This window comes from Thunnus maccoyii, chromosome 3 (assembly GCF_910596095.1).
Source record: "Thunnus maccoyii chromosome 3, fThuMac1.1, whole genome shotgun sequence".
In the NCBI taxonomy this organism is placed as follows: Eukaryota; Metazoa; Chordata; class Actinopteri; order Scombriformes; family Scombridae; genus Thunnus; species Thunnus maccoyii.
The window spans coordinates 2,560,614-2,704,792 of NC_056535.1; the positions used below are offsets into that span (position 1 = coordinate 2,560,614).

Genomic DNA, 144,179 nt, shown 5'->3' on the forward strand with positions numbered 1-144,179 from the left:
TGTCATACACCACCCTGATGAAGGCAAGATAGTTAAAGTATATGGTGAACAAAACATATACTGTATGTTGCAGAAGAGTTAAATGTATGAATATTGATGGTCTTGTTCTGAAGCTCACACTGGTCTTCACACATGTATACCTTGTCCATTTTTTCCCCATTAAAATCAATTTTTACACACCAAAGTCAACAGCAGAGAGTATTTATATGAAAATCAGGTGAGAGAGTGACTTGTCTTCAGGTAAGCAAATGTTTTCTTAATATCCATGAACGTGTTTAATATATATTATTCAGTAGCTTTATGGGAATTTCTTTTGCACAGAAGGCAGATGTAAATAATAAAATGAATGATGGCTGAGTTTCATTTAGCTGCTTCAGTTTCAGGTTTTATTTTGAGGTTTATTTCATTATGTCTTATTGTAATGCAGTCACACTCTGAGATCCACTGTCTGCCTCTGTCTGTCTTGGTTGGCACATTGAATCAGTCTGAGACAATTTCCCTCAATCTGCACTTTTTATGCTTTCTTCCATTTCTTCAACTCCATTACAGAACCATTTAGTTTTAGTGCACATCAGACCACTGCTTTGCATGCAGGAAGTATCATTCTGACTCATTATTTACCCAGCAAAACAAGAGTGAATTATTGTTGATTAATTAAGCATATATCAGTCTTCCTTGAGGCACTGTGACTTGAGTAATTACCAATTATCCAGGACCTGATTGTGCTGGCTCTGCATGCTGTCTGTTGTTATGCTGTCATAAGATGACCCAGCCCGTTTAATTGGTGACACTTCGTATGTTTCCTGCTCTGCTCTAATGAGCAAATATGAAATTATAAAAGCGGATCAGTGCTCATTACACACACAGATATCCATTACTCAACAGATTCCACTGTCACGCTGTCTCTCCATTGAAACTGATTTAATATTTTACATTGTGGTTTTCTCTCCAATGAATGAGGAAATGGAGTACACCAATATTTCTAAATTAAAAACCAACATTTTACAAGCTCTCAAAACCAAAGAAACCATGACCTGATATCCAATATATTTTTATTTATCTATATACACATTTATGTGTGTGTGTGTGTGTGTGTGTGTATTCCCCAAATTACTGATACATTTAATTATGATAGAAGCCCATTATTATTGGTTGAAATGAAATGTAAAGAAACAGTCGTACTTTAATCCTATCATCAGTTTAATGTATGTAAAGGTAATTAAACTGAAAGCATTTTTTTAAACTCAAAGCTAAATACATGAAAATCCCATCAGCTTTTTAAGCTTTCATTTCATCTGCCAGTAGTACTGCCGGTCCCTGAATCTTAAATGAAAAGTGCTGAAAATGGACTAAAACTTAAGACTAGACAAAACAAACCTCCAGACACGTTATTGCAATTTAAGACTTTTTGTCATATGGTAATGTGATGTCATTAAAACGCAATTAGTTGATTTATTTAGTCTTTTTTCTCTTTTGGATGTTAATGTTGGTGTCATTTCGCCTTTTGTTTGTACATGCAAGATAAAAAGTCAAATTAAATTAAATCAAATCAAAAGTTGCTGAGCTTTCAGCACAATATGCAGAGTAGCCTGTATTATACGTAAGTGTGATATTATTCCAACCAATCTGCACACAGTGTTTACTTGGAGGCCCTCTCTTTCTCTCTCTCTCTTTCTCTGGTCTCATGGGAGCAGGGGTGAGAGGGAGGCAGGGAGCAGCACCTGCCGCCTTCGTGCTTCTCCTCCGGGCAGCCGAGCGCCAACAACAAAAGGAGATGCAAACTGCCGCCGCTCCATCTGACGATGAAGATGTTGCGTCAAGCTCACCGAGACACCGAGAAATACCGGATGTTTGTCGGGTTGGCCTTCAAAATAAAACGTGCTGCTATTACCTCATTTTGATTTACAGCACAGGACGCCTTGTGTCCAGCCATAGCTATACATGAAGATAAGAATATTTTGATTGTTTGATTGATGGATTATGAGGTTGACAGATGCAATGCCAACTTTTTTTTTTATTTAGAGAAACTTGCAGAGAAATGAAACATGGTGGACAGAGGGGCGTCAGTGAGAAAAAACATTTTTTTAAAGAAAATAAAACATTTTAGGCCTGCTCATCATGAAAATAATTCTGCGTTGACAAGTATAAGCTATATATTTAAAACATATTTAAAAACTGCATATTACAAAAGTGCCCCACTGACATTCCTCCTTAAAGCTGCAGAAATCCACTTTTGACCACTAGTGGACAACAAACTTCAAATTAAAATGACCACAGCATTGGAGTTGTGTTTCTGAACATCCAACACATATAAGGCTATTAGCTCTCTTTTTAACTGTGGTTCGATCTAAACATGTCTTACGTGTTAGATTTTCAACTTTCTTCACCAGCTGAAAGTCAGAAATCAGCCTTTTCACAGCAGACATTTTGACCTTTCATAACATTAATGATAATATTAATGATAGCTCAGTTACACTTTCAAGTGTCCATGGAAGCAATACTGGTGAACCATCATGCACTATATCAGGGTCATTTTATCATTAAATGTATTAACTAAATCTAGTTAAAATAAATTTTAAAATGCAAACATACTGATGAATGTACCTTTGAAGAGGCATGCTAATTTGCTTGAATGACATCAAAGCCCTGACTTCATGTCTAAAATTATATGAGGGAAACGTTTAATTTTGCAATAATGAGACCGGAAGTACTTTTATAGTATTTTCGCTTGCTTGACACTGGTGAAAGGAGACCAGAAGGTGATCGAAAGAAAGGAGGGATGCAGTAGAGAGGAAGAAACTAGAGAGACCAAGAGGGAGGGGGAGACAGAGAGAGAGAGAGAGAGAGAGAGAGAGAGAGAGAGAGAGAGAGAGAGAGAGAGAAGCTGACTCGTCCTTGAATGCGGTTCGACAAAAATCTCACAGTAGAGGAGAGAGAGAGAGAACAGAGGACACAGAGAAGGAGGGAGGACAGTAAGAGAGCTGAGTGAAACCAGTCCGGGGTCTCTTCTACCATCTGAAACACGGTGTTAGTTTCACCGACGTAGCGAGTAGCATCAGCTCGCTTCCTGCGCATCCTCCGCGGCCCCGCATCACTGCTGCCCGGGGAGAAGACTGCCCGCATCTCACAGTCAGGTAGGTAAATATGCCCCCTAGTAGACCCTTTCAAATAGATTCCCTCCACTCTTTTGTATCGCTTAATGAAAGGTGAAAAACAGACCAGCAGATGCAGGTTTTCGGGATGTTGTTGAAAGCTGGTGTCGGCTGTTTCACCGGGCTACACAGTATGAATGGGTTTACCTCTTATTTGTAATTTTTTTGACGCAATTAGCAGAAGTGTATGATTACCTCGGATAGACCCACAGGACCGACGGTTAACGTGCTTTCCCTCCCATGTAAGGTGGTGAATCTACGCCAAACTTCATTCAAAATCTGGCAATTTAATGTCCGCTTGCATTTCAGCAAACGTAGCTTACACACCCCATGACGTGACTTCAGACTTTAGGTGTAGCCTGTCTTCGGTGTAAACATGTAGCTTTGACTTTAATCCAGTTTCAACCGGGAAGGTCTTTAATTCCTTTAGGTGTGCATATTAAACACTTTGAGTATTTGCGAGCAGTGGTGATTGAACGGGCGTTTTATTGAATTAGGTAAGGTTCTGCTTTCTGAATATATCCAACACACCTCATGAACTATTTCCACGTTGAATTATAATGTTCTAAATGTGTGCTATGCGTTTATTATTATTATTATTATTATTATTATTATTATTATTATTATTATAAGCTAATTCCCCTATTCTCAACAGTTTGGGACTACATCCATACAAGATGCTTTTAAGCTGTGCGTGCAGGCTGTGTTGTAGTCAGTCTGTAGCTTCTGAACTCAGAGGGAGGCTCAGATTTATCATTGCGATTTATACTGAGGCTCATTTGGGGTATTGAACCAGTTTAAAGGGGGTTCAGCGTTGTCCCCAGCAGGTCAGTGAGGATGTTTCTAGAGATTCTGGACAGGTGGAGCAAAATTACTAGTCTTTACTTTCTCTACGTCCATTCAGTATAGATACAAAGATGTAGAGTCTGACTAGGTGACCTGGTGACATTACTTCTTTCTCAGCTCTCATGTCTAAGTCAGAGAAGGGAATTTTACTTTTTCAATACTTGGATATAACGTATCTACACTGAGGTAATGCTGTGATAAATATCACTGTTATCATTTTGTACCCATCACCCATCCCATCAATAACTATTGTAATCACAAGGCTCATGTTCTCAACTATTGTCATCCACTTATAGATGGCTATATTCACTGCAATCATAATAAATTCCACTCACATGAACACTTAAGACTAAATGGGGTCTTATGTGAGTCTGTCTGGAGTTCTAACACATGAAAAGGTTTGAGCTAAAGGGTCTGTTCATCACGTCTTGTTCAGTAATCACATAATGATTTTGGTGCTGATGCTGTGGTAATGAAGGTTGTGTGCTGTCTTTTTTCTTCCTACTTATAAAATACTATGCTGTACTACACACTTATACATACTTACTTATGCTAATAATTCAATAATTGCATACTACTAATTCTTTCCTAAAACACTCCTCTATTGGGTCGTATATTGTAATTCATAATAGTATATTTCCAGCATCACACCTTTGGTATTTTTAAAAAATAAAAAAAAATTCTTATGTGCTCTTCTAATAGTGTAAAAGTGTAAAAAAAATACAAATGAAACATTAAATTTAGTTGTATTATATTTGAATCAGATTGATATTCGTGGTCTTTTTTTTTAATATGATGGTTATGGTAATATTATAAATGGTGGATGATATGTGCACCAGCTGGAGAAATCTGTCATGTTATGTTAAGATTCTCCTCACAAAAGCAACTTGAGCCGGTGAACATCCGAGGGTCCACGTAACTCTTATCAGTTCAGTTTTCCATATAAAAATGAAAAATAGCAAATTTGAAAATTTAATTCAATTTTGTAAAACTGTATTTTTAGTTTGTCAGATCAATTTATAATTAAGATTTTGGAGTCATTCTTCTTAATTCCTATTTGTGGAATAAAGTTTTTATTCTTATTTGTGTCTTGGGCTGCCTGAGATGATGGGGTCTAAGCACCTGACTCAACTTACGTCTGATTGGCTGGCGGGGGGGGGGCTTGTCACGCCTGCATACAAGGATTACATCTGGTCATCTGGGCTTCATTTCCCCAAATCATCTGCAGGCTAAAATGATCTCAGTCTCATGGAGTTCCAATGGGACTATGATGGTCTCAGCCTGAAGATTCTTTTAGGACATGGGAGTTTGATCTCTAACCACACTCTGAAGACCTACCTTACTAGTAACACTGACCAAGAAAGTGAGATTATCACTCATACACTTTTGTGTAAACTGGATGCTATTAAGTTTGCTATGCTATTAAGCTGCTGCTTTTGAACTAGGCTCAGTACAGGATGAAAGAAAAGGCATGGAGACTGGAGGCATCATTCCATTTTTGTGGGGCATAAACCTGTAGAAAATCAAAGGCTGTGTGTGCCTAAAACTGTAGTTTCACCCGAGAACATTCAGACAAATCAGACATTTGGTATGAATTGTCTTACAGAGGCTGTAGCAACTGTTTTCAGTAACTGCTTCAAGAAAAGAACTATAAAGGACAGAGGATGGGTCACTTATGCAGCGATGTGTATGGTTATTGGCTAAATGATGGACAAACTTGTACTGAAACATGTTTATAAAGATGGATGTAAATGCTGAGTGTTTGTTGCAGAGGAGAGCTGAAGGAATGTCCTGAGTTGAGATGAGAGGATCTGCAGGCAGCAGGATGACCACAGCATCACCACAGGATGCACAAGAGGGAAAAGAGGGGTTTTAATTGAACAGCTCAGATCATACATTACTAAGCTGCTGGAGCATCTACACAGACACATTTAAACATGTGTAGCACCTATTCCTCTTGACTCTCAGTATGCATTCATCTGGGCTGAGGAGAGAACTTCTCAGCTCATCAACTTTACAGTGATAGTCTACCTTCTACAGTCTGACTTTGTTTTTTATTTCAATACGTGCAATGGCATCTGCAAGTGTTTCTGAAGCATGGACACACCTCATAACAAGGCTACCATTAGCTACATAGGCTAGCCTATTTAGCTTTTTCATCAAAGACAATGTGGGAAAATCACTGTATATGACTCTCAAGCTGTATGCCGTATATTTATATATAAACACAGTCCTTGTGAGTTGGTGCCTCTGCCAGACTCACCTATAACAGAGGGATCTGGGTGCGGCCATGACCTGGTGTAGTCCTTCAATGCAGGCTTGACAATAGGCGAGACAAGCAGCCCCTGCCAGCCAATCAGACGTAAGTTGAGATGGGCACTCAGACCTTGCCCTTTCAGGCAGCCTAAGATACAAATAATATAAAAAAATTTCTGTTTTTCATTGTTCCATTTTTCTATTGAAAGTTCCACAAATAGAAAATTAGAAAAACAACTCAAAAATCTTAATAATACATTCATCTGACAAACTAAAAATATCATTTGAGGAAATTTAATTCAATTTTCTATATTTCATTTTTCAACTTGCCATACTGTTCTCGCTGCCAGCCTGAACTGAGGCGTAACAGCAGGGTACATCTCCAGATCAGTGTTCTTCTCTCAGTATGTTAACTGCCCATTTTGTTGCCTTTTTTGTATGAATCTCATCCTTCTCTTCCTCTATCAGTTTAAGCTCATCAGGTTTCACTTCCTTGTGCCGTTTTTCACTTGATTTCTTTCTTTTCGTCTCCATTTCTTTTTCCTTTGCTGCGTCTTATTCTTCAAAACTTCATAACAAGTAGGCTTTGACAGCTGTGCTCTTTAATGTTGCTATGGTTACAGGTAGGGTAGCGGATGAATTTAGAAGAGAGATTAAACTTGAGCTGAACTACGTGTGCAATACACGGTTTTAATGCACACCTGCCAGCCAATCAGAAAAGAGTATTCACCCGGACCATGGTATAAAGTGTGATAATGCACAGCTTCTGCTTGACTTCGTATGCATCACTTTGGCTGTTGGATACTGTCAGATCTGGGTTTATATTTGTGCATCTTGCTTGTGATTGCTGGCAGTAAGTTACACTGTATTTTACTTGCTTTTAAACTAATCGTTACCTTTAATAAACTGTGCTACAGGCTGTCATAAAGAAAATGATTTGTCCAGGTCAGGCTCAAAGGAAAATTCTTTTTATGCTATTTTTATGTGATTTAGATCCACACACTATATAGCTTCCTATAAAACCGCTCCTTTAATCCACATTTCCTTATGGCATCCCCTCTATGTACATGAAGCTAACCTGAACTGAGTGATTCAGAGTTTCCAGTGAACGACAAATGAGACATCAGATACTCATTTTGCAGCAGCTGACTTGTCAGTGACTTGGCAGAACCTGCACGCTGTATTCACTGTTAAAAACAGAGCAAAGATACTAAGCTGGAGGAGACGTGTAAAGAGATCTGATGAGCTCAGAAGTGTAACGCAGACTTTAGCAGAAGGTATGTTAATGTGACACGATATACTCTACAGTAGAGGCACTCGTACAACTGCAGGATGTTGTTACTGCCTGCTATATATAATAAGCCTGTTCTTATTGTAAGTAAAGAAACCTCAAATGACATAAACTAGCAAAATACTGGCTATTTTTACACACAAGCAAATAGCCTAGTGGGAAGAACAAAGCACAACAATGTTTTTCATATTCTCTATGGTCTCCCACATAGGAAATGGATTCTTGTATAAAAGTATTTTACTGCAAAAGTGGTTCAATTGACAGATATTGTGACTTATCTCATAAATAAAAGAAGTGCAAAATAAAGCCAGTCTGAATGGAGATGATACACTTGATCTCATGTCATTTCATAACGCAAGCTCTGGTTGAGCCCAAATTTAGTGACAGTGGGCAGGGGGTCCCTCCACATGTTAGGACTGATACAACCTTTATTTTTAGGAGTTTCTTCCAACTCTGAGCTACTTTTAGTCTCAGGATGTTTTGTATATATATACGGCTCCAGAGCAGGTAAATAACAGCAATGAATGTTGAGAAGTCCATCACACTGAGCTAAAGTCACAGAGACTGATAAAATGTTTGCTAATGAGCGTACAGAAGCCGGAGACAGCTGTGGTAGCCGGTCATTCTGTAGACCCATTATCTCTGGATTATGATTAGATTATATTGTTATTCACAACTTAATTATCACATTGTAACAAATAGTGTTCAGAATGGTAACATAAACCTACATCCTTCTCTGATTTTTACTGTGTGCTCTTTTAGACGCCTCTTTCTCCCAAGACTTAGAGGAATATACAACATATATACATACATATACATACAGTACAATATACATTGTAGGACAATGACTTTTGGAAACTTCATATAAGCACCGTTTGTTATCTTGAGATGATGACATAATTAAGTTCTGATAACAGACAATAGTTTGTTATCTTAACCAAGAAGTCATAATGTCAAGACAACAGGCTTGAAAAGAAATATCAGCAACCACAGTGGCGTAGAGCCTCTGTTAGAGTGCTATGTGCTATATGTCTTTCATTCCATAAGTCCCTCATCCCAACATCTATACAGTCTGCTCCTCAGCTGCTCCGCAGCTCTATATCAAGGCTGCTACTGATCCAGCAGTTGAATGGAACAGACTTTTATGCGCCATATGACATGCTTTGAGACGGAGTGAACAGTGAAGCCTTCACTCAAACCTCTCTCACTCATAGAGGATTCATGTCAGTGTGTCCAGCTTGCTCAACAGGGCTTTGTGCTCTAATAAGGGGTGAGACCAGAAAGGTCAATCCCCCCATTTCAGAAAGATATGAGCCCCTGCACCCTTTCATGACTGCTGAACCTCTGAACTGCTCCGAAGTGCCAGAAAGATGTGGAGATATGAAGCTGTTCTGCTCAGAGAAATCACCCTGATATCTGATTCAAGAGTGCACATCAGCACTGGACAAAGACAAAAGACTGCTTCAATTTGAAAATTCCACAGTCAAATGCCACAGCTTTCTTTGCATTTGTTGTATATGCTTTTATATTGCACAGATGGCATAAATCCTTAGACACAAAAACAGCTTTTGGCAGTTCACCATGTTGCTTGGTAGTGTGTTTTGGCCAAATATAGCCCTCTGTAACTTCAATATTCCTAACAGCTGCACTGGACTTCAACAGTTACACAAGAAGAAGTTCATCTCAGAAATGAAGAACAAATGGCAGGTGATGCAAAATAACATTATTCAGTATTTATTCTCAAAGGCATGTAGGTAGAGATGAATGCAGACATGTGGGTCTGCTGCCTGTACAGCAACAGAGTATATGGATATTTATCATTCATGGTTAGTTTTTACACAATTGAGCTTGCCTTTTCAAATTCAAATTTTTATTGTTTATTTTATGTGACATGTCTTGTGTCCAGGCAGCATGGTGGTGCAAGAGGGTTCTGGGTTCAAACCCCACAGGCCCATCAGGCTTTGCATGTTCTCCCCATACCTGCGTGGCTTTTCTCCGGTTAATTGGTGACTCTAAATTGCTCGTGAGTGTGAATGGTTGTCTGAGTCTATACTATATGTTATCCTTGTGATTGACTGGTGACCTGCAGGATGTACGCAGTTTGTCTCCAGCTCACCTGCCACCCTCTAGAGGATAAGCGGTAAGAAAATGGATGGATGTCTTGTGTCTGTCTTGGTTTTTAACATCTTGGGACAAGAGTATTGGAAATAAGTGCTCTCACTTTATCTTCTTTTGTAAATCCATAAAAAAACTAACCTGAGGCAGCAGTCTCACTTTAGTCACGAGGGTCTTCAAGGCTCCTTGTGACAAACATTTCACCATCTGCTCATATCAGTGAGGGGCCACCCAAAATGTATGATAGACCCCAAATTAGGAGTGGGTGATATGGATAAAATCTTCAAATACAATGTATGTAATTTTATAAGGCAATATTTATTTGTATTGACATGTATTACACCTTCAGAAAAATCCAGTGAATGAAATATCTGACAAATGGAGATACTTCATTACAATCATGCATTAATCATAAAAATAGACTATTGCCAGAAAGCATGGCTGTCCATTGATCTACAACTTTACCCACAATGGGCCTAATACAGCCAGAGATATTTAGGGGATAGCTACCATGGTATAAACTGTGCAGCATGCATCCGCTGTGTCTGATCCACACAAAGACACACTGTTAGGCTGTATTCAGACCAAATCTCACCTGATTTGGTCTGAATGTGATGAAAATGTCAGTCCTCCCATTCATTTGAATGGGGGTAGTGTGTTTCATCTGTGGGCATTTTAGCCGCAGCGGAGTCAACTTTTGGAGAAACGCAACCCAAAGTCACTGCAGCTGAAGGCTGCTGTGGCCAATCACAGCTGGTTATCAGACTGATCGGAGCTGTATAACTCTACCACGAGGGAGTTCAAAGACGTTACTAGGAGGAGGGGAGGACATTTCTTTTGGTTTGATAATGTGAAAAGTAAAGTCAGACTTTGCTGTTGGCTTCATGACTCTTTTTTAAAAAAAGGAAAGAGAGATATAGCAGCGGTGGTCAAGTGAGCTAAAGAGTGAATGAAGAGAGGGAGCGCTGGTAGCGAGAAAGCTGGTGAATCATCATTAAAACCTTATTTTCTGGTTGTTTCACAGCAGTTATGTTCTAGAGCACAAACACACCCACACCCCCCTCGCACACCTCCGCTCAACCCTGCAGCAGTGCACCACACCACCTGATTTAGTCTTCCATCTTTACTGAAAACATTAATACTTGCACCAAATTTTGCATGGCTGGTGTATCGAAATGTGTTTGTATTTTTAGTCCTGCATGAAAGTACTTTCCCACTATACATACGGTACCCTCTTCTATATCTGTATCTTACTGATGCAACGTGCTGTATATGTAAAGTATATTTTAAATACTGGCTTAATTAGCATGTTTTTAAGGATTAATTCCCATATGACCAATTCAAGTTTCATGACTTCTGAGATGGAATTTGTGTAGCTATTCTAAATTTAATCGGGATTTGGACTATGTATTAATATAAAACTTCAATGAGAATTTAGGTTGGTAAGACATTTAAAATGTTGATAACTGGACAAATTCACTTATGATTCAGCCCTTGTAGGAAATCAGCTGAAAGAGAATCAGGGGTGATTAGTTGAGGAAAAGTTGACATCCCCAAAAACTTAATTCAGTTCCATCATAAAATTACCTTTAAATAACCTCCCTAAAAATCCCTCAGAAAGAGTGGAGTGTGGATGTAAAGAGCGTACATTATTATAAGACAGCTGTCGTCGTCTGCTCGCCGTTTGGATTTGATGAATATTTTATTGTCTGATTGCTTTATCTGACGTTTCTTTTCTCTATCCGTGTGCCTGTGTTTTCCTCAACCACACACACTCTGTCTTGTATACAGTATATCTATGGCCATTTTGACTTCTTGCCCTGGTACATTTACTACCTGTTTGAACTCTAAACATCTGCTGTTAAACTGGGCTTCAGCCTGAAACAAGAGCCTGCTGGGATACAGAGCTCCAAAACCCTCATTTACACAAGATGGAGTGTATTGCATGGTCATTCTTCAACTTCTTCATGTCTGATTCCACGCAGAGAAACGCAACAAACAAAGGGCATCGAAACACTGGCAAACGGATGCATTTGCACTGGGAGACACACATTTGCACACAAACGGTTGCTTGAGGTTTACATAACTGAAATGTCTGTTTTCATCGATAAAATATTAGAAGCAAAAAAGTGTCAGCTCGTTAAACAAACTCCACTGCATGTTCAAAAACATATCTGTAATCCCTTTAAGACCCTTTGATCCTACTGGCACAAAATACATTCACCCTATCGGGAATATGCTTAATTAGAATTTTGTGTCTCAGTTCTTTGACCAAACATGGCAGATGACAAAATAAATTACTGTCATTCTTTGTAGTTTTGTATTGTCAGAATAGAGGAGACTACAGTAAGGTTAATAAATAAGCCACTGTTTTACTTATATTTATTTTTGAACTCCTAGTCTGAACAGATTGTGGTGCACAGCAGGTCACATACACTTAGTGCTGGAGTTTACATGACCACATCAGCAATGTCCAGACAGGAGTCTGAATTCTACTGCCACCATCACCTGATTGGAGCAGAATGAAACCTGTTAGTCACACACTTTATCACACAGAGTTTTTATTAAAGGAATATCTGTGTATCCAGAAATGAATGCAGTGTGCACAGGCAGTGATTGTGTATATATATTTTTGAAATATTTTAGTTTTGAATGGTATATTAAAACTCATGTCATGCAGGTGTGTGTGTGTGTGAGTGTGTGTATATCTCTTCGTCTGAGGGGCTTGCTAGAAGGCTCCTGGTGTCTGGGAAGTGTTGAGGCTGTAGATAGAAACCTTCCAACAGCCTGAGTCCAAATTAAAACTCAGTGAAGCGCTGTGCAGGAGAACATGCAGCAGACTGCTAATAGCAGGACAGCAGCACGGAGCCATCACACTGATAATGTCAGGTAAGCTGCAGCTGCACCGCTAACCCACTGAGAATACAAGTGCAGTGCCATCGTCCTCATTATAGACAACTGTATGATATAGCTAAGGATTCCTAGCTAATGTGTTACAATGCTCAGGTGATCCTTGCTTGGAGGAATTGGCCTGATGCCCCCCCCCCCCATCTCCCAACAAAGAACTTAATATAGTACCATACATAATGCACACTTCCCCTTAGTTTTAGTTTCAGTGTTCACTGTCAAAAATGTCGTAAATTCTCCAACTGAGAAGCACAATCTGAAAGAGGTTCACATTACTTCCTGTACACATTAAAAGCCACCAGCTGGAAGGGCATAATCACTGGCTTTGGTAGGCTTTTAATGTGAAATGTCTGCAGGAAGTGTTGAGTTTGATTGACAGTTTAACATCAATCAAAAAAACCGAAGTGATTGGAATTGATCACTAAATGAAAACTGTGTTGTTCTGACTGAATTAGTGCTGTAAAATGTACATTATGCTTAATTTACAGAGCTATTTTAGTAGGCTACAATAACTTTTTACTCGTCCTTTATTAGTAACCTGCCTTTACTTGTTCGTTCCAGCCACGTCTATGTTTATTATATGAATACCAGGTCAGGTTTTTCCATAATCTAGGGAAAACACTGGATTACATTATTGGACACATCTGAAATTCCAAAAGTACAAATGTTAAGCATTATAATAAATAGGGTTGAATAGAATCTACAGGGTAAAGAACATCAGTCTCTTTTTTTGAAAGCGAGGGATGGGGCCCATTTTTTAGCAGCATGGTAGGAGCCCTTTAACACAACAGCTGTTGTATGAAGGGGATTTTACGTTTTTACATATGGCTTTTCTAATCAATTAGAATAGGGAGAGGTAGTAATTACAATCTCCCTCCTGTGAATTTCCCTCTATCAGCTTTGAATGAAAGGTGGCTTTAGAAACATATAGTACTTCTGACTCAAGCTCTGGCTACTTTTACCTTGACACTAATGCCCCTGTAATATTTATGATACTGAAGCATTCAATATTTAAGTATAAGCCGAATGTGAAGAGGATGCAAACATGAAATCCTGTTTACAATAACCTGCTGAGGCTGAGAAACCTTGGATAAGGTAGCAGGGATATTCCTGACTTATCTGGGATTTAAATGTAGACACATAATCCTCTGTACTTTCCCCAAGCTTTCCAAAACCTAATTTTACATTGTGTCATCAGTAGGAAGGTATTTGCCTTCAAAACTCCACATTCTGTAACTTTTGGATGATGTTAAATTTAAACAGTCTCTTTGTATCAGCTGAACTAGCTGCAGCCCACTGATATAAAGGATCGTGTGAATGAATATGGTGAATGAATATAGAGGAAACACTGAAAAGTGTCTGACAACATTATGGAAAGGACAATACAGAAAAATAAAAATAAATCTCGCAAGAGTTGAGTTGTCAAAATGTGCTAAATATTCAGCCATGACAGAGTTAGAGAGAGGAGCGTCAGGAGGAGTTTGTTGTGTTAGAGTACAGAAAGTGTAGCTTAGTGTTATCTAAAAGATTTTCAAAGTCATGGCTGAATATTTAGCTGATTTCTGATTATCTATATAAGGTTTACCTGTATTCACAATGTAGGACAGGACTCACACACTGCTGGTGTGAAGTATTGAGCAGATTTGTCATGTTGTACCTTTCTGGGAACATTATCTAACTTCATCATTTCATTCAATGATAAACTATATGGTATCTGTCACAGTGCAATTTTCACTGCACACTAACAACAACAAAGTGAAACATCTTCTGTCATCTGTGTCATGTTTCACCTGTGGAATGTAACAGAGTAGAGCCTGAACTGGAGGCTCATACCAATATTGGTATTTTTGAGTTTTTTAAAAATATGCTAACAACATATTAACCAATATCCATTCTTTAACAAAAACATAACATGAAAAAAACTTATATAAGGATGCCTTAAATTTGGTTACTTGGTTATTGCGATAAGTACTGAATAGGACATTTTACAGTTCAAAAATAAACTTGTCAGTGCTCTCTGATGGACAAACTATGTAATATCTGCTTTTTTCCTAAATTTGGCCAAACATATCTTTGACATTTCCATACTGCACTAACAACATATACACCAATATCCATTTATCTATAAGCTGAAAACAGCTGATAATATTGGCACGGCTGATGGATCTGTTGCGATTTATTACAGATTTCAGGTTTAACAACATAAGCTGGGAGAGTTTAGGATAAAGTAGAATATGAGAAAAATATTCTATATAAAAATGAGTCACATTTCACATTTTCCACTAGAGTGGCATCAGTGCAACATATCGTATACTCAAGGTTATCAGGTGTTCACTGAAATCAAAATGCAGTTTCAGAATCCTGACACGTCTCGGTTTACCACAGGGTAAACGTAATATGAGCGCGGGCATGGAGACAATTCAGTCCTGGGGGAATAAAATAACTTAAATCCATTTTTATCCTTTTCAGTCCTTTGACTAAAGTCATAGCAGCATGTCAGCAGAAATAGTCTGTCTCTATGCTGTCTGATCTCTTCTGAGAATCACAAAGTGATGCTGGATCATGTGGGGAAAATTTATTTCCAGCAAGAGTGCAGCTTGACTCAGTGCTATCAACACAATGTGTGTGCTGTCATGTTGAATGTCTGTACGTCTGCATGTCACTTTCATCAGCTGTTCACAGTACTTGCTCTTCACTGACTCTCTTTCTTAGTACTTTACATCTCTTTAGTGTCATGCTGCCTGTCTTTAATTCCCTTGCTGCTGATCAAACTGACTTCACCTCTGACTCCTACTTGACTTTTCTATGTACTCTGGTGGCATAATGTATCTGCTCCATGAAGCAATATCTTTTCACCAAACTTTATAAAACTACATACTAGGGATGTGCAGAGATCCCAGTATTTGTATTTGTATCTGTATTTGTATTTGTTGAGGCAGCAAAATTATTTGTATCTATATTTGTATTCGGATAAAAGTGGAAAGAGGCTTAAAAATCCTGTTTTTGTTTTTATGACACTTTAAATTTTAGAAAATTAAAGTGTTACAATAAGTGTTCATGAATAAACTACCTTACAAAGGAGGTCCCCACATCAGGTCTTGAACTGGAGTCTCCCAGATCATAGACGACTGCGCTGACTACTGAGCTAAAACTTTACTCATCACCTTCTGCAGACAGACCTCTACCGATTTATACACATAACACAGAGACAGCACACTGTGTAATGTGTACGGAGGTACTTCAAAGGCAATTATTGCTTTGCACTTTTCATTTATTGCCTATCTTTTACAACCTAACTTTGTGGAGTATATACTATAGTATCAGTATAGAACCTCAATACATACACTCAAAACAATGATATGAAGTACTTCAAACATAAACAGCTGTAGGTCATTTACAGGCAACCACCCACTATCAAGGTACAGTAGGTGTAAATTAGCTAACTTTTTAGAACCATGACAGTAAACTCACATATAGAACTGGGTCTCTTATTTCACATTTCCCCCAGGCTCAGCTCACCTCGTCCTCACATACTTTCAGTTATTTCAGCATTTTTATTTTTTACACTCACAGTTCATGTTTTAAATTAAGACAAATCTGTGATATAATCTTAAAGCTGCAATTTAGGTTCTTAGCATTTGCTGTTTGTGCAACCACACATACAGAGGGGCTGTCGCCTCACCAAGCACCAATACTGTCTGACCTGAAATCTTTAATAACTCTACTTTAGGTAAATATAGCCGCCTACGCCCTGGGAACCAGGCACTGAGCCATTCCACACAGGCTGCTGGGCGAGACTGAGGCAAAACAGCACAGTACCAACATGAGTCTGTGCAGGTTTTTGTTTGACAGCTTTCACAGTTTAGACCGTCTGTACAGAGAACATCCATAAAACAGAGAGATGAACATCGACCTACTGCTATGTCTACCAATCCTCTGAAAACTGTTTTAGGTGTTTCACAAGGCTTTGCTCTAAGTCTCACTTTTCATACCATGGCTTTTGTCACAAATTGGACACAGCCAGAAAATCTCAGCCGCGTTTTTCTCACCTCATAATTCAAAGGGATGTAATTTTAAGACTACCCTTGACTCAGGACTATCCATAGACTCTCTCTGTCTTGAGAGACCTCCAGGGTACTTGCCCTGAGAGTAGAGGAGAAAGGAGAAACATGATAGCTTATCAACTTTGTGAAGGCAAATCGCCAGTTATCTTTTCCAGTTTCTACACAGTTTCACATAATCATTAATTCCAGCTTCTCAAATGTGAGAACTTGATGCTTTTCTTCATCATACATCATAGTAAACGGAATATTTTTTGGTTTTGGACTGAACATATCAGCTGCTGTTCTGTATGAGGTGAGACTCACTGGGAATCACTACACACTTTCCAAAATCAGCTCCTCCTGATCATAGATAGGGAATGTCATCCACGAGTGCCCACTTTTTAAACTTTTTGATTTTAAACGTTGATTGCACTTTTGAGTATCTGAAGAGAACTGTGTTTTCCTGTCTGCTGAGTCTGTTCTCCAGAGGAATCAGTCCAGTGAACAATAACAGTCAGGCAGCCACAACAAAGCACTTACCTTCAGTTCATGTCAGTGACTTCTAAATCATAGCGTCTTGAAGCAGCAGCCTCTCGTGCTCTGCTGGTCTGCTTGGGCAGACAGAAAGAATAGTAAAAGCTAGGACTGGGCGGCATATTGAATTAATTAGAATGATTTGAATTCTTTATAACACAATGTGTAAAATGTATAAATTCTTACTCAGCTGCTTTGCACATAAAATCTTTAAAAAAATTATTATCAAGCCTAGGGATGGGAATCGAGAACCGGTTCCACTTGAGAACTGGTTCCAAACTGTCCAATCCATTGGGATTGTGTGCCTCTGAGATGATCAGTTCCTCTTATCGATGATATGTGATAATGATGGAAAAAGGTGGAACTCAACTGCGAGGGCAGAGCAGCCTCCAGACTGTCTACAGCGCGCACACACTAGAGTTATCTTTGCTTATCTTGTAATTCATCTCAAAAAAAGGCAGCGGTTGCAAACATGTTTTGATTTAATGACTATATTACTATACTTTACTATAATATAATTACCTTTGGAAGATGAACGTGAAGTATATTGTGAACTTTCTATACCATCACGGCAGAGAGGAGCAGTAACAAACGAGATGAGAGCAGCTGCCAACACTTTAACCATCTCTGAGGTGAGAAAAAGGGAAGAGAATAGAAAATAAGAAGAGAATCACTCAGTGCTCAGTCTGTTACACCTCAAAAACCCTGTTCAGCATCTTGTGCAATGATGTCTCTCCCCGGAGGTAATGGTGCAGCAGAGAGGCTGCTCTCCATGACGTTAATAACACAGCGGAGCACTCCGCCTCCCCCTCATTTTGTTATTCTCATATAGGCAGGAGACTGTATGATGATTTCAAATTAATGAATTCATGAATTAATGCAGTTAACTTTGGGCTGTGGACCATTTATCTTATCTACCAGTTATGTTTCCTATATTCATTAGCATGCAAGGTCATTGATAAACAGTGCACATAATGAAACAGGCCTACTTTTTTCCCACCCAGAAAATTGAACAGGAATCCATAAGGGAATCAACAAAGAATCGGACTGATAAACAGAATCAATAATGGCATTGGTATCAATAAACTCTTATCAGTTCAGATCCCTAATGAACCCTGCATTTTGGAGGGGGTAAAACTGATTTCAAATGTGAATCAACCCCAAACTTGGAGGAAAACAAAAAACAAAAAACCCCACCACTCTGGATTCTGTTGTTTTTGGTAATTTTGGAATACAGGTAACTTGAAAGTTTCCTCAGCAAAAACTAAAAATTCACACAGATGTGGCACATGCTCCAAAAATATTTGAGAGCATAAGTGCTATAACTGAGCCATCAATGTCAGAGCTCTTTTCTACATATTGTCAGTCATAGATTATACGGTAGTTCTTTTCCAGTCACTGTGTTGTCTTGTCATGTTGGTTCCTCCATTGGTTCTTTTCTACAGCCTGACTGATACTGGACTTCTGAGACTGATATTAGTATTGATATTTGAGTTTAAAAAATCTGATGATGATGTATTGGCTGATATTCATTTTTTGAAAACATGAGCAATCATTTTGGTGAGGATCCCTTTATTTTGTTTTTTTTGTAACAATTGTCACCAAGATATTTATGGAGTGGTACATTTTACAGCATAAAAAATAAGCAACTATGTAACGGTGACAATGACCCAGTGCCAGAGAAGGCTTTTCCAGCCTTAATCCCATGTTAGAGGTTTGATGTTAATCTACAATATGTGCCCTCACCTATGTGGTTCACTGTGTAAAAGTTATCCACTGAGAAAAAAGGTGGGTATAAATTTAAAATAGGTATTGGTTTCCTTCAAACTAACATGCCCTCTGTTTCTGTGTGTTATAAGAAGTATAGAAGGTAAAACAGAGCAAAGAGCACAGGCAGTCCATCATGCTTGGATAAACTTATTTAGACTATTATATATAAAGAACAATTCTGAAAGGCCAATATATGCCTCACGCATTTTTGTAACCCCAGCTCTCACCTTTCTCTCCGCGTCTCTCCTCTTCTCGCTCCATCTCTCTCGGTCCTGGTTGTGTGCAGTGTACAGATGAGCAGGCACAGACAAACCAATATTACCATGGCTGGTTCTCCACAGGGACCCTGGCGGCGCCAATGCCTGACTCCAGAGGTCACGGTGTCTGGGTAAGGGTCTCAGGAGAGCCCGGGTGCCTCCATATGGAAAGAGCGGGTGGGGAAAGTGATCTATTTTAATGTTGGTTGGTTGGTTGCTGCTGCGTGACACAGATCAGCAGGATCATCACTGGCAGTTAAGTAGTTGAGCAAATCCACTTTAGGACTGTCAACTATAGTTCTTGTGCCCTCTGTACTGCACAGTACCAGTGGAATATTAGTTGTGCTAAAACATTTCTGAGCTTACTCCTCATTTTTTTTGTGCAGCAATACACCAGTAAAGATAAGGATACATATACACAAATCTAAACCAAATGAAAATTCCATTGGAACTGAGATAAACAATAACAGGTCAGGTGTATCTGTATGCAATTGTGAAATAAGAAAAGATGAGAAAGAATTCATTCATTATGGGGAAATTATCCTGTAGCCATAAATTGTGACATTATGTTATTATTTGAGCGGGGAAAATAATTTTTCTCATGATAACAACAAATCCACAGAAACCACCAACTTGTGTATCTTATTATTCAGATTTATTGTGTATTATTGGAGTTTTGACATACATTAAACCACTGCTGAGGATCCAAATCATCACTGTGATTGTTGCCAAATGCCAGTTAAGCATCATTGCAAGAACTCGCTTTGAGCAGAGTGGGAGGTTTATTTATTCTCACTGAATGGATGTGATTACATCCTGGTCCAAATCAGTCCTTAAGACATTTTATCCAATCAATATCTTTGAAGGTCACTGTTATCTTACATGAAAAGGTCTACGTTCTGTATGTCAGTGCCTCCTGGGATTTGATTTGCACCTCTCTTAAATCCTAAAGGAATCATTTTGTCTAAAAGTATGACCACATGTGTGTCATTTTGAGAATTCTGAGTCAGTTTTTGGACCAACTGGATAAATAACGGCCCAGGAGGAGAGCAGGAACAAGGTGGTCTCTTAAGAACTTCAGCGTCCAAGCTGTCCATCCATGACCTTGGGTGCGCTGCTGACCTTATTTCCTCCTGACCGCCTCTCTGGCCTGAGGTCAGCTATAAGTCAGTCCTGTCTGCAGTCAGGACAGGAAGTCAGAGGAGAGGGTGATGGCTACTGAGAGGCACCACTTATATCTGAGGTCAGAAGTCACACATCCGCTGTTTATAGGCTATGACACTTCAAATCTGCTAATAGACACACACACACATACACATACACTGAGGCTGTGTGTCCTTCAACCAGGGAGAAACTAGAACAAGGCTGAGAAGCAGAAAAGAGAAAGTAGAGTTGTGTGTGTGTGTGTGTTTGTGTGTGTTTGGCTTTATGCCTGTTTGTTGTTATTATTAGGGCTGTTTGTTTGCTGGCTGAATTGTGTCTATAGAACTTGAGCATTGAAAGTTGACACTGAGTGCTTGGTCAAGTTCTTGTTTACTTATCCACATATTTCCCCTTTTAAAAAGTTTTACTATGAGTTTACTATGATATAAGACAGAGGAGCAGCAAATCTTCACTTTTGACAAGCTGCAACTAATAAATGTTTTCCCTCTATGCTTTAAAATGACTGAAAAATCAAAATAGTTGCTGATTAATTTTATTTTGATCGACTTAATTGATTCATTTACTTATCTCAGCTGAGGCCAAGTCCAGATTATATTCAGTCTGATTGGGTTGAGTAGGCTCCAGTTGTATCACCACAGGTCTCAGATCCGTGTGTCATATGTCTACTCCAAGTGGATCACAAGAGGAAAGTGTTTTTTATTAAGGTGGACGGAAAGTGCAAACTGTGATATTGTAGAGCATCAAGCTGCTGCCACTCTCTCTATTTGGGTCTGCTCAGGTTGACCCATTTTGGATCCAGTCTAATTATCTTTGTTTCTATCTGAGTTGGGTCTGACTGTCCTTGAGCCCCTTTCAAACCTAAAGGTGAGTCTCTCTCTCTTTAAAAAAAAAAAAAAGTATGCACATGCACATTTATGCACACAAGTTTCAGGTTTTTTTTGGATTGGGTCAACAGAGTTGAAGACCTCTAATTACTGTCAAAGTTCATGTTATGTCCAAGCGGCAACGTCTGGGGCTGTAAAATGAAGCCAATGTGGAAGTGCCAAAAACAGTTCCTGCAGTTCCTTGAATGGCCACTTGAGGCTCTAAAAGCGAGTCAATCCCCATAGACCCCCATGTTAAAATGCCCAACTTTACAGCAGAAATAAACATGTTTACAGCCTGGTACAAAAAACGGTTTTGGTCTCCAAAGCTAATTTCCCCTTCCATGACAACTGTACGGGAGGTGAATTTTCACCCGTTTAAATTTTATTAAGCCGTAAAGTTATGTATAATGAAGGACATGGCTGCTTTGAGTGACAAGTCCACCAGCTGCTAGGTGGCTTGTTTCAGCCATTCGGCCCGCCTCTTTGCACATTTTTGATTGGCTGGGAGTTAGGCAGCGTCACGCACTGCCAAGATGGCGACGGCCGGAGCGACTCACTTTGAGCTTTAAAACCGCTCTTCAGAAACCAACGGGTGACGTCACGGTAACTACATACATATTTTTATACAGTCTATGGTTTTGTCTTGGTAACCATATCGTTTAAAGACTAATTTTTATGATCACTTTGTGTGAGTCCTTTGAAGGTAGAGAGGACAAATAAACCTCTTCTTATTAGTATTTGTCAACCCAGTTCTACACACACGCCATGTCAAGTGACTGTGATTGAGTGCATTCTGTAATGGTACAGTAGTATACTTCTGTGTAAGTGTGCCTAGTGTGTGTGTGTGTGTGTGTGTGTGTGTATTGCACTACAGTAAATGGTTCTCTGTTTAACAAGGCCAGAAGTAGCAAAAGGGTCCCATAGACCCACTATTGTTCCTTAATGATCAGACACACACAGGGAGACCCACACAGATAATAGATGTGTTTCTCTGTGTCCTGATGAAGTCAGCGACAGTGCGCATGAAGTCATCCTGCACTTAGGCGCCACACACCCCCTGTTAGTTAGATGGGAAACTAATAGCACGTCCAGTGTGCAGCAGCCAGCCTGTAGATTTTTATCTTTTCCCCTTGTCAGCTGCCTGGGTGCAGGGCCAGCTGTGGAATCACTGCCTCCTCCAGTTTCATCTTGGTACCTAGACATTGCCAGCTTGTGCGGATATCATCGTTCGTTTTTTTTCCATCCATTGAATGCTACAGTAATTGTGTTTTTCCTTGCATATGGTCAGTCAGTTAATGGCTAACTTGCATAAAGTGGCAGTACATGGTCTAACCTGCTGTACTGATTAGCTGCTCTACATTTTTCATTTCATGTCATTTTTTTGGTACTTTTTTATAGGTGGATCCGAAGAGGAAGCATTTTGTTTTAGGCTGACAATATTGGCTGCAAGACCCAGTGCAGCTTTAAATGCTTTTCTTGTTCATTAGTTTGTAATGACTAATTATAACATTTGTATGTGTTTTAGTGGAAATAGCAATCAGTTAATTACAGTGTAATGATTAGATGATTAAGAGCCTGAGTACAGGAGGAACCCTTAAGATGGAAAGATGGGTGTTGTTCTGAGATGTTGTTGAGGCTCTTTCTTTTATACTTGTACAGATTGTGAAAGCTTTTTTTTTCAGCTCTGAACTCTTCTGACAAGAAGTTGGATCAAACAATCAGCTTATCTGATGCACAGGGCCAAGCCTATGTGACCTACAGACACCCATAAGCCCTTCTGTGTGTGGATCCACAGGGACTGTACATGCGTCTTTGAAGGACTATAATTCTAGCCTTAGAAACTGACAGATTTGAGTTTCTCAAAGTTTTTTCTATGTTCTTCAAAGTTCATACCAAAGTTCTTAGAAACAGTCTTTATGCTAGATGTTAGGGGACCAAGTTATACCGATGTTTAGAGAGGTGTTCAAGGCACATGATCAGGATTTCTGTCTTGCAGAAGTTTAACTATAAGGCATCAGTATGCTTCAAACAAAGTGCTGAAAATGTTTGTAACTCTTTGTACGTCAAGCTTGCCCAGGTAAGAAAGAAGGCAGGATTTGAACTTTTCTCTCAAGTTCTCTTTTGCTTTTTTCACACAACTACTTCTGTCATTTTTTGTGTGAACAACACTATGAATGGCTTCAAGGAGAGATTACAAGTGTGCTCTGTATTCCCCATTTGTACGATAAATTGCATCATACTTTGTATGAAGGCAGGCTTTTCACCATGCCTTCAAGCGTGGCCATTTGAAGCCTTGAGATGTGTTTGGATGACACTTTGTACAAACTAGTTTTGGGGAACCCAGTCTTTCTCATACTATACCATAGGAGTAACATGTGAGATCACTGAGGAAATATACTCTTCGACTGAAACAAAATATCTTCCTATCTGATAAATAATGGAACAGTGTCAAAAATACCAAACCTACTGTTTGAAATGTATGGATCAGAGTGAAAGGCCAGACTAAGTCAAGCAGTGCTGTACTGTTACACATTCTCTCTCCTCAGCATCCATCAATAATACTGACATACACTTGAAGAAGGGTGGCTTAGTGACATGTAACTGGCCAAAACCAAATTGAGACAGAAGAGACTGAACAAAAACTAACCATCAGAATGTGCTTGAAAGGTTCATGTCTGAACAAGAGTGACGTCAGCCCTTATTTGATGAATCTTACTCACAAAGAAGGATGTTAATGTTTCATAAACTGCAACAAATTCACTCAACACAACAGGGATAGAATAGTTTCAAGCTGATAAACAACTTGAAATGGAAATCTAGGGTTTTACTACTTGGCCACATGAATCAAAGTCCCCAAGACAAAGTGGTTGATGGAGCACATCAGTATGCCACTTAGCTTTCTGTGATTGTCATAGCAGCCAGGCTCATACCTTAATACCTTTCCAATATTTCAACAGGTTTAAGGTATATTATGGTATTTGTGTAGGAAAAAAAAAAGAATTACCTTTTAAAAAAGAGTGGGATGCACTGTATCATATTGTAATAGTCTACAGTGCTGTTTAACAGCTGCAGGAAGCGTGCATTGCTGATGGTGCTGCAGCACCTCCTCCTCCAGGTGGCTGAGTTATATTTGTATTGTTGCAAGATTTATTTTTTCTGTTGTACACTCCACCTCTCCCGGTCCCTGTCAACTGCAATATCTTTTTCCTTTTTTAAATGATCACAAGCAGTGCGAGCATTCCAGGTGGTTTTAATACCATAATAATAGTGTCCTGTATTATTAAATCTAAATAAACAGCAGCACTTCAAAAGTGTGGTAATGTCACGAGTGGTGGCTCTGATCCTGCAGCTATGCTGTGTAATACCAGTGACTTGGACAAGTCCCTCTAGGATTAAGTGCTTATGATCTATATTAGTGTTGAAGCACTGTGAAGAAAGTTATTTTATTTTCAGTTTTTCTTTTCCATCAACAGAGGAACTTATTCAATGGTAAACTCATGAAAATAACAATAAAAGAATAGCAAATATTGCAGCTTCATCCATGTCGGCTGGCTCACCTGTATCATCGGATCAGAACTCAAAATACATTTTTCCTTTTTTACGAGTCCTGTGTGTCCACCGACGTCCACCATCTTTCTCATCTTTCTGCTTCTGGTTGCCTGTATGATGACTGACTGACTTCTGATGGTGGTGCACTATAATACATCACGTTAATGGCAAGTGTCTCTGTGTCAGTTTAAAATAAATACAGTCAAAAACTGGGAATTCTAAATATCGTGCTATATCTTAACGCAGTGATACTGTCCAAGCCTAGTAGCAGCAGAACCTCTTGTTCTTCTGTATCTTGGCCACATGCTCCATGCTGCAAGCAGTGTACCAACTTGTTGATACTTATGAAACTTCTTTTGAAACAGAAAGGACCTTGGTTTGTTCCTCTGAGCACAAATCAAAGAAAAAAAACAAAGAAAATCTCTCTGCTTTCTCCTGGCAGTATGGTTGTGTTGTGGCCTAAGCTGAAGGATACAAATAGTTTAACAGAAGTGCAGCAGAGGTTCAGAGGACTTGTAGATGAGCACAATAGAGAGTGCTCCTGTGAAGGTCAGAACAAACACATACGTAAATAAAGAAAGAGATTTAATCTGAAGAGAGAATTTCAAAACACACACACACACTTGCAGATCTCACAAAGGCTCTAAATCACTGAGCGCTCTGACATTTAGATTCTTGAAATAGGCACATAAGTCCCTCCTAGCTTTTTCAGATGGAGAATTTAAGTATTCCCACAAATATAGAAACCCCCAGCTGGGGTCACAGTTAAACTCAAACTCATCTCTTTTGTCACCTTTTTTAAAGGTCAAGTATTTCTTTTCTGCTTTTCAAAAGGGCGACTTAACAGTGCGGTGCCTGGCAGGAGAGATTTAACTCTGGCACCTCATGCCATTTGAACTATTCCTTTAACACACCCAAACATACATGTATCCCTGCACACTCTCCACAGCACATGCAGAAGGTCAGTACGGCTCAGACGAACAGAACTGAGCATCTTGCTGACCATCTGTATGATATGAGAGATGAAGGGATTGTAGAGTTGAGGTCTGCTGGCTACTCAGCTATTTCATGCATGGCTGCCACACAAAGGAGAGCAGGACAGCTGCTCCACCATGTACCTACGTATACCATTGCTTCCAGTTTCTTTAGGAGAGCCAAGCACTGCTTATGCCACTGTCAATACAGGAGATGGTGGACAAAATAACAGGCTGCATGACAAAAAAATTAATTTGAATGTAATGTGTATGTGTAAAATTAATGTGTATCAGTATCATCTTTAGTCTGAAAAGGGTTAAGCCCTAACCCTAACCCTGACCCTAACCCTAACCCTGGCCCTAACCCTAACCCTGGCCCTAACCCTGGCCCTAACCCTAACCCTGACCCTAAACCTAACCCTAACCCTGACCCTGACCCTAACCCTAACCCTGACCCTCACCCTAAACCTAACCCTAACCCTAACCCTGACCCTAACCCTAACCCTAACCCTGACCCTATATTTCAGTAAACCATGTGAACAGTTTTGACCTTGTCGTTTTCTGTAATAATCAAGCTCAGCACAAAGAGACAGCAGGGGAAACAGAAGATGGTAAAAACAAACCTCCCCTTCAAAGTCACAGTAGATGCAGTCTGACTCCAGGCTGTTCTGTAATGTGGAGTCTGGACCAGGCACCAGCCACCATGTGCTCATTACCACACAGGCACTTCCAGCCATACAGGAGAGGATTCTAATTAATGAGCTTTGCAGAGTGAACTAATAACCATGATAAGCATTGTTTGGCTTTTGGAAGCATGCTTTCATCTGCCTACAGTGAATGGACTGCAGGTTTATAGGACTAGGACAATGGGTATTAGAGCAGTGTCAGTATGATACTTTTGATATCTTTCAGTACAAATAGAGGTGAAGTGTGAGGAGCTGCTGATTCTAGAAGTGTTTTTCCCATTCTATATTCCCATTTCAAATGATTCTTTAAACTATATCCTCTAGCACTGTGCCTGACTTGATATTCACAGAGTCTGCACTTTAGCCACGGCTGCAGTTGTTATGGTGATGAAGGCAAAGAATCGAATGTGAGCAGTAATGAATTCAAAATGCCTCGTTGAGGCATTTTGAATTCATTACATACATAACACATAGATGGTGAATTCATCCACAATTGACCCAAACTTTAAAAATGAACTGATTTAATCAGCGGATTGTATATTCAGTTTTCTCAACATCATAATCTTTAGCTTCTACCCGACAGAATTCAAGCTCAGTAATCGGATGTGTTTTGCAGAAATGCACCTTGGGAATGGTACTTAACTTCTACCTCAGTGTTTTTATGTACACAGTCTTATATCTTGACATTTTATCAAATAACTGGATATTTTCTAATGTGGGCATTCATCATTTGTTCTGATGATTTAAGTAGCAGAGTTTCATGCTGATCCAAGTTGTGGAGGTGCTCCAACTGTAATGGAACACTGTCTATGGGAAAATGAATGGGATCCGGGGTCGCCCACTTTGCAACTATAGTAAATGATCATTTTTTACACCTCTTTTTGCTGAGTAAAAACAAGTGTGTTAGAAACAAGCATAACGTTGTATGTTTAGGGGTTATGGTGTGGCTACATACCATGTGCATGCACAGTAGCTGCTGTAGCTACACCATAGCTGACAGCATAGCTGCACCTCCTCAAAAGTAATGAAAACTTTCTTTCTTTCTTTTTCTTTGTTTGTTTGTTTCTTTCTTTCTGTGAAAAAAGGAGCTGTAGTCAACTATTGCTTGTTATTGCGTGCTGTGCTTGTTGTACGTAAACTGGCCCACACTGTGCATCATCACAGGCCCTGATGATGATGATGTTTTACTCGTGACACAGAACAGCAAAATGATTATTTTGCTAAAGTTTCATTTCTCAACTAGATGTTTATCGTTCGCAAAAGCTTACAAGCAAATGACATTTGCATGGCGTGCATAATGAGATAATGACAACAGGACTGCCGCATTTCCACTCGGAGGCATCACATCACAGTAACAGAGGTGATAACATCGTGAAAAACACAGTACACAAAACACCAATATGATACGCTTTTTACACATTTATCTGTGAAATTATGGTCCTGGGCCCAGCTAACTGAGCGTGGTAATGATGCCTTTAACACAGTGGGATAGAAAGAGATAGAGAGAATACAAGTGTGTGTGTGTCTGTGTGTGTGTGTATTTGTACGCTAGGATTCCAGTCACGACAGCAATCTGATCTTACTCATGAAGTTATATCAAAGCATGAGCCGCTTCTCGCTTTCAGCATCTCTATTTCTGAATCACTGAATCAACAGAGATATGCTATACCTCTCTGCGTGTGTGTGTGTGTGTGTGTGTGTGTGTGTGTGTGCGCCTGACTGTCAAACTCCTCTGTCTGTGGATCAGCAAGAACTGGCTTTCTGCTTGTCACTCTGAAATGCTCTTTGACCTACCAGGGTCTTAGTGTGTGTGTGTGTGTGTGTGTGTGTGTCATATAGATGAAACAGATGCAATACACAGTATATATACAGTATATATAGGTTATTGATGTATATTCTATCAGTGAATGACATACAGGAGATGTTTGAGTGTTGGAATTCTTGTTTTTCATGTTTTCCTATTTGTATTCCATTTTTTCATGCTATTTTTGCTCATATGTAAGTTTTGCATTCTCAGTTGTAATCAGCTTTTTCAACAAAGTAAAACGTCATTAAGAAATAATGAGTAATTTCAAAAATGTTATTATTGATACTGAGACTCAGGTGTCAATCTGAAAGCAGTATCCAATCATTTGTGAGCACAATGTCCAGTGTATCTTTACAGTTACAGTTAGTTTTCCACAGTAACCAGATTTTTCAAAATGCCATATAAAGGAGAAATCCTGTTTCTGCATTCCCCAGCTACACCAGGTTTCCTTTTTAAGATCATTTTTTGGGATTTTTTGCTTTTATTTGACAGCTGAAAGTGCAGAGAGACAGGAAACACAGGTAGAGAGAGGCATATGACATGCAACGAAGGTCTGCAGCTGGAATCAAACTGCGGATGTTGCGGTTATGTGGTGAGCAGGGTGACGCATACACCAGGTTTCTAATCAGCTCTTTACATATGTACGTTCATTAGAAAGTTGATTCTTATCTTCTGTGATTCAGAATCGATTTACAGATTCTGTTTGGTCAAGTTTGCATTCGAACTACAACCACATGGAGCAGCAAAAGCTGAACGTTCCAACCATTTATCCATTAGTTTTATCTAACTATTTCACCTCACTGCTCACTGCTCTAAACTACGCAAATAGCTGGTGACCCCTGAGTTCAATTGTGTATGTGCAGTACTCAAGTCTAACAGCAGGAGGCAGCAGCGTCTAGCCCACTGAAAAAGTTATAGATGAGGAAGAGTTCGACCAACCAAGCAGATCATAGCATAGCATGTATTCTGTATTGTTATTAGGTCATCATATGATTAAGTATGGTAATAGACTACCTGTAATGAGAACAGTTGTATTAACCAGCTCTATAATATTTATTTCACCATAGCCACAAAATAGTCTGTTTACGCTGGTTGGGGTTTTACAGCTACATTGTCATCATCTTTTCAAATTGCAGACGTGGAAAGTATCATTTCAGCATAACAATACTGACATCTGCAGATATTTTTGTAAACAATCTCTTAATGGTATCAAGAATTTTCATATCCCTCACTTTTTGTGTTTTTTTTGTTTTGCATGTATGCAAATGATGTACTGTTATCCGTATGTATGCAATTGATGTACAATAATTCATTTTGCGAACATTTTGCATCTGACGTCTCTAGGTCGGTGAAGTGGTATTCAAAAAGTTTGTTATCTTTTTGCTCATCTTCACAGGAAGCAAGCTTTTTGTTGCAGTTTGGATTTAATCATTTAATAATTAGGTTTAAAAACAAAAGGGTATCTCAGTAATAGTTTATACACCATCACCCAGTTAACAGAACACTGAACTGCAACAAACAAGCTTGCACACCAGCACACAGCAGAGCAGAAACAGAAATAATAGGATTATACATATTATTATCTTTTATTAGTTATGTCTTCAAATAAAAATTTAAAATATATACATACAGTCTACAAATATATCTATCTGAAATAAAAAACTGCATACTCTATCGCAGTCACGCTCTGTTGTGAACTTGATCAAGAAAAGTTATCTTAAATATGAAAATAGTAGCCCTTTTCAATGTATTGACTCAAGAATCGGTTTTTAATCAAATCAAATGTTGAGATTCATAGCCTGTACTTGTTATAGTGGTATAATTCATAATCCACTTGCAACTGCAGGATGTTTTTTAAGGAGGCTTGTAACTTAAGCTTGCTGAATAAATGAATGAATAGATGAATACATGAATAAATCACTTGATTGTAAATGATAAGTAGGTGCTAAGTGTAAGCTCCACTCTGTAATCACAGCTAATTTTGTGGACCAACATACTGTGCATTATACCCAACAAATAATCATATTTATTGTGTTCTATTGTATTTCTCCTGGGTGGCCCCTAAAGGTTGACCTTCAACCCTGTTCACCCATCTCTCTCCAACATCCACCCTTTGTTTTGCCTGCTTTTAAATAATATTGTGTGTGTGGTCCTCAAGGGGAGTGTGTGTCCCATCAGCAGATGTCCACACAGCCCTAGAAGCACCATGGCCTCGGGCAGTCGTACTCATTTATGGTGCATGAAGGTGAGAGTGAGAGAGAGAGAGAGAGACGCATTGTGGTTTAATTGTGAAAATTAGGAATCATTTGAACTTTTTCTGCCACTGTCAAGACAAGATCCCTTCAGCAGCCTCAACTTCAAAGTTTCAGATGACTGAAAAGGGTTTACATGCCTCTTAAGGCTTTGAAGCAATACACTGTGTTTGTGGGAGTTTATATAGCAGGTATGTGATAACACCAAAACCGTTTATTGGCTTTATTGTAGTTTTATAGTAAAATATAATCCTCATTTTCAGAAAACTTCTCTGGTACTTAAGGTGTCATGCTGTGACAGATTTAGATTTTAAGATACAGCTAAGAGATGAGAATTCTGAGACACAATTCTTCCATATGGGAATTATTCATGATACAATTATGTGGAGAGAAAAGTGAAAAGTGATTATACAGACTATCTGACACTTAGCATTCAGTCCTATTATAAAGAATGATGCAGAGGCAACTTTATTACAGTTCATTTATGTTCAATTCATAATTGTATGGTTTGGCCAGCTCAGCCCAATCTCCAGACAAAATGTTAAAATTTGGCAAAATTTGCTAACCTAACGTGGCAGATGGTTTGTTACACAGAACCATCTGAGAACCTTGGAAACTGTTTGGAAAAAGGCAGGCACGGCAGCTGGATTCGGGAGATCACATAAGAATTCTCATAGGACGCTGATTGGTCCGAACCACTGGTGGTTCAGACACTGGCGCATAACATAATACAAATACAAATACAAATACAAATACAAATACAAATACAAATACAAATACTGGGCTCTCTGCACATCCCTAACAGTGACACTGATTGGATCTCTGGGAGCGAGGTTGAGTGAGGTCCAAAAACATACCTGTAATTACTGCTTAACTCCATATGGTGCTGCCAAAGAGAACAAAACAGAGATCTTCGAGATTGACAATTTAAACACAACACCGGCATATTATTAAGTTGATGGTGAACATGTCAGCAAACTGTAAAATGGGCTTTATGAGAGCGGTGAGACTGAACCAAAACAAAAAAGCTAAATTATTGTGTAGAGCTGAGGAGAGCTGTGGAGTTTGGTGATAGTTGTCTTTAGGTGCATCACTATGAGTGACTCCTTTCACACTACACATGGTCATTTGATCTCCTCTTAACATAAATACATAGAAGTGCAACTTTAAGAAACTCAACATTAGCTGTTAGTTTGTGATGGATGAATGAATTCATCTCTTTACACACACATCACACCCAAGTGGCAAACAAGGTTGAACATGGAAGAAAATGCAGAAGTGACTCAAGCTGCCGTTCCTCTAATCGTCACTCTGTCTTCAAAAACTTGATGAAATTTTTGGAGATAAAAAGACAATCTTCCATTGGGCACTAATTATTTTTCTTTTCAGTTTTGACAGGAAAATTCAACTTAAATCGCTCAGCATGTCTCAGAGAGCGATCATCTATGGATACGGTCTCTTTTTTCTATCTTTCAGTGTTTTAAAGCTTTTCGATGCTCTGATTGGCTGGTGTTGGCAGAATCGGAAGCAGGTTTATTGCCAAGTAGGTTTACTCATACAAGGAATTTGCCAAGGTGAAAGAAGAGAAAACACAAGTACCTATATCAAGTAAGAGAAAAATACCACTACCACAAAGATAGGTGATACAATTATATAAATATAATGTACAATTATATATATAGTGAAAAGAGCTGTTGAACTGTACAAAACATTGACGGGGAATGTATAGAAGTTCACAGTATAAAAAAGTATAAGCAGTACATGTAATGAAGTTGGAGTGTGAGCATCCTAATGAAGGAAAAATACAACCGTTCTTGTATTTGGACACATGTCTGACTAACCTGAGACTTCTATTAGCAGGCAGTGAAGCAGGGTCTAAATTGAGGCCTGGGGGCAGCTTTCTCCTATAGGGAGAGCTGCTCATTCTCATACTGTTATCTCAGCCTGTATTTCTGCCTCCTATTAGACACTGACAGAGCAAACAGATAGGTGGACACCAGGAGAACAAATCAGGCTCGGTCTGAGCCAGACTTATACTGAGACAACCACAGAGCTTCAGTCTGCTATCAGAAGTCTGTACAGAGCCAAGAGATGACAGTTTGACAGGAATTCAGGAGGGAGATGGTTCTGCTTTCGATGCGTCTTCAGCAAGGTTTTTCCACTGAAAACTGAACTGGATAAAAAAGTAAATGTGTTACTGTGTGTAAATGTGTAAATCAGATATTTTGACATTTTTCTACATGGCAGTAGATTTCTACATTGAATATATTTTCAATTTTTTTCACCATGCTTTTTAGCCAGTTGAGTTGTAACTCTAAAGGTGGGATTTTAATGACGTGTTCAGACTCAGCTCTACATCTTCTTTAGCTGTAGCATGAGTGTCCTAACTTGCACTAGTGTCTGTGTCTCTCTCCACAGCTTTTCCTCTCCTTCTCTTTGCATTCCTTTAATGCTCTTAGTGTCTTGCTTTGCATCCAGATCTTTGAATGTAATGCAGACCTTGATCACCAGATTCCACATCTTGTTTGTAAAAAAAAAAAAAAATCAGTTATTGCATTGTGGTGTGAACAGAGTGACAAATGTAATAATAAGGCAGCGTAAACAGCCTGAAAAACAAACTTCCAGTTCAGTGAAGGTACAGCAGTCTGTATATTTCCAATGAATAGTGGACAATAATGCATGTCAAAGATGATTTAGAGCACAGCTGTCAGTGTCTCTAAAGTTCTCTTCTCAAGAGAGATGGGAAGTTTGATTAGTCATAAAGTTATGATGGATTGTAAACTCAGTATTGTTCCTTATACTGTATACGCAAGGTTCCATCTTGTTGTGGAAGAGGTGTAAATTAACACTAGACAACTGGAAACTAAAAAATATTTTCATGTTTCATGTACTTCTCTTTTACCAAGAGCAGATGGTCAAAAATCCTAAAACATCCAGCAGCTAACAGGCTGTACATTTCAATATCTCACCTCCAAAATAAAAGTTTCTAGCAATAGCAAATGTAAGTATAATTAAGGCTCACCTTGAGACTAACTTCATTAGAACAGGAGTAGAGCCATTCCAGCTGCTCAACGAGGCTGTAATCCTCATTGAAGAGAAGCCAAAGTGTTGGACATGTTGACTTGATGTTGATCTTGTTAGATGAAAAGTCAGGGGATCACCAAAGTTCACAAAGACCATAAATGTCTGCATCAAAGTGCATGTAATCCAGAGACATTTCACCACAAATGTCAACCTCATGGTGGCACTAGAGGAAAAGCAGCTAAAGTCATCAGGATTCCTCCTCCAGGCATCATGGATATCTGTGCAAAATTTCAGTGCAATGCATTGAATACTTGAGATATTCCACAAAGATACAAGAAAAGTCAATAGTCTGATGGCTTTGGAGGAAAAGTCAGAGGATCACCAAAGTCAGTAGACTTCATCTTTTGGGGACAATGAGTGACTGTACATAATCTTATGGCAATCTTCAAATCTTTTATTGAGATATTTCCGACTGGACCAAAGTGGTGGACCGACCACCCACCCGACTGACTGGCATTACCAATTCTGTTGCCACATTGCTAGTGTGTCTACAAATCACATATTCGGTTGATTGCTTGAGTACACACAAGAGGAATTACAGCAAGGAAAATTTCTTAATGTGTGTTCATATGGGCACCTGACAGACAGACTTGGAAAAATTGTAAACCTGTCCTTTAATATAAGTGATATCCTATAACAGATATGGAAAACACTCTCAGCTAAATTCAGTATGCAGGCCTGCAGTGGGGATGTTAGTATTTCAGTACTTCAGTGAGCAGCTGAGTGTCACACTTTTACTGGAGCACCATATCTAATGTGCTTCCTGCCTGTGATAAGCGCTGAGCTGAATGTACTTTGCCTTTACTCTGATGCATAGACAGCGAGGGGGTCATTTGGAGTTACGTGATACACTGCTCTCGTCTTCCTACTCCATTAAACTCTAAACCGATTTCATGGCCTATCTCTGTCTGTCTCCCTCTATTTTATTTCCTCTCCTTGCCTCCTCTGCTCTTTGTCGGTCTGCTGCTCGTGATTCACCTCTTTCTTCTTGTGCACTCTTTCTCTTCCGTTCTCATGGTTTTTATTTATTTATTTCCCACTGAATCTTGATTCCTTTGCTTCTCTGTCATCTTATTCTTATTCTGTTTAATTCATCCACTGCTGTATCCAGAGTGCAGACTGACAGTAGTGTGTGTGTGTGTGTGTGTGAACAGTGAAGTCAGTCAGGCCTTGTGGTGCATGGAGAATTGTAATCCTTCTTTATATAGAGTGAATCAAAGCTGATAAAATGGGGTTGTCTCCTGGGCTGGGACATATCATCAGGTTTGGCTGTGAACAGAGGAAGGAGATGACAGGTGATACACACAGATAAATAATGGACCCCCAAGGACGCTCAAGGGGTCTTTTGGTTAGAGAAAAACCCAGTAAGGACTCAACAATCTCAGATTTATCCGAAAGAACTTCTTTAAGAATTTAAGATCATTCAGAAGTTAATTTCTTTACATAGAAATAATAGTTTGATGAAAACCTCAAACTCAAGGTCCACTTACTACATTTTTTAGAGCTTTCAACCTCATCTTACACTCTACATCAGTCAATAGAATTTGCTCAGTTGTCAGTGAAACATGAGTTAGGTCACATGATGACAACATACTTGAGATGTGGCTGAAAAAGATAGTAAGTGGACCTTGAGGTGCAGTTTATTATATCATAAAAGTTGGAATTTGTTCAAGTATTGTATTCAACAGGCAATTTCAGACTGTAGGTGCGCTCACATCAAGAACTTTTTATGACTTTATGACTTAATCTTTTTAAAACTTTTTACAACACTTTTTATGATACATTTGTTTATTTTTGTGAGGAGAAATCACGCAAAGCTCTTAGTGTTGACCTGCAAAATAGTGAGACTCATCAATTCCCAGACAATTTGAAAGAAGGTGATTGGACTGACCTTTGATTGTAACTGTTTATAGTTGTTTTTATAACTGAATAGGAGACAGAACAGGATGAATAATGCTTGACTGCAGAGAGGGATCACAGTAGAATCCACAATAGAGACAATAAAGTACTTGATAATAAGACAGCAGTTTTAGCTTTTGGTGATGCTATCTACAGCAGGTTATTCTTTTGTCCACTGCTGCCTGTTTTCTCTGACACAAAATACAAGTTATATTTGCCTTAAACCAGGAAAACACAACTGGATTTATTCTTGATTGGCCTGCTTATATTAAAAGCCAGTGAAATAATCACTTATTGAAACACTACAGTGTTGCAAAGAGCCATAATCCACAATGGAGCACTTATAAACTTGTGTTAAAACTCTGCAGTGTTCTCTGAGAACTGCTCATCTCACATGTATTTGCTCTTATAGTAGCAACTAGCACCAATACTTTCCAGCAGGCTATTAAAAGCACAACTGTTAAAACATTTGGTATATTAAAAAGTGACCCTGGTTTACCTTCTTTTAGTTAGAGGAGTGTATTTCTTCCTTGACTGCGCCTGTTTGGTATTGCAGTGAATCACTGTGAACAAATGAGACGACAAGCACAGTAAGTGCTTTGTCAGGAGCCACTAAGAGTTGCAGTACAATTTTGAAGTTAAAAACCTTTGTTCTCCAAATTCATTCAGCTAATGCAACTAAACGTATTGCTGAAACATGCTCATTTGAAAAGAACACCACTCTTTCTATGCCAGAGTATTTTCAAACAAAAAAATAAAAAGTTCATTCATATTGGACAATTCATAATGCTAGCTCGATGCATAGCACCAACAAGAAAAGGACTGTTCTTTGTAATATTTCTGTTTAGAGTAGTTCAGTATGGAACCATAATCAGTGAGTTTACATGCACTTCAGTAACCAGGTTATAGTCAGCTTTCTCCAGAAAGCTCTGTTCTTTACTGTCATGTAAACTAGAAACCTGGTTTACATAATCGCTGTAGGGAATTAGAGAAACCTGATTTACCAAGCCAGATTTCTCCGGGAGAACGCAGGAACGGGTTACTCTGCTATGCAACTCGGTTTCTAATCTTCTTTTTACAAGTGCGCATGTACATAACAAAGACTACAGACAGCACGGATCATTAGATGGAGAAATGTTTACCCATATTTAAAACAATTCCATCCAAAATTCGACTATACTGATACTACCACAAAAGTAGCCTGTAGAAGTTTCAAAAAGTTGGTTTCCACTGGAGAACGTTTGGGTATTTGTTGCTGTCAGGAAAAGCTTTGTTCTGTCTGCCTGCCTGCCCTTCCGTCAGTCTGCTGCGACAACGCCCATCAATGTCAATGACGACAACCAGTCTCACGTCAAGAAACAATATTTTCTCTGACGATGATGACGCACTACATGATAACTGCTGATAGCAAGGACGCATGGATCCATAGGGGTATTAGACATACTGACACAACCTGTGACAACTGAATAGTACCCTATCTGGACCCGATTAGATGGGATATAGTTGTTCCCTGCTCAACTGGAGCCCTGGGTTACCAGGACTATGAAGACCTTGTACTAAGCAGGTTGAATCTTGAATATGTCAATGAATTATAGAGAACCTTTCTAAAAGAATTCTCCTAAAAGAGTTTTGTCATGGTGTACACCCAATGAATCATCTCTATGCACTGTAAACAGGCATTTTTGTTATGAGTGACACTTGAAAATCGTGGGTTGCATGTAATAGAAAAATGCCCAAGGGAATGGGTTCCAAACAAATTGACTCACAGCTGCAGCCCTGAGTTTAATAAATGTTTGATTGCTATTTACTTTTAAACCATAAAAACTTTGTCTAGTGTCCAGCACATATTCTCCTTTTAGTGCATTGAGAAATGATTCTGTCCTGTCCGTTGTGGTGTTCAAAACATCTCAGGTTTGTTTATTTCAGTATAAACAAATAGTGAGGATTATAGATTACCAAAGGTTCCTGAGGATGAGGACTTTGACAAAATTAGAATCAGTTTAACTTCAGTATTATTCAGTGAACAAAGTGTTAGCTTCCCAACTTTACTGTTAGTCTGTATGCAACCATGAAACCACTAATGTCCCCATACATTTGGTCTCCATATGGTGGAATTATATGACGGATGTTTGTGGTCCAACACCAATTTATTTTGGAGTCGTTGTTATGAATGAATTTGGTAATTCTTGCTTTACAGTCCTGCAAAGGAAATGCAGATAGATGAACATCTCTAAAAGGGTTCTGTACAGCTCTAATAATGGATCTATTGCATTAAAAAGACTTTCTGGTACTACATACAGGATAACCCTTTTCAGAGAGTCCCAAATGGATGGAGGGACTGTGTGGAGAAAATGAGGTGGGGAAAGAGACTGAGATTAGATCTGAAGGGGAATGCAATCCTTCCACTCAGTAGGTAGTAAGATATTATTTAGAAGATATTCCTTTGACAAAATTAAATTTTTGCATTCCCTTTTGTCTCTGGTGGACAAACGATGTAAACTACCTCATCTTTCACCCTGATGCTACGTGGACTAGATATGAAACAGCTAGTTCCCCATAAAGTTTGAGAAAATAGATGGTCGAAGAATAAAAGATGAACATACTTGAGATGTGGCTGAAAAGGAAAAATCTATCAATGTATGTTGAACTTGTCATTCTCTGTAGGAACATACTGTATTCTTCTCTCATCTTTGTCCACTAAAGTTATGAAGGTCTTCTCAAAGGAAATGTGAAGTTGGAAATAAGAATGATATGTGTTGGTATGATCAGAGATGGACTAGTATTTCATATTTAAAGTGGACATTGTCAATATGTTATGCTGATAAAATGTTAATCGTAATATTAACAGGAAGAAGACCAGCTATTGTAGAGATGGACAGGATTTTGTTTTTAGCCATGCTAGTATGACAGAATTGTTATGTTGGTCTGTCTGTTAGTTGGTCAGTCAGTTTACCACTTTGGACAGCTTGCAGACTGAGATATCTTGACAACTATTAAATGGATTGCCATTAACCTTTGTACGGACATTTATCTTCCCTAGAGGAGGGAATCTACTGACTTTTCTAATACTTTGGTTTATGACCAAATAAAACAAATGACATGCTCATCAGCCTCATCTGTACTTTGTGTTTAGTGCTAATTAACAAACGGTAGCATACTAACATGCTAAACCAACATGATAAACATGGTGAGCATTATACCTGCTAAACATCATCATGCTAGCATAATCATTGTGGGCATGTTAGCATGCTGATGTTAGAAGTTAGTTCAAATATAGCCTCACAGAGCCATGAGTATGACTGTGAGTCTTAGTGAATCTGCAGTTCATTAAGAAATTAATGATTAATGACATGCATGTCTCCACAGAGCTATGTGTTTTTCATGAAAGTATTTTTCTTCTTTCTTTCTTCTTTTTTCTGCACAGGCAGGTTGGACACATCTTCTTCCTGTGAAATACCGTCAACAGGTTTTGATCCCATCTGCACCTGATCTGTATGTGAGCACCAGACGATGGAGTTCTTGCTGTGTCTGCTGGTCCTCAGCCCAGTGACTCTGAAGGAGGCTTTCGGCAAGTTCCATTTAAACATACACACACACACACACACACACAAAGAGAACGTAGAGATCATGCTTATGATGACCATTTTAACAACCAGACTGCTGATATATTTTGGAAAACCTTTGCTGAAGCTTCATGTCATGGGCATATCAAATGGCAAATGAGTCATTAGTCTTGTTTTTTCACCGTCACCAGGTGTGTTTTCATTAAAAAAATTGCGTACAGGACAGTGCAAATTGTTACAATGCGCCGTTTATTAGCGCCATACACCAAGAGGTGTTGTATATGTCTGCCAATGTCATGCGCCTATTAAACACTGCCAAGCAAATTTCCACTATATATCCCCTTGTCTATGGAGCCTCGGGTAGCACGATTTGTGAGGGGTTTTTCAGGGTAGAGGCATTTGCATTGACATATTTGGCTTCCTCAAAGTCTCTTTTGATGCTTCAGTTTGATGATGTAGCTGCAACAGTGCTTCATCCTTTAACTGTACAGAGGGGAATCACAGCCACCTGATAATCAAGTGACTCATGTGCCATTTAGAGTCTGCTGAGCTCTGTGTTATACAGAGTAAAATCAGATCATTAAACATCTGTTTTGTTGTTTCATTTGACAGTTGAATATCTTCTTTTACAGTAAGTATAATGTAAACATGGCAAGCACTATAATAAATCAGCCTTAAATCACAGAATTTTAGTTCAGATTGCAGAGGTATTCTAAACTCCTTAATCCTTTGGAATAATTGAACACCCTAATCCCTACTTAAATTTATTGACTAGAGTTAAAGGTGCAATAATACCTTCATGGGAGAGTATACCTTTGCATATTTGATTAAGGAATTTAAAACTTGACTGACCTCATTGGTGGTTTCATTCACATTAAATTGTGTACACAGATTAAGAGATGATGAAGAGATGTTCCTCTCCTAAAGAATACACCAGCTTCATCAGTAGGGACATATGAACAACCAGGAAAAACTGGGCTCAGTCCAGTATTACTGCTATATCTTGAAACACCAAGGCCTTGCCTTTAGATCTAAATGTGTGACCTAAATGTGTTCCTAGATAAATTATATATATATATATTTAACTTCCACTTTTATAACCCTTACTTAAACCGGCATAAGCAATGTCTACAAACACGCAGCAAACAACTCCAGCAAAGTGACAGATAAGATGACTGCAGTATTTCGGATGTATAATGTATATAATGCATTTTCATTTTCAGATTTAAAGGGATTATCTCACTGTTGTGTCTGAGAAAGAAGGCTGACAATGTGTCTCCTGTTTAATCTGAACTGTACTCCCAACTTGATACTTAATAGCTAATAGTCAGTTGTATGTCTAGGATAGTTGTTCATGTCTCCAGTAAACCTTTACTGGAAAGTAAAGGTGGAGACAGGTGTGACAATACTGCATTGAGGATTGTCTCTTTCCTCATTGAAGTCAAGTGCAAGAGGTAAATTGCATAAAAAGCCAAGTGGATGACTGTGTCTTTCAGGAGGACAGTGTGACCCGAAGTCAAAAGCCTCCCATAACTATCTCCTTTGGTGCCAGTTACGTTATACAAGGCAACATTATATAGCCCTGGCACAAAAATGTTTTGACACATGTTATGCTACAATGTCATATTCACCATTGCCAAAAGGGGAAACTTACTTAACGTTAAAGCAGGGCATTTCATCAAAAAATCTCTTGCACACCGGAGTAGTCTTGGTGACAGTTGCATAGCCACGTATTAAAAGGAAGAAAGGACCTGAAGAAGGTCTTTGACTGAAATGTTGTATATATTAAAGGATCTTTATTGAGTAAGTGGAGACAGTGTGTGGGTGTCCCTTGTTTTTGAAAATAGGGCATTTACAATTTTTAATGTATTTTCCAACAGGTCACAGTTTAAGTTCCACTTGTTTGCGTTTTTCTTCCTCAGACATTGATCACAATGTTTGGAATCCAGTATCTTTTGCACAGGCTAGCTAATGTTAAAATCATGCATGGAATTAGTCAAAACATTCTTCACAAGACAAGCTTGTAAAACTAGCGAGCTTGGTCATGTCAGTACTGACAGTGCCTACTGTGTCTTACCTTGTCTTTACATCTCCACTAGGTGGCAACAAAGCAACAGAAAAACAACAGCAGGAGCAGGGTCAAATATACAGTACAGTTCACTGTACACTACAGTTGAAATAATGTAAAATTAAGTAGAATAATGAAGTAGGCTATAACAAACAAAAAGGGTGATTTTTAGACCAATGATACATATTTGCCTGTTCAAAATGAGTGGAAAAAAAGTGAATGTCTACCTGCTTTGTTTTGATAAATACCTTACTTACCACCAAGTCTTACTCAAGATTAAATGTTGTAAAGCAACAATAGCACTTTCACACTTGAAATTCCATTACATTATAAATACAGTCCGCAGAGTCAAACAGCAGCCAATGTTGGATATTTCAGCTTCGGTGTCTTTGCACATTTTGCTGACAGCACAACAATGTGGACATCGCTGCTGTAGTTCTTGTTCCTAGACTATCTGTTGTATTCTTCCATGGATTCATGTGTGGTTCAGGTTTCACCTGCTTGGGGATCTGTCACTGTTTTTCCAATACAATAAAATGCAACAATGTGACAGAGGTGTCTGCTCTTACTGGGATAAAAGACCAAGTTCACACCACTGAGATGGGTTTGCCAATGTGGTACAGATTTCACAGTGGTTGAGTCCACTGTATACATTTATGGGGACCTGTAGTTAGGCCTACTAGCAGATCAGGGAAGTATGTTAATTTGCTGATATAATTTTTGCTGTTTAGTGTTTGTTTGGTGGCTCATTCAATAAGTTAAGGTGCAGGACAAGACTTGTGTTCATGTTTGTAAGGTAGATAAGAAGGAGACTTTAGCAGGAAAGCTAATGTGGGTTGTTGTTCAGAGTCTGTGGCTCTTGTGTTGCGTAGCAGGATGCAATCAGGCTCAGTGTGACCATCTGCTCTACTAATGATAGAACACCAAATTACTGCTTTATGCAAGATCTGATTTGCTGTATCAAAATAAGGACTCCATCTACTTAGACGAATAACGTCTTTAAAAATATATTTTATTATATTAAAAAAATATTGAGTATAAATTTCGTCTTGGTTTCTGATATGTTGTCAAAGGAGAACACAGGACTAGTAGTCTACAGAGCAGACATGTTGCTATATTTCACTTTAAATTGGACTTAAAATCCTTCAGTCAGTCTAGATGCTGAATGATGTTACTGCTAACAAAATACTGTCTGTCCTTTGTACAGTTCCAGCTGTTCCAGTGCGTTTGCATTGTGTATCAGGTACTTTCTGGCTCAACTGTTAAATACAACCACTGGCCTGCCTTCCCAGAGGCTGGCTGAAGGAGACATTTTTCTAACTTTAAATAATACCACCAATACATTTGAAAATCAATTTGACATGACTTTTTTGTGCAAAAAGGTATCATTTTTATTTGACTAGGACTTACTAGAATTGATAACTGCTTTGAACCATACAGTAGTTCAAGTTAAAAAATACACTTCCTGATATTGTTGTAGCTCTCAGTAGTGTCCCTGAATGCTCAAATTTCCTCTCCGAGTTCACAGATAATGTGAAACTCAACATGGTTCACACAACTATTGGAAAATATTACTGGGTAAAAAAAATGATTTAGTTACTGCACAGTTTACCAGTAACTAAAATAGTTAATGCACAAAAACGTTAGTGTGTGTGAGAGAGTTAAATTTGTGGTTGAGGCTCATCTGGGGTGTTTCAGGGCCTGATTAAAATTTCATGATTGTTGTTTTAGATGGCGGGTAGAGAATTCAATTTTCTCCAAGAACACCCTTTCCTTTTTTCCATCAGTCCTTGGCTTTGAAAGAATGCACCGATGTGATGAATGATAGATGGCGATCGGGTGTAGTTTATGCCGGAATTAACAAGCTCTGCCATTGTGGTGAAATGTGCAGTCATGCGTGCTCAGTCCCCCTGGACACACTCCACTCACTGCACACTGTGCAGAAAAAAGGCTGTTCATTATCATCAGTGGTGAGCTGAATAACATATGTGCATAGACACAAGATGTGCCAAATAAACCTCAAAATGAATAAAACAAAATGTAATTTACAGACTTTACAGATTAATGTTTAAATATATTTGATTTCAATTTTTAAAAAAAGTTAGAAATAATTTTGTTGTACTTGGTGATTTTTTTAATCATTTAAATTTGGCTTTGTGGTTAATGACGAATTTTTCTGTGGTGTGAAAAACTCAGATCATATATTTATTATTGCTTTACACAGACTTTAAGGTGACAGAGTGTACAACTAAAAATGAAGCTAGAAAGGAAGTGAGTTACTGTTGCATCATAAATATTATAACATGTATATGTGTGTGTGTGTGTGTGCACTGACAAAGCTATACACTCTTTGGGGAAAATAGCAATGCTCTGCTCTGTGCAACACACTCACAGCACACGTCCAAGGTCTTGGAAATAATTTTTTTGCCCTCTGGCAGTAAGCCAGATGAGATATTTGAGGGAAGAAAGAAAGTTTCTTTTACACTGTGGCTGCCTGTTAAAATCAATACACATTCTACCTAAAACTGTGCAGTCTGAGTCTCCACAAGTCTGTATATTTTAACTCACCAGAATATAATTGCTGAAAGTTTTGCTCAAAAAGCCACTATGAAGAGAGGAGAAGTATTTTTCCATCCACCTGTATGTTAGATCTATATCTACAAAGAAGTAGCTGCCAAATAAATGTAGTGAATTACAATATCTCCTCTGCAAGAGTTACTGTTACTGTTTTACTGAGGGTCTCTGATCTTGATACACCCTCTTCAGATATTTGCATAGAACTAGTTGATAGAAACACACTGATTCATCCTTTCATATGCCAGCATTATGGAGATGTGTTTTGGAGATATGTATTAAGAAATATCTGATATGGTTTTTCCACAAAAAAAGTATAATTACCACTTAAAATCCTTAAAATGGTATCTACTCCTTCTCCCTCATTCACATTCCAGAATCAACGGACCCTTGCTGCATGTCACCCCGCCCACCCACCCAACCTCTGCACATACATCATTCTGCACAGAGAAGTTCAAACAATCGAAAAACATACTTTTGAGTGGATGGGTCTATAAGAAGAAGCTAGATTGCTGGTGAGGTGGCAGGGAGACTGTGTTGTTTACTTTGAGACAGATTGGGATATTGATGTGGGAATACTTAACAAACAGATACAGTCAGTGTCTCCTCTGTGCTGAAGGGAGTTGTGGGAGGAATTAATGACAAAAGGCTCCCAGCCGTTCACTGTAGGAACCTGGTTGTACTGACTACATTGGGCCACAGTGCACTGGGTCACAACTGTGTACAGTATAAAGACAGTTTATCGAGCAGTGTGTGAGGAGACTGTAGTGTAGAGCTGCAACAATTAGTTGATTAATCGAGTAGTTGTCAACTATTAAATTAATTGCCAACTATTTTGATAATAGATTAATCGCCTTGAGTCATTTTTTAAGGAAAAAATGTCCAAAGTCTCTGATTCCAGCATCTCAAATATGAATATTTTCTGGTTTCTTTTGTCCTTTATGGTAGTAAACTGAATATCTTTGGGTAGTGGCTGAAGATGTCACCCTGGGTTTTGGGAAAACACCATTTTTCACTTTTTTTACATTTTCAGGCTCAAACAACTAATCGTTTAATTGAGAAAATGATTGACAGATGAATTGATGATGAAAATAATTGTTAGTTGCAGCCCTACTGTAGTAATGGATGGATACTCAATTGTAGGGATTTTACTCCACATTTAAACAGAAATACAACTCAGGTCAAAAAAGTACAAATGAAATTTCATCAAATTTCAGTAGGGGTATCATTCCAGCATATATCACTCATCACCTTTACTCATTTACTTTGGACAATTCAAGTGTTCTGCTTTATCCATTTTAGATCAAACAAGGAAAACTTGAATTCTGTGTTAGTTATGAATCATACATTTCTTGCAATTTACTGCTGGTGCAGTGCTCATGCTGAGCTCAAATATTGTGTAATGAACAGTTCTCTACTGTGCCTGTGGTCAGTTTTACTCCCACAGATAATCACTCTCTTTGCAACTGGTCTCAAAGAGAGATTGTAGCAAATGTCTCTCCTGCCTACACTCTTGAGATGCATTTAAGTCCTTGTTAGGCTACACAACTTATCATCGGCTTTACAATGCAGGGTCAGAAAGATTTACTGTGCTGAAGGGGGCTTGTAGCTTTTCACATTTGAAATCAAATTTTCACATTGGAATGAAGTTAATCCAAGATAGTTTGTCCAAATCTCCGGCAACCCACGTGTTGTAAAGATATTTATTTATCCTTCTTTTATTTGAAGCTCATTTAATGGCTAGTTTATCTCTGTCAACTGTATCATTTCATATTTGTTGGTTGTGAGCATACCACAAAATCAAAATCAAATGATGTATAAATTAAAGTTTTGTAGTTTTACACAAGAGTGAACCCTCTCTCTTTTTTTTTTTTTGATAATATCAACTTGGCAGTAAACAGGATTAACCAATTTAAAATCTTTAATCTAGGCTCCCAAAATCAGAAGTCATGAAGAGATAAATACAGTTTAAACAAAAAAAGAAAACATGTAAACTGAACACAAGTACTGATATATGTACACAGTAGAATTATCCAGGACACAAATAGGTCCTCACCATTGGGAACTTTTGGCACAGGCTTGGTGTGTGATACATGTTTTATTAAAAAATGTTGTTTCCAGGTGGAGATGTGTGTGTGTCGGGTCATGACAGCGGGCCAGTGTTTGAAGAACAGCCAAGAAGTTTAATTTACCCAGAGGGCCTGATTGAAGGGAAGGTGACCCTCAGCTGTCAGGCCAGGGCCAGTCCAGCTGCTTCCTACAGGTGGGTAACACACACACACACACACACACACACACACACACACACACACACACACACACACACACACACACACACGTTGTCATACATCACTTTTGGGGACATTAGCTAGACTTACATTAATTTCCTGGAGACTTACCTTAACCCTAAATCCCAAAAATCAACATTTTACCAATTGGGGACATGAATTTCGTTCCCAGCTGGGCAAGCCGTCCCCAATTCACTGGTTTGACAGTAGAAATTTGTCCCAGAAAGTAGCCTTTGACAAACCCATACACACACACACACCCACACACACACACACACACACACACACACACAGCCGGCCTATGAAGGTTTGTTCTTTAGAGCACTGAACCTCATCCTCAAATGATGTTGAATTTCACAGAGAGCGAAACTAATGGCACATTCAAACACTTCTCACCAACTTGTAAAATTGAAAACTTCAAAGTCTACCACCAGACTTACTCTAAAATTGCTTACAAATTGGTAAATCCCAGCGGATACAGACAAGCTACATGATACCCAAGTTTACAAGTTGTGCCGTTGTACTTCAACAAATGAAGGAAAATTGGAAAACAATGTACTGTACTAGTCTAATGGTAAATATCAAAAAATAACTTTCATTTCTCTGTGACTTTAATTAAAAACTTTCCTGGTAGTTTGTTTATGTCAGGTTCACAACTTTGCAGTGGAATTTTTCATTGTCCACTTCATGTAAAGATTGTAACTGTGATATTTCCTGACCTTGGTGTGTGTGTTTCCTAAACACAGAGACCCAAAAGCTTTTGAACTGACCTTGTCATCCTGTATTCTCTTATTTATATGTGGTAATGCAAGTGACAGAAATCACCTGCAGCCTTCAACAGTGTCAGTGTTTTCTCACATATCAGAAGTTGATCATGTAAATGAATTAATTAAGAGAATGTCCACAACTGCGCATCATGGGTCAGGGTTAGTCAGTGTTTCTTGTTTTATAGCTGTAGTTTCTGATGTCCTCATGATTGTTTAATTTTTTATGTATTTTTTTTTTATTTGATGTTCTCATCATTTTGCCCCTGCTCTGTTTTTTCTTGCAGATGGCTTGTGAATGGCACAGAGGTCCCGCTGGGTTTTGACCTGCGTTACACTCTGGTGGCCGGGAACCTGGTGATCACCAGCCCTGAGCCTAATCGAGACACAGGCTCTTATCAGTGCCTGGCCATCAACCGCTGTGGCACCATCATCAGCCAAGCAGCTAACCTCAAATTTGGCTGTGAGTGAGAAAAGGCCTCAACCTTTTGATCTGTTAGAGCTGCCTGAGTGGCAGAGATACTAGAAGACATAAAACAGTCGATATTAATTTACAAGATGTACTTCACATGAACTCTCCACAAATGTGAATATTTTGTTTAATACTAAATGTGTATTCTGTCTGCCTCTGTAAAGATCTGTGTATGTGAGTAATCGTTTTTTCTTGTATTTCCTTCTCTTTTTCTATTTTACACCTTTGCCTCTTTCTTCAGACCTTCATGATTTCCCTCCAGACAGCAGGAGTCCTCAGACAGCATATGAAGGCATAGGAACTTTCCTAGCGTGCCAGCCACCCCCACATTACCCAGGTATCCCCTCTTCTTCAGGGTTCCCTCACATCCTGGAAAACCTGGAACATTTTAGACATTTTTTTTTTTTTTTAATGAGAGAAACTGTTAAATAACCTAGAAAATAATGTGCTGTCAGCTAGAAATTGTTTTCTTTCACTGAGAACAATCTCTCTTAAAGGACAGGTTCACAATTTTTCAAGCTTCATATTAGCTTCTGATAAACTTTTAAATACATTTTTACACAGAAGGAGGACTGTGGATTTTGTCCCCCATCACTTCCATTGTAAGTGCATTATGAAGGGATCTTCTAATGGTCAGTATGAACAGGAGGAATGATTATGGCAAGAAAAACCTATTTCAAAGCTCATCTGGACACCTGACTGTTATTTTAAGACAGACTTGAAAATTATCCTTTAAAACCTGCAACAGCCAGCAACAGACAGGACAAGTTCACAGTCAAGAGCTGGTCAGAGTGAGTTGAATTCGCTAAAGTTTTAGAAGATTAGATGAAACAATTTCACATTAAATGGACTCTGCTTACTATAAGCTGAACTCAGAGCTCTAGCAGAATGGTATGTAGTACAACCCAGTAAATTCCAACTAGATTACTGCTTAACTTGCACCAATCTTTCCCCTCCGCAGCTCTGTCCTACCGATGGCTTATCAATGATTTTCCCAACTTCATCAAAAACGACGACGGCCGCTGGTTTGTGTCCCAGGTAACAGGAAACCTGTATGTGGCCAAAGCAGAGCCCAATGACACTGGGAACTACTACTGCTTCACCACCATCAACTTGGACATCAGCACCAAGAGCACCTTCAGCAAGGCCAACCAGCTCACTGTGCTGCCTGATGGTATGAAGGCTTCACTGCTGCATCACTGATCCACTAACAGCCACATGTAGTTGCACTGTGGCTGCATGTAACTGATTTCTAAATATGAAAAAAAAAAAACACAGAACTGAGTTTGCTGTGGGTGTAGGCATGTAGTGATGTTGTACGTGAAAATATATATCAATACAGTAGGCCTGGTTATCTGGATTTAAAATGTTAGTTACCATCATCATAAAAAGAAAGTTCAGTAGCCAGGCCTGTGTTACTGTGCTAATGATAGCCTTTAATAGATACATTGGTGTTCATAACAACAAACGGTGATGATGGTTAACAGACCAGATACAATGCCTTTCTATCTTTTTAAGCATATTTTGACTTAATAATTTCTTTTATTGTTTTTTCTTCTTAACAACCAAATCAACATTGCAGATACCATCTCAATCAAATTTACCAGATGGCCAGACATTGTTACCCAAGCCCTCTGTTTAAGAGTTAAGGCTGATCTTGTTGTTCCTGAAAGCATTTAAAAAGACTGCAGTGTTTGTTACACCTCACAGCATGAACATAGGGATCATGAGTGGCCAGTATTTTCTGAAAAAATCTTGCTCCTAGCCAAAATATCGGACCAAATGAACAGCCAATATCACTAGCAGAGTACATTTCTCTATTGTATATGCTTAAGCAAATAGCAAATACTTGATATTGAGATGTACAGCACAGTACCAGTGCAGGACTCACTCTTAGACCATATGAGATACACAATCTGAATGGAATTAAATTTTTGTTTAACTGTAGCCAGTCCCAGGAAGTCGGCTCCAAATATCAAAGTGCGCTTCCCAGCGGAGACCTACGCCCTCGCAGGACACACCGCCCAGTTAGAGTGCTTCGCCTATGGAAAGTAAGTTTCCAGACTCATGTGTCAGCAGGCTATTTTTGGTAGTTTTAGTACCACTTGTCTAAATCTTTTGCTCTTTCTCTTAAACTTTTTTAATTACTCCTAGCTGTGTCTGGTGACCTTTCACTGTCCTATGTTCTTCCTCCTCTGGTCCCTTTTCCTTCACTTTACCTCTAACTTCCATCCACCCTGTCTCTACTTTTCATCTTACAGTCCTGTCCCGAAACTGCGATGGAGAAAGGTGGATGGATTGATGCCGTCCAAGGCAGGCTCCAGTGCCGAGAGTCCCACCCTCATCCTGCCAGACCTCTCCTTCGATGATGAGGGTGTTTACGAGTGTGAAGCCTACAACTCAGAGGGAAGTGATACATACCAGGGACGCATCAGCGTGCAAGGTGATAAGATATTCTTTTATTTTGCAGCAAAGCACATATCATCATATTCTTCTTTTCATGTCTTGTGTTTTTCCCTGCATGTGTGGTTTTTCTTGTCCTGTTCTCCAGCTCAGCCAGAGTGGCTGCAGGTGATGAGCGACTCAGAGGTGGAGATCAGTTCAGAGCTGCACTGGAGTTGTGTGGCTGCTGGTAAACCACGACCCTCCGTACGCTGGCTACGCAACGGACAGCCACTCACTACACAGGTAACACAGAATACAGTCACTGTAGTGTAGTGTTGATGTCTAATGTTCTTGATGTCCTTCAGTGTAGAGGGAATATCTTCACCCCGAGAAAGTCAACTCCATCAAATTAGAGAATATATTAAATCCTGAAAAGGTCAGGGTTGCTACCATTTCTCATTAAAGTAGAGTGGATATATCTACACAAAGGAAGTCAACTTCTCCTCTACTTCTTATTAAAGTAGAAGGAATACTGTAGTAGTGTTTCTCATGCTGATGTGAAAGGTTCTCATCCATCTTTTGCTCAATAAAGTCAAAGTCAAGGGAAACTTCCACTCAGAGAAAGTTATTTTTACCCCCCCATGATCATCTGGGGGGTAAAATGGTAATTTTTTAGTTTGTGTGTTTGGTTTGGTTTGTTCATGTTGGTTTAACAAGAACACCTCTGTTTGTTTCCAAACAGTCTTAGATATTATATTTAATATTCAGTCTGTGTTCTCACTCCATTCTGAATAGTCTGTGTCATGGCCTGTAAGTAAACTTTCCATCGCCAATTCCCCATCATATGTCACCAAATACAGAAGTCATCTGATGATATTACCCTTTAATGAATCAGCCTCTGACAGTCAGACTTTTTGAAATTATTAATGAGAGCTTTGATAGCATTTGGACCAAACTTCAGGCAGTTCATGTATCTGCTCAGCATGAAAACCCACACTGAAGAAATCTACAGCAGCAACAAATGGCAGACTCTCAGGATAATGAGATGAATGACATGTGTAGTACTTGGTATTTAACTTTTAGCAGACTCAATAAAAACTTTCAGTCAATGTACCACTTTTTCACTCCACGACCACATACTGTCTCCCTGACCTCCCCAGGACCGAGTGGAGGTGAACGGAGCTCGTCTTAAGATCAGTAACCTGGCCCTGGAGGATTCTGGGATGTACCAGTGTGTGGCTGAGAACAAGCATGGCACCATTTACTCAACCTCTGAGCTCAGAGTCCAAGGTAGGAGAAGAGTTCCTAATGACTACTGGTACCTTGATTAGATACTGACCTCAAACAGCCACCTTGTTTTCGGGGTGCCATGCCATTGGTCCGATGGCCCATTAGTCCGAAACCCCAATAGTTCAAAAAATTTCCCATTGGACCAAAATCCCATTAGTCTGATGGCCCATTATCCCAAAAACAAAAGCCCACTGCTCTGAAGACTCATTGCTCCAAGAATACAAACTCTCTATTACAAGTGATCTATGTGCAAGTGATCATTTTAACCCAAACCATGACCATGTAAATTAACATATCAAACAGACTTTTCACAATTCACTCAGTTCTTCTGATAAATTTGTCATCATGTTTCACAAAGCAGAACTCTGATTTAATGAAATCACATGTTATAAAAATTGTGTGGATGTGCTGCCTGAGTGGTGGTGTTTAAGAATGTCAAACAGTAATGTTACACATCTTACTTTAGAACTGTTTAAGTTAAACATCAGCCGAAATGAAAATACTTTCTTTACGAGTTATACAAAGTCATATGTTGTGATTTATGTTATGATTTATACGTTATCTGTTAAATTGAGCAATATATTAACGGAGTGGAAAGTAGTAAGGCCAGCAGACACTGAACTCCAACTCCAGAGTGTGTATTTTCAGAGCAACAGGCTTTCAGAACTGTTTGCTTTTGTTTTTGGGAGAACAGGCTGTTGAACTATTGGCTTTAAGTCCAATGGGACATTTTTCAAACCTTTTGGGTTCCGGAATAATGAGCCTTCGGACCAATGGACAGTCCCCGTTTACTACTCCCTGCTGCTGCAGCTGTTGTTGTTCTGACTCCATCCCTCCATCCTTCCTCCTGTCCTTCCAGTTGAGGCTCCAGACTTCAGGTTGAATCCTGTACGGAAACTGATCCCAGCAGCCAGAGGGGGGCGGGTGATGATCGAGTGTCGCCCTCGAGCTGCCCCAAAGCCCAGCCTGTTCTGGAGTCGTGGAACGGAGCTGCTCACCAACAGCAGCAGGTATTTGACATGAGTGACCTTAGTTGATTATGAAACTGTAGCACAGTGCAGGTGCTTTGCATTAAAAACAGCATCATATTACTGTTACAGAGAATTATGGATAGTTAGTTTTTAGCAGATACAGATTGTTGCACAGTGTATAACTTTAGCCTGAGGCCATTACTTGCTTTGCATTGTAACTGTTCTCTGTCAGGGATTTTGATACACACAAGGCACAATAATGTATAGTATTACAGTGATCTTACTCAACAATGTAGCAAGAAAAAAATGAGGATGATAAAACTAACACACATTCAAATTATTAAACAATTCAGATATTCTGAGAGCAGAATAGCTCTGTATTAAGAACATTTGTAAAGCTTGCATCAGAGCTTTCCTTTGGATGGTTCCAAATTGTTATTATATGTTGTAAATCATATATAAAATATGTATATAGCCATAATAATAATGTTCCATGTGTTTGTAGCTTTGGTGTTTTGTATAATCCAGCTTTATATTGCAGAAAACCATTAAAAATGACTGATCGGCTTGAGACATTTCTCAATAGTTTCACACAAAGAATCTAATAGCTTTAATACACCACTTCTGTGGTCCAAAAGCATGAAAAAACATATTTCTATGTATGCATGAAATACATTTCTCTCTAATTGATATTCTCTCATCACCAGCCAACTTGGGGTCTTGTGGCTTTTCTGTATGAAGTTTGCATGTTTGCTCTGTGCCTGGTGGGTTTCCTCCTGTTTCCTCTCACAGTCGAGTCATATGCAGAGTAGGTAATCTGGTCACTCTGAAGGCTGGGTTATGCTTGAAAAAAAATTAGGTGGTACCACGTTTTGTCAGACCACAGTGAGGCAAGTGTTAATAGCTTTTCTGACCAGTCACATTTGAAGGCAAAGTGAAAAGCTGTCAGTCATAGAGAGGGAGGAGAAGTGATAATCGTTTAATATGGGGATAACGATTTATATTTTCAGACGGTCTCCCTTGGAAGGTATCCACAGTGTTGTACACTTAGAAAGTGACAGAAATAGTTATGTAAAGAATGACAAAAGAGAGCTTGAGAGAGAAGTTCCAACCCTGCTTACTTTCTCACATCAGCACAGCTGGCCAATCACTGTGTGAAGGAGGTGTGAATGTTGGATGTTGGATTTCAGACTTGGGAAGGGAAAGGTGTGGGGGGAGTGGAGGTCCCAGAAACTGTTCAACCATCTGACAAGCACTTCTGATGAACCATAATGGCAGCTTAATGACTATTACTCATGGGTGTGAATGTGACTAAATGGTTGTCAGATAGATCTGTCCAATGTGTATGCTTCCTTCTCATCCAGTGTGAGCTGGGAGAGCCTCCAGATCCTGAACAGGATAAGTGGGAAGCATTTCATCATACAGTTCACAGCTTTTTTCTTTCATACAAGTGGGAACAAATAGTTGTCACAGAAATATATGATCATACTGTATGTGTGCAGATCATGGTGAATAAGAGGGCTATGCTTCTTATTCTGACTTGAGGCCGTTATGCCAAGGTCAACTGTGTTCATCACAATATTACACTATGATGAGAATGTTTTTGATTGAATTACACATTAAATTGTTATCAATGTCTATAATTTACTTACCAGTATACACTTTACAAATCTCCCAGTAGGTTAATCATTGCCTCTGGCTCACTCAGCTCCAGGCAAACATTAAAAATTGTAACTTTCCACTTTTGCGTTAGTTTTGAGCGAGGTAACAACAAAGACGTCAGCATTCAGAACCACGAGTAAGTTTCTGCACAACCAGAGAGATAGTGAGAAGCAGCTCATTAAAAAAACACACCAACTTTTACCTCATGTCAGCTGTTGAAAGATTCATTACTTGGAGTTGAGATCAAACACAACTTCCCACATTGCCATATATGTATGGCAGAATTTATTACTGTTGATTTCATCAGATTCTGTCCTAGATGCATGAAGAGTCTGTAACCTGGGCGTTTGTGTTTTTGTCATATTGATTCTCAGATGAAGAAAAACATCAAAGTTTAGGATAAACACACACTGGAGAGGAGAGAATACATACTGTATAATATGTAATGAGAGTTACAGTGCAAGTCTTCCATTCAAAGGTTTTTCAGTCCTTCGTCCACCTCATCTTAACGTTGATCCACATGTGATTTCCTACTTGTCTGCTAGAGGGGTCAGGAGACCTTCTACTACATGTCATCCTTTTTACTCACCCACTCCTTTAGTTTACATAATCAGTTTGTGTGATTGGCAGCGTCTGACTAACAGTCGCTTCATGCCATCCTCCTTTCACCCAAACACATCACTCATTCAGTGCTAAAACAGCCAAGTGGGTGTTAAAACCACAGAGCTAAGACGAGTAGCTGTGTAAGTAATTCTTATTGTTACATTTCAGTTATGAGTGAACATGAGATTTGCAGTAATTAGCTCTGTTTAATGACATTTGGGAGCCTAGCTTAATTTCAGTTTCATTCAGTTTCTCATTTTTTAAAGTCATCCTCTACCTGCATCAAAATGGTTCTGATAATTTATTCACCAATATTTTGCTGAGATGTAGGGACACAGCTTAACAAGAGTCCAACAGGGCAAGCAAAACACAAGTGGCCAGGTAAATAGACAGGTTTAAAATGAACCTCTGTTTAGACCAGTTATCTAAGCCAATTATTTGTCAGTGAAGCTGAAAGTGAAACACAAAGCTGCATTCTAACTTTCCACTGCACCGTGAAACACCATGTGTGCATAAATGGAGCAAAGCCTGGAAGCAAATTCAGGTAGAAAACTCGAGTTTCCTACACATGGGTGACAAAGAAAGGAGAAATCAATATGCAGTGTGTTGCATTATTATACTGTGTCTAGTCTCATATAGTATTAATCAGCCCCAGCTCTACCCCAGCATCAGTCTGAAGGCTCTGATTCTTGTCTCCTAAATTGCGGGTTAAGTTTCTTTTTGTCACTCCCCCCAGTCTCTCTTAAGTGTATGCTGCAGAGAGTCACAAAGTCAGTTATAACACCAAACATTAATTGCTCATAGTTTGTATTTACATATGAATATAACAATTAGGATTTCTTTTTGGTTTAGAAAACCAAGCACAGTGCACACAGCGCGTAGGTGGGAGGTTCAGTCAAATGAAGCAGCACCAAGCAAGTTGTTGGTATTTTGGTGGAAACTGGGTCTTAGATGTTGCTTTGAGAAAAGATGTCTCACAACCCACAGCTGTTTCTGGCACAAAGTTACTCAGCTGCCAATCTGGTGATTTTACCATCAAGAGCCAACTAAAAACTTGGAGTAAATGCATGCTTCAAATATAAATGAATGTTTTTAATTTAACTTTCTCTATCCAGTAGATACATTTTAATCATCATCAAAAAATACAGTTTATTGTGGTTAAAGCAGGAAAGTCAGTAAATCTGTCAGTCTGCACTGATCTATGAATGAATATGAGTCATTTGTATGAAAAACTCAGATTTTTGAAGTGCTGCACCAGAGTACAGTGCTACTAGCAGGCTAGCTGTGCTTCCCTCTGGTCCCGGCTCTCTGTGTAGATCCAACCAGAGCACGGAGCCCCAGTTTGTTATTCAGGTTAAAGTAGGAAGAAGCAGTGGGTCTGTCAGGCAGCTGAGTGAAGTTGAGCCTGCGGAGGAAGCACCAGAACCATCAGGGTGAAATCAATCAATCAATCAATCAATTTTTATTTATATAGCGCCATATCACAACAAAAGACATCTCAAGGCACTTTTCACATAGAGCAGGTCAAGACCGTACTCTTTAATTTACAGAGACCCAACAATTCCCCCATGAGCAAGCACTTGGCGACAGCGGTAAGGAAAAACTCCCCTTTAACGGGTAGAAACCTCAAGCAGAACCCGGCTCTTGGTGGGCGGCCATCTGCTTTGACCGGTTGGGTTGAGAGAGAGAAAGAGAGAGGGAAAGGGGAAGGAGGGAAACTGCTGCTGTTGTTCAGCTGCACAGATAGGAAACACCTTAGCTGACAGGATGTACCACTCTGTTTGAAAAAACTTCTTTTTGGATTGTAACAGTGGTTGGAAACCAGCGTATTAGGTGCATTACCGCCACCTTCTACTTCAGCATGTGGACCAGATATTAAATCCTACACATTAATCCTGTCTGTCAAATAAACTCAAAGAAAACTACTGCTCCACCCACTTAGCAGGTTCATTAAAGTTTTAATGCTGAGCTCCTGAACGCCAGTCTTCCTAAGTTCTTCCTTTATATATTGTCTTTCTTGATCACACTTAGTACAATCTATGATGGCATTTGTAAATGTCTCCTCAGCCAGGTGGAAAAACACATGTGCATATATTGGCGTTGGCAGTTGGCCAAAACGAGTTGGGAAATATCGGCATATTGGCAAAAAATCCATCATCGTGCATCCCTAATCGTAACTAATGATATGACAAATGATAAACATCAAAGTATATTCTTATTTTTGCAAATAGTAGGTTGACAAAACAATTCCAACTCAAGATCTTACTAGCCTTTTCCCTGATTCAACTGTATCATACGGTCCTCATCAGCGGATGGAGTTTTGGGACTTCTCGTCTGTCTTTGCTGAAAAGTTAAGCATCAAAGATCATTCTTTAAAGTGATAAGGATGAAATCATAATAGAGTTGAGTTTGTCATCAAATCCATCTGATGAAGCTTGTGTGATATAGCTGAAAGCTCCGGGATAAGCTGATAAGTGGAACTTGGGTTGGGATTGTTTGTGAGGATAGCAATGATAATGGTTAAATCTGTAAAACTCAGACTTATGTGGGAAAAAAACTGAACTTTTTAAGGCATAGTTTTAGCTAAAGTGGTTATTAGTACAGCAGCAGTGTGAAGGTTAGAGCAGTGTGCCTGTGGCTGCAATCAGCACACGAACTGGATATATGTGGGTGGGAAAGTGAATGTATAACATTACCTTCCAGGGTGAGTGTGTGGAGCTGGATTAATGTGAAGCAGGATGCAGCTGGAATGAATGATTGAAGGTTAAAACATGCAGGGGACATTTACCTCGAAAGTGTGCATCATAACTTCCATTGCTACACCGCATACATGAGCACCCACACACAGAGCGTGGACGCAATAACAGGAACACCAATACAGTACAACACAATTCAAGACAGTAAAGCTACAACAAATATTGCATTTGTGATGCCCATAATGTTCTTCTCTTGTCAAGAATCTGTCATCGCTGATTATATTTAAAGTCATAGTTTGTGATGTTATATCATGTATTACCTGAGAGTTATTTCCATTAATTTCCCCAACTCCTGACATGCACTGACCTGGTAGAGGTACTGTAGTCAGTCAGCTGCAGGCTCTCTTGACCCTCCGGATGTTTGGTGTTTTCTCAGGGTGACAGTAACTCCAGATGGAATCTTATGGATCCACAACATCAGCAGGGCAGATGAAGGGAAATACACCTGCTTTGCTGAGAACTATCTGGGCAAAGCCAACAGCACCGGACACCTGTCTGTCAGAGGTACACACACACACACACACGCATGCAATATTAAAATGCCAAATATACTATATGTTTGAGGTAGTTTTGAAACATGTTCACTGCAAAGCATCAGAGACTTTTGCTACAAGAAATACTGGCTGGGAGCTTAATCAGCTGAGTGCGCTTGGTCTGCTACACCCAGTGGACCCAAAGGAGACCATGGCCCTGCCTAGAGCTGCGCTGGAGAGGAAACATCAAAAGCTGTGCAACAGGACGTGGAAGCGAAGCAAGTGCAGAGGAGTGCAAGCTAGGCTGACTGTTAACCCATACAAACTGGCAGTTCCAACAATCATGTTGCCAAATGTTCTCTGGACAGCAAAATGGGATTATATAACTCCCCCATCAGTGCTGGTCAGTCGTTGACATGCAAGAGCTGTCTACATCAAACTGACACATGTACTTTTCTCTCTAAATGCACTTTAATGCACTATTCTGCTAACTGCTTGTTCTTTTTTTGTTTTTAATCTCCTGGAATTTAAATGTTTTTATCAATTTTTTGAAGGGAATTTTTAGATACAGTATATCTTTATCCTTACTGTTGTTGTTGCACTGCTGTGGGAGGAACAGCATCTTGTTTTTTTGTGTATGCAAATACACAAGAAAATGACAATAAACTAAATCTCGAATCTTGAAATGTTTGTTTATGTTATGTGGTCTGTAAAAAAATGACAGTGGGCTGATATATTACTGTCAGATTATATAAACTCTCAAATATCATATCAGTATTAGCCTCAGAAATCCAGTATCAGTCCGGCTACATCAGCACAAATTGTTTCTCAGTGGGTAAAGATTAAGAAGGCGTAATATATGTTTTAAATGAGATTATTTTCTAATTCCTAATATCAGATCTTCTCATCTGTTGTTACACTAATAAAAACAACTTTCATTTTCATATAAACTGGACTTTCTCTTAATTTTAGATGCCTTTCTTCTCTCTTTCTATATTTTAAGACATTTTATCAAGCCAAGAAAATCCTCACCCCTGCTACTAGCTTTGATTTCAACTAGTCATGTGTCTGAACCACACAGATGCCACGAAGATCACTCTTGCTCCTTCCAATGCTGACATCAACCAGGGTGAGAATGTGACGCTGCAGTGTCATGCCTCCCACGACCCCACCATGGACCTGACCTTCACCTGGGCCCTCAACGGGGTCCTGCTGGACCTGGAGGATCCTGCTGGGCCATACCACCGGGTGGAGGGGGTGAGTCCTGGGATGCATGGTGGATAGCTTTGTGAAAATTGTTGTTAGGATGATACTTTGATGTGCAGGAATAGAAGAGCCTGTCTGAACTGAAACACTGTGGTGTGATTATAAAGTAGACCTTTGTTAGTCTTGTGGTAAAAGAGAGGGACAGAGACCACTGATAGTTGAAGCTGTGATTCACTCTCATTAGTTCCATCTAGACTTCAGAACATCAAACAACAAATGAGACAGTTGACCATTAGCAGAATTCACTTGAGCTTTGTGTTGTTAGTGTTTGATGATTGATGATGATTCTCAAAATACAGACTTTCTGTCATTTTGATCAAAGGTTTTCTATCCGACTTTACTGAGGAGAATAAACACAGAGAGGATTTTTGCAATTAAATGTGTCCATTGACCTTTTACTCTTTCCACTAAAGCAAAAGGAGTTCTTTTTGCTTCTGCTGTTTGCTTTGAAAGCAGTTCAGCAGTTTTCCAATGAGGTGGCAATTACAAATCCCTTTTCTGATTTGAATAGTTTCGTTCAATTCAGTATGAACGTTTGTTGTCATTGACAATGTGGTTTGTTTTTTAAAGCTAAGCAATCAAATCACCATTCATAATGCTGTGACACAGGGATGAGAATATTCTATAGTTTTCTAGATTCCATGAAAAGACCAAAAGCAACAATGTTTCTGTCTGTCTCTCAATACTCTCTGACTTCTCAATCTCGGGTCACAGATATATACTTTAGTTTCTTAAAACAGTTGGCTACTGTAGTTTTCAACAAATATTACTCAGACAGGAGGAAATAGTGCATTTGTAGGGGACTATTTTCAGCTGCAGATTCATCCACTTTGATGTTCTAGTGAATTTCTGGCAGCAGGACGGTGTGTTTGAGACTGAGTCAATATAAACTACAGAGTGTGAGTTCATGGTAATGAAGGAACATGTCACCCAGTGCAGCAGTGTGGCTCATTGATGTATTTTTTATTGTTTTTAGATAACAACGGAGGTGTATGGCACAGAGGAATAATATATATCAAGCTTTGGATTCAAACACAATACTTGTTAGTAGATCAGTTCATCGTTGGTTTGGGTCTGCTGCACGTGTAATGTGTTGAAAAAATATGAATATCACTTATCCTCAAAGGCTTCTGGCTGTTTTCAGCTCAATTCAGTCTGATGCTGGTTCAAACTGTTTAATTTGATTCAGTAATAAACAAGGTCAATGTCAGCACTGTTTCTAAGGTTATCTAATCTAATCTATCTGCAGCAGAGTTATTGGATCATGACGTTTCTAATATACTGTATATCACTGCTGAGCTGGTAGTTTAAGTGAGGTGAGCTCCAGCACAGTAGCTACTGTTTAAGTCACTGATGATTCAATTCAGCTGGAGGATCTGGTGTTGTCATGTACCAGTAGAGTCTGCTCTTCTCACCTCTGGTTTTACTTTATTAATATGGTAATAATTCTTCACCTGTATGTATTCGCTGGAGCTCTAGTACCAAATGTAAATGCTGTTGTAGGGACATTACCAAAGTAGACAACAGAGGTCCCAGCTATTTCTTACACAGCAAAACAAAAGGCACCATACAACTATACTATATGCAAGATATTTTTGAACTATAATGAGTTAATTTCAGTGCAGCAAGTTAAATATTTCATGGTACCCAAGCACAAGGCCAGAGAGAAATAAGCTGCTAAATGAGATTAACTATCCATTTCATGTTCCTGCTCCTTTATGTCTGAATGTTTAATGAAAGTCGATATGATAAGACGCTGCTATTAGCTGGTTGTGGGTCAAGCTGAAAATGAGTTCCAGTAAGCTAATTACTGTCAGCACTATAAAGTCCGGCTGCAGTGTTTGATGCTTTTGTACAGTGTATTTAAGTTAATACATTTAGGATGACGGTACCATTCTATGGAAACAAGGAAACATTTTCCTTGTGTTGTTTTACAGTGTTACAGTGTAACCTGCTTTATTTTACTTCCCTCCTTCTCTGTCATGGTGTCTTATTTTTCTCTCTCTCTCTGTCTGTGCCCCTCCAGAAAGAAACCATTGGTGATCTGTTAATTGTGAATGCTCAGCTGAGTCAGGCAGGGATGTACACCTGCACAGCTCAGACTGTGGTGGACAGTGCCTCAGCTTCAGCCAAACTGGTGGTTCGAGGTAAGATGTATCAGAGCTGTTTCAACAGTGACATGAAAACAGACACAACAAGGAAACACTTATGCAATTGTACAACATACAGGGAGAAAGATTATAAACAGAAGTTAATGTAAAAGCAAAGAAGATGAGATATTGTTGATTCCAGCTGTTTTTAATGTGGCAGATTCAGCAGCAATTGGAAAAAAAATTGCAGGCATTCGTCTGTTTTTACCATCTTTTTTAGAAATGATGTGCCAAACCGTAACAATTCTGTGTTGTTGTGTTCAGGCCCCCCAGGACCTCCCGGAGGTTTACTGGTGAAGAACGTTGCTGAGACGTCAGTGGAGCTCAGGTGGAGTCGTGGCTACGATAACCACAGTCCCATCGGCAAATATGTCATCATGGGCCGATCTTCACTCTCATCAGAGTGGAAGAAGATGAGGACAGGTGTGTGTATGAATAGAACTGAAACAATCTGTCCATCAATAAAAAATTAATCAGTCATCTTTTAATCATGTAAAGCATTTTTACAGTATTTTCAAATGTGAAGACCTTGTCAGACTAAATAAGTACTTTGAAATCTTTGCTTTGAGTCCTGGAAATTTGTTATGAACATTTTGTCATTATTTTTGCTATTTTAGAGACTAAAACGATGGAATAATTAAACAAAACATAGATTGATATTGATGATTTGCATATCTTTGTGTGTAAATAAACACATCTCTCTTCATTGTACACCAGACCCAGTGAACATTGAGGGGAATGCAGAGTCGGCTCGTGTGATTGGACTCATGCCTTGGATGGATTATGAATTCCAGGTCATTGCCAGCAACATCCTGGGCAGTGGAGAGCCTAGCGTGCCTTCACACACCATCCGCACACAGCAAGCAGGTGAGGAGCCACAGGTTGTATCTAGTAGAAACACACTCCCTGACAGTGGTCACCGGTAGTCTTAATGGTTGGAGTGGCTGCAGCTGCTTCCAGTAACCATTGTTTTGTTTCACTGACAGTTTACAGTTAGTCAAACCAGAGAGTATTATAGGCTTATTCTGAATTACACTGATCACTCATGAATATCACTATTGTGAGAACAATGCAACACTGGAAATAACACTTAAATACAATTAAGATAAGACTTCACTGATCCCCAAGAAATCCACATGTAGCACCGGGACCGAGAGGTAAAAAAAAAAAAAAGAATAGACATAGAACTCTTAATAAATAAATAAATAAAATAAGAGATTACAGAAATTATAGAAGTGACATTAAAAAACTATATACAATAAATACATGACAGGAACTTAGACTATAGAAGTGAATTGTGCAAATATTTGTGCAAAAGAAGTGCAACTCTGGCAGCCATGATGAGTGAATTACTGTACAGTTATAGTATAAATGTATATATTTTATTACTGTGTATATGTGCAGTATGTGTAATATACACACAATACAGTAATAATATAATACTATGAAGTATATATAGGAAATCAAACTATATATACTATAATATAGCAATATAAAGCACAATAATAACATACAGGTACAGGTGTGTTGTTGTAAAGTTCTTGTTACAATGAGCAACATTGAGACAAATATTGGACTACAGGTTTGTTGTCCACATATAATAATCAGTAAAATGTAATCCACTCTGTTAATACATGTCAGTCTGCCTAATTTACTCCATAAATACATAATAAACTAGACACAAAACATTGTTTATTGTCCCCATTATCACCCCCCACACCCAACATGGTATTAGACATGTAAACATCCCTTCAGACTCAGACATGAATGAACATAACTAAAGGGATTTGGCTTGTAGGTGAAGGTGTTGAAAGCATAACGTGTTGCATTGTGTTTGTGCCAAGGATTTATCCACCTGTCATATACAGTATGTAAGTGATGTATGGGTTTGTATTGTGTGTATTATCTTGTGTTTGTATATTTGGCCCTCAGCTCCTACAGTGGCTCCCAGTGGACTTGGAGGAGGGGGAGGAGACCGCAATGAGCTCATTATAACCTGGACGGTGAGTGAATGGCTCACTGTGTGTGCTCTGTTTGGACACAGTATACAGGACTGCACCATAGTAAAAAGCCAATGTCTGTTGCCTAAACAAATTTTTGATTACTCTGAGTTTTGTTGATGACACATTCTCATGGGTTTTTTCTCAGTTTTTGGGTTGTGGTGGTTCCAGACTTCTTCTGTCATTCACATCTGTAACATTACAAAGCTATTAACGTTAAATTACTTAAAGCCCTTATGTGTAGAGCTTTTACACAAGTATACAGTCTGTCACAGTGTCTTTTTTTAGCCATGTTAGCATCATGACTGTTGGGATGACAATGTTATTCTGTCTGTCTGTTGCTTGGTCCATTACTTTGGTCTAGACTGAAATATTGTGACAACTATTAGATGGATTGCAATGACATTTGGTAATCTTATTCATGGTCCTCAGAGGATGAATTGTAAAAGTTTGATCCCATGATCTTTCATCTAGTGCCACCGTCAGGTCAAAATTTCAGCAAATACCAGCAAAACTGACATTCCTGCCGGCCACTGCTGCGTATCATATTGTATTTAGCTTAAAGCACCACTGTGCTTGGCTAGCATGTCTGTAGACTCTCTATCACTAAACATTCAGTTTACATTCAACAAATTTTAAAATCCTTCACATAGGGGCCTTGAGCTATGTCTGTATGATTGTGAGAAAAGTTCAAAGGCTCAAAAAGTCTGTTAGTGAGTCCTCAGGCATTTCCTGATGTTACAGTGGGACAGCTCTGAGTCCTCACACACACACACTTAGAAGTTGTGTCAAATGTCTGTGAGTCAGTTTGGACTCTGGGTTTTGTAGAGGCTCACATCTTAATATTCTGCTGAACCTTCCAGCCCATGGCCAGAGAGTACCAGAATGGTGACGGCTTTGGCTACATCCTGGCATTTAGGAAGAAAGACACATCATGGACAGTGGTGCGCATTCCTCACGTCGAGTCGTCCCGGTATGTGTACTACAACGACAGCCTGACACCGTACAGTCCCTTTGAGGTGAAGATTAAAGCTTATAACCGCAGAGGAGAAGGTCCATTCAGCCAGATTGCTGTGGTCTACTCTGCAGAGGAGGGTAAGTTAATATAAGTTATAATATATATAATATTTGAAAACATTTAAAGCCATGTCAATGTAACTGAGAATTGTAACTGCCTTATTTGAGCTGGATTTAGTCTCTTCCTTGTGTGTTTGAAATATGTACTCCATCTGTTGTATTTTATTTCTGTGTACTGTAACTGGTGTGCTGTCTTGGCCATGTCTCCCTTGGAAAAGAGATTTCAATCTCAAGGGACTTCCTGGTTAAATAAGGGGTATATTAAAAAATACCAGTCCAAGGAACTCATAGACTTCTATACAGTCTTTCTCTTTTTGGAGCCAGTGGAGTCGCCCCCTGCAGGCCATTAGAAAGAATGCAGATTTAAGGCACTTCCGCATTGGCTTCACTTTTCAGACTCGGAGCTAGCTGCTTGGAAGTGACGTGAAAAACTCCACCTGCAACATTTGATTTCACCACTACAGGGCAACCACAACTCAGTAGATTGAGCACTGATGAGCGTCAGCATCAGGCGCCTCAACCCGGTGTTTGGTTCTTCTCGCATTGCCAGTTCTGATTACCACAAGTGGACCGCTAAGTAGCTTGCACTAGCTCACTCATAAAGTCCCTGACAGACACATGTATTCATGTCAACACTAGTAAAAAGGGCTCCATGTTGCTAATACTTAATAACCCTGTCAGTAAAATTGTACAGTGTACATCATGAAGTATGTTTCATATTCAGACCTTCTGACCTCTCACCGACTCCTCACAGAGCCAACAGTGGGACCATCATACATCAATGCCACAGCGATGACTGCCTTTGAGATCCAGGTGTCATGGGAGCCCGTCCAACAGCTTAGCGCCAACGGCATCCTCAGAGGATACGAGGTGATGAACTGCATAAATACACATCTGGATGTTTGTCCAACAGAACAGATTGTAACTGACAAACTGTCAAAACTAGACTGTCATGATACTGCAAGAAAGAAATGAAGTGAGGCAGTAAAATTCAAGAGCTATGGAGCCTGATGAAGTAATATAGAGACTGATCTGATTTACAAATGTGGCTCTTGTATGACATGCATTTTTATTTCTATTGTAAATACAGTTCAGCTAAATCATATGTAGAAACTATATGTTCTCCCTTAACAGCATCTTGCTAAACCACAAACCAGGATAAAAAAAATATTACGTGCTGCTGCCATACAACTTCTGATCATTTTGTTAGCTGTTCGTAGACATGCAAGCTGCCATAGTTCAAGCTTATTTTATTAACTTTGATTGTTTTAATCCCCAAGCTCATAATCACTTTATTAGTGCCATGATGGCTGATATCAGCATGCACGAGACGTGCATTGCCTGTTGGTAAAGTTGATATGATGGTTTAATTTTTACTTAATGATGAATGAGTTCCAAATAGAAAAATGTAGTGCAGTTTGATGAATATGGAGTGTTTGATCTTAATATACTGTCATAGCAAAGTTCACGTTCAGTGTTAGTTTTCTCTCACTTCATACACAGAGATTAAAAGAATATTTGTACAGGGGGTTTGGTTGTAAATGTCCAAATATACAATAGTTATGTGCATTATGCGTGTCCTCAGATCCGGTACTGGCGGCAGCATGAACGGGAAGCAGCAGCAGACCGAGTGCGAACAGCAGGACTGGAAACAACAGCCAGAGTGTCGGGACTTCGACCCAGCACTCGATACCATGTCGCTGTCCTGGCTTACAACAGTGCTGGCACTGGGCCACCCTCACCACGCACCACTGTCACCACCAGGAAACCACGTACGGCTGCAGCACGCACACACCCACATATGCACACAGAAAGCTTCAAACTAACCTGCGAGGGACAGATTCTAAAGCACAGAACAGGTTTTGACAACAAAATCCTCATTTGGAAATCAGCTCTCATTGTTTCTTATTAGCTGTTTTGCTAGAACATTTGAGAGTTTGAGACAACACTTGACAAATTTAAAGAACAGGACATGCCCATGTGTCATATTAGTTATTATAAGTCTTTTAGGGGTGCCATCACACCTAATGGCCCAATGCGGTTCAAACGAACTCATGTGTGTTTGCCCATTTGGTTCAGTTTGTTTAGCTTGGTGTGATCGCAAACAAACAAGTAAGACCAAAAAGATGGGCCCCAGTCTGCTTCCAAATGAACTTTTTTTTTTTTTTAAATAAGCGATCTATATAGTTATACATGACCATTTGGTAACCATAGAAACACATTATTAGAGTATGAGGCCCAGTTTCAGCTAATAATGCTTTGTATCAGTTATTTCTATAAGCTTCTTGTACTACCAGGGAAGTTAATTAAACGTATGGTGCAGTAAAATGCAACATGACCTGCTGTTAGTCACTTGTTTGTTAGTAATAAATCAGTGTAAACATGAAAAAAACAGAACTTAATCTTAATGTTGATATTTGAAGGATGCAAAACAATTCCTCTTACAGGCTTAAAACACTTACTACACTCATGATTCTGTCCTCAGTCGCTCTCTAAACTTACTTTGCACTTACAAATCAGTTTCACTCTCAGTTCTCAACTTGCAGTAGTTTCGTCATTATTTAACTTCCATATCCACAGACACAGAGGCATCTCCTCGGGCATGTCCTGTCTTCATGATCCTATGAGTAACATAACCAGGTTAAATGACCATGTGGTCGCCGTCACCACCCCTCCTCCTGGTTTAAACAGATTATTCCTCTCAGCTGTAGCAGCCAGTGGGTCTTCTCAGTACTCAGGAAGGAGAATATGTACTTAACACTTCCTGGGCCTCTGGGCTGTAAACCTATTCACCAGAAGGATTAGACATGAGCTCTATTTCAGAGCATCATCCACTCCTCTGCCTGCAGCCACATCAGCATGGACACATTTACCTGTCAAAATACAACCCTCATATATGTGTTACGAAGATTTAGTCAGTTTATCGTTTGAGTCTGGATGTTGGAGTTTACACACCTTTAATTAAACACCTTCTTCTCATTTTGGTGCAACGTGTTAAAAATGTAATTTATGTTTATCATTTATAAGACACATAATCTTCATCAACCTCTAATGTAGGGACTTAAATCTTACTTTTTTCTGTAATTTTTGTCATATCATTGTCTTTTTGTAGTTGAGCTGCTCTTCTACCCATATTAATCTCAGTCCAAATTGTTTCCCCTTTTTCTTCTGTTATCAATTTTTAAAATCATATTTTAAACACATCTGTGTTACTATTTCAGCTCCCAATCGACCTCCAGGCAATGTGTCATGGAAGACTGATGGCTCATGGGTAATGGTGAGGTGGGACCATGTGAAGGCCATGCATAATGAGTCAGCTATACTGGGCTACAAAGTAAGTGCTGCCCAACTAATAGTGTGTGTTTTTCTGCACATGTTGTTGTGCATTGGCACAACAACACCAACCACCATTCTCTAAGAGTTCTTTAGTTAAGGTAGTAGTTTACAAGAGTGGTGACTTAAAGGCCCTAAAAACTAAATCGGACAACAGCTGTGGAGGTTTTTGCATACGTTGTTTGGACACTGTCAGTTGAATCTGGTCAAACCCCATCCACATAGTCCTGGTGAAGCAGATTAGCAGAGTTTATGACTGTTAACTCTTAATAAAAAGATACATAATTAATAAATAATTCTTAAGGATGTCAAGAAAAGTTTGTTTGTGGTAGACCTCTATTCATTCCCCCAGAGTAACAATTAGGTATGTTTCACTCGAGATATTTATAAAAGGGAATAAGATGATGCAAGGCCTGCATGGCGCTTACACCTTCAATTATTATTGAAGGTATATACATTATTATTGTAGGTATATACTATACATCAAAGTACCAGGTCTCAGCTATGTATAATAAAAAATATCAAAGGAAAAAAAATGATTCAAATGATGTGTCATTTTAGTATACATCGACTTGAAAGTTGACTTGCTTTGTACTTAACTTATGAGCTGACAGTGTTTTCAGCTGACTGTATGTATGAATGTATAAATGCTCATCTGATCAGAACATTTAAAAACCTGGTAAATCAGAATGAAGAACTCTTTGAGTTGACTTGAGGGCTCTATGTCGAACCATTGAAGGCTAAACAGTAATTACCCTCATTTAGTTATAGCACAAGTGTTTCCAGACAATCAGGTTAGATAATGATACTTGTAATCTCTTTTGTGTATGAGATATGATAAGCATGATAAAGATTGTATAACAAAATCAAAGTTCATGTTAATAAGCCTTTTACCAGTTTATGGATGAGAACAACATGATCATCAAAAGATAACTACGATGACAATGGTTCTTTCACCTCAAAATGGACACAAGTAATAACACAGCATAAGTTGTTAATTAAAAAACATATGACAACATTATACATTCTGAGTAGGATGTTTTTATGTTGATGTGTTTATCTTGTAATGTTGAGGTTTGAACTAAACTATCAACCTGCTGTTTTCTTGATTGCAGGTTCTGTACAAGCATGAGGGCCAGACAGCACTGAAGGTTCTGGACAAGGGGAAGAGTTCGGTCAGCCTGCCGCTGCCAAAAGACAACGGTTACGTTGTGTTGGAGATTCGGTCCTGGGGCGAGGGTGGGGACGGGCCGGCACATGAGATTATTGTTTCCCGGGACTCAGGTGAGAAACTAAGAACGACACAACAGAGCTCTCTCTAAGTGAAAGAGATGTTGCAGAGTCAAGTGTTATGAAATGGTCAGTAATGGCAGGAAAAGGCATTTCCAGCAAATTTTAGGGTTTGAGGAATTATACCAATAATAAAATAACTTATTTTGTCTAGGAAGTATCTTGCACAGCAGCCACTATCCCATGTTTCCCCTCCTCTGCAGCCATCCATCTTTCTAAGGGTGGTGCAGCCTATATTTGCCATTCTGTGGGTTTACATAGACCATAATGCCTAGCAGCTACCAGGCAGTAACAGCGATAGGGCAGGTTTCAGTTTGGCACTAATGCCATGGAGAGCAGTCTGTTTCTCAGAGGGAAAATCATAGTGTAGGTTCTCTAAGCCTGTGCTCATCTTCTTAGTGTCATGCGAAAATGTATTATTTTGAAGAAAATACACAATCTTAAGATTCTAAAGAATAAGATAAATATGTGTTATGATGATTCTAATGTCAAACCAAACATGCTATGGAGTGCACTGCCAATGAATCTGCTACACAGATTCTAATCCAATACACTTTTTGTCAAAAAAGCGAATTTCTCCTTACGGTCCACTAGCTGTCTGTTCTGTGTGTGCGCTGAAAAAAAATCTGGTGTTCATACACAGCACTGGCTCTGTAAATGGGAAACGAACAAAGTGGCTCGGAGCAAGCCACACAACATTAATCCGGCCAATCAGCAGCAGGGGGGCATTCATGCTCATGCGCAGGTCAGGGAGAACTCATCAGAGTAGCTGTCTGTGTGAGGACATGACAGTCTCCCGTCTCCAGCACCCACTGAATCTTGGGAGGGCTGACAAACTGGAGAGAGAGAGGTCACAGTCAATTCTTATGGAAAGTATTTTCTCACAGAACAGATACGTTTCCATTTTATTAAATGTATCGATCCACACTGAATCAGAGACAAGCGTGATCTGAGTAACCAGCTGTTGTGTGTGTAATCACACAAATATCCCGCTGTATGCATGTTCTGTTGATTTGAGGCGGAGAGTGTGGATGGACTGTTGTACTCACATGAGACAAAATCTTTTTTTCTCCTCATGATAATGTGTGAGAACAACAGAAGTGACTCTACAGTTGACGCATCGCTCTGGATTCCACCATATTTCTCTTTTGGTTGTTTCCTTGGTAATATGCATCCATGAGTTTGAGGGGCGGAGCTTCTGAAGGAGCATGAAGGCAGGGGTGTATTTGTTTGGGTGTTTACTTCAAATATCACCAATCTTTCTGTAGAATGACTGACTCTACCTTTAATTTTCACCAAATAATAGTGTTGGACAAATGGACAAAGACCCATGAGACAATGGAGTACAAGTTCCAATATTGGCCAGAAAGTGATTTGTTAGAAGTCTGAACACCTTGGATTAAAATAAGTCATGCATTAGTCATTCATCAAAATATTTGCAGATTCAATTTCTGAGAAACAAATTGCAAAATTTGACATTTTAGAGCAGAAGACCAGATGCAGATGACTTGAGCTGTTTTTAAGATAGTTGCAAAAATGTAAACTTGATTATTACAGCGTCACTTTGAGGTCAGTGAGTGTCATTATATGTGCCTGAGTAGTGGGTGGATTTGCAGACCATCTGCCAGTTTTGGTGTTTCTAGATGTTACGGTTTTTGCTGCACAAACACTTTCAGCAGAGAAAAATAATAAGAGGAAGAAATTTTCCACTTAATATGAATTCAATACACACTTGAAAACATACTACATGGATGAATAGCTTCATTGTTAGAAATTAAGACTTGGGTAACTGGGGATTGGAACCCTGGAACTTTGCATCCCCAAAGAAGGCGACTTACTGACTGCACCACTAGGGACATATGGTTTCCATACACCTTCTCACAAGGTGAGGCAATGACGTCAAATGTGCAAAACTGAGGCATTTTTGTCTATTTAAACTAAAATGTTGGTGATAAAATTCTGATAAAAATCACACATCATTCTGCTGTTGGAGGCCTGGCAGAAAAACAAGAGAAAGAGGTTAACAAGGAAACCAAACAAATAGCAACATTTGACCAATCTGAACACCATATGAAACGTGATATCTAGTATCCAAAGAATGTCCAAGAGTATTTCAATGAAGACTTGTGGAGATATATGCATTAATTGATTTTGCATACTGTGAAAAATATAGAGTGAGGCAAACTTTTGTCACAATTCAGTGGATGAGCTGAAAATTTTTTGGCTCTGTAGGATGTACAGGTGATTTATTTTGATATTTCTATTTTGATGTTATTTTTGAAGTTTGGAATGTGAAATGATTTTTTTGTAATAAGCCACGCCCACTTTCAACATCAATCACATCAATCATGACCAAATTTTATGTATCGACAGAGTCATCATCCTAGATCGTGCAAACTGAATTTCTTGCAAATCCATGCAGCCGATTACAAGACTTTTTGCATATATGGCGCCCCCTAGTGGCAGAATATCCCAAGAGTGCATAGGCTCGAACCTAGCATCCAAACATGTTAATTTTGTAATTTTTGTGTGTGCCAACTTTGATTTATTAGAGTTTATGTAAAATTGAACTTAAAGACAAAGGTCTAAAAATGGATGGATGTATTGAAATATCCTTGTTAACTTTAGATCAGCGAAGTCCATACATGATCCTGACCAAGTTTCAGGATGATTGGACCAACGGTTTTTGAGAAAATTAAGAAAAAGTTGCAAAACTTGACATTTTGAATCAGAAGACCATTGCAGCAAAGATGCAGATGGATTGAGAGATTAAAATGATGAAAGAATTTTGACTCCAAGCCAAGCTGTTTTAGAGATAATTGCAAAAACATAACTTTGATTGTTACAGTGCCAACTTGAGGTCAGAATGTCATTTTATGGGCCTGAGTAGTGGGTGGAATTTGCAACCCACCTGCCAATTTTGGTGACTTTTGGTCTCACGGTTTTTGCTGCATGAACACTTTTAGCGGAGAAAAATAATAAGAAAGAAAGATGAAGAAGAAAGTTTTGCTGCTTGGACACCTAAATACAATCTAAAACTGTCAAAATTAGAATTTAGAACAGGAATTATCTGAGCAAATAAGAAGAAAACAAGAATACAAGTATGATGTATAGGTAGGAAGTTTGATACCCAGCTCTAGTCGTGTATGACCCGGTACATATTTGAAGCAGAGGAGGGATTTCAAGCAGCTCACCTATTTCCAAAGTGCATGGAGAAGAAAAAAAAGTCTGAAGAGGTCAAAATTCCTGTAACATTTTCTGTATAAAGATCAACTTTATCGTTTCGGCTTGTGGCCTTCTTCATGGTCATCATACACATTACTGAAAACATTTAAGGTGAGTATAAAAAATTATAAAGAAAAAAGAAAATAACAGACAGTCTGATGCATATTTGACCCTAAAAGTGTACTGATTTACAGTGAGAGGTGCCACATGCATATTACATTCAGGAACTTTACATTTCAGTAAAAGTGATTTTTATACACTGTCTCTCACTCTCTATCCCAGGAACTGGTATGATGGTGCAGAATGAGGCCTCCGCCACACTGTCCAGTCACCTGCTCCACCTCCTCACTGGCTTACTTCTCTACAGTCTTGTGTCGTTGTCAGGCCTGTGATTTCAGCCAATCTCTGGACTTTTTACTTTTCTGGCTTAAAACTAAAGCTCTCATGTGTCTCAGCCTGTGTTTTGGGTTGGAGTAGATTCCGACAGTCGGGGAAGGTTGTAGCACTGCAGGGATTGGAAGGTGTGGGGAAGAAGAGAGGGGATTATTCTTTTTATAATAAATACAAAGAGGGGTTTTTTTTCTTCTTTTTTTTTAGTCTGGATGGGTGAAGGGGGATGGGGGAGCAGGGCAGCCCTGTCTGATTGTGTATCCGTGTACTGGTGTCAAAACATGCCTTATGGGGACCATCACATCTGTGGCTGGCGCATCTCATACCTGCGTCCTCCAAACTGTAGCTGGTGAGACACAGACTTCAGGTGTAAATTATTCATAGAATCAGTAGTGTGTATAACCTGTGTACATACAGTACAGTCTTACATATGATGGATGTCTGCATGTTCACACTGTAAACAACTTGACCGATGAGTCTCTATAATCTGACCTGTTACATTTTTGCACATTTTGAGTCATATTTTCAGTACACATGGCCTCACATCCACCAGAACAGTTGCATCTACAGTCACTTTTTCAAAATATCAAGTTTGAATGAATTGGAACTAATATATACTATGAATAGTTAGAAATCATTCAAATGCAATCAGTAAATGCATATTAATAGAATAGGGGTGTGACAGTATCAAATTTTCAAGCCATATTTATTGTGAACAAAAGTATCACAGAAAACTTATTATTACAGTTTTCTGTTAGAGCTAAAATATACTAAAATGACTACACACCATGTTTACCTTGCATTAGCATAGCAAACCTAACAAATACAGATAGTAAACTTTATGATACAACTTTTTTGGACTCTGCAAAAACATTCATATAAAATACACCTAAAAACACCATCAATATGAGAAGTCTGTCTGTTAAAAGACAGGGAATAACTTCAAATGCAGCACAATGTCAAAGTTTTATCTTTGTCTCTCATGTAAATTGGATGCTTTTTGTCATTTAATGTCACTACTCAATTCCACAAACTGGTCGTGCTTTTGTTGGTTGAATAGCTAATGTTAGCACTGCCAGTGTAGCTAGTCAGACAAACAGCCTGGTTCACTGACCCTGCCTCTGTTTGACCGGTAAGGAAACGCTCCCTTGTGGCTAATCAAAATAAACTGCTAATGAAGATGAAGGAGCTCTGCTATGTTCACAGTGCAACGTTAGTCATGGTAACTGTAATAGAAATTGTTGGTGGTGTTGTCACCATCAGTACGTTTCACCATGGTACATAGTAAAACCAGTATACCAGTACATCTCTATTGTAGAATGCATGTTCTGTTCATTTGACAAGCTAATGTTACTGTGAAAATTGTTACATTTTAACTGCTAACCACAATTTATCCATCTTTGGAGTCAAATGCAAATGCTTCCTCACAGTACTTCTCAGTTGGTTTTGTGTCATGCTTGTCTGTTCAGCACAGCTCACTGGTTTCCTCCATTTTGCCTTAGAAAAGAGAACAACGGCCTGGTAGATTAGACCCATTGCATGTCCTGAGCAGCATGACATGCAGGTCAGACAGTGTATTTTAGGAACGGCACACCCGGAGTAGACGGCACAGCCTGTCGTGCTCATACACTGAATTTTGACTTCACAGTGTACTCATATTTTATTCATGACAGTTTGAATTTTATTTTTTTTCCTCTTATGTTCAAACAGTAGTAATCTGCAATATCTGTTGTTCCACATCAGCCAGGTTAGTAACATTACCAAATATCACTCACCTAACATTCATGTTTCTTTCATGTATATTTCCGTTTCTCTACAAACATACAGTACATTTTGAGCATCCACCCAACTGAAAAGACCCAGTCTTTTTATGACTTATAGGTCTAGTTGCTCACAGTGTGAATACAGAATAAGAATCAGTAACTGAAGCACTGAATAACTTTTTATTGTTGATATCCAGCTTCTGCTAATGTCTCTATGCGTGTTTGTGTTTTTGCATCAGCTGTAATTATAGCAAACTACAGAAATATGTCACTGGTCCAAATGAATGTTTACATTTTCTATTTTTGATGTTGATTTTGGGGAAACTGAAATTGGATGGATGAAGGGGTATTTCATTCTTTGTTTCCATTTATTGTGCCTGAATTGTTTGAATAATTCTGACAATGTAAAAATGCTTGTGTAGTGTTTTGGTTTATTGCAGCTGCTTTTATGCTGATAGATATGGAAGGTCAGAGCAGCAGGGATGACTTACTGGCAGAGATGAAAGAGTTGTTCACTGAAGTTATCAGAGAGTACAGTGAACATGTCATATATCCTCCTCATTGTAATCCTGTCAGCGTCTATCAGCTCTTATGTAACATGTCCGCTTCACTTTACAGGAAGGATGTGACTTCTAGCAGCATTGTGTCTGGAACTCATTCAGGTAGTAATCTTTTGTCCACAGTTACAGTATCCTGTCCAGGTCAGGTCTGGTCAACTTGTCAAAGATATACTGCACATCACATGCTTTTTTTTTGTCTTACTTAATTTTGTGGTTTTAGTTTGGACAGTCTGCTGTCATAACTTTAATAATTGTTAGTTACTGATGCTTTGAGTTGAGACTGTCGTCCAAGAGTCAGGAGCAACTTGAATACGTGGTTTGGGTCTCTATCATTGCCCACAAAACACCAACGAAAGCCAGAGCCCAGTCCACTTCAGATTCTGTTCATATGTGACTATTCTCCATCTGATGTTTATGTCGGATATGAAGTAGTTCATATAGACTGTAGAGATCATGGTGGTGGTGGATGGCTAATATTTGTGCTCCCTTTTAGACAGGTGGTATAGGTTCATGTTACATACTTGTAGTCTGCATTGACAGTTTTATCGACATCATATTAACCTTAACCATATTTTAGTTCCATGACCACAACCATTCCCAAATCTTCACAAAGCAGAGCCTAAAAGTTCATTCTTGACCTTGGAAACAGCAGTATAATATTTAAAAAACCCATGGTCCACTTACACTGCTACCTTTTTAATCTCATGGTTTTCCTCAGGGCATGTAGTTTGCTCAGTTGTCGTAGAGATAGATCTGTTGTCATCATGTCATCACAACAACTGAGCAGACCACTGAGGAAAAGTGATATGTGGTTGAGAGGTCTGGAAAAAGCTAATAAGTGGACTTGGAGTTAAGATTTTTTCCATCAAATATCACAATCCTTGTTTGAAGCTTCAATATGCAGCCTCTCTTCGAGAAAGGATTTGCATTAGAAATAAACTGATAAATATCGGGCATATTTCAGACAGTTACATTTACTCTTAAAATATTACTGTATTTCCCTCTTTCTTTTGTCGCCACAAAAAAAGAAAAACCCTGACGCATTCGCACTGTTTCTTTACTGTTTATGCACCTATTCATGCTTCTTGGCGGGTAGCTGCGTACTAGTGGAAGGCATCCAATCCTGCAGTTGTGTCAGTGCATGTTTGTAGCTCATTGCAGTTGAATTGCAAAAATCACATGTTGTATGTACTTGTTAGGCTATATGAATTGAGCCCCGGAACCCTCTTGATTTAATGTTTACTTATAATCAAACATAATTCTTAATAAAGAGCTGTAAAGGGGATATTGTATCTGTCATTCCTGTTAGTAGCCTGCAGAGTGGCAGATTATGGGCCGTAGACTGGGCTATGCAATGACGGTAGAGTCAACACATTCAAAGGTAGTCGTACAGAAGGCTACGTGGCCTCTGAACAATATAACCGACATGCGCAAGGATTTGCAAAGGGGTTTTCATTTCTGGTAACACAAAAGTACTCTAACGAGTTACTTTTCTAGTAGGTAACGCTGTAACGTAACAAGTTACTTTTTAATGGCAGTAATGTTGTAATGTAACAAGTTACCTTTAAAAGTAACTTTACCCAACACTGATGTTGACTGATAAATAACAATTCTATCACATTTCACAAATTCTAACAGATAACAAATAACAAATTTAAAGGACCAGTGTGTAAGATTTAGTGGCATCTAACAGAACGGACTTGGCAGAAATAGAATATAATGTTCTTAAGTATGTTTTAATTACAGTATAATCAGCTGAAAATAAGAATCGTTGTGTTTTCTTTACCCTACAATAAGCCCTTCTACATAGAGAGTAGGTCCTCTTCCATGGAGCCCGCCATGTTGCACCACCATGTTTCTACAGTAGCCCAGAGCAGACAAACCAAACACTGGCTCTAGAGAGGGCCGTTTTTTGCGGCCACTGTAGGTTCTCCTACACACTTGGAAGGGGAGGGGAAGGAGAGGTATTCAGTTAGTTGCAATCTGCAACCTCACTGCTAGATACTACTAAATCTTACACACTGGTCCTTTAATGTATTCTTATTGAAAATGTTCAGAATCAGAAAATCTCAAATGTTAATATCAGCCTCAGCATCAGGCTGAAACCTGCACCTGTATACTGTTGTCTCCTCTGTCATGCTGTTCTGTGGCCACTTGCCTCACTTGTTAACCAGACAAGCCACCTTTGAGGCCAAGGGGATTAAGGCATGTTCAGTGATATTTTCATAATCAGCATATTTATAGTTAAATGAATGTAAACAGGTTGCATATTGTAGCTTTCAGTCAGACTAATACTACAACTTTGATGAATTTACTTAATTAATTACGGTTTCAGTAATTACTTACTGCCAGATGGTGTCCTTTTTTTAGTTTAACTGCCTGTTAGACTAGTCCCAAGTCAAAGCATCAGGAGTCTGTGAATCCCATAAGAAACTCCAGAATTTATCCGTTAACAATAGATTCACCAGTTTGTTTTCTAGTCTGCATAGACACATACATGTAAACTGAAAGAAAGCTGCAGCTAAATACATGTTTAAAAATGCCAAAATCAGAGGGTGCAGAGGAACCACTTTCTACTTGCTTGTGAGTTAACTTGGATGGTTCTCTGTACTGATCCAAATGCACTTGTCCTCTTAAATAGTTTATTTTTATGTTTTTATTGTATTGTATTTAAATAATTGAATGGTCTGGACAACCCAAACGCTTTGTGTTACCACAGCATTACACTTTATACTTTGCAAATGGTTGAATGATAGGCCACTTGATTGTACAATGATTTGCTTTATTATATCTGGAAATTGTAACTTTTCATCATGTGCTTCTACTTTACACCAAAATTATGCTTTATCATTTAACTGTTGTTAGTCTGGAAGTAACAAAACCCCAATGTATTAGGCAAACCTTAGGAAATATGATTTTCTATGAACACTGAAAAGCAAAATATCACTTTGTAGCTTTAGGCAGTTAATATTATTGTACGTGTTCTTTCATCAATTAAACTGATCTTTAAATTTGGATTAGACCAATATGTGGGTTGATCCACAGTTTAATGATGGTCTAAATACTCAGTCTAGGATTATTAGTAATTCAAAAAGAGAAATTGGTCTAAACCTGAATTTATATGTCTGTCACTGTCTTTTACTATATGTCAAGCGTCACGTAGCTGCTTCATCTCTGCACAAATGTAGAAGTTAATAATGCTCTCAGAAGCCTTGAATGTTGTTTTGGTTTTGTGCTTTTGTGCTTTACTCTGTACAAAGTGTTTTCTTAATGCCTTTAGTATTCATGGAAGAGCCATAAAGTCATTTCTGTGTCGCGCCATGTCTGGATGCCCAGTCACTGAAAGTTCAGACTGAACCTTCCGGTCTACTGGTGGACTTACTGGTTTCATCTCTCACTTAGGTGGAAACTATGAGTCTGTCTGTCATATGGCTGGGTGAAATGTACTGGATAATGTTGCCTTTGGGCCTTTTCAAAATTGTGATTGAATGGAAATGTGAGGGAGGGTTGGGAGGGATGGTACCTGTAAATATGATTTAAAATAAACACCTTGAGATTGTATTCCATGTGTGCCTTTACTACATTCACAATCTTGACCAAGTACAGTAGATTCACTTCTCACATAGGTCACTGTAGGTCATGACATTTTTCTGTGAGGACTCTAGAGGAAAAATCATGCACTGCCCAAAAAAGGAAAGGGTACATGCTGTGCAGAACATGAATGTAATTTTTCCATTATCATCCTATGGGGACTTTGACCAGTAGTTTTTGACATACAGTACCTTGTCATGGATTCAAGCATTAAACCTTTGACTTTGACAGTAAATGGGAAATAATGTTGTAGGATAAATTTTCTGTAATATTGACCAAGGCAGTTTGCCATAGTTGAGAAACTGAAGAGTATTTTTTTCAAAGTGTAGGAAGTTTTTGGTAAGAACAAGTGCTGCTGCTTTTGCTTGCCTAAGAAGTTGATTAAATGCTACATAAAGCTCCAGAAAAGCTTATTCTTGACTCCAGTTGTATTCTCTACTGTTGTTTAACAGAAGAGGAGTGAACATAAGAGCTAAGGAATATTATTATTAGGCTACCTGAAGTAATGCCACAAATGTTTATGAATCATCCTCTGTGGACTATGAATATCCAAAGCAAATTTCATTGCACAATGGCCAATGGTTGTTAAGATACTGTACCTTGCTATGTAAAAATGTAGCCTCTATGTAATAGAGTAACACCCTGTATAGTAAAACAAGTCTAATAGTCTACAGTCAAGCAGCTCTATGAAGCTGTACAAAAAATGCTAACACCAGCATACTAACATGCTTACAATGACAATGCTAACATGAAGATGTTAGAAGGTAACTTTTACTGTGTTCTCCATATTTGCACGGTATGAATATCGACATAATGTCAGTCCAAAATTTCATGGCAATCCATTAAAGTGATAGACTGACCAATCAACATTAACCTCCATTAGCATGCTAAATAAAAATTTTAGAAAATTCTACTAAAAATGTGGAGATTTTGTACAGAAACCGAGAATGGACTTTCATTGCCTTGCTTTCACTTTTTTTTTTCTTTTTAATGAAGTATGAAAATGAAACATTGCGGTTTTGGGAACAGTTGCACAAGAGCTACTTGATGATCAACAACAGCTGCAGTGACACTGTATCCCAGACATGCCGGTGGCCTGGTTTTGCAACATGTACAATATATAACGCTTTTAAACTGTTTGAAGTTGTGTTTTTTTTTACTCTTGATAGAACAAGGCTAGCAGTTTCCCCCTGCATCTAGTCTTTGTACTAAGCTAGGCTAAAGACATCATGGATCCATTTCCATACTGAGATAAAATTCATATCAATCAGCCTGTCTGATTGTAGATAAGATAGCAAACAAGCACATTCATTAAAATATTATGCTCCTTTGCTGCTCTAGTTATACAGAAGCCCATGCAAGTTTTAATCCAACCATAGGTCTTGATCCCAACGTTGGCATTCTCCCAGCAGAAATCTGCAAGCTGAATTTCAAGTTCACTGCACACTGTTTGCCTGACCTCATCCACCAGCCTTTTTCTTTCCCATATTTCCTTATTACAAATCATTATTTCATGTTATTATTTTATGCAAATGCACACTATTAACACTTATAACTACAGCCAGCTATGATGTAGAAACTGAACTGATAGCTCATTTCCCAACAAGTCTGATTCTTACATGACTTTGCCTGACCTTACCTGGGTGTGGGTTTATTAGGCACTTCAGCCACACTCCTACCACCCTCAGTCCTTATCAGCTGCACTTTGCCACTCGCTATTAGTCATTAATGAGTAAAATATAAATCTGACCCGACTTCACCAAGCTGTGGACTCTGCTTCTGTTCCTGTTGAAGAAAGGTAACAAGATCATCACTGTGTCTTTATCATTTACAGCTAGAATATTGCTAGCAAACATTTAACTGCAAATTGCTTCATGTGCAAACATGAAATATTGTATTTTGAACAGGAAAAGAGCTACAGAATGGGTTACATTATACTGTAGTTATTGGCAGTAGCTGCATATTGGCCCACAACTAAGAGTTGTTTAAAGATTTTTTTTTTTATTATTATCAATACATTTCTAGTATAGACATGTTTTAAGTCTAAGGTAATGTTTTAAAATAGATTTTTTTGTCTGAGATTAAAAAAACAAACCCTAAAGATATTCAGTTTGCTATCATATATCAGTTAATTTTGTGTTGGCTAGTATAATAATTATAGTCTGTCATTGTTCCTCATGTATTTTATCATTTCATTTAAATAGGTCCATCGCTGCAGCAGGACATTGGTTGGATCTCCAGGCAGCACAATGATGAAACTCCTCACAGGTAAATAACATTCATTCATTCATCCATTCAGAACAGCAATGTAAAACATAAACCAGCAATATATACTGACATCCACATACATACAAATACACTATGTACTATTTACTTATGAATTTACTACAGTAGCTGATGTATTCAGGCTCCCCTGAGTGACATAACTCAAGTATTTATTCAAGGCATCTCCCACACTGTAATCTTGCCAATATGATAATAAAGAATATATAATTGCATACATACGTAACATGTTTTAATTTGTTTTTACATTTGCACTCATAGTAAAAAGAAAACTACAAATCAGAATTATAAATCCGATATTGTTTACAATGAGTGAATTTATTTTCTGTTTTGTGATTTTAATTGTTGTTCTACACACTAGGTCACTGTTCATTCTATTTTTCATTTCTTTAGCATGTATTTACTGTACACATCACCTGTTCCTGACCCCATCAACAGAATAATATTATTTTTCCAAATGCTCACATCGCCTGTGTTCCTGTTTTCTCTGTGTTTTCACAGCTCTGGGCGTTCTGCTCACTCTGCACATCGGTAAGCATTTGCTTTGTATGATAGGCATTGACTCCTCTTCACACTAACATGGTCAAAGTTTCACATCAAAAAAAGGTGCAGTCAAAGTCTTTGTTATCCCTCTGTTTCCCCTCAGCTTCATCCAACAAGCTGGTGTGCCACATGACAAACTGGGCCCAGTACAGGCCAAGCAGTGCCAAATTCACCCCGGACAACGTTGATCCCTTCCTGTGCACACATGTTGTCTATTCTCTGGCCACCATCAGCAGCTTCAACCAGATCATCCCAACTGAGTGGAACGATGAGGAGCAGTATGCCAGGCTCAACAGCCTCAAGAATGTGTGAGTTAAAACAGTGCACAAACCAGTCTAGACAGCTGATGTGGTTTCTTGAAGGCTAGCATACACAAATTTGAGTGCCGGTATTCAATATTTAAAATGTTGTATTGTACATCCATCTTCAAATAAAAACAAGACAAATATTCATAACGTGAAATAACTTTGGAACAATATTTAGACCTAACTGTTTCTGTCCTGGAATTCTGTTTTGAAGTTCCAACATTTTAATGACCTCACCAATACATTTATGTGCACAGAGGGAGCTTCAAATGGACTATACAGAAATGATGATATCGCCAACCTCCCTGATGAATTTTTTAAAAATAATATTAGTTAGTGCTTTAGATTATGGTCTGCAACATATAGCATAATTACAAGTCTGCAATCAACAGTGTTACCTTAAGTTATCTTACACAAAAATCAACATCTCAGTCTTAAATTTCATGTAAAACATCTGCATAATGTTAGTTTTTCAACTTCAGAACTGGGACCCCAAAGTCTGATTTAAATCATCATTAGGCTGGTGCTAACATTAACATTACATCACTTTGGTTGTAGCTCTTTACAACATGGCATATCCATCTATTGAGTGATAGAAAAACTGATAAATTCATGACATTGAAAACAAATAGACAAAACAATTTCATGTAAAAAAACAATTTCATGTAAAAAAAAAGACGTTTTTAGCCAGGAACCATCACCATACCATCCTCCACTGTTTAATAATAAAAAAGGCCACTATTGACTGAGTAAAGGACGATAGAGTAAGTTGAACACAACACAGTAGATTAAAAAATGTGACATTATTTTGTATGCTGCAGTGCATAAAAGCTTGGGAAGACAATCTACATACATAAAATACATTTGACTTTTGTAACCTTCATACTCAAATTTATAGTTCCTGATTTTATGTTTTACAGGACTTTGTTTCAAGTTTAAGTTCAAATCCAAGTTCAAATGTCCACATTTCATACAAATGTATCTACAAATGAAGCACTCGAATATGGTCATTAATATTCATTATTTACATGCTCTGTAGGCAATGTTAAAAAGAATTATCTTAGGATTTAAAGTATAATGCAGAGGCAATTCTCAAGTCAGCAGGCAGACTGTTCCATTTCTCTGTTTTCAATAATAGTGAGATCATTATTCATCCCAGCACAGATAGACAGATACTCATAGCTAACAAGCATATCAGATATGAACCCCAGAGCAAGGTCATTTAAAACCGTGTATTCTGTGACTTGTAGCTAGCAGAGACACTTTTAAGACTGCAGTATAGTCATATTGCTTATTTGGAGTTTTAGCACAAAAAGCAGCATTCTGGTTCAGATGCAGTTTCCCAGTGGTGTCTAGAGATAGCATTACAATAACAGTTAAATATCATCATGTGGAGTAAAGGTTTGTCAGAATCTGAAATAATAAGTTGCTTTCATGTTTGCAATAGAGAATATCTATTGGCTTTCAGGTCTTAGAATTATAGTAATACCTCAGTCCTTTCACTGTTTATCTGTAAGAAATCAGCAATCAACAGCCAAGTTGCCAAGCCAAGTATATAAAATTATGTCATCAGCATAGGTTTGACAGAGAACTTGTTTAATAATGTGGTGATTTATAACGTATAAAGCTGTGTCTGTCTCTCTCTGCTTTTAGTAATCCTGCACTGAAGACTCTGCTGTCTGTCGGAGGCACAGACAATGGAATAAGCCCGTAAGTTCAAATGTTAAGTCAGACATGTCACACTTTTAACTTAACTCAGAAACCTTCCTCTGCCACCGTATCACCAGAATGGAGGCCACAGTTTTTGTTTTATGTCCCACCAGATTCATCGGCATGGTTGCCAAGCCTGAGAGACGCGCAGCCTTCATCAGGTCGGTCATCAGCTTCCTGCGCACCCATAACTTTGACGGGCTGAACCTGGCCTGGGAATATCCCGGCAGCAACGGCAGCACAGAGGAGGACAAGGAGAGGTTCACTCTGCTGGTCATGGTTAGTGTGGCCCTTTTTTTGATAATAGCTTTTGAAAATTAGACCTTCATTTTAAATGTAGTTGTGTATCACTACCATGTAATGAGTGTGGTGCATCTTAATCTGCTTTAAAGCCACTATATCTCCATCCATTTCATGTGAATATGACATATTTTAATTAATCTGATGGCACATTTTTTGTTTGTAGAAAAATTTGATAATCGCAGTAAAAATAGCATCTATTCCATGTTCTACTTTAAAGTATAACTGAGGTGTTTTTGTTTGTTCTGCCTACAGGAACTGTTCAAGGCCTTTGAGGAAGATGCCAAAGACAACAAGAAGACTCAGTTGCTGTTGTCAGCCACCGTTGCTTCATTACGTCCCACCATCGACAAAGCCTATGAGGTCAACAAGATTGCACCGTAAGTTTGTTTCCACTAGACTCAATGTATGGTTATGATACAAAGTAAGGTATCACCAAAAGTATAATTTTGGTATCAGGACTGACACACAGGCATCATGTTGGCAGTGGTAATTTCGAATGATACCCAGCCTCACTTACATTGCATGACAGATAGGACACCTTGTTAGGAAGTATGAAAAGGAACTGAACAAGAGACCAGTAATAATAATGGGATAGACCTTTGAGAGATCTTTAGACGTCTTCTCTTTTTCTCTACTTTTTAGAGTTACAGTTTTACCTTTAACCAAATATTTTGCATGTATGCTATAAAAAGTTCTATTGTTGATCTGAGAGAAAACTTTTCCAAATCCACAGTCACTTGGACTTCATCAGCGTCATGACCTATGACTACCATGGACACTGGGAGCGAACTACCGGACACAACAGTCCACTGTACAGCAGCGCTGTGGACTCCGGCACTCACGTTCATCACAACATAGTAAGAAACAAGCAGATAATTACACAACATTCTTGTCAGTGTATTAGTTTGACTGGTTTCATAATTCTTGTAAAACTGACAATGCCCTTTTTAAGGCTTCATCAACCTATAGAGAATGAAATAAACACTGGAAACAATAAATACTTTGATAATGGCCAATGTAAAAATTAAAGCTGCACTATCTGATTTTTGACCACCAGGGGGCAGAAATACTTTGATATACTATGAGATGTCCTGTATATATCAAGTCTGTCAGCAAGCATTTGTCTACTAAAGCTGACTCAAAGCAATGTGGGCAGTGGAGTCATGTTTATGTCCAACATTGTCTCTCTTCTCGGCTCTGATTTGATTTGAAAATTGATCTTGATCTCTTGATCTCTAAATCTAGACAATGATCTGCAGATCTGGCTATTGATTCCCAGTTGGATTGGCAGTACTAGCAAACATTTTACATTACAGGGAGGCATCTGATTCAGTGTTAATATAAAAAAATGTTCTCATAATGGAGTTTGTCCCATTTATTTCCATTGTCCTCTTTTAGAACTCTTCAATATCCCACTGGTTGGCTCTGGGAGCACCAGCTGAGAAGCTGCTACTAGGTTTCCCCACATATGGAAGAACATATCACCTTATCAGCAGTGCTACCGGCCTAGGAGCACCAGCTAAGGGCCCAGCTGATGCTGGACCCTACACTCGCACTGCCGGCTTCTGGGCCTTCTATGAGGTACAGCACATCCATATGCTCAGCTGAGTTTGTGGTGAAGGTCAATATTTCTCCAATAATGGCTACTGCATCTGTGTTCACTGATGTGAAAATGACAAAATCTCACCCGTTACTGGGCCAATAATGCCACAATTAAAGACACACCCTAAAATCAAAACATTTCTGAATTTAACCTCCACTGAGTCCCAACATGATGTCCGGCCATCCATATATAATCAGTTATCCATGAAAATAAGATAAATACACCTCTAAACTAAACAGACCCAAAATCATAAAATGTATAAATAAGGATGGTCTTTTCCTTTAAATATTCTATGGTGTCAAAACCATAGAGTCTGATGTAAGTCTTTTTATGTTTCTTCACTGTTAGATCTGTGACTTCACCTCCAGTGCTACTTCTGAATGGATCGCTGAACAGCAGGTTCCATATGCCACCTATGGCAGTTCCTGGTTGGGCTATGATGACGAGCGCAGCTATTCTTCCAAGGTAACCAAGAGCTCCATTACTACCTGCAGTTATAACATAATAAGTTATTAAGCAACAAATTCCCAGTCTTTTGACCTGTGATCTAATTTTCTTGAAAAGATCTTGCCTTTATGATCTAAAGTGTTTTTGGAAGATGGCAATAGTTCTCCTGTTTTTCAGTTCTAGGTCTATTTCATAGATGTGTAGCTGCAACTATTCAAATCATCTTTGTCACTGATGTGGTCATCTGTACTTTAGGTTCAGTGGATGACTGCTTACAACCTGGGAGGTGCTCATGTGTGGACTCTGGACCTGGATGACTTTGTTGGATCCTTCTGCTCAGCAGGAGCTTATCCTCTTGTTAACCACCTCAGGATGTCAATGGGTAAATACTGTACCTCAGCTAACTTACAAAGCCATCTCTGCTCACTGTGATGGCTTTTACTTTCTTATTTTGTAAAAAAAATACATATATTGATAGTGATATCAGAAACCTGAAAATGCTGAACATTGCCTTCAAGTATTTGATACAATTTAAAAGTTGTGTAAGCCACTGCACCACCCATCAAATACCATTTGTCAAATTCATCAAAGTCTGTTTGTGAATCTTTTGACTTTGAGAACTAAATATTACATCTAAGAGACTAAATGTGTATGAGAATTTTGGGACTTAAACATGAGGTCAAGTGTCAGAGAAGATTGGTTTAAGCCTGTGTGTGTTTATAAATTTATTTTTCTATGTCTGACTCTGCAGGCTTCCCCCCCAAGCCCACCACCACCCCGGCCCCCACCACCACCAGGGACCCCATGGCCGACTTCTGCCGCGGCCGCCCTAATGGCCTGTATGAGAATGTAGCTGATAAAACCACCTACTTCCAGTGCTTCCAGGGAAACACCTACCTGCACCACTGCCAGTCCGGCCTCATCTTCTGGGACTCCTGCAAATGCTGTGACTGGCCCTGAGCCACAGAAACATGAACTACAAACAGTGTCAGCTTGCACTGATTCACCTCATGATGCTGGGTTACAACTACAACCATTTAGTATGTAGCTGTCTCTTTGCAGCTGACTTTTCATGAACAAAATAAACCAAAGATGAACTGATGAAAGATATGCCTGATTACTTCTGCTTTTCATTCTCATGTTTTATGAGAAAAGTGAACATTCTCTCTACTTAACATATATATTTTTGAACGTTTGATTGCATGATTAAATACAATTTATACTCTGCTTCCCTACATTAATTTTTATTTTTAATTTTTAATTAAATTACTCCAGTTTCAAGTGAAGGTTATTGGTGTGTTTCTATTATTTGTGTCCACTCAACTATAGCACACTGTACTGTATGATATTCTTATGTATAGACTTTCTAACAATAGAACTATTCAAGCTTCACTTTCACCGGCTCATTAACCGGCCGTATGGCAACTAGATGATATTCATCAAGTCTTTTTAATTCAGTTAAAGATTTCAAATGTATGACTAACAAGAGATACTCTGAAAAGACTGTAGTGGTATGAATAAATAACAATAAATAACAATATGTGACCTAATATAAAGGAGTTCTTTAAGGCCTTCGCAGTTGATGAATATGAAAACATTCATGGGAAATATTAATACACTACACATAGTAAAATTACACTTATTTTGATGTGCTGATCTTACTGATAGACAGTATCAATATGCATATTATTTTTTTAGAAATCAAGGGTATGATAAATGTTAAAAATATGTCTTTGGGTCTTGAGCAAAACAATTCAAACCATAGAATATTTCAACAATTTTGCTTACACTGAATTTAGGCACATTCCCCAAATGTAACATACTGTATACCAAAGTCCCTCTTATATTACTTAAAGAGACTCAAAACATATAATATGATGTGTTGAAATTATAGACATGTCCCTTCCATGTTTTCCATTATTATTGTACTGTTTTATATTTTTTCTTTAAAATTATAAATGTGTTGGATGATAATGCAATACAAGCACTCTAACTGTTTGTGAGGAAATTCATTACATATTGCACTGAGGCTGTTTATTACAAAATGCAGGTATAATATGATATATATAATAAGGTAATAATAAGGTGAAAATGTTTTACATTTTGTTGAGTTATTACACAATGCAGTGTTAATGAAGTGTTGTTATATAATGTGTTGTCACAAGTTTTTATTCCATGTGATTTGGAATGTTGCACGTTGGTCCTAAAAATCATTCACAGCCTATGATGTATTATATCACCCAACCACCAAAACCCAAACCCTCTGTAACACTGGCCACAGTATAATCCAGCTAGGTCAGGATAGTTTTTAAGATGAGACAAAGCTTCATGTTCCCTTAGACTGTTAGTGTATATTTACCCTGAGATCTACAGTATTCACCCAACAGATATAACATTAGTGTTGCAACATACTATACTGACAACCAGCCTCATGACCTTAAGACAGCTGATTTCAGTGACAATGCTGTTCAAGACCAAATGTTCTGTTTTCAGACTTATCAGCTCAGACAAAGAAAATTCCTACAGAATCCTCAATCCTCAATCAATATTCCCGATAGTGGCCCTCTGGCCTTATGAATACAGAAATGCTAGATTTACAATTTTCAATGAGAATATTCACATACATTTATTTGTATGCATAGATCCAATGAAAACCTGGAACTCATCAAATTGCACAACCGAGAGGACTCCAAGAAAGATCATTTCCTTCATAAATTACTATATAAATTATAAGAATTTTAAAAAAAAAATACACATTCCACGATTGCAAAGGAACAGGAAGGAGATCATTGGCCTAAACTGTTCATTACAGAGGGGCACTTTCAATTCTACTAACAACTGTTTTTATCCATAGAGATATGCTAGAGTCTTGAGTTCTTCGGACTGTCCAACAGGTTTGGATGTCTTCCAGTTTATTCTGGATGTCAGAAATTTTATATATGCAGTGAAAAAAATGATGGGACCAGAATATGTCCATAGGCTATATTTGATATATTTAGACTTCACTTCTTAAAATGTGCACACTCATGTTGTCTGGCAAGCAATTTCCCCAAGGCTTCTAAAGATTAAAAAATTGCATCTTGGTGTCCAAAGATATCAAATATGTAGAATATTTCCATATGATGAAATGTTGCAGCCATAAAAACATGGCAACTTGGCTTTGTGTATTTCAGTCTGTAAGTATTGTATAGCTGCAAGGATGATACAGAATATATTGGATATATGATACTGTCTCTAGTAAGGACAAATACACTGTAAAAAGACAAATTCTAAGAACTTAAGGTTAAAGAGCATACAGGGATCCTAAAAAACATAAATGAAGTCAATTGTCAAATAGAATATGCTTTCATAACCAGGGCACCACATACGCAAATGTGAGTTATGCAACTATGTTATCAATTGAAGGATTAATCATTTATTTGTCCTCAAATTAGTTATCAGACATGATATTGATATGATAATACTTACTAATGGTAAGACTTCTAAACTGTTCAATGTTCTTCGGATTTTGCCTACAAAACAGAGATAAAGTAATCTAGATTTGAGCTCCAAACTTTGAAACTCAGCAATATTATGTACAATGTGTCATGGATTTGTCACAGTCTGGCTCTATGTCCCTCCATCAGTCCACCAGATGACCTCAGACTTTTTCCATTTATTGAACTGGACTGGGTGGAAAGACAGATAAGAATTGTTGCAGATTATATTAAAGGACCACTTAAGATTAAGACTATTGCTCATTGTATTTGACCTTTGTTCTGACACTTAAGTTTGTACACATGCTCCATTGGAAGAGCTACAGAGCCAGGTGTATCAGTGGTGCTTTTGCCTTCTCCTGGTTAAGAAGTTGGGTTTCTACATAATGTAAACTAGTTGTGCACTGACAGTTGCAGGTTACTATACATACAAATGTTTTTGCTTTTGTTATTCGGCTTTATCTGTTTTTGTTTTTCAGAGAAGTATAGGAGAATGTGAATGCTTATGTTAAAGTCTATGTAAAGGAAAATCAGAGATTTCTTTTGAAACACATTGTATATTTTAGAAAACAATTGCTGAAAACGTGAAAAGACTGTGAACTGTGTAGCATGGAATTGTGGAATTAGACCATTAAACTGTTTTTCACCATTTCTGTATTCAGGATTTTTTGGGTGGGCTTGAAATGGTGGTTCCATGACATAGAGGCGTTACTAGCATGACCCCTCCCCTAACGCTATATAAGAACTAGAGCACCTTAGCATCAGCTGGGTGTGTAGTCTGTTGTTTGCTAGTGGCAGCATGCAATTCTTTCATTGCAAGCTTAGTAGCTCTTAGCTCTTGATAATGGCATTGTCCGTGCACCAAGCTTTGTTAACATAAATACACAGTCCCCCACAACCCTCTGGTCTTACTGGAGTCATTAGCTGTTATATCCACCCTGAGGACGTAGCAGCCTGGTCGCTCAATGGCTCTATCGGGGACGCTGCTGTTAAGCCATGTGTCTGTAAAAATCATGACGTTGCAGTGCATAATCCTTTTATGAGTGGTGATCCGCAGTCGCAGTTCATCCACGTTGTTCACCAGAGACTGTACATTGGTGAGGAAAATGTTTGGTAAAGATAGCTGATGAGGCTAGCCCTTAGCCCTCCTCTCTTCCCATGTTTGTTTGCGCTCTCTACCGGCTGGCGGGGCCGGGTTGATAGATGCTGGTGTCATGGTATTAGCTGTTATGGATGAATGGGGCTGTTTTCATTCAACGGTAGCACTCAAGGAGTTATTTCAAACCCAGCTGAAGTGTCCGTTGTCAAGTAAAGTGTGTGTTAAAGCTTTGGTCCGCCCAGAGGATATATCCATGTTCCTCTCTGCCTCTGTCCAGTCTCACCCTTGCTGCTTCCGGCTGCATTGTGGACACAATTTCAGTGCCTTCACCGTCACTACAGACGTACTCCTGTGGCTGCTACATCCAGCCCCTCATCAGTGTTTTTCAGCAATGAAGAGAGTAACGTTGACACCAAACTTTATTGAAAAAAACGATTACACATAACGATGATGGATTGCTTGTTAACTAGTCATTTAAGTTACATTTTTTACTGACACAAGTCCACATTTATCTACGAAATATAAATATCTTGGTGTGATTTTTGTTGTTTGATCACTCCTGGGGAGGGAAACAATGGTGTTGAATGTCTGTAATTTGCACATGATCTGCTTGATGGTTGGCTGGTGGAGTCCAGACTCTTTAGAAATGGTTTTGTAATCCTTTCCAACCTGGTAAGTATCAGCAAATCTTCTTCTATCATACTCAGAATTCTCCTTTGTTTGAGCCATGACATACCTCCATAAACCTGTGTTGTGGAGCTCAGACTTTAATAGTGAAGACCCAGAATTCCTCTTCCTTAAATAAGGCAGGGCCTCCCAGACTCATACTTGATTGTCATCCCAATGACTGAGATGCCTGGCTCTAATCTCCCCTTCAAATGAATTGATAATCCTAGAGGTTCACATACTTTTGCCATGCACAAATATGTAACATTGGATCATTTTCCTCAATAAATAAACAAACAAGTGTAAGGTTTTTGTCTCATTTGTTTGATTGAGAAATCTCTTTATCTAGTTTTAGGACTTGCATGGAAATCTGATTATGTTTTAGGTCATATTTATGCACAAATAGAGCAAATTCTAAAAGGTTCACAAACTTTCAAGCAGCACTGTATTTCTTGCTCAAAAACAGTCAGGTACAGTGACTGTGTGCTACTTTCAGAAGTCGTATCATCATCATGAACATGAAACTCCATCTAAAATCACAGTTTTCAGCACTTTGTTTCCAGCAGTAGCAGGCAGCTGTTTACAGTGAGTGTGTAGAGAAATGTTCGTTAATATGTAAATGTTGTGTTTGCAGCTTCTTCTATGGCCTCCAAGAGGACAAAATTCCATGAATAACCCAACCATTTTATGAATTATTTTTAACATGTTCTTTATATGATTAACTGGGCTGTACACATTTGCTTCTCCAACAGCCTACTATAGCATGTCATGATGTGTGAGTAATATATATTTTCTTGACCCCCGACATGATGCAAAAACTAAATTGATGAATGTACCAGGTCAGTCTTACATGATTCAGCTTTTACTCTACTATTAGTCACCACTCAATCATTTGCATTCACACTTAGCCAATGTACAGAAACAATGCATCAGCTCTTTGTGTCAGTCACTAGAATAAACATTTGGTTTCCCATCTGGCCTGCCGGGTGAGAAATCACCCAGAAAGCCCAATGAGTGAGATCGCCATCAGTCCATCAGGTTTCAGGTTTCCACATCAAACTTGTATAAGTTGAATATTGGACCAGGATTGGCTTCCAAACTAGTTGTCACAAATCATGCTCATAGGCCCACCCCTTAAAATCAGATTTTAAATGAGCACAGAGACACTTTCCACTTTCAGCAGATGAATGTGAAAACAGTCTTGTAGTATCAAACTCTGCACATCATTCTGCGTAGTGAAGCTCAAACATTCAACTGTAGGAACAAGAAAAAAATCTAATTTTTGAGAGGAGGAGGACTTTAAATGATTGAATTTTAAATGATAAAGCAAAAGACATACATACATATGTACATATGTGTATACATACATACAGTAGCTGACTTTGTCTAATGGAAACTGCTTTGAATCTGCAGTGCTGAACTTTTGTCTCCCCTTTCTGGCAGTGATACTAAATAGTTAAATAGTCAAGTTAGCAGAGGACTAAACTAGAAGTTAGCCAGCTCAGTCGGTGAAAGTCTCTGGTGCACATATTCTATGGGTGTCCTTCAGCTCTGGCAAACCAATCATTGCTGGTTGACGTAAAACGCATCATTACTGGTGTGCCAGTGTGGGAAAGTCATCATAGACCAGATTTTAACACTTTGTGTACTGTGAAATACAGAGAGATTTACTTGGCGGTGATAGGCTTAATCAGCACTCTGTGAACTCATTTGGCAAGGGCTTGAATGTCATGGACGTTCATTTATATGTAAAAGTCCTGCACTCCAGTTTTAAATATAACTTTAAAAGCCCTTTTCTTGTGATAGTAATGAACAAAGTCCTCAGTCTCTTCTCCACCTCATTTGATTGAATAGATGACCCAATCATGAGATATGATCCATACCAATGCTGTGGCCAATATCCAAACAAGGCAGTGGAAACCAATTCTTAGACTAGAGGTGGAGACTGTGGCTGGACTGTTAGGACAATGATCCCTGGAACAATAAATTCCATGTTTATACGAGAAGGAGGCCAGGGCACACATTGCTGTAGAAAAATAATCTTCTGGGAGCATTTCCAGAGAATCTTACCTTCCCAGTTGTAAACATTATCAGTGTGTATGCACCGCATTGAACTTCACCTCTAAAATTTTATGATTAATTTGGAACCACAGTAAATCATATCTCATATCATATCATATCATATCACATCCATATATATATCTTGGCCAAATCTGGCCCAGATATGTTTTAAGATGACCGGGCCACATTGGCTGCAACATATGTTGGCCACTTCAGGCTCACTTCCAGATTAGCCAGTACTAATTGTGCCGCATCTTTACCTATAGTCCAGGCCAGAAGAAGGCCAGCAGTGCCACATAATTGCCTGAAGTGGCCCACTTCCGTATGCTATTTGGGCTTTTTTCCCCCCTTTAGAGTTCATAGACCAGAACATGTTTTTGTTTGTTTGTTTGTTTTACAAGAATTTGATCAATTTTTCACTTAAATATGAACAAAACATTTGAATTTGTAATCCTGTAGTGCTGGACATCTGTGTAATGCTTGAAATTCAGTAATAAAATCAATTTATAGCAATGTAAAGATTTTTGATTTGCCATCCACAAACTGTATGCACATGCAGTGGTAGTTGATTTCCACTGAAGCTCCCTTTGAGTTTCTTTGCTGCTTCATTTACTGAAACTAGACAGGTTCAAATAAACCAGGGACTAATACAGTTAGGAAGAAGACATAAACACAGTTTAAACAATAAATCACTATCACAGCAACCATTACAAAGATGAGATAGATTACACACTGAAACTGGAAAATTCATTCACCTAAAACAGTCAGTGCAAGAATTTCCCCCCCCACCCACCCCCCATTGCTTTCACTTCTGCCTGATGACCTTTGTATTTATATTCCAACAAGTCATAGGGATATGTCACCAACACCTCTGTCTCATTGTGGCACAGCACAGTATACCCCTGATTGCCTGCCAGGATGTGTTACCTCATATTTGGCATTTGCCATCACCATATCACACATGCCCTTCAGCACTTAATAAACAGTTTGAAACTAGTTGAAAGATTAAATGGCCTGGTGGAATTCGCCTCTACTCACATCTTTTGTATTCAAGGAAATACAAAAGATTTTTTCAAATTAATCTCCCAGAATGTGCGGGGGGTAGACATAAAAACATAAACACCTATTCACAGACATAAATACGTGTAAGTAATATGCAATTCAGTTCCATAACAATGCAATAAATCCTATCTTAACACTGATGCTTCAATGTTCAGTTTTTGTTGCCAGTTTTCGGGATTGGTGGTGGAGTATTTGATTGCATTCTATTCTTATGTGTGTATTTTGATATATACAATACTGTAATTTTCTTTATGTTTTGTTGTTTATACAATTGTTTGCTATATGAATTGCTTGTCAGTTTGAGGTGTCCTGTCAACAGTTTCACAGACATTTCCTTTATAATGGTGGTCTATGGGGAAAAATGTTTTTTGGGCCACAAGGGGATTTTTAACTGCAATACTGCAAGTGGCCACTGGGAAATCTTGATCGCAAGGCTGAGTGGTGGCGCTGTATCCAGCTCTTATAATACATCCATTGTTCAGACAGATTTCCAGCCAACTTGGCCCTGGTTGGGCCAATCACAACCATTTATCTAATTTGTGGAGGGTTTGATATTTTGACTGTAGAGAGGAGCGCCACTGAGGCATGTTTTACATCATATAGTCATAAAATAATCATCTATTCAATCAAATGAGGTGGAGAAGAGACTGAGGACTTTGTTCATTACTATCATGAGAAAAAGGCTTTTAAAGTTATATTTGAAACTGGAGTGCAGGACTTTTACATATAAATGAATGTCCATGACATTCAAGCCCTTGCCAAACGAATTCACATAGTGCTGATTAAGCCTATTACCGCCAGGTAAATCTCTCTGTATTTCACAGTATACAAAGTTTTTAAATCCGGTGACTATGATGACTTTCCCACACTGGCAAACCAGTAATGATGCGTTTTACGTCAACCAGCAATGATTGGTTTGCTAGAGCTGAAGGACACCTATAGAGCATGCACACCAGAGACTTTCACCGACTGAGCTGGCTAACTTCTAGTTTAGCCTTCTGCAGTCTGTTTACATTTTTCTGTCGCTCAGCGCTACCTCACACATTTTGTTGCTCTGATTGGTTGTAGGTCTATCCAATTATGTCCAGAGGCATTTTGGTCTGTGCCTATTGATAATGCCCCTTGGAAATCAAAAATGAACTGAGAGGTTCCAGACTCATTCACATTTGCGAATCGCTCTGGTGATGCCGGGGTAGCTTTTACCCACATCATACAATTGTAAACTCAAGTTAGTATTGTAGAGATGTTCACATTGTTGTGTCCACCCCCTGTGCTGTATGTTTGCATTTCTGTATTGTGACTTTATCCCACCAACCTGTGTGCCTCAGAAGGCAACCAGCAGCTCCATGCTTATCTCTGAGTGAGCTGAGGATTATTGTGCAGCAGAAAAACAAGCAGCTGGCTGTGGAACATCTTGATGGTCAATGGTCATGGGCGGTGTTCAACAAAGATAGAAGAGATAAAATAATCATAGCTGTTAATCTTGAAACTAGAGCAAGAGTCTCAAGCTTTTGTATAGTCAGTCAACGCATATTAAACATCACACGTTGTGGTAATTATTGACTTTTGATATCCATCTCATATGTTCAGTGTCATTCGAAATGTGACTTTACGCTGGCTGTACATTTCATACACAAGAAAAATTCATTTAGAGAAAATCTTAGCATGACTGAGCTTAAATGAAACAAGTTGATTTCATTCAAATTCATCATTTTACTTATAAATGTATTCATTAATTTACTTGCTTATTAATTAGTTTACTTGTAAGACTATTAACTTATTTATTACTGTATCTTGTATTTCAATAAAAGGAACATTTCAGGAGTTGTTACTGTAAAATACACAGTTTCTGACGTTTATTTATTTACTTGTTTACTTTATGATATTAATATTCAGAACATGCTGTATGTGAAAACAGGACCCCAGAGTAAATTTAATTTATATTCAATTTTTATTATTAATAAGTTAATCAAAGTTCATCTTTGTCCAAAATCCATGATGCAGTATATCCCATAGCGATGTCTTTAAATAAATATGTTTCTCTAATGAGCAGTAAAAGTATTTACAGTCATTTCCACTAATATGAAACAGAGAGAAATAGTAAATATATATAATAATAATAAAGTAAAACATCAGGATTATGATCCACAGTACTATAAGGATGTTTCAGCTGATAAATGATATAATAATCAGTGATATGATCATTGACCTAAATTATGACCAGGTCATGTGTTAGGTACATGCTGTGAGCAGAGGTCTGCACTGAGTAAATTATTGTCTACGTGTGGTTCAAACTTTGCAGGATCTTATCGAAAAGTTTTTATGTTCATAATATTTATAACCCCAATTTATCAAAGGCTGAGACAACGCCTCCTCTCTGTGCAAAGTTGACGGTATAAAAGGCTAAACTTTGCTATTAGGCTCTGACACCCAGTCCAAGGTGAGTGTAAAGAACCAGTCTTAATACTGTTCTGATAATTGTGATTTATCCTCAGAATAGTAGCTTTGCTTTCTTTTGTTGCCTCCATCATATACCTTGTGTAACTTTTTGTCTTACAGTAATCCCGTGAAGTTGTGAGATCTGATATTAAGATGACCAAGATCACAATCCTTGCAGGTAGTATGAGAATGAATCTTAATTATATTTTAATATATTTATGTTATTTGTTGTTATTGTTTTTCATTCCCCTGACCGAAACTTTTTCATATTTCTTAGCCTTATGTCTGGTGATATGCCAGCTGGGTAAGTTTTTGATACTTTCATACCAACTAGAATCATTTGATATGATTTTACACTTGTACAGTATTACTGGAATCATTGCTTTTGTCAATATTCCTTTACTCTCAATACAGGATCTGCCACCCAGATGGTGTGCTACTTCACCAACTGGTCCCAGTACAGACCTGGTGAGGGCAAATACATGCCACAAAACGTGGACCCCTTCCTTTGTACTACCCTGATCTATGCCTTTTCCATCCTCAACCATAACAATGAGCTGGTTACCTACGAATGGAATGATGATGTCCTCTACAAATCTTTCAATGCCCTGAAGAACAAGTAAGTCACCATTGTTGAGGTGCCCTTGTATCACAGAAGTCAAAGGTCAGGCTAAACTACAGTGCCTCTAAAACTAGTAGACATTCAGTGCCTTGCACAAGAAGCCTCCAGTAGGGCAAATGTTTTCTGCAAATAGGACTTTGCTAAAACAGTGACTCAAGCTTGAAGATGATGTGATGGTAATATTACATTGTCTTAACCTACCCCCTCCGCTGTCTCTAGGAATCCTCATCTGAAGACTCTGCTGGCTGTTGGTGGATGGAACTTCGGTTCAAGACAGTGAGTGAACATTTTAAACCATAAACATGCATTTATCACTTGCCTTCAAACAAGTAGTACACAGTTCTGAGAGTTATGTCACCAGTGTCTTATCAGCAGCATTCTTAAGTCCACTGTGGACTTAACTGTGACGAAAATCTGGCTAAGTGTAGCAGTTTTTCTTTTTTAGTAGCTAGCTAACTGGCCAGCAAGTAGATTTTGCTGATGTTATTTTTCACATACAACACCTAGCTACTTTTAATACTGGAGCCTTCTAGCTACCTTTACTGTATGTTCAGAAAAAGACAGCTGGACAGCTAACCAGACAATGTGGTTTGGTAGCTATCAAGCTGATATGTAAAGATTTAAAATGTATTAATGACAAAATAATTGATCATGCATGTCTTTAAAACAGTAACTAGTTGTTTTTCAAAAGCTAGGGGCTGCTAAAGAGCTGATAGCCTATTTTACCCAAAAGATTGATGATGACAGACCTCAATCTTCCCTGCAGGTTCTCCATCATGGTGTCCACTCCAGCTAACCGTCAGAGATTCATTCAGTCTTCTATCACATTCCTGAGGACTCATGGATTTGATGGTCTGGATCTGGACTGGGAGTACCCTGGATCTCGTGGAAGTCCCGCAGAGGACAAACAGAAGTTCACTCTGCTCTGCAGGGTGGGCACTGATATCTCTTGGTTTACTTTTCAGCTTTATTTATTTTGTTATACTGTACATCATGTTGTACTTCTTTCTTACTTTATTTGCTGTGGATTTGCAGGAACTCGTTGCTGCCTATGCAGCTGAGGCTAAGGCCACTGGCAAGCCTCAGCTCATGCTGAGCGCTGCAGTGGCTGCTGGAAAGGGAACCATCGATGCCGGATATGAAATTGCTGAGATTGCCAAGTGAGTGTGCTGCCTAGAATTCCTCTTGAAAGAGAACCCTGGGAGCTCTTCAAAGGTTTTTGAAAAGACTAAACCTGTTTTCCTCTATCTCCAGGGAACTAGACTTCATCAATGTGATGACCTATGACTTCCATGGAACTTGGGAGCAGTTCACTGGACACAACAGCCCTCTGTTCCGCGGTTCTGAGGACTCTGGTGACCTCATCCACTTTAACACCGTAAGAAGACAGTGGGGACTAAAGAAAAATGAACTTGGGAGGTAAAGTACCTTTTTCAGAGTTCTATTTCACCTCTTCCATCAATTTTTTAGGACTCTGCCATGAGATATTGGAGAGACAACGGCACCCCAGTGGAGAAGCTGAGGATGGGTTTTGCTTCCTACGGTCGTACTTTCCGTCTGACATCATCAGACACTGGTGTTGGAGCCCCAGCTAGCGGCCCTGCATCAGCTGGACCATTCACACGTGAAGCTGGATTCTGGGCCTACTATGAGGTACAGTTTAGTAATGGAGTAAACCATTGCAATATGATGTGTAGAATGTATTGATTTCATGGACTTTAATGGAAAAAGTGTAAAATTGTAAAGCTACACAAACCTGACCTTATTGTTTGTGGTCCAGATCTGTAGCTTTGTGAAGGGCACCACCATCCAGTGGATTGATGATCAGAAAGTTCCTTATGCCTCTAAGAACAATGAGTGGGTAGGATTTGATAACAAGGAGAGCTATGAGATCAAGGTTGGTGGCACCTCAGCTGTATATTTTCAACACACTGACAGTGTATCCAATGTATTCATACTAATTTCCTTTTATTTTTGTCCTTGTAGGTGCGCTACATGCAGGAGCAGAAGTTTGGCGGTGCCTTTGTGTGGGCCCTCGATTTGGATGACTTTGCTGGACGATTCTGTGGAGAGGGGAAGCACCCTCTGCTGTCTCATCTCCGCAAACTTCTCAATATCGGTACGTTAAAGGCATTTTTTTCATTAAGAGTTATCTGACTATAGTGAGATGGTGACTATTACCCATGGACTCTTTTGAACATTCCCACCAAGTTGAATCTTAAATCCTGGTATAATTTAAGTCCAGTTTGTATCAACATAAGGTATTTCAGTTATTACTTATATTCTGCACTACCAGACCATTTCCTATATAAAAAATTATCAACATGCATGTATTCTGTTTATAACACAATCTTGAGAGGGCTCCAATCAACCTAACTGTTAGCCTTGAGAACAAGCCACCCTCTCAGTAATTTACTGGCGTAATAAAGTAATGTACAGTGCTATAGGAATAGTCATAGTCAGGTTACAAACATTAATGGACATTTATTTCTCTACTTCAAACCCATTCAGTAATATACATTTCTTCTCCCTCTACCATTCAGAGCTGCCCCCACTGCCTCCTACCACCACCCCCAAACCAGGTGCTACCACCATCTCCCCTCCAACCACCACCACCACCACCACCACCCATGCCCCAGGACCTGGCTTCTGTAATGGCAAACCTGACGGCCTGTATGCCAAACCAGACGACAAGTCCAGCTTCTACATGTGCGCTGCTGGCATCACCCACGTGATGCCATGCGGAACTGGATCTGTCTTTAATGAAGACTGCAAGTGCTGCACCTGGCCATGAGCCATAAGTCATGAGTGGAGACAATGTGTATCACAATTGATGCAAATGTCAGCCATTAAACAGACTGTAAAAGTTCACTTGTATCCACTCTGTATACAATAATTTACCTAAATGAATCTATCATTGGAGTTGTATAGATACAATGTATTCTCTTGGGGAAACATGTAATACAGATTTCAGAATGCAAACAAAAGCATTGAAGTAGTTTGGTACAAATTGTTGAGTGCTGGCTCGTCATTCAAATCTACTTATTATTGGTCAAAATCTACTACTTTTTTTTACATTTTGAGAAGAGAGTCATTCTTCTCAAATGTAGTTTTTTGTGTCATCTAAACACCAATAACTGTTAAGGATAAGCTATTGTGAAAATAATTAAAGCTAACAATGTGATATTATTCAGTCCTCGCTTTGAGTATTCATAAAGTAAAATTGCTGTACAGAGTGCATATCATGATTGGATCTTATTACTGAGCCATAGTTTTTGTAAGTAATCCAGGCTCTTACATAAAAAGGTTTTCAATCACCGATTGAGCACTGAACAGTGGTTTCCTCAGTTAGTTAGTCAGAGCAGTAGTGAGAAATCACAGCATCAAAGGTGCAGTTGAGACCTCAGACACCATTATTAGCCTGATACTAATTTTGCACTACAATGAATACTTTTATGATTCATGACAGGGACTTTCACTTCTAAAAAACATGAATTTTCTCCTAGAGAAGCAAGCATTTGACCAGAAAGTAGCCAATTCAATTCCTGGACCAGCAGGATAAATCTGGATGGGAAAAGTGAAAAAGCAGTGCTTGCCCGTCCCTCATTACCACCACTGAGGTGCCCTAAACTAACTTCTCCAGTGGAGCTTCTCATTCGCCCAGAGATCAGAGTGTGGTTGTATACTGGGCAGCTTCCATGTGTACATATATGTAACTGTATGAATGTGATCAGGGCATTCCTGCAAAAGAGAGGCTACCTCTCAGTGAAACTTCCCTGAATAAATAAAGTTTGAAAAAACTTCATAAGTTTAAAGAATGGCATCAGTTTCCTGACTCCTTTAAGTGACAGAGAAGAGACAGTATGATCACAAAATTATAAAACCCAGTTCTGTGAAAGAATTTAGTGCACAGATCATGCAAATCCCTCTCAAATGTACTGTGTATACTGGAAAAAGCACATTGCACACAGCAATATGGAATATGACACTTTGACAGATCTGATTTTCGATACGTTAGCAGATTATTATCTTATAATGTTTATTGCTCATTCTTGCGCTTCTTTTTCATTTGGTGAAGGTCCAAAGGTGAAGGAGGCTTTCATGGCTTTCATCATTTTTGTTTTAGCATTTAGGTTAGCATTTTGATGCCAGGTTTTAGAAATTTGAATGCATTTTTTTCTAAATGCATACATTGTTTTCCATTCATTTCCATATAACACAGATGACTTTTTATGTCAGTTTGACAAAGATCAGCACAGACCTAATGTCAACTGAGATGAATGGCATAAGGCGAGGAAATTTCAAGCATCAGCTTATTGATTTTCACACCACATGGAAATTAATGGACACCAATGGCTGCCTGAAATGATAGGAAAAATACATCCAAAAATGTAAATTCAAAAGGTTTAAATAATACTCCAGCAAAATAAGGTCAGATTTATTTAACAATTCTGCCTCTGCCTCAAACAAATTTAAGGAGTGCAGCAGAGGATGTCTTAATTGTTAAATCTTCAGCAAGGTCCTTATTATTTCTAGTATGATGTCAAATGTGAGCAGTGTTACAGCCCACAGAGGAACATGAGGGGATTTACCAAAGCTTATCTCCACACAACAGAGGCTGTGGAGACATTCATCCCAAGTCCAGACTTCTTCTGCTCAGGTGTCACTCAAATGTTTCTAATACAGACTGAGCTCCACGGGATGACATCATTGTGGATGATTTGAATTCTGCTATACCATTTTGTCATAAAGAATGCAGAGACAGAGAAGTTTGATATAGCAGAAGCTTCAACCATTCAAAATTCAACCTCAAATTTTTATTTCAGATTGGACACTGAGATTTCCGTGCATCCTCCATTCCTGTCTTTGCTGCTCATCCAGCAACTATAGCCTTAAGGTAAAAGCATAACACTTCAGTATGACATGTCCTTTGTCTTGCTAGTCTTCATCTGTCAAGAGCTGCCAGCAACAACATATCATATTTACATTAATGGATATTAACAGATGCAAAGATGGTTTGGCATTGAGTTTCAAACACAGGTGTCATGTCAAAAAATGCTTTAGGTAAAAACCTGGAAGTGGGTCACTCTAAACTGCAGTAGCAAAATAAAGAATAGCAGTGTCCTGATCCAGTCCTTCTTGTTGAGGGTAAAAAACATCAACTGTGACATTTTTTAAATTCAAACTGAACTTTCAGATTCCTGTGTGATTTAACTTTTTCAATGTAAATAAAAAACACTGATCTTTTTCTTCTATGACAGTTAATGGTTGGTGATGCAACTTTTACCTGCAACATACGAAAGTTTTATGACTGTATATCTGCCATCACTCCCTGATGCTGTCTAGTTCATCATACATTATACCCATCATAGGTCTACTTTACAGTATGTTAGGTAAATGTATTTAGTGCTTAAACACCTATCATGTGACTCATAGTAATATGAGAGGTAAGACTGGAGTGATGTTACACTGTGTACACATATGTTCCTGTCTGTGAGGTGCCACACCATGGGAGACTACCACTGGGAAGAGAGCAAAAACAGCTGAGATGAATACAGGAATAGCAAGTATAATTGGTGAGAAATTCTGTGTGTTGTCTTGATATTTATCCAATTTTACTCTACTTTTTGCTAAATATAGCACTTCATTCAAATGAAATGACAATTTGAATTGTGCCTCTTTCAGTGGCTCTGCAACTGTTCATTCAGATTGGTAAGCAACACATTTTAAACACAGCAGTAGGATGTAATGTTTTAATTGAACTGAAGAAAAATCGTCAAAGCTATTATTTTTCTTTCTTTTCCCTAAAGCAGCAACCACAACCAAACTGGTTTGTTATTTTACCAATTGGTCACAATACAGAACTGGTGTGGGGAAATTCCTGCCAGAAAACGTGGACCCCTTCCTGTGTACACACCTGGTTTATGCCTTTGCCATCATCAATCATGCTAATGAGATCACTGAGTATGAGTGGAATGAGAAAAGCCTATACAAGTCATTCAATGAGCTCAAGAAGAGGTAACAATTAATCCATGGAAATTATGTGCAATAACCTGAAATATATACAAGGTGCTTTATGTTTTAATGTCTATCAAAACTGGATATTTTCTTTCTTTGTCCATGATCAGCAGCTCCAAACTGAGGACTTTACTATCAGTCAGACTTGAGAGCGTTGGATCTCAGTGAGTTGATTCTCTGTTGCTAGCTCCTTATGAAACTCCTCCATCTGCTGACAGAAGGCTAGAATGGCTGCAGAGAAAGAATACTGTTCTTTTCAAGCTGATTGTTGTTAATTTGCTAGTATTTTATACTGAGTAAAAAATGGCTTTTTATAGTTCAGTTAGTGTGAAGTGTTGCCATTATTTATTATCGAGCTGGTAAATAAATGGCTCCCCTTGGAAAGACCTTTGCAGAGTATCAGTATACAATTGTAGGGTAGTTTCCTGCATTTCAGTGGAGAGTTTTCTGGGAGTCTCAGTTTTCCTCTGAGAATTCTGGTAAAATTTCTCAGTATTTTTTACTCAATTAATAAACAAAAAAATTAGCCAAATTTTGATACTGAAGTCATTCAGCAGATAAAATTGCTAAACAATTGCTGGTTGTAGGTCCTTAAATGTGAGTATTTGATGCTTTTCTGTGCTCCTTATGACTGTAAAGTTAATATCTTTATGAGTTATTCAAACAAAATAATCATTTACTTTGGGCACTAGGAACTTCTGGTGTACATTTATTTACCATTTTTGACACAGTATAGTCTACATGATAACCAATTATCATTGAAAGAAATGAATGGATTATGTAATAATTGAAATGATTCTTAGCTGTATCCCAACAATAGTCAAATTTATATAGTATATATCATTACAAATTATCTGCTATTGTCAGCTTCAATCCAAATCAGTGGGCTTGCAAAATGCTTCATGTTATTATCCAAAAAACAGTCTCATCATCTCTTACTGCAGGTTCTCCATCAAGGTGTCCACTCCAGCTAACCGTCAGACATTCATTCAGTCTTCTATCAAATTCCTGAGGACTCATGGATTCGATGGTCTGGATCTGGACATGGAGAACCCTGGATCTCATGGAAGTCCTCCGTGGGACAAAAAGAGTGTCACTCTGCTCTGCAAGGTAAACTGAATGGAGACTTTGTTTTCCTTCAAAGCCTTTATGTTCAGTACTGGCTCAATGATAATGTTCTCGACAACAGGAATGCCATAAATGATTGTTAGGAGGGCTTCTCATATTGGTTTGCACAATTGAACACAGACAATTTTGAATGGGTTTGACTTAGCATTATTGGGATTTTTTTTTTTTTTTTTCTTTGGAGGGGGGATTTGTCTGACTTTCCAAGTTATGTGGGTGAGCTGTATTTTTCCAGTATACTCACAGTCAACTTAATAGCACAGAGTGGCTAGCTAGTTGCAAGGTTCAACATCACCCCTAGGTGCCACTAAATCCTACACACTGCACCTATGAATAGAAGTCATAAAAAACATTATCTGGAAAGACAGTACAATGTTTGTAACATGTTTACATCCAACACAATCCAGAACACTGTAACTAAATCTACATTGGAAGACTTAAAAGGTTCCCCCCAAATTTTTTGTATCCTGTGACACATTCAGACAAACGTCTGCCTTCCAAGTCCAGATCCAGACCATCAAATCCATGAGTCCTCTGGAATTTGATATAAGATCAAATGAATGTCTGACGGTTAGCTGGAGCGGACACGCTGTTGGACAACCTGCAGTGGATGATGTTTTTTGGATAATATAATTGAGTATTTTGCAAGCCCACTGAAATGTTTGGATTGAAGCTGACAATAGCAGATACTTTGTAATTATATATACTGTATAAATTTGACTATTGTTGGGCTACAGCTAGGAATCATTTCAATTATTACATAATCCATTCATTCCTTTGTTGTGCTGGAAAGGTTAGACTGTTACCAACAAAGCATCCCCATCTGTGAGACACCTTCATTCATGATGAATCATTATGTTCAGCATATTCCTTTCATCCTTTTGTTATTCTGTCATTCAGTCTCATATTAACTAAAGAGAGTGCACTGAAGAGATCAAAGTTCAAGTCTAGTATTTTTAAAGGACTAAACCGGTGGGTTTTTTTAAAAATTTAATTTACAACAAATAATTTATGCTGACCCGTTTGAATGAGATATCAAAATCAACTTGCAGACACTTGGAACTTATCTGAGTTATATAATCCATCACAATGAGCATCATTCTTGCCTTTAGTTCAGGCACACGCTCTTATATTATTGCTTTGTTTTAATGCAGTGCCAATATTTTAAGCAGTCTGCATTTACAACTGATTTCCACACAATTACAATATCACTTTAACAGTTAAATCAAATATGATGTTCAGTGTGATCAGTTATTGAACTAATTTTAAGTCTCTGAAAGCTGATTTTCATAGCATACTGGATTGAATTGGATACTGATAGCTGTCTGGAAGATGGGAGAAAATGGGAAGTGGTTTGCGGTAATGTAAAATATATCTGGATTTGTTGTCCTAAGGTACATTTCGGACATCTCACCAAAGTGTAAATAATTCCTGTGGGCTTTTAGGAGCTTTGGGAGGCCTATGAAGCTGAGAGTAAAGGACACAAGGACAAACGACTGATTCTCTCTGCAGCTGGGACAGCAGAAACAGATGTTATAGATACACAATATGAAATCTCTGAGATGTCAAAGTAAGGTTTACATTCATGTCAACTCCAGTTTGAATATGTTCTGTCATTAGATGATCACATTTTCTTAAATAAGTCCACTCTTTCTTATGTCTGTATATGTTTAGGTACCTGGATTTCATTAATGTTAAGACATTAAACCTCCATGGTGGTCAAGATGGAGTAACGGCCCACCACAGTCCACTCTACACTGAAAACAAAGCTAACATAGTAATTACCCCTTTTTTTAAATTCATGACCTTATTTTCATGTATAGTAACAGTAAAAAGTACACTCAGTATTTTCAGGAGTATTTATTCTATAAACTGTATAAACTGTCTAATCCATTAAAGCTTGCTGCTGCTGGAAACCAGGTCAATGAGAGCAGACTTGCAGGCCAGAAAACCAACGAGGCTAAAGGAGGATAAAAAAGCTCCATAGAGCTGTTAAATTGAATTAATGACACAAGGCTATTAGAGCTCACAAAGGCAAGTGGTCTGTTGAGTATAGATGTCCTTATACATGTAATTATAAGGAAAAGCAAAAGCTTCCTTTCTTAAGATCCTTGTGCCATAGTTTACATGATGATCTAGAAATGATGATGCCGTTTTGTAATAGTCTAAACATAACCTGCACCAGAGCAGCCAAAGTGTATAGCTAAAGTCAATTTCATGACCTGATCATATGAAAGACACATTCCAGATCTGTGTTTTGCTAAATATCAACTATATTATAATAATTCCCCAAAGAAGCTAATTGATTCATAGAAATGCCTTCACTTCATTGACAGCTTCTCCCTTTCTTTCCTGCCAGGATTATGTTATGCAGTATTGGATGGAGCGAGGAGCCCCAGCAAGGAAGTTGTTGCTGGGTTTTCCCATTCATGCTTGCTCCTTTACACTCTCCACCACAGAAACAGGCCTGGGTGCTCCAGTCAGCAGCCCTGCCACCCCGGGGCCCTACACCCAGCAGATTGGCCTCTGGTCTTACTATGAGGTTGCACGAGTGCATTTAGCTACATTAAGCAGAGATGTCAACATAATCAGATCAATAACAATCAATATAGAACACCACTATATACTATCATGCCATTACTGCTCTGGAGTTTCAGTTCAGCATGGAATCTCAGCTCATCACAGTAGTTGTAGTGGGTGCTGCTTGTTTTCAGCTCAACATCAGGGTTTTTTGCCCAAAGTTGGATTAGCATGTAACAACATTAACACAAGTTCAGTTTGCATCACAAGACTCATCGATTTAGCATTACACCCCTATAACATTGTGAAACTCATGATGGACAGTTTAAAAAAAAGGTTCAAAATTTATGCAGCAGAATTGGAGAAACCTGGTGCCTATATTACCCACAGTGCAAATGACTTGATTCACTTGATTGTACAGAGTCGGTCTATAGTGACATCACTTGAGGCAATTAATCAGATTTCACACAGCTCCCTCTGGAGCCACAAAAGGATTTATGCTACTTTTTTTCACATATGCAGTAGCACTCCCCAACACCTGGAAACACACTGTGATGTGTAAAATGATTCAGAAACCTATTAGTGATGTCATAGACTGGGATCCTGACATATTGTCTCACGTCATCATCATCATCACTGCTTTGCTCAAGGCCTTATACAGGATATGGAATCCACACCCAAAAACTGGAGAGGAAAATGAAAGAAGAGATAATGAGTTTTAGTGCATATTTTAAATATATTAAATTTTTTGCTTTACTTTAAATATATACCAGAGCAGGCCTAAAGCTTCAAATTGTGATCATTCAAAAGGAAATGTATTTCTTATGCATATCCTGTTTTGGGCCAAAGGGTGTCACGTGAACTGCAGTTCCATCTAGGACCTCTATACAACAAAAACTACTAGGACTACTCCCGCTTCATCATTATGGATATAACAGATTTTCTTATAGTTGAATGATGATGACGCAGACATTTCTGTGTGTTGATATTTCTTCACCAGACATGCACTTTCCTGAAGGGTACCTCAGTTCAGTGGATTGACAGTCAGAAAGTTCCCTATGCTGTCAAAGGCAATCAGTGGGTTGGCTTTGACAACCAGAGGAGCTATGATGCCAAGGTATACACCCGTGCTATGGAATAGGACACAAATTTTGACAAGTCACTCTACATGTGAGTTTCAGTGTCCTGTGTTTGTCTTACAGGTGGACTATCTGAGGAGCAGGCAGCTGGGAGGAGCTGCTGTGTGGACCCTGGATATGGATGACTTTTCTGGACAGTTCTGTGAACAGGGCAAATATCCACTCATATCACATCTGAAACGTAAACTTAGTGAAGGTGAGGCTACCAAACTGTACATTACTCTGTTTACTCCAGAGGTGTCACTTAAATTAAAGGACATAACAGACATTATGGGAGACGGTGGCTCAATCCAACATCAAACAAAATAGGTACATGACCTGCTGTGCCTTTTGGAATAATTATTCTCATTTCAGTTGTTCATCATAATTTAATTTGAAAGTGATTAATTAAACTTACATTTAATGATTTATCTAATGATTCTATATCATTCTATAAATTAATCTATAAATGATCAATCAATTTATTCTTTTTAAATGAATTTGAAAAAAAATAATTTGAATTTAATTTAATTTCGTTATTCCATTCACTAGTGTGTTTAATATTTCATCTCACAATTAATCTCCTACTTCTTGTTCTGGATCATCCTCACAATCTGATGGCTGGCCGTTCACAACTCCTACTGTTCAACAGGTTACTTCTTTACATTTTTAGTGTGACACACAGGCTGTATGTCCTTAGATTGAATAAAGGACATGATGAAAACTGTGAAAGTTAAAGAAGACCGATTACAGTAATTAATCAGTAATTGGTCTTCAATTAAAATTGCAAAACATTAACCCATATTAACTTATACCAGGACACCTCATCTGACACCATTACTTACTCAGAGGAGTACTCAGTAACTTAGTATTTTTACTTCCATAAAGTTGGTGACCACAAAAGAGAAAGGTTAGAAAACAAAAAAAGACAAAATTCTGACTTTTATGGCTAAACTTCCAAAAACTCTAGATCTTAAATTTCCCATAATGCAACTCAATGGTGTCTATTAGGCCCTCCCATGTCTTTCAAACTCCACATGTCCACTTTGTAATGCAGGCTGTCATTTAAAAATTAAAACTGATGACATCATCAGGTTATTTCCTTAGACCTGACAAAGCTCATCCAGAGCCACAGAAGACACAGATGATTTTCAGCCTCAGTAGTACAGTTAAACAGACCTTCATGTGTAAAATTGGTGGAGTGCCCCTCTAAAAAATATCTTTCAATATTCAATACTTTGATTGTAAATTTTATATCAGTAGAATTCTTTTTTTTTTCTAGACTGGACACCACAGGAAACAACTGCTGCTGTATCTCTTCCCAGAACCTCTGCCTCTACTTCTGAAGACACACAACCCACACAGGAACATTTCACCACAGCAAAACCAGACAACAGCTGCTTCCACAACATCACTGTTGTTTATCCTGTCAGCAGCTTCTGCACACGCAGAGGTGATGGACTGTACGTAAGATCAGACAACCCAAAGACATTCTACAGATGTGTGCAGAGGAAGATGTCTGTCACAAGGTGCCACACTTTGGGAACAGAGCACAGCAGCGGAGTGCAAATTATACCATCAAATAATTTAGTTTTAGTGAGCCTTGTATTAACCACTCTACTCCATTTGTTATTTGCGTGGAGTAACAGATGATTCTGCTTTGTAAGGACTAAATTTACAGTAATTAAATCTTCTAGTTAACCACGAAAGAAAAACATGGTATGAGATTATGAAGCTGTCCATGAGGCAAATCACATACTTTATAGGCAAGTACATTAAGTATTTTCATGCATTGCCCAGAGTTTCGGCACATGTATACATGGTCAGAATCTGCATCACACTTACAGTCGGTCAGTCATACTTCTCCCACGCATTAAAAACAAAACATTAAAATGTCAATTAATGGGGCAACACAATTTCAACACAAGACACTTAATTTCATTAATTAAAGGTAGAAATACCACCTCACGGTTGCATGCCTCCTCCAACCAGTCAAGTTATAGTTTACATCCGAGTTTGTCCAGACTCATATAATATTTGTAGCAAAGACTTTGAAGGAATTTAATAAGAGGTATTAAGAGTATTTTCCTTTTACGGGTTCACATGCTTTGCCAATAAAGCTGATTCTGATAGAACACGAATTTGTAGCCATGACAGTAAACAATGCCTCAGATATAAATGTTGCTGCAAAGAAGCTACAACTTCTAAATCGTAGATGCTTCACACACATCTTCAACTCAGCAGCACAGAAGATCTAAACAATCACCACAGTTTCAAGGTGGGAACCAAGATTAGTGTCACCAATTCAGTATCCGACCAAATGTGAAATATGGTCACGATCTCCCCTTCTGTTCCTGAGTTATGGTGTTGAATAATGGCTAGAAAAGTGTTTTTGCAGAGCATGATGATGTCACAGTGAAGCTGACCTTTGACCTTTTGGATATAAAATGTCATCACTTCATCATTTTATCATATTAGACATTTGTGTGAAACTTTGTCTAGAGTTACGGCCAAAAACGTGTTTTGTGAGGTCACACATTTGACCTTTGACCATCAAAATCTAATTAGTTCATCCTTGAGTCCAAGTGGATGTTTGTGCCAAATTTGAAGAAAATCCCTCAAGGTGTTCTTGAGATATCATGTTCACAGGAATGGGATGGACGGACGGACGGACAACCCAAAGACATAATGCCTCCAGTCACGGCTGTCACTGGCGTAGAGGCACAATAACAACAAAAACAAAAACCATGAGCTATAAGACCTGGGTGCAATGCTTTATATTTATGTTCATTTCAGTGTATTAAAGTGTAAACCTGAGATTTTTCTATGATTATATATGAGATTATAGATTATATATATTGTATAAAACATACTCTATCAACGGTGTTATGCACATTACTTATGGGATGCTATGAGTCAAGTTGTATGAAGGTCGGAGAACCTTATTTGATCAACGTTCTTGATATTCACACTGTGGCTAGCAGTGATAAACCGTGCAGAGACTTATCACATGACTCTGTAGTTCTAGCCAGAGCTTTTATCCTCTTATATCATTGTCTTGACAATCTATGGTTCAGTGTCGCCGCTCTCATTAACCACTGTAGACACCTGTTTTCAGCAAATAGGCTCTGGTTATCCCTCTGTACCTACAATACAATAATACTGCTACAATACTGTCTGACCGACATAGTTAGCAGGCGAGTCAACAAAGCAACATTTAACAAGTAAAAGAATCTGGTATGTTTCTCAGGAGTTGGTGGAGACCAAATGAGAGGTAAAAGGAGAGTGAATACTGGACTTAAATGATGTTGCTTTGTGACAGCTTGATGTGAAAATAGGCAATTGATTAGGCAATTGACTGTGCTTCTCATGTATCAGCATACAGTCAGGTCAGGGAGGTAACCATTGGTTCCTCTAAAAGATAATTAATCAGCAGTGTTTGAAAAACCAGCTCCTCTGAGGGTATTTCCAGACTCTTCTAACCATCTGGATGAAAAAATATTTCACCTGCTGAATCATCAGAAAGATTTTTAACCTGTTCCTGAAGTTGCCCTTCTCTTTCTGTATCAAAACAAAGATGGCAGCCCGCTGACTACCTGGATGAGAAGGGCCTATCTGCAATCTTGCAGACCAACAAAAATCTGGTCTGTGGGAAAATGGGGCCCAGAGTCACCTCTGTGATACATGAGAGGCACAAACTGTATTTGTTTAGGGGTCTTTCTGTCATAATAATACATAATGACATAATGTGGATTTAAATAAATTGAAATATGTAAAGAGTGCAATTGCTGATTTCTCACCTTGTTTTTAATATCATTATGTATTTTTTATACTGTTGTATTTATTTGATTTATTGGAATGGTTATTTTTTGCTGTTTTTGCTGGTTGGCCAATGGTTTCTTATTTGATCATTGAGGAAATCAACACGGACCAGCTACCAACTGATACTTATGATGAAGATAAAGATGGCGGTGATTATATTTATTGTTGCTGTTGTTGGACAGTAAATATTAGCCTACATTCTGTAGGCCTAAATAAAATTCAGGTGAGGTTAAGCAAAGAATGACCATATTTAATTTTATATTAACACATAGAACATCGCAACAAACACACACAACTCCTGCCGTGATAACAGTCATGGTGATTTAATTTGACGTTTTCTGTGATTTTATTGTTTTCTGATTCACTACAACTAATTTGGGAAAGTATTTCAAAGAGAGAGTCTATGAACATACAAACCTTCTGAATAACACCAAACAGAATCACCTGATGACATTCTTGCCTTGATGCTCTGATTTCCAGCTGAAAAAAAGCAATTCTACTTTCCTTTAACAGGATGATGTTCAATGAAATGCAGAAACATTGAAATGCACTGGGAATGAGGAAGTTGACATATTAGCCAAGCAATCATTAAAATCACAGACAAACAATACATAAATTCCGTTAAGTAAGGCTGAGGTCAAAATTATTGTCAAGGAGCAAATGCCTAAAATCTGGCAAGAATATTGGGACATCAATGACACAGGAAGACATCTTTACAGTATTCAAAACTATGTTGGTATGAATGAAATTCGAGGCAGGAACCAGAGGCAGCAAAGTCACAACCCTCCTGAAGACAGGACCCACAGGACCCAATCAAAAACAGAATAAGCAAGCGCTCAACTAGACTGTCCACTCAATATAATCAACCAGAAAGAGTTAAACATGTGCTACTTGACTGTAACAGTTACAATGGGCAATGATTACAAAGGGCCCTAATAGCATCACTAAAGGAAGCGAAACTTGATTTTAAATCTGTCAGGAAGAGTCTCATGGAAAGTGTTGAATGTTTTGATTAGATACCTAAAAGACACCGGTATAGTAAATAGTATTTAAGGTTTTTCCTCTTTTCTTTGTGTTGTTTTAGTGTTTGTCTTTAGTTTTCTACTGTTCCATAGTCCAGTCCAGCAGGGGGGGATAATGTGCCTATAGGCTGGTTGCCGACTGCCAATAAACCCAAAAGAAGGGGAGGAAGAAGAAGGCGATGCACTGGGAAATGACGTTTTATGAGAACATACAGCTTATTAACAGAAACGTCTAACGAGACACGATTTACTTCATTTCCCACAATCCCTACCGTCCCACTTCCTGGTTAGATTACACGTAGCGTCACTACTGTGTAGAGGTTCAGAGAAGGAAAATAGCAACAAACGACGACTCTTACAGACTTATTTTATGTAACTACGCTTGTTAGTCACTCGTATATATAGACGTGTTTGTTTATTTTGATTACAATGAAGCCACAGTGGCGTGTGTCGCTGTGTTTGGCCTCTCATGTAAGCTAAGCTAAGTCACCAAGCTAATATTTGCCAGAGTAGTTAGCAAGTACTTGGGTTGTTTACAATTTTTTCTCAAAGATGTATACTTTATTATCTGGATTATATAAGTACATGTTCCAAAAGGACGAATACTGCGTGTTGATCCTGGGACTGGATAACGCTGGGAAAACGGTACGTTCAGTTATAATTTCAATTTATTACAACAAGGTGAATTCGTTGTTGACTGTGTTTAAGGAGAAAGTGTGTAGCTTTGTCCACAGTAAGTAAGTTAGAGTGGAGAGCAAGCCAAACTGTTGTTAAATAACCTATCAGCCATCATCAGGAAATGCTATCTCATATTAACTTAGCATGGATTAAGGGCCACTGTCCAATGTGGCACACATGTACTACCAATACAGAGCATGGAATACAATAACTGTTAATAATGATAATGTTCAAAAGGGGATATTCAGTAGCTACTTCTACCAAACTTACAAAAGCGTCCCACTGTCGACCTCCGGTCTTAAATTGTTGAAGCCAGGTTTGAGTTCCAAAATTTTAACAAAATTATTATCTAGCCCAACAGATATCTTATGTGGCCTAAACTACAGTCATGTAGGATACGTAATGGAGGAGATAAATAAATGACACTTAATCAATAATGTAGTTAACCGTTGCTCCAAATCAAGCCATATATTTTGAACCTTCTGAGGTTCAAAAGAGAGCCTCCAATTTCATTTTGCACTTGATGCACACACCTGAAACCTTATTAAATTTGTGAATCTTTCCTCTAGTATAGTCAATTCTTGTCATCAGTTTGTATTGCATGAGATGTAAAGCTTCATTAACAGGAACTTCACAAGACACATTCAAGCATTTATTCATTATTCATTTTCACCAATATTTGTTCTGCCCAAATCCATGTTCCATTTAACCCAACTTTTCTTTTATTCTCCCAGTTTTCACAAGGAGAAGGAAAAAATGCATACATGTGAACATATGTACCTAGTCCCACGTATGTTAACTCACATTCATATACATTTACATGTACACAAGCATACACAGAAAAAAATCATATTCCCCCCCCCCCCCCCCCCCACTGATTCCCAACCCAACTTGTCTCAAGTAAATTCTTTATATTGTTTGAGTTTTGGAGGACTCTATATAATTTACCACTAAGACCTTTTGTTTTATCCTAGCTGAACAGTACATCATCAATAATACCCTGCCTTGTAGTTGTTTCCAAATTAAAGTTGTCTATGAGTAACTGTTTTAATAGAAGATGCTTCCACAATACTTTAAAATGCCTCCTGCAGTTAACACTCCCAAGTAAAATGTACTGACATATCCAAAACAGATTCTGAAGCCTGACAGAGTATTCAGTTGTTGATGGAGTTGCATACAGTATAAAAACAGTGTTTTAAAGTTATAGATTTTCCAACTGGAGCTATACTTTAACTAACCTAACTGCTTTATTCATGATAGTTAAAGATACAACAATGAAGTATGTTTTATTACCTTTTATTACCTTGTATACTAGTTGAGTAAATGTGCTTCTAAGTGAAACAGTGTCAATTTTCTCCGTAGCTAGTTGGCTACTGTATGGGTTCACTTCACAATATGCCTACTATTATTATTGTTCTTGTTGTTATTATTATCATTATTAATTGTGTCTAGTTTGACTTATCCACTAATCTTACTGTTGTCTCTCTCTACAGACCTTTCTGGAACAAACCAAAACAAAGTTCAGCAAGAACTATAAGGGAATGAATTTGTCAAAAATCACAACTACAGTTGGCCTGAACAGTAAGTGGTGTCCCAGTCTGTCTTCAGTCGTGTGTCATGAAGAGTAGTGAGCTTCTTACTCCAAACTATGACTTCCCTGTGTGCATCACCTTTCTGTTACACCAACAAAATCCAAAGACAGTCAAATTTGGAAGGCTTTTTTAATTTAATTTAATTTTATTGTTTGCTGTGCTGCAGTGATTAATTGTTATTTGCTACATAAATCATTTCCGGTGAAAATAGTAATGATGTTACTGCATTTTTACAGATGTATTCTCATAAAAATACAGTCTCCAATCTGACCAGGGTGTGAGAAGTGTCTTTACCCTGCTAAAGAGGGGTGAGGTCACATAGACATCAGAAGCAGTCAATAACTCACTTGAAGAGGAACAGGGTAGTGCAGCTTATGTCCTTCTCATGCATTGTTAATTTTTAGACCTCATCATTATGAAGTGCTCTGCTGGAAAGCTGCAGCTGTTGGTTACTGGTACAAGGACAAATATTGCTGCAAGCTCAGGCTCAGCCAACACCTCTACATTCTGTGATGACCGATGCTGCTTGTCTTATATTTTACAGTAGGTGTTTGATTCTTCCCGCTGCTCTGTAATGTTTCTTATGCATGTGTCACTTTCCTTCACAGTTGGTACAATTGATGTGGGCAAAGCTCGTCTCATGTTCTGGGATCTGGGAGGTCAGGATGAGCTCCAGTCTCTGTGGGACAAAGTGAGTTAAAGAATAAACCAACAATAGCCTGAGGGAGATTCTTAACCAGCCAGTAAAAATAGTGGACTGTAAGAAACACGCACTGTACATAGTCTCATACTCCATCCAGTCATGATATACCTCATTTGGTTCCTCAACCCAACATTTTTCTCAAAGTACAGTGACTTAATTCTCAAAATATTATGTCTTTTTTTGATGCCCATTTCTGTAACATTGTGCAACTGATGACACTTCACAGTCACTCAGTGATTGCTTGTGTCTGCAGGTAAGAAAGTAAGCAGGGTTTGAACTTGTCTCCACTCTATTTTTTTCATTTGTTACACAAACTATTTCTGTCACTTTTCATGTGAACAAACTGGTGCAATACTGTGTCGGGGCCCTTTTGATGATGCAGTCAGTCAGCTGTGATGTTGCCGGTTCCTTCAATGCAGAAGTCTGCTCTGATGTCCTGTTTGTATTCTTTATGTTTATTTTTAGTACTATGCTGAGTCCCATGGAGTCATCTACGTGATAGATTCAACTGATGAAGAGCGTCTGTCAGAATCAAAAGAGGCCTTTGGTGAGTCACTCTGTGCGCTGTAATGTGCGTGTTCTTGTTTGAAACAACCCCACAATAGCCATTAAGCAACACATATCAACCATAGTCTGTATAAAGATGGACGTAGCGAGGTGTGATGTCACCCGTTGGTTTCATTGAAGCCAGTTTGAAGCGGAGAGTTGCAGCTTATGGTCGGCGCCATCTTTTCCGTTTGGAGCCAGGAGCTTCCAAATGAGGAGTGTGGGGTGTTGGTTTTCACGCTACCTCGGACCCAAGCTAACGCTAGCTTACTGGGAACACTGAGCACTGCTCTTGAGCTAACGCTAGCTACTTTAGCTAAATTGTGCTAACAGGTTTTCTAATCAAGTAACATTAAACTTAGTGAAATATTGTGACAGTAGTCCGACTCAATGCGAGTCTTGGAGCTGGAGAGAGCAGCAGGTGAGCCACCTGTCAATCAACACCCACACGACAGACATCAAAGCTACTATCAGTCTTCAAATCTTATTAATGGAGCAATAATTTCCAAAATGACAACGAGCACCCTTCCTAGAGGGCCCGAATTTAGCAATTGAGACTGTAGTTGAAAAAAATGATTGACTTATTATTTCCAGAGAGAAGTTGATGCTTTTTCAATGAGAGTCAGTTGGAGCATCTAGCAACCGTCTGTGGCACTTTAAGGTATTTCTGCACTGGACAGAGAGGAGCGGACTCTTTAAATTGCAAGGTCACCAGACATTGTGTGCAAGCGGAACATTATCAATAATTAATTTACTGCCTGCTGCACCACTTACAGTGTTTCTTCTAGAATTTTTTTCAGCAGCAGTGCTGTAGTTCGCACGCAGAGCCCATGTTGCCAGGACCCATATTTGTGCACACCAGCAGTGAAATAACTTAAAAGTACTTTAGAATTGTTCCAGATATGTTTATTCATATTCCTCAAGCCATGTGTGTGATCTTTTACAGGAGCTTTTGACACTAGAAGGACTCTGGAGGCTCATGTAGCTATAGTTATAATAAATGTCAAAGACTGAAATGCTTCAACACAGTTGGGGGGTTTGGGGAAGAAAATTTTATGTTATTTGACTAAAAACTATGTTTTTTCACATCATTTTGGGCCTTAAAATAGTTTCTCACAGTACACTCAGACATTAGCAAGAAGAAAAGTGAAACAAATATGCTGACTGATGAAGTTAACACTATGTCCTGAAGTAATCCTAATTCAGAACAGGATTAGAATTGATTTATATTTTAAATAGAACTAAATAATGTTGCCAGAGCAGCAACAGTAATGTTCACAAGCAAGCAAAGTCCCTATATAAACTCAATAATATCTCACTGGAAATAAATCTAACATGCCAGTAAAATAAATCATATTTCTGACATGAAAATAGTGAGTGAAGTATAGAATGAATGAAGAACACAGACATCAGTCAGTATCCTTCCTCCTGTCCTCTGCTGCTGATGAGATTCACTGCTGCAGGTACCGCTGGTAGAGAGGAGGAGCTGGTGTGTCTCAGCCAGCAGCTAAGTTTACAAGAATATACATTACAAACTAAGCTAAACAGTTAGGCTACATACAGACAGCTTTTGTTTTAGCTTGTTCATGACACTTCACTATTAGCCTAACTAGCAAACTGTGGTTGTGTAAAACATGCCAGCGGTGGATGGAGACTGTGGGCAAAGCAGGTGGAAATATCACTTTTCTACATATTTATGGTTGTTGAACAGGTGGTTTGATAAAGTACTTATTGTGTGTGTGTGTGTGTGTGTGTGTGTGTGTGTGTGTGTGTGTGTGTGTGTGTGTGTGTGTGTGTGTGTGTGTGTGTGTGTGTGTGGAGGAACTGAGCCCCGCCCTCAGTCAAACACCAACACAGGGAGCAGAGGAGAGGACATAGAGGAGAGGCTGCAGCAATGACACCAAGGGCCCTATTTTAATGATCTAAAGCGCATGGACTGAAGCGCATGGTGCAATTGCATTTAGAGTGTGTCCAAATCCACTTTTGCTATTTTAACGGTGGAAAAATGGTCGCTGTGCCAGGCGCATGGTTCAAAGGGGTTGTCCATAGTCTCCTAATTAATCATGGGTGTGTTTTGGGTTGTTACATGCAATAAACCAATCAGAGTGTCAACTCCCATTCCCTTTAAGAGCCAGGTGCACTTGCACCTTAGTGGATTGCTATTATGACGGCGCATTTGCCAAGTAGTAAGAAGGAGCGCTTCTCTGCAGAGGAAACAGATCTGCTTGTGCACGATCCATAACGAGCACACTGCTGCTCCTGGACCCTCCCGTGGCCACAGACCACCAGTTTAAGATCTTGTTGATTCATTTGTTGCAAATTTATCTTCATTTGGTTTTTGAAAAGGTTTATTTTTTAATGACAGCTTTGGTTTAAAATCGTTTAGTTCAGTCATGGAGTAACAGGTCAAATCAGCAGGGTTTTAATTGCTGAACGTTTGGAAACCTGATCACTGTAATCTCAAAAATGTTAAAGAATATTTGTTAAATATTGTTCAAAACTTAAATCATTAATTTTAATCATGTAAAGAATCATTAACACAGTTATCAGGACTTGATCAACTTTCCAAGGTTCTGATCCTGTTGCTGGCAGCAGCTTGAAGCTGTGCAGATTAATTTCCTTCTTTAGTTGAATCACTGTTTTCACCTCATTTATTTCCTCATGTCATCATGTATTAATGCAGCAGGAAAGTTGATCTGTGTCTGATCCGTTGTCGTCCGCCTGTTTAAATACCTACGTGTTTTGCCACGATTTGGTCAAATAATTAAACAATTGAATCCGTCATTACTGCGATTAGTTCATTCTGATAAATATTATGACTAAGCATTATGACATGTATTTTTTAAAATATGTTAATATACACAATAATAATTGTTCACATTGTAATCCTTTTATTTGTTACCTTTTGCATGTTTGTGTGCTGCTGTGCATCTGTGTGTGTGTGTAACAAGCAGAGTGTACGTGTGTTGTGCAGCCGTCTGTGTAGGTGCATATTACTGTCTTGATAATGGGCCCTTAAAATAACAATGAAACACTGCGCCATTGACTTTAGACCAGGTTTTTGTTGGTCAATAGCGCAGTCGCTCTCTGCTGCCTCAAGATAGCAATGCGCCTGACCACACCTTACTTTTAGACCAACACACCCATGGGCGCACTGATGCCTTCGCAAAATGACAACTACGTCAGTCTTCAAATAACAAAGACACTTGCGCTGCGCTTGGCGTCGCTTTGCACCAGGCGTAAGATAGGGTATAAGATCTCATTCGCTCACCACGCTCAGCTGCAGTCAGCTGCTTGAAGCAGAGAAGAAGTGTGGTTTGCATTCCTCGTGATTATTATGTACAGTTTTTAGACCTGGAGCTTCCTGCTTGTGTACAATGTGAAATTTCGGTGGTGGTGTTTATTATTTAGCAGCGGAGCTGTGCTGCTGTTGAAAGCATACAGGGGAAACACTGACGTAGGAACAGACTACCACTGGTCCTGTATGTTTAAAACTAGTATAATGAATGATTTTGAAGGTTAGAATATATTAACTCTGCACTAACAGGGTTAAAAAGTACTGTGCGCTGGTTAAAGCTTAGTCTGTCTCAATACTCGCACTTGTATTTGCAGGTATTCAAGTAACTGTCACACTGTTATGCTGTCACCTGTTAAAGGATAAGGTTTGATTTTCTGCTTTTTTTTTTCTTGTCAACAAATTTCATGTGCAGAGCCCAACCAACAATGTACTCATCCTCTGTTGTTGTCCAAAAACTATTGACACATCATTCACTGGGACATGTTCCTTCGTTCCTAAAGAGAAATGGTTACCATAACTTGTTTAGAAACAGCTCCAAATAGTAAGAACAGCGAAAAGATAGTAACCCTCAGGAGTGAGACTCCCAGTAAGACACTGCTGTGTATGTGTGGAAATGTGGTTCCGTTTACAGAGCTTCACTAGCTTGTTGTGCTACATATCACACCTCTTCACCTTGTACTTGTTTTTGTCAGTGCATGTGCAGCTGCATCCTGGACCAGCTGGAGAGTCTTTAGAGACTTGTTGGGGCAGCCTGATCATAATGAAGTACAATAATCCAGCCTAGAAGTAACAGATGTGTGGACAAGTTTATCTGCATCTTTTTGAGACAGGATGTGCCTGATTTTTGCGATGTTATGTAGATGTAAAAAGACAGACCTTGAAATGTGTTTTATGTGGGAGTTAAAGGACATCCTGATCAAAAATAACTCCCAGATGCCTTACAGTGGTGCTGGAGGCCAGGTAATACCATCCAGAGTAGCTTCCTCTTGTGTGTAGATTATTGCTGGTCCTATAGGCGCACTACTGCCAACAACTGGACAGGTGTTGTGCAATATACCCTGGTGAACTGTGGGATATGGCTCTGAATACCACTTTGAGGCAGTAAGAGGAGAAGTGTGAATCCAGTGTGCATCTGTGTGGGTAAAATGTAGTGTGTGTTGGTATATTTCAGTCGAGGGACACACTTGCCTACCTGGCGGTGCGTGAATGTGCATTTAAATGCTCAAAACCACAAGTGTGAGTATTGAGACAGACTCTCAGCTCATTAGGACGTCTGTGTTCAGTCACACAGCCTTGTCTGTACAAATAGGCATTAAACTGGCCAGTGATTCAGTATTATTATTACTGACTGAATTTCAGTGGAACCATATCATGATAATATCATGTTGTATTGTTTAACAAAATTCAGTTTTCCAGTGTAATGATTCAAAGCAAATTGTAAGAAAAGCTAACAAAGCGAGGGTTTGTTTTAATCATATGAAGGATCTTATCTAATGTAAAGCACTAATAACTCATTTAATGAGTCATTTATATGTGGCATACATTTGTTATGGAGATTAATATTGGAAAAATATTCCTTATTACTACCATGATACTGATTTCAGACATATTGTCTAGCCATAATGTATATTGATTCAGCTGTGGAAAGGTATTACATTGTGCAGCAGCCCTGTAATCATTTAACTCTCATCTCCAGAGAAAATGATCAGCAGTGAGGCGTTAGAAGGTGTTCCACTCCTGGTGCTGGCCAACAAACAGGATGTACCGGTACTGTACCATCATTACTATGACCATGTTCCAATTCAACCTCTATGTTTTTATCTTTCATCCACACATCAGCTAATTGATCAAAAATGAAACTATATCAGAGGTATTGATTAGCATGCCCTTGTGGTTTTGTCAGTTTTGCCTCGCTGTCGCAGTCTTCAGTCATATTTTGTGTCTGTTCTTTTCTCAGGACTGTTTGTCAGTGCCAGACATTAAAACAGCCTTCAGCGACTGTGCCCCGAAGATTGGAAAGAGAGATTGTTTAGTCCAGCCTTGTACTGCCCTCACAGGGTAAGACTGCTGCTGTGTGCACTGGTTAACTGGTCTGTGTGTCACATATAATCAAATCAATCCAGTATCCCCTGTGAGTAATATAGTCCCACCAATACTGGACTGCTGATACCAGTTTTTACATTTTTTACACTCAGCCTGTTTGTGAACCACAAGTGTTGAGAAGCAAATGCAGCATGAATCTCTGTGTTGCAGATTTGTCATAATGTAAACAAAAAAAAAAGACTCTTTCCCAAAAACATGACATCACAACTTGATATCAGTCCGAATGATGTCACTAAACGTATTGATGCCTCGCTGGCCAATACAGAAGTAGAGCTGCAACCATTAGTCAATTAATTGAATAGTTGATCCACAGAATTAATTAATCAGCAGCTGTTTTGTCTTTTTTTTTTTTTTTCAAGCAAATACACTAAAGATTTGCTGGATGTGAGGATTTGAAGCTTTTCATAACATACATGACAGTAAACTGTATATCTTTAGATTTTGGACTGTTGATCACATAAAACACCTGAAGACGTCACCATGAGCTCTAAATTATTTGCAATTATAGTGGACACTAAATTATAGTGGACATTTTCACTGTTTTCTGACATTTTATCGCTAAAATGATTAATTGAATCGGCCTTGTTATTAAATGCTATTAACTCACTTACTTAACACTCGTTGTGATGCAGGGATGGAGTGAACGAAGGCATCGAGTGGATGGTGAAGTGTGTGATCAGAAACATTCACCGGCCACCCAGACAGAAGGACATCACATAAGAAGTCATCAGCTCTCTTTACTCTCGTTGTGGAAGGCGAGTTTCTCCTCGAGGACATTCCGTATACACCCTGGAGCTGATTAACTTTCCTATCTCCTCGTGTTCGCTGTGACTTTGAACAGTGTGGACGTCTGGTAGTACTAGACAGAGCGAGACAGTATTTTTTTATCACCAAGCGAAATGTCAGACGTGCTTCGAACGGAACGTCTGTCAGTTCCAGATGTCACACCTTTTTGAAGCGGTTATGATTTCTTCTGCGTCATGTATGAGCAGTAACCTCGGTGTCTGCTGCTGGCTTAGTGCTGGTGTAACTACATCTGTATGGAGCTCCACTGACTGACACTGTGATCAAAAGAGTGTAAAAACATCACTTTGACACATAAATTCTCACCTAAAACATACAAAACTGTCATAGTTATTCCCTGTATGCACATGTGTCAGTACTAAACAACTTTTAGCTCACATTTTAAGGTTTGTACTCTCCAAACTGTACACTACCTCTAAAAAAAAAAAAGGAAACATTGACTTCTTTACCTCATCAGAGTGAAAGTAGTGAGGAATGTTGCTTCGTGATATTATTACTTTTATTGATGGATAAATAAAAACAAATTATTCCTAATCATGACTCATACTTTGACGAGGCAAAGTGGCAAATGCTTCCTCATTCTGTGGCAGCTGTGTGGATTTAAGAGTTTAAACCATAAAAATGTCAGCTGTAAGTCATTTGCTGAGTCCAACTCTAAATAGAAAAGAAGAATAACTTATTACGAGTTTGATATACATTTAGGTGACTTGCTGTCTTTTCTGCACTGCTTGCTCACAGTAGATAAGTCACTGGGCTCCATACAAACTCTGATGCAGCAACACGAGCAGCATCAGAGTCCTTGCAGACTTGTGTGAGTGGTATGCATGTGATTCAGCAGCCACTTCACTGTTATTTTTGACTGTTTATGTCACTTCTGTATCCTTTTACCCCTGTAAAACATTGATCGCTTATCGATCTGCTTCGGGAACATGTTTTTGTTTTTGTCCTTGTTTTCGATTGACTTTGGAAATGTGTATAACTTGACACTACAGATGATTGGGTAACTGGACATTATATGTATAAAAACTAAACCCAAAAGGGTGCTGAACACACAGAAACCTTGCTGACCTCTGCTGAATCACTGAATACCAGCAGTTTAACTTGGTATGTATGAAGCGGTTAAGAAAATTGAAGGTGATGTGCTCTGTCAGTCATATATGGTATCATCATAATAAATTCATGATTTCTGAAACTAAATCTGTCATGTTTGACTCTGGCTGTATGTTTCTATTATAGTTTCAGTACTCACATTGACTCTTACAGCTTCATCCAGGACTCTATTTATCAGGCTGTGAACAATAATTATAATATTATTAACTAGATTTTTCTTCTTTTTTTACTACTGGAATTTAACTGCAACTGCAATGTACAATTTCATTGATAATTGACTACTCTGCAAATATGATTCAATGTCAGCATTCACAACTGTTCAGTCTTTGACAGTTTGTTCAGTCTTTGTTGATTATTTTAAAGCAGACATAATTATTGTGGGAAACAAGTCATATGGAAGTTTGTTAGCTTGTTGCCGATGGTAAAACATCTGTAAAATGACTGAGGAGGAACGGAGCAAAACAGTAAAAACTCCTGACCCTTCAGGTTTACAAAAGGTGAAACATCAAGAATGTAAAACGGATGTTTGAGATGTACATACTCATATATAGATACAACACAATATGCAGGTAGTATTTGTGGGAAGTCAAAATGTCTCAGTATGTGCCATGTCCACTGTGTGTTTTAATCACACTTCACACTGGCTGGTTTTAGAATTTAGACTTGACATCATTCCAGATTTTTTTTTTTTTATCCTCTCAAAGTGTCTGGTAATGTTTTAATCAAGTTGTGCTGTTGTTCTTTTCAAAAGGGAAGTATTTAGGACTCTCATACACTGTTTAAAAAAAACAAGTAAAAATACGGTCAAAAATCTGGCAGCATGAGTTGCTAAACATTTACTGTAAATTCAAAAAAAGAATGTAAAAAACCATAACCTGAAATATGGTCAAAAGTTTGTAAGAAAAGGTTGACAAACATGAATCATAAATTTCAAGGAATGTAAAAAAAAAACATGAACTGGATTACAGTTGAAAGAATATCAAAACAAGTTTCCAGAAATTGACACTAATTTTGTGGCATTTAACTGCTGCTTTCCTCTAATAGAAAAACATGATATCTGCCTTTTATTTTTGGTTAAAAAAATGTTGGTAATCTGCTGTTTCTCAATTTATTACAAGATGCTACTTGTGCAATTGTTAGCACAGCTTCAGGTGAACAACCGTATTATCTAAATGATGTGAATGTGAAGAATTAAGGTTCAGAAATGGAAGCAATACTTAATGTATGACTGTCACTTAAAGGTCTTTTCAGCCATCTTTACATAGTTTTATCATCAAAACAAAAACACAAAATTCGACAAAAATTCTAGTTTTCACGCTATGTAATAATTATATGGATGCATTCATTTATCAGTTTTATTTAATCATAGATAGATACCCTTATGTAAGGAGTACCAGTGGATTTGTGTTTAAAGGTGTAAAGACAGCCAGCACACACACACTCATATAACATAGTTAGTCATGAATGTAAAGGCTGCATAGTGAGCAGAAGTGAACAGTGAATTGTCAGTGACATTCATTACATCTTGGTAATATGATACTGCTTCGTCAGTCAAGATGTATATTTGTCTTGAGAGACAAAGACTAAGTGATTAAAAATTAAATGGTTATTGGGAAAATCGGTGTTGTGAAATAAAAGCAGATTTTGGGGAAAAGGACATTTTGAAATAAAAACTACTGGAATGAAATAAAAAATGAACTGCAATGAATTCTGTTAAGCAAAGCAAGATGAAATAACATTTCATAACAATGAGCCAAATTGAAAAATCATTTGATTATTACCCAAAGTCATGGTGCTGTATTTTGTCTTTATTTATTTATATGATTATTTATTAATTTCATATTGAAGATTGTGTCTCACTACAATCCTTTTCCTAACAAACATGAAGAACAAAAGTCAGTCTGGAAGCTGAGATAAATGTTTGTCATTTTTGTCATTGGATTTGATGATGTGCATGACAGCAGCTTTACTGAGGTTTTAAAATAGTACTAGACTGAATCAGTTATTATGGAATTCAAAATAAATTCAAGTCTAATTTTAACAATTCCTCACACTTTATTAAGACGTTAAAAAGTAATGTAACCAACAGTAACTATTTATGTTCACTTAGCTGCTTACTGGATGATACAATAAAATATGTTTATTATTTTCAAACCCCAGGTTTGAAGTGTTTCCCCTACATGTTTTTAACATATCATTTCCTCCAGCAGCTCATCATCACCATGATCCATTAAACCCCAAAATATTGCACAAAGGTATCCACAAATCTAATCAGTAATAACCTTCCTCTGAGTTTGCTTTTAAACCCGGCTGGTATTATTCCAGCCAGCAGGAATCAATGTGCCATTTGAAATGCTAATGCGCCTCTGTCACACACACATGCACCTGTCTGAATTTCCTCAGAGTGGTGTTAAATCAATGCAGCATCTGGTGCTTTGATATATGATTAATCAACATTATCCTCACTTATCACCACTAGGTAACTGCAGGCTGTAATTTATCCAGCATCAAGTAATTTACAAGAGAGACAAAAACCCTGAAATGTGCTGGATGGAATCATCTGGTATTTTAAAGGGTGTTACAAAATGTCCACTCATGCTGTGGGAGGCTAAACCTGCTAACATCATTAAAATGGACTGGATATTTAAACCACAGAACTGCCCTCAGCCTGTCCTCAGAGTGACTGTGCAAGATTCCAATCTATAACATTGATCCACTTACAAGAAATGACCTCTCCCTGAGTCATGCCCCTCATGACCCTTGAGCCCCTCCCTGCAGCTCCTCTCTGCTGTCACACCATCACTCAGAGGAATTCCCTAACACTCGTCCTCCCCCAACTCCCTCCTGTGTCCTCTCAAACCACAAGAACAATCCTTTGATTTTATCAACTGGCTGCAACTGCTCATTTTTTTAAGCAATCAAAAAGATCTGATACCAATAATAATAATCATCATCATCATCATCATCATCATCATCATCATCATCATCATTATTATTGTTGTTGTTGTTGTTGTTGTTGTTGTTGTTGTTGTTGTTGTTGTTATTAAAGGATGATGATGGTAATATTCTATATTTTTTTATTGTCAGTAGTTTCTATGGAAAAACTCAAACCAACATTGAACTGATCTTCTAACAAGTATTGTGTGTGTATCAAAGCTTGATATATTTTATGATATATCTTATTCCTCTGTGCCGTAGAGCTCCATTGTTGTCCAAAAACTATTGAAGACACATTAATGAGTCACACTGTTGCACTGGCTGACATGTTCTTTCATTACCATGAACACACACAATGTAGTTTATTTTGACTCAGTCACACACACACCGTCCTGCTGCCAGAAATACCTGAGCACCAATATATATATATATATATATATATATATATATATATAATACATATACTTTTAAATCAATATTTGAAAAAAATGAACTATATAAACCTATATAAACTATAACTACTATTTTGGAAATCATTCACTATTGACTATATCCACCATCTGGCTGGTGTCTTGATTTCCCTTGTATTACCCTGGATGTGCAATGCATGATAGTAGTGAGTTTTCCATTAGTGACCAGCAATTCATAGAGTATAGAGTATAATAATTCACACTTGACATATGGATAGTACTACAAAATGGCTATCACACTATACAGTATAGTGAATAGTGAATTATTTCAGACATAGCCTTGTTTTTTCATGGGATTTGTTCACAATAAGATAAATATAGAATAACACCATGCAGCCATATCATTCAATAATTATTCATAGAATTAAATTAAAGTATTGGTTGAATCTTTTTGTCCACTTGGGGTCAGCAAAGGAATATATAAAGACAAAATAGACATATTATCACTGTACAGTATAGATTGTAATGTTAAACGTGTTAGCCCATCCTGCAGATACAAAAGTGAACTAAAACATCTTCATTTCCCCCTGGTGGCTGGCTGCAGTATAGGTCATAAATCCTGCCCCCTCCATGTCCATGAACCAAACTAAAATATCTAAAATATCAAAGTACATGTCAAATACATTTTTCCCAAAGATGGTTTCCGTCATTTTAGGTAGTTGCTATCACACTGATGTATGTTCAAGTACTCATTTTTCGGATTCGGTTTGATTTTAATTAGTTATTTGACGATACAAAAGAGGGGCTGATGTCATGATTAACAGCTGTGACAGCTGTTCTCAAACCTCCATCAGGCAGAGGGATGGGTGAGGGGGCATGTTCGGTGGGCCGTCATCCAGCTGCCCGACTCTACTGTGCAGACTCTGGCTCCAAATGACATCACACAAGCAAGATGGCAGCTCCTGGAAATTAGATATTTTGGCTTCACTTTTGCATCATGGTAGGAAGTGGAGACGCGTCATCCATATTTATATACAGTCAATGGTCTGAAGCAAGTGGCAACTACCACAGCTTGACACTGAAGCCAATGTGGAAGTACCTTAAAGTGCCACCAACGGCCACTAGATGCTGGCTCCAACTGACTCCCGTTCAAAAAGTATCAACTTCACTCTAGAATTACTAAGTCAATCATTTTTTTCAACAAGTCATTATGGCCTCAATCTCTAAATGTATACCCTCTAATAAGTGTGCTGTTGGTCATTTTGGAAATTATTGCTCCGTTGATAAGATTTGAAGACTTATAGTACCCTTGATGTCTGTCGTGTGGGTGTTGATTGACAGCAGTGATTGACAGATGGCTCACCTGCTGCTCTCTCCAGCTCCAGGACTGGGAGTCAGACTATTGTTGCACTATTTCACTAAGTTTAATGTTACTTTATTACAATACCCGCACTGTTAGCACAATTTAGCTAAAGTAACTAATGTTCACCCAGGTGTGCAGCACTCTGTGTTCCCAGTAAACTAGTGTTAGCTTCAGTCCCAAGCCCCCAGTAACAGTGCGGGGCTCTGAAGCCAATACGACATAGTGGCCAAACTGTGTAATTACAACTTCCAGGAAGTTAGCTGGCTCAGCTAGTGGAAGTCTCTAGTGAGCATGCTCAATGGGCCCAAAAATCAGGGAGCGTGAGCAATATCTGGGTTTCTTTACAGCGGGAAGACGACTTTTTTGGCCTAATGCGACACTGAGGAGCTTTCATAGTAATGGATGGAGCGCCATCTTTGAGTCCAGTATCCAGTTCTTGTTGATACATCCATGTTTGGTCCGAGGTAGCAGGGCGTGTTTCCAGAGTCCTTATTTGGAAGATCTGGGCTCCAAACTGATGGCACCAGTCATAAGCTGCAACTCTGGGCTTCAAACCGACTCCAGTGCAAACCAATGAGTGATGTCATACCTCGCCATGTCCATCTTTATATACATTTTTTTTTTATCATTTCCTGTTACCGAAGAGTTTTAAGGCAAACTGATTCAGTCATTCACTCATGACTACAGTACATATACCACACAGTTGTGTACTGTGGCCAAATTTTCACCTAGATACAGAGGTGCTGTCTAATGGAATACAACCTATTTTAAAACAGTAATCTAGATGCATTTTACACCCGTTAAATTTGTCCACATCAGAATCATTTATCTGTATCTGGTTATAGCCCTTGTGTGGCTGTTTTCTCACTGCTTCACCCTACCCACTTCTTCCCTTGCCAGCAACAAAGTGTGCACACACACACGCACACACACACACACACACACACACACACACACACACAGAGTCACACTGGCTGCCCATTGTTCATGTAGACTTGTGCACTGCACCATTCAGGGCACAGACACACGCCCAGCCCATCCTCTCCCTCCCCCTCTCTCCGTCTTCCTCTTCTTCCCGTCTCTCTCTCTGACTCCTTCACATTCTCTCTTCTCCTCCATCCAGCAGCATCCTCTGGCTCTCTCCTCCACTGTCAGCAACAATGACCAGCACAGTATCAGGTAAGACGACATGTTACACCACCAGCTCGTCGGTTAGTTGAAATGGTGTGGATGTGTGTGTGTGTGGCAGGGGGAGGGGAGGAGGGTTGCATTGTTTTAAGTAGAATATCTAATATTGCCATGGGTGGAGAGGGTCTCTGTGTATCTGTGTAATTGTCATGGCAACTGGGATTTTCTTCTCTCATTTTGCTGGTGCTTTGATGTAGATATGGAGACCCTCCCACAGTCCCATCCGACATGTAAACGCAGTCAGATTCATCTAGAAAAGCAGGTGATTGATCATTCATGTGCAGTAATATGTGATATCCTTTGATTCAATGGCAGGTTGCCGCTGCAGATCTAAAACACAAAAAACTAAACACACTGACTCACGCTGAGAATGGCAGTGCTGCAGAAATTGTCATTCACTGCCATATGCTGGGGACTTTTTACTGCAGATAGGGGAGGATAAAATAGACAAGATTAATACTGCAGGGATTATCACAGCTCAGTACTGATATGCTCTGATATTTGGCAAACTACAAAATATTACATGGTAAAAAGTTAAACTCATTGTATATATCTACTGTATGTTCTGTAAGTAGTATAATCATCATTCTAAAGTAAAACATATAATCTTAAATAAACCTGTGTGTCTACATTGTGTTCATCTCATGTGCGAACCCGTTAAACCCTGATGTTTGCTAACGAAGTACCACAAGGCAAACAAAAATGGAGATACATTTTCTCCCTCCGGTACTCCAGAATTACACACAAAATGCTTAGACACCTTGCAACAACTTTAACAGGATTTTGCAGTTAAAATATGATTTAGTACATTTCCTTTCAAATCTGAGGCAATTACTGATGTGTAACCAGGTCAAAAGCCTTTTTTTAATAATCACACAAAGCCTTTTCCTCCTATGACGGTGCAAATCAGAGAGTGAATTCACAAAAATGGTTGAATATTATAAATCTTTCTGAATCTCTATCTTCCGAGCATTCTAGTTCTTCATGCATACTTTATTGTATCAGTGAAGAGCTAACTATACAACTAAGAAGAGGATGTCATGTCTGAGTCAAGCACTTTTATACAATGGTTTGATTAATCATATATGCAGCCTACCCCAGTCTGTTGGACTGTACCAGTAGTCAACACAAGTGATTCTACAGCAATACTGTGAGCTAAATGCTAATGGAAACACAGCATTCCGATGTTTAAAACGCACCACACATCTCCTGTCCAGTGAACTATAATTTATTCACCAAACACTTCTGCTATCTTGTTTCCACCACCACCTGGTATGGAGAAGAAGAGTTATGCCACATTTTTTTTTTCTTTTTTGATGGACTCACACTGATCTGCAACTTGCTGTGTGTTTGTTCTCAAAGTTAGAACACGATGATGTTTAGCAGGCATAATTTTTACCTTGATCACCATCTTAGTTTAGCATGTTAGATTTTGATAATTAGCTCTGAACACAAAGTACAACTGAGGCTGATTGGAATGTGGTCATAAACCAAAGAAATCTGTCCAATAGTTGTGAAGATATTTCATTCGAGACCTCAAATATCAACCTCATAATGGTGTGGGAGGAAAAGTCAGACGATCACCAAAGTCAGTGAGATTTATCCTCTTTGGACCACAAGTACAGTGGTGCACGGACCGAGCCCTGCTGCTAGCTTGCATATGTAAAGGACATATATATATATATATGCATTTATTACATTATCTACATATGTTTTTGTTTTTTAGTCTCTTATCTGTATTTCTGCAACAGTATCAATTGACAATTTAGTGAATGGTTGATATACTGTGGATCAAGTGTCTTTAAAATCTTCCACAAATGTTTTAACAGCAGTCTTTTCAAACTTTTCACTGATGAGCATCTTTCAGTTTTGATAAATATTTTTTTGCCATTAGATTTCTTAAAATCACATTGAGCATTTTGCTATAGGCCATAATATGGCCTGGAGTGTTACCGTATAGAGTGCTTATGATTTGTTGAAAACCTCTGTGTGCATTATTACATTCAGTTCCCTGTTGTTGATAGCTGAGGTCAGTGAGGATTCATGCCTGGCCAGCAAAGCCAGCAAAAATACAGTTTCCATCCCTTTGTCCACACACCATCCTACATTTGTCATCAGTTTATCTCGTGAATGAATCATCCTCTTGATTTCACAACCAGCTGATTTTACACCTGAGTGAGCTGAAATCCTAATCAATGTAGATCTTTGTCTGTCTCTCAGCATTTGTCAAATGTGTTTTTATTTCTCATGAACTGGACTGTGGTTTCATCTCAAAAATTTATGATGGGGAACATATTCCTCAGTTCAGCCAGTGAATCAAAGTGGATCTGAGCCTGAAGACGTTGTGGGCCCTATTTTAACAATCCAAAGCGCACGGTCTGAAGCACATGGTGCAAGTGCATTTAGGGTGTGTCCAAGTCCGCTTTTGCTAGTTTAACAGCAGAAAAAATGGTTGCAGCATCATGCACATGGTTCAAAAGGGTTATCCTTAGTCTCTTAATTAATCATGGGTGTGTTTTGGGCGTAACATGCAATGAACCAATCATAGTGTCATCTCCCATTCCCTTTAAAAGCCAGGTATGCTTGCACCAGAGCTTATAATGGTTCATTTGCCAAGTAGTAAGACGGAACGCTTGTACGTAGCCGACCAATCAGGATGCTCCTACCCATTACGTGTGTCCCACACAGTATATAAGGCAGTATCTCGCTGCTGCTCGCATCCTTCTCACTTCAGTGATGGCGAATCTACTCACTGACCTTTCCTCTCCACGGATGAAGTCGCCACTCCAGCAAGCTGGTTCCTGTTCATCGTGCCCCAGCTTCGTCGCCACCACCGCCGGACATCTCTTCTGCTTCACCTTGGTCGGGACCACACAGAGAGTGGCATGATGCAGCCACCGCCCTGCATTTACTGCCAAGGACTTCCTCCATTTCAATGCCAGCAACAGTGGGACCACTTTCGGCTGTGTAACGTCTTGCTCTGACAATGTCTCTGCTGTGACAAGATAGATCTCCACATCCAAATGCCTATGACTGTCCCAGCAATTTTGCAGATAGATGGTGACATCATCCTCTTGTCTGTGTCTGCAACATCGCTGACCTTTGGATATCCACCTCCAACTTCAGTTCGCCATGATTTCCCGAAGATTTTGGCCATGGCGGCGGAGCGTGAAGGGCTCACACTGCCCCACACTAGCCAGGCACATAAAGGCTTTTACAACCCGGCTCATCTGGCTCAACCAGCCTTTGTTTCACCTTCTCTCATGGACATTTGGCAGTGTGTCGAAGTGTCCAGGAAGGAGCTGCTGAAAACGAAGTCACCAGTCACAGGAAAGATTTCCTTCCTGAGAGTGCAGACTTTTGATTTTAGAAAATTAAAGTATTACAATAAGTGTTCATGAATAAACTACCTGACGAAGGAGGTCCCCACACTGGGTCTCGAACTGGAGTCTCCCAGATCATAGACGACTCTGCTGACTACTGAGCTAAAATGTTATTCATTGCCTCACTGCAGACAGCCCTCTAATGGAGAGGTGTAGCTGATAAAACCCTATCCAAGAGGGGCCTAGCTAGTTGGCTTTGAGCTAGTTGGCTTTGTAAGTGCATCTCCCAAGCCTACAAGCGTGATCCATGATGACTTGGGGATGAGGTGTACAGGGTGTCTGTTGTATGATTTATGACCCTTGTGAGGTTAGGTCATGGTTACACTCAGTTTCATGTTCATGTAAGCTGGGCTGGGTTGAGCCCCCTACTGCTCCGCTGAAGCGGCTGTGGCAACTAACCTATAGCCGGGTGGGCTCAGTGAGGCAGTCTGATGACATGTTGCAGCAGTGCAAACATTCATCAGGCTCTGCCTACTGTACACATAGAGTCCAGTAGAGGGTGGAACCTGTATGAGATAGAACGAAGGTTATGATATTGTAACCCTAATTCTATAATAACAGGCGGAGGCCTCTACCTATGGACTCTGCCACTCCTACGGTGTCTGCTGAAATGGTTTCTGGATGTGAGTAACGGCGTGACTCTGCTATATATACTATGTGGTACACACGTAATCAGTAGGCGTGTCCCAACTGGCCGGCTACGTACATGCAAATTTCAGTGAGCAATTGTGCGTGTGTGATCGGAGGAGAGTATTACCCATAGAGTCCACCTGTGCTTATAGAGCTAGGGTTACAATATCGTAACCTTCATTTCTCACTGTATGCACTGTGGTAGCACAGCAGCAGATATTTGTAAATGATATAAAAGAATATAATTGCTGCTCAGAATTACTTAGCATGTTTATCACCCCAAAGAATTACCCAACAAAAGTATGAGAAATTCTCTCTTTACAGTTTCAATTTACTGTTTGAGCAAAACTGCTGGTATCCTCAGCAGGTTTAGAAATAAATGCAGTGATCCACAGTGACATCATGTAACCCACATTCTTGCTATGACAGCACTAAACACGACCATATTGCTGGCTTTATTGAAGTTACAGTAGTTTAGAGATGTCTAAATGATCAGTAATCTGCAGTTCTCAGGTGAACCAGGCTCAGCGTTGTTTTCATCAGTATTTAGAGTTCTTCCTTTTGCACCAAACTCTTGAATAATGTATCAAAAGCTGCATGCTCTCGGCCTAGCGAGTGAATCTCCGCCCTGTGCCTTGTCTCGCAGATGTCGCCTTTTGTGTACACACTTTGTGTTCCTCTCTTCTGCACGCACACAGCTCCTTACCCGCTGCTGTTTAGCCTCCACAGACAAAGCATAGCAGAAAGCTAGTTGTGTGGAAGGAGAAAAGAGAAGAGACAGAAATTCACAGCTGACACATCGTTATGCTGGCAGCTCACAGTGTGGAGTCTGAACATAAATAATGAACACATTTGCCTTTCCTCCTCTGAAATGAGATTTGATTGGATCCATAATACTACCTCCTGGTGCACAAGTCAGCCATTTTGAGGACTCTGTAGAGTAACCAAGGTGACTGTGCTAGTATCTCTCCCATGGAGCCTATCTAACAGTTACCTTGCCCTACTTTAGATAGACACTGATGAAATGTTGTACAATGATAGATCCAAACACTCCTGTGAGCTGCCTACCCACAGTGTGACTCACTCTGCAGAGGGGGAGTATGAATGTTTACCATTAGCCATACATTCAATAGCTGAGTTTAATATATTCCACCAAAAAGAACAGTAAGAAGAAGGAGATGCATTAATGGATGCATTATGTTTGTTTCTCCAGGGCTGAAAACATGAACATGAAAACATGAGATCTGTAGCGACACAATAGCCAAGTTTCCATCCAAATGTAACGCCACATTTTCAGAAAATAGTGCCATTACAGAAGAAGAGGGCACAAATGATGTAATTAAAAGGGAGCCTGTCAAACCTCAAATAATGGAAAACCATCTAGATTCATATTTTCATCCAGTTTTCTAGAATCTAGAAAACTTTCTGTTTGTATTCATTTGAGGAAGGTTACAATCTCCTCATCGCTCCACACAGATCTGATGTTTTTGTCTCTTCAGTGGAAGCTTGAGTGAAGTTTAAGTCTGTTTCCATTTTCTTTTAAATAAAATAAATAAATAAGAATTATTATTATTTTATTAGTGTTACTGTTGTTTGTACTGCTGCTGCTGCTGGTGGTATTCTTATAAGTGAGAAAGTAATTTAACATCATGGTTAACAGTGTCTTTCAGTAACATAGTTGATAGGGACCGTTTTCCCTCTTCACCTTCTTTCTTTGTAGATAAATGAACAAGATGAAGTCTGTTCTTTATGGGTGATTAACTCTGCACTCACATCTTCAGATGAAGATCATTGCTTACCACTGCAGGCCAGCTGCATGGTTCTTGTGCTGGTCTTCTTAGTCTCACGTGTGCACCATGCAAACCTCTCCAAATATGTAATTGGGTACGTGAATCCAGTGAGATACCTGCTGCCTATGTCACATGACACTGTGTGAGGGCTGAATTAAATTTAATTTAGCAAGCTAAATCCATGAAATAATTCATGATGAAAATGCAGTGGCTAAATTGATACACAGTATGTAAGTATACTAAGGTTATATCATATTCATATTCAACAAATATGATAAATGTTTAATACTCTTTAGTACTACATTACAGCCTATACCAACTGTGTAATGGAATATTTAATTCCACAAATGGAACATACATATATTGTATCATCTACATGTGTGCATCTGTGTTCACATGTGAACGATGACAGTGCATCCAGACAAGATCCAATATCAAAGACGCTTCACCTACTAGGTCTTTTCCTCAAAAGTAAACTTTGCAATATGCAGAACAACAATGAAGTGCAATTAAAACTAGCACCCTCCCTTAAAGCTTCTTATTGTGCCCTGCGTATATACTGATGTATAATATAGATTTATCAGCTTGGGCTCATTAAACCTTATCACTCTTCCCTCCTCTGTTTGCTCATCTTCTTTTAATTAGCAATAAAAAACTAAGTAGCCTATAAGTAGCAGTTCCTCTGACTTCAGCTGGGTTTTAACGGAGCAGATGAGCCATTACTGTATATGGCCTGTACAAAATGATAATATAACACAGTATTTAGTGGTCTTCTATGGCTGCTTCACTTCTTATTCTGTGGGCAGAAATAAATAGGCTGCAGGAGATTTGCATTGTATTATTTGATTTGGAAGCATTTCAGTGAAGAAGAAAGTCTTCCTCTCTTTCATGATGCAGTGAGACTGGGACAGAGAGATTGCATAAGGAAACACGTGGTTTGGTTGCTGAGTGGGACTAATGCGTCCATCCTGATGAGCATCTCAATAATAAATGACCTTGTGGTGAATGCACAGATCCCACTTTTTCTGTCATGTCAGAAAGACCCAGGACATTGAACTAACGTTATATTTTTAGGAGGAAAGACCTTCACAACATCACATCATAACCTGTCTCTTTAGAGACAGCTTTCTAAATCTGTCCTGCAACTACACAACTCAAGGTTCTCTCAACGAAAACATCTCTCAGTGGAAAAACGTCCATCTTAGCGAATGAGTTCAGGTCATCTCTTATTCAGCCTGCAGGACTTGGTTGCATAACGAAATACTCATAGAACGTTGATTCAAACCAACCAAACTTCTTCTGCTATCATAGATATAGAGTATGCAGCACAATATATGTTTGATAGTTAAATTTTTTGTTTAAACCAGTTGTCGTCTGCCTTTTTGAACAGCAGAGGGCGTGTTTCAACATCAAATGTGGTGTAAATAAACCTGGAATCTGGGTCGATGTGTAATATATACTATAATGGATAATGCAGAAAGTGGCTCGTTACCTCTAAACATATTGCATACTTCAGCCACACAGATTGCTCTCTGGGAAAATGTTTGGTGCAGAACTATCCTACAACTGTCCTAAAGCCGTTTCATTTTCTTCATTTTCCATTGGAGCTAATTTCCCATTAGAGTGAAATTATACTCATTCTTTACCAGGTATGGAATCATCCACATGGTCTTCAGGGTTGAACCTGCATTGAGAAACACTGAATCATTGTATTTAACTGCAGGTGTTTTGCTTGCGGTAGCCTATTCACTTATACAGCTGCCATAATGTCACCTTGGCAACAACTCCCATTTGGGGCAATGACTGGCTTTTATTTCAGGCTTATCAACACGCACACACACACGCACACACACACACACACACACGCACACACACACACACACACACACACACAGGAGGAAACCTTCATGTGGGACTGGTTTGTTTTGCAGCCTTGATACAGAGAGGGAAGGGTCACAAGCATCACTAAAAAAATACTTTACAGTGCATTTCAATGTCCTCATCTAACATCCAGTTTTGGTTTTGGTCTTAAAAACATATTTTCTCAATCAGCTTCTTAGAACAGTTTGGTTATTTCACTTAAAATAAAAATAATAATACATTTAATTTGTAACACACTCTTCATTCATAGTGAGCACTAGTGAAGGCAATAGTGAAACTCAAAGTGCTAAAGCATTAAAAGTATACAACACACAACTTAAAGAAAATAATAAGAGTTAAGATGAAAAAGCCTTTCTAAATAGAAAGGTTTTTAGGCCTTTTTTAAGAGACTAGGGTCTGTCAGATGGTTAAGAAGGCTGTTTCACATGCGTGATGCAGCAGAGCAGAAGGCTCGATCCGCCATGTATACACAAGAGATCTCTTTATCTAGCTGTCTCTCTGTGCTCTTCTCTCTAGTTTGAAGTGGGCAGCACTCAAAAAGGTGATGTCTCAGGTTTTAGCAAATCAAAATGTAATGACAGTAGGTGGGTTGATCGGTCACTGTCAATCAATTATCAAACCACACCCACACAGTCCTGATGGAGCAGGTTAGATGAGTTTTTGACTGTTAAACTATTAATAGTAAGACCTAAATATGTTTTGTTTTTTGTTTTTTTACTGTGATTGTTCATTACTTAGTCTTATTTATTAGCCTTATTTATACATATGTATTGTGATATGTTTGATGTTATATAGAAATTATTAAGATTTAAAGCCAGGTTTTTAAGGGCTTTAATGATCTATGATCTCTGAGTGATTAATACCACCCACATGTCACCTTAAAGGTGCACTGTGGAGTTTTCATTGTTTCTCACCAAAGCACATTGTGGGTATCCTTGAGGTCTAACAAACATTTTAAATGCATTTCCTTTCTCATAAAACATTTTGTAACATTTTTTGAAGTTTTTAAACCCTGCATTCTTTGCATCCATGTTTGCTTGCTAGCAGTCTTAACACAATAGGGTGTAATGTCAGTTGCCCAAAAACGACATATAGTTACGTTTAAATAACAGTTGCCATCTAGTGGTCATAGTAATTATGACGCAGAGCTGTGGTGCAGATCAGATGATGTATATATAACAAATTTCCTCATTCGCAGGTGGTGGGTTGGGTGTATAGCTTAGCCCAAACTTGCAAACAGTGGACTTTGCCACTTTCCCATTTCCAGCTGTGAGTGTCACATTTCCAGCTGCGAGTCAGGACAGTTTTAAACACTTTTTTAAAAGTTATTGTTGCCATGGCGACAAAGGTTTCCTTACTTTAAGGAAGTAACTTTAACCCATACCAAATGTTTCTCTAACCTTAACAAAGTGATCATTTTCCACCCAAACCATGATCTTTCCCTAAACCTAACCAAGTGGTTATTGTGCCTAAACCTAAGCAGACCGTGTTGTCACAAAACCATAATTATTTTTTAACAGTGATTTGTAATGTTTTTGGAAAGACACAGTTAACGTATTTGGTCGTTTAATTTGGAGGACTTACTGTCTTCTTCCCTGCCTTTTGCTGGCACATTGTTCCTTAGGGTTAGGGTTATATTTGAAGTTAATTACGACACAATTGATATTCAAATTCATAGTCTCTCAAAATACACTGTCAATAATGAAATGTAATATATTCATTATATAGTCTAATTCAATATACCGTACAATATATAGTATATAATAGTTACAGTACAGTACATTGATGTTACTGAACTTTAAATGACGGAAATAAGATGTTTGAAGAGTTAACTGTCTCAGGTTAAACTTGAATAACTCCCCTGTGAACAGCTATGATATAAATGTGAGCACACAACAGATGGTTGGTGGTGTACACAGAAACCTTTCAATGCTGTTCTTCCATATTTGTAATCAAAGAGTAAACAGGCTGGACCTGATATCATACTTGTGAGCTTTACCTCTTGTGTTATCTTAATTCTGTCAAATGACAGTGAGATATTTTTAAAATGCCACAGCCCTGTTGCTCACATGAACATGTTGTACTTTCTGACAATTAACGCACCAAATTTCTCAAGATGACTGAGCATGCTTTATTCAAGTTATTGTGTTAACTGGGTGTACAGTTGACACCTGCAGAACTTAATTAAACCTTTTGTCTTTGAATATCTTAGATGTATTATCAGTCATAACACACTTGGCCTGTTCTTCTAATCTCAGAATATCTTGACACTGTTTGAATAGACCTGCTGTTGCTTTGTAAAACAATAGAAGTATTTGTCTACATATCGCTCTTCACACTTCTATTATGTTTACATTCCTTGAATCATTACAATAAATGTCCATACATATAGGTGACAAATGAGAGAAAAAACCAAGTGTCTCAATAAGATGTTGGCCCCTTGTGGGCCTCCAGCAAAAGCTTCAGTGTTCTTTAGCAGCAATGTGAACATTGGGGTATAAATGTGTGTGTGGGTCCCTTTTAACCCCCTATCTGTGCACTGTGCATGTATCCTGTCTTTAAATACCCTTCAAGCAGAGCATACAGCAGCACAAATACACATGGTGGCTTCATTATATTTTTTCTAGAACCCCCAAAACCTGCTTGCCCACTTGTCATGCTCCTTGTCATAGATTTTCCAAGTGTGTGGAATTCCACTGGATGGATGAACAGCATAAATCCTAATATAGATAGTTTTGCAAAATAGACATATACATATAGAGATGGTAGCTTGACATTATACCCCTACATTGTCCCATGAGGGCAAGTCATGACACAACAATAAATATTCCAGATGGCATCAAAATGTTTGATTTAAATGGTAAGAAACCACAAATCTTGACATTTGGCAATGCTTTCATAGTAAACAGTTGGGTATACTTCTCTCTCTAGCTCTTAACTGTCAGTCATTGTTGTCAGATTTTCTTTCTTGTTGACAGATATTAAATGTGCCTTGGTGTGTTTACTTCATATTTGTATTTGTGTGTGCTCAATCAGCTCACTACTATTTATTCCATCTCACTACAAGTTCATAGATCATGTTAGGGCAAACTCTGGGACACTGACTTGGTGCCCTTTTACACTACTTACATTGCCTAGGAGGAGGCACTGGCTTAAAGACTGAAGTCAGGGATCTAAAGTCCCTGTTGGCAGTTATCATCACAGATGTAAATAAAATGCAAAGCAGCCCAACCTGCGTAGCCAGTAACACTGAGTCCAAACAACAGGGGAGCCGCCTCATCCTCACAACTCTCATTATTGACTTTGAAGACTCTGGGTTGCATCCAAATCCATTTGGGAGGATTAGCTACTGCAAAGAGCAAAGTCACTCACTCAGAGGCACATACACACATCCACAGACAGCAGCAAGCACCACACAAATATCCCAGAAGGCTGTGAGGCCAGAAAGTGACTTTGAAGTACATGTTAATAATTCAGAATTTTTCTAAAAATAACAACTTTTCCTGAAATGTACTGTGCTGCACTTTAGTTTCAGTCACGCAATAAAAGCTTCCAGACAACATTATGGACATCAAAACTGATGGTCGCACTACTTTGTACTTGGCACTGTTACTTTGCAAGTGGCCTCAAATGACTTTGAAAAGTAGATGCTATCATCTTGGCTACAGACTAGCCCTCAGCATTATGAAACTTTGTTATGGCTGTGTTTAGACACTGGCAGCACTTGGTTTAGGTTAGGGAAAGATCATGGTCTTGGGTTGATACAAAAAAAGTCTGTAGTGACTTGAAACATGAGCACCGTGTTCATTAAGATTGAACTGAAACCATGATCTTTAACTAACCTTAACCAAGCACTTTGTTGTCTAAAACTAAACACACACAGGACTCAGGATGTGAACCTTGGTCTCCAATGTCAGAGTCCAGCGTGTTGAACGTCCACGTCCATCCAACTTCAGAACAGAATATAAATGTAGCGCTTCATTCATTTGTAAGAACATTGCTTTGTGTTTACAGTTGTCAGTGCAATTTTATTGGAAAAACAATTTAGTAGTACAGTATATAACCATCATTGCTAGAAGACAGAGTTGTTCATGGTATTCAGAAATGACACCTAGATGTTGCAAATGTGAAAAATTTCTGCTTGCACATTTATCTGTCTACAATGACATCAATGTTTTGATGTGATGTTATGAATATGATGTTTAAAGCAATAATGATGGATTTTCTTGGCTGCTCAGGGGCAACAAAATTAGCTTTAAATATAACGTTGACATTTTATCACCTTATAAAGTTGTTTTGGCTAAGGTGTTAGCAGTTTTATTTACACATCCAGGTGACATAGAGCAACATTAGCATTCATTTGGAGTCGTGCCTCTGGCCATCCAAGTCTACTATGCTGGGCAGGTAGTGGACAGTGGATTTATCAGAGCTTTTTTGGAGGATTTAGATGTTGATGAGAGCAGTGAGACTGTGAGGCTGTAAAACCACAACAACTTAAAGATGCTAAAAAGCTCTGTAGAGCTGAGGAGAACTGCAGGGTTGGATGCAAATTTTCTGTGGATTACAGAAGGCCGTTTGCAAGTGCAGCCTGACATGTACTTATTAACTATTGTACTTATTAACTGATTTTATGTTGACACCTCTGGAATGCAGCTTCAGTGTCTTGTAAGGTGAGGGTAGGGAACAGGTTCAGCCATGAGATCGTTAGGATGACACATTGACGCTTTAAGAGGCAACTGATGGTGAAGATAAACAAGTACAATAAAAGAGTAGAGATTGGATTCAAGGTTCAAACCCAGGACTGTGTGGTTAACTTAGTACATACTGTACTGTAAATTTGAATTCATCACTACTTGTGGGTGAAGTACACATTTCATGTGGTGAAATAGTATGAATCTGCAGCATCTGCATTAATGAGGAGGAGACACTCTTCACTCACTTTTGGATGTGATCTGATAATGATTCACTATCAAAAACATTTGTTTTAGTCCAAATAAATGTGTATTTTATCATCTATTGCAGGAGTATGTGCCAGGATATGAGATAAGGTGGTAGCCTTGGATGGGTAACGAACCTCATTATTTTGAATTAGAGTTCACCCTGACTCAGAGATGCTCACATTTCTCCCCTCACAGGTGGCGTGATCTAAGCTACCCTATAAGAAATGACTATTATACTGTATGCGTTTTGGTGTGACTATATCTATGTATACATTGTACCAAGGCTTCTCCGATAACAGATACCAGTGTTGTAATAAACCTCATATATTCAAGTAAGAATCAATTGGACGCTGTGGAGTTTTTTCATCTTTGTTAGACAGTTTGAAGCCACTATATGTAGGATTTAAAGTGTCAGACTTTGATGCCCTACAATGGTAGCGTCATGATTATTATATTATTATATATTATTATAAAATACATACTTCTGCTTTATTTTGCTCTCAAGCTTGTATATCTGACAAGTGCTTCCCATTTTTAAAGCCTACTCTTCCACTCAGACTGCACTGCATGCTCTGTCAATGGAGAAGTACTGTATTTACCGAAGTACTGCACTGGTTTGGTTTACCAAGTGTCAAGGCTAAATTATTGACAAGGCACAATGGGCAACTGTGACCAAAGTACAAAGTGGTTTGGCAATGTACATGACTAAGTCAATTGCAATAATAACGCCCTGAAGGCAGTGATTACACTCTTATGGCCTTGTCTTGCAAAGGGACCATGTATCAAAATATAGCAGCTTACATACACAGAGAGAGGAAGTAGTTTTCCACTGTGTTATTTTTTCTTTCCCTTCCAATGTTTAGAAAACAAGGAAACTGAAGTACGTGAAAAGAGCAGTAAGCACAAGACCCAAACCCGCAACAATCCTGACAAGACAAACCTGTTACTCTGGTTCCATTACATTGCTGAGGTCATGCTGACATGTGATAAGAGTCTTTTCCTCATCATTTAGAATGGTGTCTTACATTTTTGGATCAGGTATTGCAAGTTGAGAGTTGTCTATAGGCACTTGCTACTTTTTGTACCATTTGGTTACGTGCTCAACTGCATTTTGTTGTAGTGGTAATTATTTTGTGTAATTAGCCCAAGAAAGGTTTTTGTTTTTTGGTATTCCATGTTGTTATGGCATCTCCCCAAGTCCCATTAGACAGACTGCAATAACTAATAACTAAAGAGTTTATTGACAATGGCAGCAAAGCAAAATATGGAGTTGGGAATAACTTCAGGGTGGGCAAGTCCAACATAACAAATGGAACAAATCAAACTAAAAGGGTTAAAAAAAGTTATAACATATAGAATATAACACAATTAAAGAAACCAAATTAAAATAAGTATTACTTAAATAAACAAACAGTACAAAACAAGATCAATAAGTGGCAGCACTACAAGCTCCAAATACATATTTCCATCAGAATGGCAAAGTGAAGATCAGACAGATGAAAGCATAAACCATGCCAAGCATAGCTCATTGGGAGGAGAGGGAGACGCAGATTTGGCACCATCACCTATGGGTGCCCTGAAGACCAATCACTTCCTTTTGATTGCCACCTATTTGCTTACATTCCTACTCGCACGTGTCCATGTACACGTGTACATGGGTACACACACACACACACGCGCACACGCACACACACACACACACACACACATATTTGGAACAGAACAGAGTACAACCAGCCAGAATGTTTCCTGCAGTTTTTTGATAAAGTCTTAGCTGCAGCCAATTTAACAGAAACTGCCTGAACCCATACATTTATTTCACAATTGCAAACAAATTTGCAATTGTGCATATCAGCTCCAAACAATCCTGCAAATCTTCATTACATTTCACTATAGACTCAGAAATATTCTCAGTTTAAATGGCATTAGCTTGAACTCTTGCATAATTCTTCTTTGTACAAGCCCTAATGTTCCTAGACAGGATGGGTGTATTCTCCAAAAATTCTCCACCATTAGCCAAAAAACACAATTTGAGTACGTTCTACCTTGTTGCTTGTTGTTTTCTTTACCAAAAAATAGTGGCCGCTGCTCTTCTCTATTTAGCTTCTTTAGCATTGATGATGGCTCACACTATGAAGTCTGCTTTTTATGCCCATTTGCACTTTTTGAGCATTTCACACTTTAATATTATATGTAATCTAATATTTTTGATAAAATGTATGTCTTATAAAAACATTCTCTTGTCTTGTTGTTTTTATGACATTTATTGTCAACAAAAACAAGCCTGTTTTTTGTCATTTCTAAAAAGGTAACCATTTTTGTTGTTTTGGAGTCATGTGAGTTTCTACTTCAATAGAATGAGCATTGTTCAGATAGGATCAAGGACACAAGTGCAACATGTTATCTGGGAGGAGAGAAACTATAACATATTTTCAGGTTCCTCCACAGAGCTGATAAGCAGAGTCTGTGGAGGAACCTGTAGGGAAATCTGACTAAATGTGACACAGCCAGAGGCACTGACACACTACACACTCAGTCATGACATACTGTGACAAAACTTTTCCATAAAGCATGTAAGAATTTCTGATTCTGGTCAACAGTTTAACCACAACA

At 38.7% G+C, this 144,179-nt stretch overlaps 6 protein-coding genes across 7 annotated transcripts in view; all 6 read left to right on the forward strand.

Annotated features, from left to right (window-relative positions):
- The first annotated feature begins 2,847 nt into the window (after positions 1–2,847).
- Positions 2,848–76,076, forward strand: cntn2 (contactin 2). Of its 2 annotated transcripts, none has more exons than XM_042406909.1 (23): positions 2,848–3,134; positions 38,877–39,020; positions 45,779–45,920; positions 46,997–47,172; positions 47,423–47,518; positions 48,143–48,355; positions 49,130–49,232; positions 49,443–49,624; positions 49,733–49,869; positions 50,727–50,856; positions 51,716–51,866; positions 57,225–57,352; positions 58,403–58,578; positions 60,614–60,734; positions 61,002–61,160; positions 61,455–61,604; positions 62,670–62,740; positions 63,601–63,832; positions 64,569–64,684; positions 65,400–65,586; positions 67,036–67,148; positions 68,263–68,431; positions 71,945–76,076. In XM_042406909.1, the coding sequence occupies exons 2-23, from the start codon at positions 38,963–38,965 to the stop codon at positions 72,052–72,054; spliced, it is 3,120 nt and encodes a 1,039-aa protein (XP_042262843.1). In that variant the 5' UTR covers positions 2,848–3,134; positions 38,877–38,962; the 3' UTR covers positions 72,055–76,076. The 2 variants fall into 2 exon arrangements, with proteins under 2 accessions (XP_042262843.1, XP_042262841.1); XM_042406907.1 differs by having other exon boundaries at positions 38,881–39,020.
- A 4,658-nt stretch (positions 76,077–80,734) lies between these two features.
- chia.1 (chitinase, acidic.1) lies at positions 80,735–86,316 on the forward strand (the record flags this gene model as incomplete). The annotated part of the gene is made up of 10 exons (XM_042403687.1): positions 80,735–80,780; positions 80,896–81,100; positions 82,751–82,807; positions 82,921–83,086; positions 83,363–83,487; positions 83,844–83,967; positions 84,509–84,691; positions 85,062–85,178; positions 85,416–85,542; positions 85,912–86,316. Coding segments are annotated over 10 exons (1,359 nt in total), but the record flags the coding sequence as incomplete, so codon positions are not given.
- A 9,738-nt stretch (positions 86,317–96,054) lies between these two features.
- Positions 96,055–100,314, forward strand: LOC121894089 (chitotriosidase-1-like). The gene is made up of 11 exons (XM_042406431.1): positions 96,055–96,141; positions 96,241–96,267; positions 96,378–96,582; positions 96,805–96,861; positions 97,352–97,517; positions 97,621–97,745; positions 97,840–97,963; positions 98,056–98,238; positions 98,366–98,482; positions 98,572–98,704; positions 99,129–100,314. Exons 1-11 carry the CDS (start codon positions 96,117–96,119, stop codon positions 99,377–99,379), a joined length of 1,413 nt encoding a protein of 470 aa, XP_042262365.1. The 5' UTR covers positions 96,055–96,116; the 3' UTR covers positions 99,380–100,314.
- A 1,711-nt stretch (positions 100,315–102,025) lies between these two features.
- Positions 102,026–110,096, forward strand: LOC121891003 (chitinase-3-like protein 1). Its single transcript, XM_042403709.1, has 11 exons — positions 102,026–102,032; positions 102,396–102,603; positions 102,714–102,767; positions 103,548–103,713; positions 105,174–105,298; positions 105,403–105,505; positions 106,088–106,270; positions 107,249–107,365; positions 107,451–107,583; positions 108,649–108,833; positions 110,016–110,096. The coding sequence occupies exons 1-11, from the start codon at positions 102,026–102,028 to the stop codon at positions 110,094–110,096; spliced, it is 1,362 nt and encodes a 453-aa protein (XP_042259643.1).
- A 2,362-nt stretch (positions 110,097–112,458) lies between these two features.
- Positions 112,459–123,131, forward strand: arfrp1 (ADP-ribosylation factor related protein 1). Its single transcript, XM_042407522.1, has 7 exons — positions 112,459–112,855; positions 114,382–114,469; positions 115,089–115,171; positions 115,649–115,730; positions 120,724–120,794; positions 120,985–121,085; positions 121,763–123,131. The coding sequence occupies exons 1-7, from the start codon at positions 112,763–112,765 to the stop codon at positions 121,848–121,850; spliced, it is 606 nt and encodes a 201-aa protein (XP_042263456.1). The 5' UTR covers positions 112,459–112,762; the 3' UTR covers positions 121,851–123,131.
- Positions 123,132–128,642: 5,511 nt separating this feature from the next.
- The window catches only part of stmn3 (stathmin-like 3), a 27,213-nt gene continuing 11,676 nt past the window's right edge, over positions 128,643–144,179 (forward strand). The window contains exons 1-2 of the mRNA XM_042405617.1: positions 128,643–128,661; positions 128,878–128,933. Coding sequence (XP_042261551.1) covers positions 128,915–128,933 — 19 coding nt within the window. The 5' untranslated portion in view covers positions 128,643–128,661; positions 128,878–128,914. The remainder of the gene's footprint in view (positions 128,662–128,877; positions 128,934–144,179) is intronic.

What these genes read in the sequence shown, in the direction of transcription:
- cntn2 (XM_042406909.1), top strand. Translation starts at nt 38,963, where the DNA reads ATGGAGTTCTTGCTGTGTCTGCTGGTCCTCAGCCCAGTGACTCTGAAG. An exon ending in GAGTGCTTCGCCTATGGAAA is followed by an intron (nt 49,233 to 49,442) that starts GTAAGTTTCCAG and finishes TTCATCTTACAG; the next exon opens with TCCTGTCCCGAAACTGCGAT. An exon ending in CGGACACCTGTCTGTCAGAG is followed by an intron (nt 57,353 to 58,402) that starts GTACACACACAC and finishes TGAACCACACAG; the next exon opens with ATGCCACGAAGATCACTCTT.
- LOC121894089 (XM_042406431.1), top strand. Translation starts at nt 96,117, where the DNA reads ATGACCAAGATCACAATCCTTGCAG. An exon ending in CAAGATCACAATCCTTGCAG is followed by an intron (nt 96,142 to 96,240) that starts GTAGTATGAGAA and finishes CATATTTCTTAG; the next exon opens with CCTTATGTCTGGTGATATGC. An exon ending in ACCTCATCCACTTTAACACC is followed by an intron (nt 97,964 to 98,055) that starts GTAAGAAGACAG and finishes TCAATTTTTTAG; the next exon opens with GACTCTGCCATGAGATATTG.
- LOC121891003 (XM_042403709.1), top strand. An exon ending in GCCTCTGGTCTTACTATGAG is followed by an intron (nt 106,271 to 107,248) that starts GTTGCACGAGTG and finishes TTTCTTCACCAG; the next exon opens with ACATGCACTTTCCTGAAGGG. An exon ending in GCAGAGGTGATGGACTGTAC is followed by an intron (nt 108,834 to 110,015) that starts GTAAGATCAGAC and finishes TCATGTTCACAG; the next exon opens with GAATGGGATGGACGGACGGA.
- arfrp1 (XM_042407522.1), top strand. Translation starts at nt 112,763, where the DNA reads ATGTATACTTTATTATCTGGATTATATAAGTACATGTTCCAAAAGGAC. An exon ending in TGGATAACGCTGGGAAAACG is followed by an intron (nt 112,856 to 114,381) that starts GTACGTTCAGTT and finishes CTCTCTCTACAG; the next exon opens with ACCTTTCTGGAACAAACCAA. An exon ending in AACTACAGTTGGCCTGAACA is followed by an intron (nt 114,470 to 115,088) that starts GTAAGTGGTGTC and finishes TTTCCTTCACAG; the next exon opens with TTGGTACAATTGATGTGGGC.